Genomic DNA, 144,179 nt, shown 5'->3' with positions numbered 1-144,179 from the left:
AGATGGGTGAGGTAGCAAACTTAGGATCATATTTCATTCTAGCATTCAGAGATTTTTCTTTATACTTGCATAGTAATTTCTCTAGATCATTATGACGCCCCCGATTCGATCGTACACTAATCATGGACGCAAACGTGTACGATCAAGATCAGGGACTCACGGGAAGATATCACAACACAACTCTAAAAACATAATTAAGTCATCCAAGCATCATAATACAAGCCAGGGGCCTCGAGGGCTCGAATACAAGTGCTCGATCATAGACGAGTCAGCGGAAGCAACAATATCTGAATACAGACATAAAGTTAAACAAGGTGCCATAAGATGGCTAGCTCAAACTAGGATACAGATCGAAAGAGGCGCATGCCTCCTGCCTGCGATCCTCCTAAACTACTCGTGGTCGTCGGCGGCCTGCATGTAGTAGTAGGCACCCTCGGTGTAGTAGGGGTCGTCGTCGATGGTGGCGTCTGGCTCCTGGGCTCCAACATCTGGTTGCGACGTCCGAGAAGAAGAGGAAAAAGAGGAAGCAAAGCAACCGTGAGTAATCATCCAAAGTACTCGCAAGCAAGGATCTACACTACATATGCATGGGTATCTGTGTAAGGGGCAATATCGGTGGACTGAACTCCAGAATGCCAGAATAAGAGGGGATAGCTAGTCCTGTCGAAGACTGCGCTTCTGGCAGCCTCCATCTTGCAGCATGTAGAAGAGAGTAGATGTGGTAAGGTCACCAAGTATCATCGTATAGCATAATCCTAGCCGGCGATCCCCTCCTCGTCGCCCTGTTAGAGAGCGATCACCGGGTTATATCTGGCACTTGGAAGGGTGTGTTTTATTAAGTATCCGGTTCTAGTTGTCATAAGGTCAAGGTACAACTCCGGGTCGTCCTGTTACCGAGGATCACGGCTATTCGAATAGATAAACTTCCCTGCAGGGGTGCACCACATTACCCGACACGCTCGATCCCTCTGGTCAGGCACACTTTCCTGGATCATGTCCGGCCTCGGGAGATCAACACGTCGCAGCCCTACCTAGGCTCAACAGAGATGTCAGCACGCCGGTCTAAATCCTATGCGCGCAGGGGTCTGGGCCCATCGCCCATTGCACACCTGCATGTTGTGTATGCGGCCGGAAGCAGACCTAGCCCCCTTAATACAAGCGCGGGCTTACGGTCCAATGCGGCGCGCAGCGCTTAGTCACTGACATCAAACAGAGCTTCGGCTGATACCACGACGCCGGTTGCCCATATCTTGTCCCACGTGGCGGTTAGTGCGTATAAGGTCGACGACCCAACTCAGATCAAATACCAAGATCTCGTTAAGTGTGTTATTATGAAGTAACCGCGGACGCCGACCAGGGCCAGGCCCACCTCTCACCTAGGTGGTCTCAACCTGCCCTGTCGCTCCGCCACAAAGTAACAGTCGGGGGCCGTCAGGAACCCAGGCCCACCGCTACCAGGATGGAGCCACCTGTCCTTTCAGCCCCCACATCAGAATCACTTGCGGGTACTCTATGAGCCGACCCGACTTTTAGTCACCACATGTATCATATAATATGTATGTAAGTATATACCCGTGATCACCTCCCGAGTGATCACGGCCCAGTAGTATAGCATGGCAGCCGGACAAGAATGTAGGGCCACTGATGGAATACTAGCATCCTATACTAAGCATTTAGGATTGCAGGTAAGGGTAACAACTATAGCAACAATGACAGGCTATGCAGTAGAATAGGATTAACCGAAAGCAGTAACATGCTACACTACTCTCATGCAAGCAGTAGAGAGAAGGAATAGGTGATATCGGGAGATCAAGGGGGGCTTGCCTGGAAGCTTAGCCGAGAAGGAGGGGTCGTCAACACCGTAGTCGTACTGGGTAGCAGCGGCGTCGCTCTCGGTGTCTAGCGAGAGAAGAGGGGGAAGAAACAATAAATAAAATGCAAACATATGCATGATGATGCATGACATGACAATGAGCGGTGCTAGGTGTGCCCTAACGCGGTAGTAGGTGATACCGGCGAAGGGGGGAAACATCCGGGAAAGTATTCCTGGTGTTTCGCGTATTCGGACAGATGAACCGGAGGGGGAAAGTTGCGTGTTTGCTATGCTAGGGATGTGTGGCGGACGAACGGGCTGCGTATTCGGATCCGTCTCGTCATTCTGAGCAACTTCCATGTACAAAGTATTTTCATCCGAGCTATGGTTTATTTTATATTAATTTTTGAAGATTTAATACATTTCTAGAACTAACAGACTATTTCATTCAAAATTGCATTTATGATGTCATCATGACGTCAGTGGTCAATGTTGACCGTTAACTAGTCAACTAATGTGTGGGTCCCGCATGTCATTGTCTAAGCTTAACTAAACAAGTTTAATTAGTTTAGTTAATTGATTAGGTTAATTAAACACAATTAATTAAGTTAACTAATTTAGTTAGTTAATTAATTCATATTTTTATTTATTTATTTTAATTCTTTTTTATATTTTTTTAACGTTCTAGGGGTGGGGCCCCTTTGTCATAGGCCCCTGGGGGCCTAGCAGGCGAAACGGGCAGCGGGCGCCCGGGCGTTTGCGGGGAGCGGGCGGAACCCCATGAGCGTGCGGGCGCTGGCGGGCGCCACGCCCGAACGGGCAAAATCAGGGCGCGGGCGAGTGGCCCGCCGGAGCGCAGCCATGACGAGCCGGCCGCGGACGGCGCCGGTGAAGGGCGGCGGGTCGGCGATGCTGGGCAGTGGCGAGGCCACGACTAGGCGGGCAGTAGAGCTGCGGCTGTAGGAGGCGGCAGCAAACGAAGCGAGCAGCAGCAGCGGGGAGAGAGCGAGACGATGAGGACTCGGGGAGGGGCTTGCGGATGAGCGGTGCAAGCAGGAGCCGAGCGCGCGAGCGCGCGCAGGCGGCTTAGCGGGCAGGGAGCGGGGCAGAGAGGGGGGCGTGAAGCGACACAGCTGGCGGCAGGGGAAGGGGCAAAGCCACGGCGAGGGGTGGCCACGCGCAGTAGAGGAGGGAGGGCCGACGGGGGAAGGCGAGGCCGCGATGGACGGTGGCAGCAGTGGGCTGCGGCAAGGGCGCAGTGCAGGTGGCCGCGGCGAGGGCATGCGCGGGCGCGCGCGCGAGTGCGCGCGCACGGGGCGCAGCGAGCATGGCTATAGGAAGGACGACGGGCGCGGTGACCTGCATGGGAAAGAGGAGGAGGAGGGGAGGACGGGGCTCACCGAGCAAAGCGGGCTCGACGAGGAGTCGGGGTTGGCGCGACGGGGCGGAGGAGCTCCTGGCGACGAGCAGCGACGGCGGGGTGGTCCAGCGACGGGGAGGCCTTCGGGCGACGGTGGACGGCGAAGGGCAGGAGCAGGGTGTCGGGGCGACGAGATCAGGGTCGATCCCGATCCAGATCGGGGGAGGAGAGAGCGAGTGGGGGGGAAGTGGGGTATCGGTGGTTAGGGCTTGGGTCGCCTCAGGGGATAAGGGAGTGGGATGGGCCGGTCGGGCCAGTGAGCTGGCCGGCTGGGTCGTTTGGCCCAGTTGGCCAGGGGGGGTCCTTTTGATTTTTTTATCTATTTCGTTTTGTTTCCACTTTTCTTTTCTATTTTTATTTCATTTTGATTCATTATAGTTTTATAAAACCTAATAGCAAGTCCTGATTTAGAAATAATAATTATGTTACTGCCCCATTAATTTCGGGCAACTAAATAAGATAGTTTAATATTTTATAAAATAGAAAGGCATTTATTTAATCTTTTTACCTACAACTTTAGTTACCTAAGTGCAATTAAAACTTTTATAACAATGTGGTTTCTCCAACATGATTACCTATGTGTTATCTGGCACGACCCGAACATTTTAGTTTTAACATTTGAAAACTTTCATCGTTTGACTTTAATTCAAATTTGAATTCGAATCGGTTTTAAACTAACATGAGTTTATCGATGGTAACCAAGGTGATGTGGCATCATTAGCAGAGGTTCACTGTAGCTTAGTTATCTGGGCGTCACAATCATCTCATCCCTACAAGCAAGAATATCTCTAGTTGTCTCCTCATTCATAACATAACCTTCCGGTACCTTAGGAAATTCATATCTAGGAAGGCTAGCTCTAGCAGGTGTTTCAGGAGTTTCAGTTTCAAGCTCATCATCAGATTCAATAACATCATGTTGTATTACTCTAGCAATTTGTTCATCAAGAAATTCACCAAGTGGCACATCATCATTATCAAGCATGGTACTAGCATCATCATAAGCATCATTCATAGTAGAAGTAGCATCATCAATAACTTGCGACATATTAGAATTGATAGCATGTGGTGGTGTTGTAAGTTTACTTATAACAGAAGGTGAATCTAAAGCAGAACTGGATGGCAGTTCCTTACCTTCCCTCGTCTTAGAGGAAAACATAGTAGTCTTAGCATCCTTCAGATTCTTCATAGTGATATGATAATAATCCCAACTGACTCAACAAATATAGCTATGCTACACGGCAACGGCGCCAGAAAAAGGTCTTGATAACCCACAAGTATAGGGGATCGCAACAGTTTTCGAGGGTAGAGTATTCAACCCAAATTTATAGATTCGACACAAGGGGAGCCAAAGAATATTTGAAGGTATTAGCAGCTGAGTTGTCAATTCAACCACACCTGGAGATTAATTATCTGCAGCAAAGTGATCAGTAGCAAAGTAGTATGATAGTTTTGATAGTAGTGACAGCAGCAACGGTAACAGCAACAATGATAGCAGTATTTTTGTAGCAAGCGTAACAGTGATGATAGCAATAGTAACGTAGCAGAAACAATATAAGATAAATTCGTAGCCATTGGATCAGTGACTTGTTGGATGATATTCATCATGTGACAATTATAACCTAGGGAGATACGGCACTAGCTCCAGTTCGTCAATATAATGTAGGCATGTATTCCGTAAATAGTCATACGTGCTTATGGAAAGTACTTGCATGACATCTTTTGTCCTACCCTCCCGTGGCAGTGGGGTCCTATTGGAAACTAAGGGATATTAAGGCCTCCTTTTAATAGAGAACCGGAACAAAGCATTAACACATAGTGAATACATGAACTCCTCAAACTACGGTCATCACCGGGAGTGATCCCGACTATCGTCACTCCGGGGTTGCCGGATCATAACACGTAGTAGGTGACTATAACTTGCAAGATCGGATCTAGAACATGGATATAATGGTGATAACATAAACGGTTCAGATATGAAATTATGGTACGCAGGCCCAAAGTGACAAGCATTAAGCATGGCAAAGTCATAGCAACATCAATATTAGAACATAGTGGATACTAGGGATCAAGCCCTAACAAAACTAACTCGATTACATGATGAATCTCATCCAACTCCTCACCGACCAGCGAGCTTACGAAGGAATTACTCACTCCCGGTGGGGAGCATCATGGAATTGGCGATGGATAAGGGTTGATGATGACGAAGAACGAAGATGCCCCTCTCTGGAGCCCCAAACGGACTCCAGATCTGGCCTCCCGATGAAGAACATGAGGTGATGGCGGCTCCGTCCCGTGGATCATGATAATTCTTTCTCCCTGATTTTTTCTGGAAAAATAGGATTTTATAGCGTCGGTTTCGGGGTCTGCGGGGCCACCAGGTGGGGACAACCCGCCTGGGCGCGCCAGGAGAGGAGGGCACGCCCTGGTGGGTTGTGCCCACCCAGGGGCCCCTCTCCGGTAGGTCTTGGCTCTAGAAATTCTTATTTATTATATACAAAATTCCTTGCAAAGTTTCGTTCCATTCCGAGAACTTTTATTTATGCACAAAAACAACACCATGGTAGTTCTGCTGAGAAGAACATCAGTCCGGGGTTAGTTTCATTCAAATCATACAAATTAGAGTCCAAAACAAGAGGAAAAGCGTTAGGAAAAGTAGATACGTTGGAGACGTATCAATAGTGATAAAGTAAAGCAATTACATGGCGTTTGCATTTCATACAATAAAGAGGCAACCATAATGTTGGGGAACGCAGTAATTTCAAAAAAAATCCTACGATCACGCAAGATCTATCTAGGTGATGCATAGCAATGAGAGGGGAGAGTGTTGTCTACGTACCCTCGTAGATCGAAAGCGGAAGCGTTAAGTAACGCGGTTGATGTAGTCGAACGTCTTCGCGATCCAACCGATCAAGTAGCGAACGCACGGCACCTCCGCGATCTGCACACGTTCAGCTCGGTGACGTCCCATGAACTCTAGATCCAGCTGAGGTCGAGGGAGAGTTTCGTCAGCACGACGGCGTGATGACGGTGATGATGAAGTTACCGACGCAGGGCTTCGCCTAAGCACTGCAACGATATGACCGAGGTCGAAATCTATGGAGGGGGGCACCGCACACGGCTAAGACAACTGTCAACTTGTGTGTCTATGGGGTGCCCCCTCCCCCGTATATAAAGGAGGGAGGGAGGAGGAGGCCGGCCTAGAAGGGGGCGCGCGCCAAGGGGGGGCAATCCTACTCCAAGTAGGTTTGGCCCCCCTTTCCTATTCCTACTAGGAGAAGGAGGAAAGAGGAGGAGGGGAGAAGGAAAGTGGGGGCCGCCCCCAAAAACTAAACCAATTCGGTTTGGGCCTAGAGGGCGCGACCCACACCTTGCTTGCTGCCCTCTTTCTCCACTAGGGCCCAATAAGGCCTATAGACTCCCTGGGGGGTTCCGGTAACCTCCCGGTACTCCGAAAAATACCCGACACAATTCGGAACCCTTCCGGTGTCCGAATATAACCTTCCAATATATCAATCTTTATGTCTCGACCATTTCGAGACTCCTCTTCATGTTCGTGATCACATCCAGGACTCCGAACTACCTTTGGTACATCAAAACACATAAACTCATAATACCGATCGTCACCGAACGTTAAGCGTGCGGACCCTACAGGTTCGAGAACTATGTAGACATGACTGAGACTCACTTCCGGTCAATAACCAATAGCGGAACCTGGATGCTCATATTGGTTCCTACATATTCTACGAAGATCTTTATCGGTCAAACCGCATAACAACATACGTTGTTCCCTTTGTCATCGGTATGTTACTTGCCCGAGATTCGATCGTCGGTATCATCATACCTAGTTCAATCTCCTTATCGGCAAGTCTCTTTACTCGTTCCATAATGCATCATCCCGTAACTAACTGATTAGTCACATTGCTTGCAAGGCTTATAGTGATGTGCATTACCGAGAGGGCCCAGAGATACCTCTCCGACAATCAGAGTGACAAATCCTAATCTCGATCTATGCCAACTCAACAAACACCATCGGAGACACCTGTAGAGCATCTTTATAATCACCCAGTTATGTTGTGATGCTTGATAGCACACTAAGTGTTCCTCCGGTATTAGGGAGTTGCATAATCTCATAGTCAGAGGAACATGTACAAGTCATAAAGAAAGCAATAGCAATAAAACTAAATGATCATTATGCTAAGCTAACGGATGGGTCTTGTCCATCACATCATTCTCTAATTATGTGACCCCGTTCATCAAATGACAACACATGTCTATGGCTAGGAAACTTAACCATCTTTGATTAACGAGCTAGTCAAGTAGAGGCATACTAGGGACACTCCATTTGTGTATGTATTCACACATGTACTAAGTTTCCGGTTAATACAATTCTAGCATGAATAATAAACATTTATCATAAAATAAGGAGATAAATAGTATCTTTATTATTGCCTCTAGGGCATATTTCCTTCAGTCTCCCACTTGCACTAGAGTCAATAATCTAGTTCACATCACCATGTGATTTAACACCATAGTTCACATCTTTATGTGATTAACACCCATAGTTCACATCGCCATGTGACCAACACTCAAAACGTTTACTAGAGTCAGTAATCTAGTTCACATCGCTATGTGATTAACACCCAAGAGTAATAAGGTATGATCATGTTTTGCCTGTGAGAGAAATTTTTAGTCTACGGGTCTGCAACATTCAGATCCGTATGTATTTTGCAAATTTCTATGTCTACAATACTCTGCACGGAGCTACTCTAGCTAATTTCTCCCACTTTCAATATGTATCTAGATCGAGACTTAGAGTCATCCAGATCGGTGTCAAAGCTTGCATTGACGTAACTCTTTACGACGAACTCTTTGTCACCTCCATAACCGAGAAACATTTCCTTATTCCACTAAGGGTATCCTATGAAGACGCACTTCTCCGATTTGGGTTTGAGCTTATCGGTTTGAAACTTTTTCACACAAGCATCACAACCACAAACTTTAAGAAACGGCAGCTTTGGTTTCTTGCCAAACCATAGTTCATACGGTGTTGTCTCAAACGGATTTAGATGGTGCCCTATTTAACGTGAATGCAACTGTTTCTAATGTATAACCCCAAAACGATAGTGGTAAATCGGTAAGAGACATCATAGATCGCACCATATCTAATAAAGTACGGTCACGATGTTCGGACACACCATTCCACTGTGGTGTTCCAGGTGGCGTGAGTTGCGAAACTATTCCACATTGTTTCAAATGAAGACAAAACTCATAACTCAAATATTCACTTCCACGATCAGATCGTACAAACTTTATTTTCTTGTTATGATGATTTTCTAATTCACTCTGAAATTCTTTGAACTTTTCAAATGTTTCAGACTTATGTTTCATTAAGTAGATATACCTATATCTGCTCAAATCATCTGTAAAGGTTAGAAAGTAATGATACCCACCGCGAGCCTCAACACTCATCGGACCGCATACATCAGTATGTATTATTTCCAATAAGTCAGTTGCTCGCTCCATTGTTCCGGAGAACGGAGTCTTAGTCATCTTTCCCATGAGGCATGGTTCGCAAGCATCAAGTGATTCCAAAAGCCCATCAGCATGGAGTTTCTTCATGCGCTTTACACCAATATGACCTAAACGGCAGTGCCACAAATAAGTTGCACTATCATTATTAACTTTGCATCTTTTGGCTTCAATATTATGAATATGTGTATCACTACGATCGAGATTCAATAAACCATTTGCATTGGGTGTATGACCATAGAATGTTTTATTCATGTAAAAAGAACAACAATTATTCTCTGACTTAAATGAATAACCGTATCGCAATAAACATGATCCAATCATATTCATCCTCAACGCAAACACCAAATAACATTTATTTAGGTTCAACACTAATCCCGAAAGTATAGGGAGTGTGCGATGATGATCATATCAATCTTGGAACCACTTCCAACACACATTGTCACTTCACCCTTAACTAGTCTCTGTTCATTCTGCAACTCCCGTTTTGAGTTACTACTCTTAGCAACTGAACCAGTATCAAATGCCGAGGGGTTGCTATAAACACTAGTAAAGTACACATAAATAACATGTATATCAAATATACCTTTGTTCACTCTGCCATCCTTCTTATCCGCCAAGTATCTAGGGTAGTCCACTTCCAGTGACCATTTCCATTGCAGTAGAAGCACTCAGTCTCAGGCTTAGGTCCAGACTTGGGCTTTTTCACTTGAGCAGCAACTTGCTTGCCGTTCTTCTTGAAGTTCCCCTTCTATCCCTTTTCCCTTTTCTTCAAACTAGTGGTCTTGTTAACCATCAACACTTGATGCTCTTTACTGATTCCTACCTTCGTCGATTTCAGCATCGCGAAGAGCTCGGGAATTACTTTCGTCATCCCTTGCATATTATAGTTCATCAGGAAGTTCTAGTAACTTGGAGATAGTGACTAAAGAACTTTGTCAATTACTATCTTATCTGGAAGATTAACTCCCACTTGATTCAAGCAATTGTAGTACTCAGACAATCTGAGCACATGCTCATTGGTTGAGCTATTCTCCTCCATCCTGTAGGCAAAGTACTGTCAGAGGTCTCATACCTCTCGACACGGGCATGAGTCTGAAATACTAATTTCAACTCTTGGAACATCTTATATGCTCCATGACGTTCAAAATGTTTTGAAATCCCGGTTTTAAGCCGTAAAGCATGGTGCACTAAACTATCAAGTAGTCATCATACCAAGCTTTGCCAAACGTTCATAACATCTGCATATGCTCCTGCAACAGTTCTGTCACCTAGTGGTGCATCAAGGACATAATACTTCTGTGCAGCATTGAGGATAAACCTCAGATCACGGACCAAGTCTGTATCATTGCTACTATCATCTTTCAACTTATATTTCTCTAGGGACATGTAAAAAATAAACGGGGAGCTACATCACGAGCTATTGATCTACAACATAGATATGCTAATACTACCAGGACTAAGTTCATGATAAATTAAAGTTCAATTAAGCATATTACTTAAGAACTCCCACTTAGATAGACATCCCTCTAATCATCTAAGTGATCACGTGATCCATATCAACTAAACCATGTCCGATCATCACATGAGATGGAGTAGCTTTCAATGGTGAACATCACTATGTTGACCATATCTACTATATGATTCACGCTCGACATTTCGGTCTCAGTGTTCCAAGGCCATATCTGCATATGCTAGGCTCGTAAAGTTTAACCCGAGTATTCTGCGTGTGCAAAACTGGCTTGCACCCGTTGTATGTGAACGTAGAGCTTATCACACCTGATCATCACGTGGTGTCTTAGCACGACGAACTGTCGCAACGGTGCATACTCAGGGAGAACACTTATACCTTGAAATTTAGTGAGAGATCATCTTATAATGCTACCGCCGAACTAAGCAAAATAAGATGCATAAAGGATAAACATCACATGCAATCAATATAAGTGATATGATATGGCCATCATCATCTTGTGCCTTTGATCTCCATCTCCAAAGCACCGTCATGATCACCATCGTCACCGGCTTGACACCTTGATCTCCATTGAAGCATCGTTGTCGTCTCGCCAACTATTGCTTCTACAACTATCGCTACCGCTCAATGATAAGTAAAGCAATTACATGGGGAATGCATTTCATACAATAAAGCGACAACCATAAGGCTCCTGCCAGTTGCCGATAACTTTTACAAAACATGATCATCTCATACAACAATTTATATATCATCACGTCTTGACCATATCACATCACAACATGCCATGCAAAAACAAGTTAGACGTCCTCTACTTTGTTGTTGCAAGTTTTACGTGGCTGCTACGGGCTTAGCAAGAACCGTTCTTACCTACGCATCAAAAACCATAACGATTTTTCATCAAGTGTGTTGTTTTAACCTTCAACAAGGACAGGGCGTAGCCACACTCGATTCAACTAAAGCTGGAGAAACAGACACCCACAATCCACCTTTGTGCGAAGCACGTCAATAGAACCAGTCTTGCATAAGCGTACGCGTAATGTCGGTCTGAGCCGCTTCATCCAATAATACCGCCGAATCAAAGTATGACATGATGGTAAGCAGTATGACTATTATCGCCCACAACTCTTTGTGTTCTACTCGTGCATATAACATCTACGCATAGACCTGGCTCTGATGCCACTGTTGGGGAACGCAGTAATTTCAAAAAAAATCCTACGATCACGCAAGATCTATCTAGGTGATGCATAGAAACGAGAGGGGAGAGTGTTGTCTACGTACCCTCGTAAACCGTAAGCGGAAGCATTATGTAACGCAGTTGATGTAGTCGAACATCTTCACGATCCAACCGATCAAGTACCAAACGCACGACACCTCCGCGATCTGCACACGTTCAGCTCGGTGACGTCCCACGAACTCTAGATCCAGCTGAGGTCGAGGGAGAGTTTCGTTAGCATGACGGCGTGATGACGGTGATGATGAAGTTACCGACATAGGGCTTCGCGTAAGCACTGCAACGATATGACCGAGGTGGAAATCTGTGGAGGGGGGCACCACACATGGCTAAGACAACTGTCAACTTGTGTGTCTATGGAGTGCCCCTTCCCCGTATATAAAGGAGGGAGGGAGGAGGAGGCTAGCCTAGAAGGGGGCGTGCGCCAAGGGGGGCAATCCTAGTCCAAGTAGGTTTGCCCCCCCCCCTTTCCTATTCCTACTAGGAGAAGGAGGAAAGAGGAGGAGGGGAGAAGGAAAGGGGGGCGGCCCCCAAACCCTAAACCAATTCGGTTTGAGCCTAGGGGGGGTGCGCCCCACACCTTGCTTGCTACCCTCTTTCTCCACTAGGGCCCAATAAGGCCCATAGACTTCCCGGGGGGTTCCGGTAACTTCCGGGTACTCCGAAAAATACCCGATACACTTCGGAACCCTTCCGGTGTCCGAATATAACCTTCCAATATATCAATCTTTATGTCTCGACCATTTCAAGACTCCTCGTCATGTCCGTGATCACACTTGGGACTCCGAACTACCTTCGGTACATCAAAACACATAAACTCATAATATCGTTTGTCACCGAACATTAAGCGTGCGGACCCTACGGGTTCGAGAACTATGTAGACATGACCGAGACTCACTTCTGGTCAATAACCAATAGCGGAACCTGGATGCTCATATTGGTTCCTACATATTCTACGAAGATCTTTATCGGTCAAACCGCATAACAACATACGATGTTCCCTTTGTCATCGGTATGTTACTTGCCCGAGATTCGATCGTCGGTATCATCATACCTAGTTCAATATCGTTACCGGCAAGTCTATTTACTCGTTTCGTAATGCATCATCCCGTAACTAACTGATTAGTCACATTGCTTGCAAGGCTTATAGTGATGTGCATTACCGAGAGGGCCCAGAGATACCTCTCCGACAATCGGAGTGACAAATCCTAATCTCGATCTATGCCAACTCAACAAACACCTTTGGAGACACCTGTAGAGCATCTTTATAAACACCCAGTTACGTTGTGACGTTTGATAGCACACAAAGTGTTCCTCCGGTATTCGGGAGTTGCATAATCTCATAGTCAGAGGAACATGTATAAGTCATGAAGAAAGCAATTGCAATAAAACTAAACGATCATTATGCTAAGCTAATGGATGGGTCTTGTCCATCACATCATTCTCTAATAATGTGATCCCATTCATCAAATGACAACACATGTCTATGGCTAGGAAACTTAACAATCTTTGATTAACGAGCTAGTCAAGTAGAGGCATACTAGGGACACTCTGTTTGTCTATGTATTCACACATGTACTAAGTTTTCGGTTAATACAATTCTAGCATGAATAATAAACATTTATCATGAAATAAGGAAATAAATAGTAACTCTATTATTGCCTCTAGGGCATATTTCCTTCACATAAGGCTCCTGCCGGTTGCCGATAACTTACAAAACATGATTATCTCATACAAAAATGTATATCACATCTTGTCTTGTGCATATCACATCGCAACATTCCCTGCAAAAACAAGTTAGACGTCCTCTACTTTGTTGTTGCAAGTTTTGCGTGGCTTCTATGGGTTTCTAGCAAGAACCGTTCTTACCTACGGCAAAAACCACAATGATGAATTATCAAGTTTGCTGTTTTAACCTTCTTCAAGGACCGGTCGCAGTCAAATTTGATTCAACTAAATTAGGAGAAACAGACACCTGCCAGCCACCTTTTATGCAAAACTAGTTGCATGTCAGTCGGTGGAACAGGTCTCATGTACGTGGACATATAAGGTTGGTCCGGGCCGCTTCATGCCACAATGCCGCCAAATCAAAATAAGACGTTGGTGGTAAGCAGTATGAACATCACCGCCCACAACTTCTTTGTGTTCTACTCGTGCATATAATCTACACATAGACCTGGCTCTGATGCCACTGTTGGGAATCGTTGCGTGGAAAATAAAGAAATTCTACGCACACGCAATGATCTATCAGTGGAGATGGATAGCAACGAGGGGGAGAGTGTGTCTACCTACCCTCATAAACCGTAAGCAAAAGTGTTTCACAACGCGGTTGATGTAGTCGAACTTTCTTCGCGCTCCTCCGATCGAGTACCGAACGTACGACACCTCCGAGTTATGCATGCGTTCAGCTCGGTGACATCCCTCGCCTTCTTGATACAGCAAGACATCGAGGTAGTAGATGAGTTTCGACAGCATGACGGTGTGGTGACGGTGATGGTGAAGTGATCTCTGCAGGGCTTCGCCTAAGCACTACGAAAATATGACCGAGGTAGTAAACGGTGGAGGGGGCGCCGCACACGGCTAGGCAATTGTCTGGTGTGTGCTAGGGGTGCCCCCAACATATATATAGGTGGGAGGGGGAGGGGAGAGGCCAGGAGGCACCCCAAGTAGGACCGAATCCTACTTGGGTTCCTCCTCAGCCGTGCGCCCCCCTGCCATAAGTGTCGGAGGGGGAAGGAAAGAGGAGGGGGAGAAAGGGAAGGGGAGGCCGAACCCCCCCCCTTTCCTTTCTCTTCCCCTCTTTCCTTCTCCCCTGGTTTGGTCCATATGGTGGGCGCACCAGCCCCTGGTGGCTCGTGCGTTTCCCCTCTTGGCCCATAAGGCCCATATCTTTTGCCGGGGTGCCCAGAACCCCTTCCAGTGACCCGATATGTACCCGGTAACCTCCGGAACACTTTCGGTGTCCGAATACCATCGTCCTATATATCAATCTTTACCTCTCAACCACTTCGAGACTCCTCGTCATGTCCGTGATCTCATCCGGGACTCCGAACAACATTCGGTCACCAAATCACATAACTCATATAATACTATACCGTCATCGAACGTTAAGCGTGCGGACCCTACGGGTTCGAGAACTATGTAGACATGACCGAGACACCTCTCTGGTCAATAACAAATAGCGGAACCTGGATGCTCATATTGGCTCCTACAGATTCTATGAATATCTTTATCGGTCGAACTGTTATGACAACGTATGTAATTCCCTTTGTCCATGAGTATGTTACTTGCGCAAGATTCGATCGTCGATATCTTCATACCTAGTTCAATCTCGTTACCGGCAAGTATCTTTACTCATTCCGTAATACATCACCTCATGACCAACTCCTTAGTCATTTGCTTGCAAGCTTATGATGTGTATTAACGAGAGGGCCCAGAGATACCTCTCCGATACTTGGAGTGACAAATCCTAATCTCGATCTATGCCAAATCAATAAACACCTTCGGAGATGCATGTAGGGCATCTTTATAATCACCTAGTTAAGTTGTGACGTTTGATAGCACACAAGGCATTGCTCTAGTATCCGGGAGTTGCATAATCTCTTAGTCGAAGGAATATTTATTTGACATGAAGAAAGAAATAGTAATAAAACTGAACGATCATTATGCTAAGCTAACGGCTGGGTCTTGTCCATCACATCATTCTCCTAATGATGTGATCCCGTTATCAAATGACAAGTCATGTCCATGGTCAGGAAACCTTAACCATCTTTGATCAATGAGCTTGTCAACTAGAGGCTCACTAGGTACACGGTGTTTGTTTATGTATTCACACATGTATTTAGGTTTCCGATCAATGCAATTCTAGCATGAATAATAAACCTTTATCATGAACAAGGAAATATAAAATAAAAACATTATTATTGCCACTAGGGTATATTTCCTTCAGTGTGTTCCCTGACTTAGCCCATAAGGCCCATATCTTTGCCGGGGGTGCCCGAAACTCCTTTCCGGTGACCCGATATGTACCTAGTACCCTCCGAAACACTTCCGGTGTCCGAATACCATCGTCCTATATATCAATCTTTACCTCTCGACCATTTTAAGACTCCTCGTCATGTCCGTGATCTCATCCGGGACTCCGAACAACATTCGGTCACCAAATCATATAACACATATAACACTATATCATCAACGAATGTTAAGCGTGCGGACCCTACGGGTTCGAGAACTATGTAGACATGACCAAACACCTCTCTGGTCAATAACCAATAGCGGAACCTGGATGCCCATATTGGCTCCTACATATTCTACGAAGATCTTTATCGATCGAACCGTTATGACAACATACGTAATTCCCTTTGTCCATCTTTATGTTACTTGCCCCAGATTCGATCGTCGGTATCTTCATACCTAGTTCAATCTCGTTACCGGCAAGTCTCTTTACTCATTCCGTAATACATCACCTCGTGACTAACTCCTTAGTCATTTGCTTGCAAGCTTATGATGTGTATTACCGAGAGGGCCCAGAGATACCTCTCCGATACTCGGAGTGACAAATCCTAATCTCGATCTATGCCAACTCAACAAACACCTTTGGAGATACCTATAGAGCATCTTTATGATCACCCAGTTACGTTGTGACGTTTGATAGAACACAAGGTATTCCTCCGGTATCCGGGAGTTGCATAATCTCATAGTCGAAGGAATATGTATTTGACATGAAGAAAGCAATAGCAATAAAACTGAACAATCATAATGATAAGCTAACGGATGGGTCTTGTCCATCAAATCATTCTCCTAATGATGTGATCCTCTTATCAAATGACAACATATGTCTATGGTTAGGAAACCTTAACCATCTTTGATCAACGAGCTAGTCTAGTAGAGGCATACTAGGGACACGGTATTTGCTTATGTATTCACACATGTATTTAAGTTTCCAATCAATACAATTCTAGCATGAATAATAAACCTTTATCACGAATAAGGAAATATAAAATAACAACTTTATTATTGCCTCTAGGGCATATTTCCTTCAGCAACTCCAACGCAGCAACCCAAAACGTCCGCCTGCGTCCGTTTAGGTCGGCGCGGACAAATGTGGAAGCCCAACACGCCGATCCAAACCCAAAATGCGTCTGGGTCGATGCATTTGTGGCCCAAATTTGCGGCCGAAATGCGTTGGTGCGGACGCGAAGTGGACGTCTCGCGCGCCTTCTCGGTGTCTGCTGCGTCCCCACCTGGCGGCCATCCAACTACCGCGGTCAGCTTAATTTATGACAACCGCCCACCTCGGGCCCACACGTCAACGACTATGGTCGGCCTTTTTTAATCCGAGCATGCGGGGGGGGAGGGGGGCATCCTCATCCGCTTCTAGAAACCCCTCATCCCAATCTCACCAACCCTCTGCTCCCCCATCGGCGGCAACCCTAGCCACCTCTAGCCAGCAAAGATGGGATTCTTCTCCGGCTCTGGCTCCGGCAAAGCCAAGGGCAAGGCCCCGTCCACCCCTCTCCCCCGCCTCCCCCGCCCAGTGCCTTCTCGCCGGCTGAGGCAGCGTGTCAGCGTGCCAGTGCACTAGGCGGAGTGGCACTGGCAGCACTGTGATAACCCACAAGTATAGGGGATCGCAACAGTTTTCGAGGGTAGAGTATTCAACCCAAATTTATTGATTCGACACAAGGGGAGCCAAAGAATATTCTCAAGTATTAGCAGTTGAGTTGTCAATTCAACCACACCTGGATAACTTAATATTTGCAGCAAAGTATTTAGTAGCAAAGTAGTATGGAAGTAACGGTAACAGTGGCAAAAGTAACAGTAGCAGTTTTGTAGTAATTGTAACAGTGGCAATGGTAAAGTAACTAAGCAAAGATCAATATGTGGAAAGCTCGTACGCATTGGATCAGTGATGGATATTTATGTCAGATGCGATTCCTCGTGCAATAGTTATAACATAGGGTGACACAGAACTAGCTCCAATTCATCAATGTAATGTAGGCATGTATTTCGAATATAGTCATACGTGATTATGGAAAAGAACTTGCATGACATCTTTTGTCCTACCCTCCCGTGGCAGCGGGGTCCTATTGGAAACTAAGGGATATTAAGGCCTCCTTTTAATAGAGTACCGGACCAAAGCATTAACACTTAGTGAATACATTAACTCCTCAAACTATGGTCATCGCCGGGAGTAATCTCGATTATTGTCACTTCGGGGTTACCGGATCATAACACATAGTAGGTGACTATTGACTTGCAGAATATGATCAAGAACTCACATATATACATGAAAACATAATAGGTTCAGATCTGAAATCATGGCACTCAGGCCCTAGTGACAAGCATTAAGCATAGCAAAGTCATAGCAACATCAATCTCAGAACATAATGGATACTGGGGATCAAACCCTAACAAAACTAACTCGATTACATGATAAATCTCATCCAACCCATCACCGTCCAGCAAGCCTATGATGGAATTACTCACGCACGACGGTGAGCATCATGAAATTGGTGATGGAGGATGGTTGATGATGACGACGGCGACGGATTCCCATCTCCGGAGCCCCGAACGGACTCCAGATCAGCCCTCCCGAGAGAGATTAGGGCTTGGCGGCGGCTCCGTATCGTAAAACGCGATGAATCCTTCTCTCTGATTTTGTTCTCCCCGAACGTGAATATATAGAGTTGGAGTTGAGGCCGGTGGAGCACCCGGGGGCCCACGAGGCAGGATCGCGCCCAGGGGGGTAGGTGCGCCCCCACCCTCGTGGACAGGGTGTGGGCCCCCTGGTCTTGATTCTTTCACCAGTATTTTTTATTAATTCTAAGAATATTCTCCGTGAAGTTTTAGGTCATTCGGAGAACCTTTATTTTTGCACAAAAATAACACCATGGCAATTCTGCTGAAAACAGCGTCAGTTCGGGTTAGTTCCATTCAAATCATGCAAGTTAGAGTCCAAAACAAGGGCAAAAGTGTTTGGAAAAGTAGATACGATGGAGACGTATCAACTACCCCAAGCTTAAACCTTTGCTTGTCCTCAAGAAATTCAGTTGACAAACTGAAAGTGATAAAGAAAAACTTTTACAAACTCTGTTTGCTGTTGTTGTTGTAAATATGTAAAGCCAGCATTCAAGTTTTTAGCAAAGATTATGTACTAACCATATTCACAATAACACTTAGGTCTCATGTTTACTCATATAATGGCATAATCAACTAGCGAGCAATAATGGTAAATCTCAGATGACAACACTTTCTCAAAACAATCATAATATGATATAACAAGATGGTATCTCGCTAGCCCTTTCTGAGACTGCAAAACATAAATGCAGAGCACCTCTGAAGATCAAGGACTGACTAAAATTCATGGTAAAAGAGATCCAGTCATACTCAATATAAATTAATAGTAATGGATGCAAATGACAGTGGTGCTCTCCAACTGGTGCTTTTTAATAAGAGGATGATGACTCAACATAAAAGTAAATAGATAGGCCCTCGCAGAGGGAAGCAGGGATTTGTAGAGGTGCCAGAGCTCGATTTTTGAAATAGAGATAAATAATATATTGAGTGGTATACTTTCATTGTCAACATAACAACCGAGAGATCTCGATATCTTCCATGCTACACACATTATAGGCGGTTCCCAAGCAGAATGGTAAAGTTATTACCCCCCCCCCACCACCACCACCACCACCAACAAGCATCAATCCATAGCTTGCCCAAAACAACGGGTGCCTCCAACTAACAACGGTCCTGGGGGAGTTTTGTTTGCAATTATTTTGATTTGGTTTGAGCATGGGACTAGGCATCCCGGTGACCAGCCATTTTCTCGTGAGTGAGGAGCGGAGTCCACTCCTCTTGAGAATAACGCGCCTAGCATGGAAGATACAGACATCCCTAGTTGATACATGAGCTATTCTAGCATACAAAACAGAATTTCATTTGAAGGTTTAGAGTTTGGCACATACAAATTTACTTGGAACGGCAGGTAGATACCGCATATAGGAAGGTATGGTGGACTCATATGGAATAACTTTGGGGTTTATGGAAGTGGATGCACAAGCAGTATTCCCGCTTAGTACAAGTGAAGGCTAGAAAAAGACTGGGAAGCGACCAACTAGAGAGCGACAACAGTCATGAACATGCATTAAAATTAATCAACAATGAGTGCGAGCATGAGGAGGATATAATTCACCATGAACATAAATATCATGGAGGCTATGTTGATTTTGTTTCAAATACATGTGTAAACATGTGCCAAGTCAAGCCACTCGAATCATTCGAAGGAGGATACCATCCTATCATACCACATCACAACCATTTTAATAGCATGTTGGCACGCAAGGTAAACCATTATAAACTCCTGGCTAATTAAGCATGGCATAAGCAACTATAATCTCTAATTGTCATTGCAAACATGTTTCATTCATAATAGGCTGAATCAGGAACAATGAACTAATCATATTTACAAAAACAAGAGAGGTCGAGTTCATACCAGCTTCTCTCATCTCAATCCATCATATATCGTCATTATTGCCTTTCACTCGCACAACCGAACGGTGTGGATAATAATAATAGTGCACGTGCATTGGACTAAGCTGGAATCTGCAAGCATTTAATACAAGGGAGAAGACAAGGTAATATGGGCTCTTTGTTAAATCAACAATAATGCATATAAGAGCCACTTCAACATTTTAATCATGGTCTTCTCCTCTCGACCCCCAAAGAAAAGAAAAGAAATAAAACTATTTACACGGAAAGCTCCCAACAAGCAAAAGAAGAATGAGAAATCTTTTTGGGTTTTCTTTTAATTATTACTACTACCAGCATGGAAAGTAAACTAGCTGAAAGCTACAACTAAATTTTTTTTTGTTTTTCTTAAGGTTTTTCAAACACACAAGAAGAAGCTTAGAAAAGAAAATAAACTAGCATGGATAGTACAATGAAAAAGTATGAGCACCGATAACTGGCATGAGTGTGTGAACATGAATGTAATGTCGGTGAGAAATACGTACTCCCCCAAGCTTAGGCTTTTGGCCTAAGTTGGTCTATGCCCATGGATGGCCTGGCGCATATCCGAAGTTGTAACTGGGGTCGTACTGAGATGCAGCAGCTACTGCCTCAAGAGCTGCAGCTTGGAGGTGAGCTGCCTCCGTCCTCCTCTCGTACTCGTTCGCCTCCTCCCTGGTTATAACATATCTCTCTTTTGCCTGAAAGTCAAAGAAAGTAGGAGCAGGGAGAGTAATATGGACAGCGCGGCGTCTGTCAAAGATTAGTCGGTACTGGAGAGACTGTTCATTCCTCTCAACAAACTGATGACGAACCATAGCATTAAAATCTAGATAAGCAGGAGGCAACTCCATATCATTTTCATGAATGGGTACCTCAAGAAAATTAGCTAAACGGGTTGCATAAATTCCACCAAACAAATCTCCGCTAATACTGTTATGATGCAACCTTCGTGCAACAATAGCTCCCAAGTTATATTGTGTATCTCCTAATACAGCACTCTTGAGAACACTAAGATCGGGAACACCCATGTGACATGCCTCGTCCTTACCGTTAATGCATCTACCTATAAAGAGAGCAAAATAATGTATGGCAGGAAAATGAACGCTCCCTATGGTAGCTTGCATGATTTCCCTAGATTCCCCCACAGTTATACTAGCAAGAAAGTTTTTATATTCAGATTTGCGAGGTTCACTAGCATTACCCCACTTCGGGAGTTTACAAGCAGTATTAAAATCCTCTAAATCCATGGTATATGATTTATCATAAAGATCAAATACGACAGTGTGAGAATTGCGTGATGATGTAAATTTAAACCTTCTCACAAAGGAGTCAGTTAGGTAGTAATGCTGGGGGCACTTATCTGACACGAAGCCCTCGAGTTCAGCATTACGCACAAACGCGTCAAATTCATCCTTAATTCCTGCTTGGACCATGAAATTTTCTGACGGCCATTCACAAGGCCGCACTTGAGCTTCTCTTGGTAGTTCATAGTCCGGCTCACATATTGCGGGCCTGGATCCTTGCTTCCTTGAAGAACCACCTTGGTACATTTTCCTAAACTTATTTCTTCCTCTAAAAACTTTCTAAAAATTTTAGTAAATCAAAATAAAAGTAAACCAAACTCAACAAGATTGATAGCAACTACTCCCACAAGTGCCTAGAGATTATATCATGCATTAGAACTACTTGGGACCAAATAAATTTGACATGGAAGCTCAAGAACTGGGTCACCTAAGCAGAAAAAATATGCAATGAATAAAGCACTAGAACAAAAACTAATTGGACCATTAGAGGAGTTACATACCGAAGAACAATCCCCCAAAACAGTTTTGTGAGTGGAGCTTTGAGCAAGGAGATCAAAAATCGCAGCAAAACGAGCTAGAACACGAGTTTGAGCTGTGTGGTGATTTTTTCTGGAGGAAGAAGAAGTGTGTGGGTGCAGGAATAAGTGGAGGGGGGCCACGTGGGGCCCATGAGGCAGGGGGCGTGCCCAGGGGGTGGGCGTGCCCTGGACCCTCGTGGCCAGGTGGTTGCCTCCTCTGGTGTGTTCTCAGTGCCAAATATTCTTAAATGTTCTAGGAAAAATCATATTTCAATTTCAGGGCATTTGGAGAACTTTTATTTTTGGGGTATTTTTTATTGCACGGATAATCCAGAAAACAGACAGAAAATACTATTTTTGCTTTATTTAATCTAAATAACAAAAAGTAAAAGGAGGGTACAGAGGGTTGTGCTTTCTAACTTCATCCATCTCATGCTCATCAAAAGGAATCCACTAACAAGGTTGATCAAGTCTTGTTAACAAACTCATTCCGAATTGCATGGAACCAGAGAATTTTCGAATAGCACTAGGTTACCTCAACGGGGATATGCACGTCCCCAACAATAAGAATATCATATTTCTTTTTGACAGTAGGAAGAGGAAATTCAAAACCTCCAATAGTAATCGTTGGAATTTTTCCAATAGAATTGATACTGTGGACTTGAGGTTGTTTCCTTGGAAAGTGTACCATATGCTCATTACCATTAACATGAAAAGTGACATTGCCTTTGTTGCAATCAATAATAGCCCCTGCAGTATTCAAAAAGGGTCTACCAAGGATAATCGACATACTATCGTCCTCTGGAATATCAAGAATAACAAAGTCCGTTAAAATAGTAACGTTTGCAACCACAACAGGCACCACAAATACCGACAGGTATATCAGTTGATTTATCGGCCATTTGCAAAGATATTTCAGTAGGTGTCAACTTATTCAAATCAAGGCTACGATATAAAGAGAGGGGCATAACACTAACACCGGCTCCAAGATCACATAAAGCAGTTTTAACATAGTTTCTTTTAATGCAGCATGGTATAGTTGGTACTCCTAGATCTCCTAGTTTCTTAGGTATTCCACCTTTAAAAGTATAATTAGCAAGCATGGTGGAAATTTCAGCTTCCGGTATCATTCTTTTATTAGTAACAATATCTTTCATGTACTTAGCATAAGGATTCATTTTAAGCATATCGGTCAAACGCATACGCAAAAAGATAGGTCTAATCATTTCAGCAAAGCGCTCAAAATCCTCATCATCCTTTTTCTTGGATGGTTTAGGAGGAAAGGGCATGGGTTTCTGAACCCATGGCTCTCTTTCTTTACCGTGCTTCCTAGCAACGAAGTCTCTCTTATCATAACGTTGATTCTTTGATTGTGGGTTATCAAGATCAACAGCAGGTTCAATCTCTACATCATTATTATTGCTAGGTTGAGCATCAACATGAACATCATCATTAACGTTATCACTAGGTTCATGTTCATCACTAGATTGTGTTTCAGCATCATAAATAGAAATATAATTGGGATTCTCAGGTGTGTCAACAACAGGTTTACTATAAGCATGCAAATTCCTATCATTTTTCTTTTTCTTCTTTTTAGAAGGACTAGGTGCATCAACATTAGTTCTCTGAGAATCTTGCTCAACTCTCTTAGGGTGGCCCTCAGGATACAAAGGTTCCTGAGTCATTCTACCCCCTCTAATCACAACTCTAACAACATTATCATTTTTCTTATTGTTAAATTCATTGAGCAAATCATTCTGAGCTTTAAGCACTTGTTCTACTTGAGTGGTAACCATAGAAGCATGTTTACTAATAAGTTTAAATTCACCTTTAACTCTAGACATATACTCAATCAAGTGCTCAATCATATAAGCATTACGTTTCAATTGTCTATCAACATCAGCATTGAAGTTTTCTTGTTTAACAATAAAATTATCAAACTCATCCAAGCATTGGCTAGCAGTCTTATAACGAGGAATATCACCTTCATCAAATCTATAGAGAGAATTTACCTTTACTACCTATGTCGGGTTATCAAGACCATGTATTTCTTCAATAGGTGGTAAATTATTTACATCTTCAGCTTTAATACCTTTTTCTTTCATAGATTTCTTTACCTCTTGCATATCTTCGGGACTGAGAAATAGAATACCCCTTTCTTCGGAGTTGGCTTAGGAGTTGGTTCAGGAAGTGTCCAATTATTTTCATTACTCAGCATATTATTCAATAGCAATTCATCTTGATCAATAGTTCTTTCCCTGAAAACGCAACCAGCACAACTATCCAGGTGGTCTCTGGAAGCATCGGTTAGTCCATTATAAAAGATATAAAGTATTTCATTTTTCTTGAGAGGATGATTAGGCAAAGCATTAAGTAATTGGAGAAGCCTCCCCAAGCTTATGGGAGACTCTCTTCTTCAATTTGCACAAAATTATATATTTCCCTTAAAGCAGCTTGTTTCTTATGAGCGGGTGTCGTGGTTTTGTCACGGCAGATGTCTTCGTGAAAGGACTTAGTCGTGGAGCCATCGCGACGGGTTAGCTTAAAGGGGTTAAAGCGGACAAAGGACGCAGAGAGTTTTATACTGGTTCGGCCCCTTGCGATGAAGGTAAAGGCCTAATCTAGTAGATGTGGAATTGCTAAGGTTTCGATGACCAGGGAGCGAATCCGCTATGCCTGGCTCTCGAGCTGTTGTGTGTTCTCCCTAAACCGCCACCGGGTCGTCCCTTTATATACGCAGGTTGACGCCCAGCGGTTTACAAAATCCCGAGGCCGACTCATCAACGTGTCCGGCTCGGTTTCTACCTTTTCTTATATTACAACACAAGCTATACATCATATGGCGGTTTACGTCTATGGACCCTAATCCGCCTTTGGGCCCTGGGCCTTCATGTTAGATCTCCTCTGTAAAGCGCCACACTCCTTGTCTTCATGGGCTTCAAATATGAATAACCTATTATGGGGATAACCCGGCCTCTCCTGGCCGGTTTATACTCAGTAGTAATATCCCCAACATTAGGCCCCAGATTGAGTTGAACCTGTTCATGTCAATCTTCAACACTTAGGAAAATTCTCCCTCTAGCGCCTTCATATAACCTTGTAATCCGCCATGACGTCATCTTCCAAGATTGTAATAAACCGCCATGACGTCACCTGTTATTAAAAGTTGTATATATCTCACCTTCATTAATGAGTCTCCGACAATCGAGGCGACAGCTCTGTCACATATCCAACTATTTTGGCTCCTCGATTTCCGCGCCTGTCACTTATCCCTTCGCCTTATAAATAAGACCGACCTGACCCTCACGCGCGGCCACCGTCGTCAAGATCTGCCCTCGACCTCATCTCCGGCCGCTGCATCAACCTGAACGTACCAGAGAAACGCGGCGCGCCTTTGCTGTTCCGTCAGCAACAGTAAGTTTCCCTTTCCTTGCTCTAGATCCACCATTAGGGTTCGGTGTTCATCAAAGCTCGAAACTGTTCTTCTCTGTTCATCTCCGTAGTGTAAGCAGCGATCTCAGATCCGATATTTTCTTGCGCAGTCGTAGTTGTAATCCCCTTTTTCATCCTTAGAACATCTTCTTCCCATAGAAAAACTCATATGGATCTGATGAACTACTTAAACACCTGTATTTTAAGTCTGAATATATTTTGATTCACTGATACGCTGCAGATCTTCCGGTTTTATTTAAACACCATATTTTAAGTCTTAAACACCATATTTTAAGTCTTAATTACCATATCAGTCTGTGAAACTTGTTTTTCCCTTACTTAGACATTTAGATATGTACCTTCCATACCAATGTAAGCGGTTTAGCTTTTTAGAAAATGATAATCCGGCAGGTACCATTAGTCCCCTCTTAAACCGCCGATTTATTTACCTTTGTAACTCTTCCAATGTCAGATTCCGGTTTAACACGTGGATATGCCTCAACGTATTTTCCTTCTGTCCTTGCGACGCTTTATACTTGTCAGCCATGAATCTTAAACCGGCATTGATCTTTTCCAGCTTTCCATTGAAATGCCAAACAATTTTATGCTTGTGACTGGGTCCCTTCCCGGGTTACAGAAGAGCAACTAAACGGATGTGTCGCAACCGGCGCTTTAGCAAAGAAAGACGTCATCCACTGGAGGGCCCCTGGTCCAGAAAATCCTCCTGAGCCCAAGGATGGAGAAGTAGTTGTGTTCGTTGACCACCTGGGTCGAGGGTTTAGCCCTCCCGGATCAAAAAAATTCCGAGATGTGCTTGCTAGCTTCCAACTCCATCCTCAAGATATTGGACCAAACTTTGTGTCCAATATTTGTCATTTCCAAGTATTTTGCGAGGCTTATCTTCAAGAGGAGCCCACAGTTGAGCTATTTAGAGATTTCTTCTATTTGAACCGTCGTACAGAATTCACAGACGGACCCAATACTGAACTTGGTGGAATGGCTATTCAAAAGAGGAAAGATGTTAGCTTCCCTCATGCCGAGCTTCATAGTCACCCCAAGGACTGGAATCAGACTTGGTTTTATTGCCAAGAAACGTCTCCAACTGATGAGAATCCTCTGCCGGGTTATCGTCCTCACCGGCTTAGCAATACACACCCATTTCCTCAGAGGCTGACTACAAAGGAACGGTCCAACTACGCACCACAACTCTCAAAGCTCAGAGCCTTTATAGCAAACGGGTTAACAGGCGTTGACTTTGTTCACTGCTGGATATCCTAGAGCATTCTGCCTTTAAGCCGGCACCCCAGTTTAATGTGTGAGTACACAGGGGACTTAAAAGATCCTCAACGGCATATCAACATTCAGCTAACAGAAGCTGAAGTTACTGAGGCTGTCAAGAAAATACTGAACGAACCGGAGGCTGTCTGCAGCAAGACAGGGCTAAGTCCTTTCTATGCTTCCAATAAACCTCTGACTGTAAGAATCATATAATTTTTGTTTTAGCCTGATCCTTTTTAAATATTCCCTCAAAATTTTGTCCATTTTTGACAGGGTGATGATCCGTTCTGGAAGAAAAAACCATAGGATAAACCGGCAAAGACACCTCGCCCAAAGACCAAGGTTACCAAAAAACCTACCAAGAAGAAAACCACTGAATCCTCTGAACCAAATGTTGATGATGATCCGCAAAACCCAGAATCAGAGGTAGAACTTGACTCTCTTGGCTCCTTTTTCATACACCTCATTGACAATGACTATTATCAGGATGACGCTGAAGCCAGCCATGCTGATGATGTAGAGGTAATTATTCTTTCCTCCGGTTCAGATCCTCTGCCAACACAGAAAATCCGTCAAGCAAACCGGAAACTAAGATTTTCTCACCCCCTAGCTCACATGGACCCAAACTTTCTTTTGAAGAAGCAGCAACACGAAGCTCGCCGCACAACCCGGCACTGCGGCCAGGTAGTTACCTCCGCCGGTTTACCGAACACTCCAGTCCGGAAACGTCGATCAGAGGTCTCTTATATTCCTGATACTTCTTACCCCAAGGCGGGTTGTTTCCGACATCCTCTTAATCCGTCTGATTCGATTTATCAGGGAACACCTCATTCATCCTCTGGCGAGTCAACGGCCACACAACTTCCAACCCTCAAGATAGTTCCTGGGTGAGTTATGCTTTAATTTTACCTTTAATGCCTTATGTCCGCCCGATGTATTTGACCTTTATGTTTGTTCTTCTCAGTGCCAAGCCTAGACCCAGCAAGAAAGCTCGGTTAAATAAACCAGCTAACGACAATGTAGTTATTGAACTGGAAAAAACTCCAAATCCGGAAGAAACAAATACTGACGCCATGCTTGATGATCCGCCACCACAAGATTATGACTTTGTTGCTGAACAAGTAGAGGTTGATCCAACGGGCCATGCTGATAAAACGACAAGCCCGGTCCGAGCCACTGACAAACCATCAAGCCCAATCTGCACCGCTGATAAACCGTCAAGCCCAGTCAAGGCTGCAGATGACAAGGCAGATGATGTTATGATTAATGGCTTTGGCCACACCACCCCTGGTAACCCTATTGCTTTATCAAACCATAGTGCCAAGGAAGAGCTTTCTGCTATGGGCAAAGGCAAATGGAATGCCGATTTACCAAGCTACGCCCACCTCAACGCCCAAGACATTCATTCTGGCTTCTTGAATCGTCTGTACACAAGTCATGATTATGAAGCCGGTTTAGTGAACTTGATGAAGGAACGATATGAGGTAACTACTGCTTAACTCTGCATAACTGTTTCTCTTTTGTCCAAATATCAACTCCAGTAGCCCCCAAGGGCCGGTTTATGATATCAATCTGAACCGGGACTTTATAATAGTTCAACTTTGCTTGCGTAGCCCCCAAGGGCCGGTTTAACTTATGAAGATGAACCGGGACTATAGAATAATAACCTTGTCACTTTTGTCTGTGTAGTCCCCAAGGGCCGGGTTATCTTTTCAAGCTGAACCGGGACTTTAGAAGAATACCCATAATGTTACTTTGAGCAAATATACATTAGCCCCCAAGTGCCAAGAATAATACTTGTATTGTGCTTGGGACTTGTAAAAATTTCTGATAACAAGCAAATAAACATTAGCCCCCAAGTATCAAGTGTAAAACTTGTTATGTGCTTGGTACTTCAAATATGTACTACCAACTCATTATATGTCTATCTCTTATAGGCTGAGCTGAGCAAAAAGGAAGCCCAAACCACTAATCTTCAAGAAAACATCAAGTCCCAGCAAGCAGAAACATCCAAAGCCAAAGATGAGCTCACTAGTGCCTTAGCAGCAGTGGAGAAGCTGAAGGAAAATTTCAAGAAGGAGCGGGCGGATTGGGACATAGAGAAAACCTCTTTGCAAAAGAGAGCTGAGGATGCGGAAGCGGCCCTTAAACCGGTGGCAGAAGAGCTGACTGGTTTAAAGCGGCAGATAAATCCTATGACCACTGCTGTGTTTGGTAAATATCGTCACTTTAAGTTTTGAACATACATTTCCATCAGTTGCCGGTTTACTGATGCTCATAATGATGCAGGAACTCGCATTACCCATCTGGGCTCTGACATGCAGAAGAAACTGAAGGCTGCCTATACTCTTATAGAGCAGTTATATACTGGCGTGCAACGGATCATCTGCACTGCTTCTCATAACAAGTCGCCCCCAACCTTAATCAAGGAAACCTTAGAAAGGTTGTCAATGCTGCCTGCCCGGGTTGAAGAGTTAAAAAGATCGGCTGCAAGGGAAGGTGCTCTGACCGCGCTAACCCGGGCTAAAGCATGGGTGCCTGACCTTGATCCGGTGGATGTGGGTAAAGGCTACCCGAGCTTAAGGGAAGACGGATCAGAATTTGATAATAATGACCTCTGAGCCATAACCAGGGAAATGCATCCACTGGCTTGCCAATTGGGCTGAAGAAACTGACCTTGCACACTATCAAGCGAGTTATGACGTCAACAACAAACGGGTCGCTGCACCAACTCCGGATGCTCAAAATCTTATCCCGCCAATCCGTAAGCATACCTATGCCCCTGACGTTGAACCGTCCACACTTATAAGCGATGAAGTTGTATTCCAAGCCCTAACTGGGATCGATTGGGCAACCATTGACTTCCAGCCACTGGTAGAGAGGAGGAGGATGAACCGGCGCAAGATGATCCACAGCCGTCAAGTCAGCCTGGTGACGAGTCATGATCCGGAGGCCGGTTTAGCCTTCTGCATACTGCAACCCTTGCTGAAAACAATGATTTTTTGGGCATGAAAGCGCCTTGTAATAGGCTAGTTCAAACACTTGGTCTGCTATGCCATCGCGCATATTTATTTTGCCTGACATTGTTAATCCGCCAAGCTTAAGATATATTATGTCTGCTCATAATCTGTAGCGATTTATTCAAGCTGTTCCTACATTCAAGAAGTTGAAAGTGTCCAGGAGGTTTACCGCCGGACGGGTCATGATGCCCAAAAGTATAGCCAGGGTTTATAACCAAGGCTGTATTTGAAAATAATTAAATATGGAATTGATTATACCTGTGACATTGAATCACATCATTGGTTGACCAACTTTTTTGCAGTAAGGGCGATAACCCCAATCTTGACTACTGATAACTCTTTCCATATTTTGTCGGTTTATGATAAAATCGTACCGGGTTGTAATAAACACCGGATTACCCATATATAACACTGGCGACTTGTAGTCGAAACCAGACCGGGTCAATAAGCGCCGGATTATAATTAATCGTGTACTGACAACTTGCAGTTAAAAACCAAGCCGGGTCAATAAACGCCGGTTTATCATAAAATATTATAAACCTCATCAAAGGAGAAAAAACTTGGCAAATAAAACCATAAAAAGAACATGTGAGGCTTTTCATGGGCTGCCAGGCCCAAAATCGAGGCTTTTCATGGGCTGCCAGGCCACTGAGTTAAACCATTTTACAAAGCCTTTTAAGATGGACCTCACATTAACCAATCGTCGTTTTAACTTTGGCAAGTTCAGGGTATATGAGATTGACTTGCCAAACGTTCGGCGGGTCATACCAGGTTTACCTGGACGGAGTGGCTTACTTAAAGAAGGCAGGATAACCCGGGGTTTTAGGTGAATACACCTGACTTCCAAGCCTAGCTTGATAGCCTATTACAAGGGTGTAGACTCTTTGTTCTTTGAGAAGCAAAGAGCCCCTGAGCAATATTTTGAGCTGTGCTTAGTGGGTGCCTATGTTTGAGTTGTGCTTTTGCAATACTCTCTTTGGCCCCTAAGTAATTTCCCTGGTGGCCTTACGTCGATCAAGAGGTGTAGCTATGGTTCGAATATGACCAAGCCCCCAAGTGATTTCTCTGGTGGCCTTGCGCCGATCAAGAGGTGTAGCTATGGTTCGAATACGACCAAGCCCCCAATTCATTTTCCTGGTGGCCTTGCGCCGATCAAGACGTGTAGCTATGGTTCGAATACGACCAAGCCCCCAAGTGATTTTTTTTATAGATATGGCTTTATAAGCCGGATCAATGGGTAGACAGAGCTCCGCTTTATGAACAGAAACCCCCATGTAACCACAGATGATGTAAAAAACAACAGAGACCCCGCTTTAGCTGAGGCTCCGATTTATTATATTGATCATAATATATACATTGTCATAACTATGTACACAAGAAGAGCATGTGGCTCAAGTATAGTAAGGCCGAAGATGAGCGATATTCCACGGCCGGTGGGTCTCCTCCTTCGATTTACGTGAGTCTTTGTGCTCTCGAACATCGATAAGGTAGTATGACCCGTTATGCAGATTCTTACTGACCACAAAGGGTCCTTCCCAAGGCGGGGATAACTTGTGCATATCAGTCTGATCCTGGATGAGTCGGAGCACCAGATCGCCTTCTTGAAAAGTTCTGGTTCTAACCCGGCGGCTGTGATAACGACGCAGATCTTGCTGATAAATCACCGAACGGGCTGTTGCAATGTCACGCTCCTCATCTAATAGGTCAAGCGCTTCCTGTCGTGCCTTCTCATTGTCATCTTCGATATAAGCCGCCACTCGAGGTGAGTCATGACGGATGTAACTAGGGAGAACCGCCTCTGCTCCGTAAACCATGAAAAAAGGCGTGTAACCCGTAGATCTGTTGGGCATGGTATTGATGCTCCATAACACAAAAGGTAACTCCTCCACCCAACAACCCGGCGTCCGTTGCAAAGGGACCATGAGCCGGGGCTTGATTCCTCTCAAGATCTCTTGATTGGCTCTCTCCGCTTGACCATTAGATTGGGGGTGAGCCACTGATGATACGTCAAGCCGGATGTGCTCTCGTTGACAAAATTCTTTCATAGCACCCTTGGACAGATTAGTGCCATTATCAGTTATGATGCCGTGTGGAAAACCAAACCGGAAAATCACCTTCTTGATGAATTGAACCGCCGTGGCTGCATCACACTTACTGACTGGCTCTGCTTCCACCCACTTAGTGAATTTGTCAACTGCCACCAACAGGTGGGTCTTCTTATCCTTGGATCTCTTAAAGGGCCTGACCATATCCAGACCCCAAGTTGCGAACGGCCAAGTGATTGGAATCATCCTCAGTTCTTGAGCCAGAACATGAGCTCGGCGTGAAAATTTCTGACAGCTGTCACATTTTTTGACCAAGTCTTCAGCATCTGCATGGCCGTCAACCAATAAAAACCATGACGAAAAGCCTTGGCTACCAGGGACTTTGAACCGGCGTGGTGACCACAATCGCCTTCGTGGATCTCACGCAAAATCTCACGGCCTTCTTCAAGAGACACGCAACGCTGAAACACCCCTGTCACACTGCAATGATGTAATTCTCCATTGACTATAGTCATTGATTTGGACCGCCGGATTACCTACCTGGCCAAAGTTTCATCCTCCGGTAATTCGCCCCGGTTCATATACGCCAAATATGGGACCGTTCAATCTGGGATGATATGAAGAGCTGCCACCAACTGAGCCTCCGGATCAGGAACAGCCAGATCCTCCTCTGTAGGGAGCCTGACCGACTGATTATGTAGCAGATCCAGAAAGACGTTGGGTAGAACCGGCTTACGTTGGGAACCCAAACGGCTTAAAGCGTCCGCCGCTTCGTTCTTCCGCCGGTCCACATGATCGACCTGATAACCTTTGAAGTGACCCGCAACAATATCCACCTCTCGACGATATGCTGCCATGAGCGGGTCCTTGGAATCCCAAGTACCAAACACTTGTTGAGCCACCAGGTCCGAGTCACTGAAGCATTTAACCCGGCTTAAATTCATCTCCTTAGCCATTCGAAGACCATGGAGTAAAGCCTCATATTCAGCTGCATTGTTAGTGCAAGGGAACATTAAACGGAGAACATAACAAAACTTATCACCTCGTGGGGAAGTTAATACGACTCCAGCCCCCGAGCCCTCTAATTGCCTGGACCCATCAAAATGAATAGTCCAATAAGTATGATCCGGCTTCTCTTCTGGCGCCTGTAACTCTGTCCAGTCATTGATGAAATCCACCAGCGCTTGGGACTTGATTGCCGTCCGAGGCATATATTTTATCCCGTGAGGTCCAAGCTCAATGGCCCACTTGGCAACCCGGCCAGTTGCTTCCCTGTTTTGGATTATATCCCCCAAAGGAGCAGAACTGACCACGGTAATGGGATGACCCCGAAAATATTGCTTAAGCTTCCGGCTCGCCATGAAAACTCCATACACCAGCTTCTGCCAATGTGGGTACCTCTGCTTGGAAAGTACCTCACTGATATAATAAACAGGCCGTTGAACCGGATACTCCTTTCCGGCCTCCTTGCGCTCCACCACAATAGCCACGCTAACAGCCCGGGCATTAGCAGCCACATATAACAACAAGGGCTCTTTATCAACAGGAGCAGCAAGGACAGACGGTTCAACTAGCTGCCGCTTTAGGTCCTCAAATGCCTCATTGGCGGCATCACTCCAGACGAAGTCATCCGTCTTCTTCAGCATCTGATATAAAGGGATGGCCTTCTCCCCAAGGCGACTGATAAACTGGCTTAAGGCTGCAATCCGGCCTGCCAAGCGTTGAACATCATTGATACACTTCGGTTTAGCCAAAGAAGTGATAGCCTTGATTTTCTCCGGATTAGCTTCAATGCCCCTGTTAGACACCAGAAAGCCCAAGAGCTTGCCCGCCGGTACATCAAAGACACACTTGGCCGGATTAAGCATCATCTTATAAACCCGGAGGTTATCAAAAGTCTCCTTCAAGTCATCTATCAATGTCTCCTCCTTTCTAGACTTCACCACTATATCATCCACATAAGCATGAAAACTGCACCCGATCTGATCATGAAGAAAATTCTGCACACAACACTGATAAGTCGCCTGGGCAATCTTGAGCCCAAAAGGCATAGATACATAGCAGAAGGCTCCAAAGGGAGTTATAAAAGCTGTCTTTCCTGGTCCTTAACTATCATTTTGATCTGATGATAACCAGAATAAGCATCCAGAAAGCTCAGACGCTCACAACCCGCCGTAGCATCAATGATTTGATCAATACGAGGGAGGGAAAAAGGATCTGCTAGACAAGCCTTGTTCAAATATGTGTAGTCCACACACATACGCCAAGTGCCGTTCTTCTTAAGGACTAGCATCGGATTAGCCGACCACTCAGGATGAAATACTTCAATGATAAACCCAGCCGCCAAGAGCCTGGCTACCTCCTCACCAATGGCCTTGCGTCTTTCTTCATTGAACCGGCGGAGAAACTGCTTGACCGGTTTAAACTTGGGATCGACATTAAGAGTGTGCTCAACAAGTTCCCTCGGTACACCTGGCATGTCAGAAGGTTTCCACGCAAAGATGTCCCGGTTCTCACGGATGAACTCGATGAGCGCGCTTTCCTATTTCGGATCCAAGTTAGCGCTGATGCTAAACTGCTTGGATGAATCGCCAGGAACAAAATCAACTAGCTTAGTCTCATCAGCCGATTTAAAGTTCAAGCCGGATCATGCTCTGTAGTTGGCTTTTTCAAAGAAGTCATATCCGCCGGATCAACATCCTCCTTGTAGAACTTCAACTCCTCTGTTGCACAAACCGACTCAGCATAAGCCGCATCACCTTCTTCACATTCCAAAGCGATCTTACGGCTTCCATGTACGGTGATGGTCCCCTTATGACCCGGCATCTTGAGCTGCAGATAAACATAACAGGGCCTTGCCATGAACTTAGCATAAGCCCGCCATCCAAACAGGGCATGATATGGGCTCTTGATCTTCACCACTTCAAAAGTCAATGTTTCTGACCTCGAGTGGTACTCATCTCCAAAAGCAACCTCCAGAGCTATCTTACCAACTGGATACGCCGATTTACCAGGCACCACACCATGAAAAACGGTGTTTGATGGTTTAAGATTCTTATCTGTTAACCCCATACGACGGAAGGTTTCATAATAAAGGATGTTGATACTACTCCCTCCATCCATGAGTACCTTGGTGAACTTATATCCTCCAACCTGAGGCGCCACCACCAATGCCAGATGACCCGGATTATCAACCCGGGGTGGATGATCCTCTCGACTCCACACAATGGTCTGTTCAGACCAACGCAAGTAACGTGGAACCGCCGGTTCAATGGAGTTCACTGCCCTTTTATGAAGCTTCTGGTCGCGCTTGCACAGTCTAGTGGTGAAGACATGATACTGCCCACTATTCAACTTCTTCGGGTAGCTCTGGTAACCCGACTGCTGCTGCTGCTGACTCCCCTGATGATTATAACCACCTTGGTTTCCCTGACTGCCTTGATTGCCATGTCCGCCTTGGTTACCTTGAAAACCTGAACCGGAACTGCCTCCGCCATAACCCGGCCCATGAGAGCTGGGTCCCGAACCGCCGGACGGTCCATGATCGTATCAGAAAAGATCCGAATTTTTGAACTCCCGCATAATAAAGCAATCCTTCAAGAGGTGCGTGGCTAGTCTTTCTCGCGACCCGTGCTTTGGGCAAGGCTGGTTTAACAGGTGAGATAGGCGCTCAGGATTGGGACCTGATCCTCCACCACGCGGGGGCAGTTTACCCTTACGACGCTGACCATTATCCTCCGTGTTGGTGTTAGCCACAAAATCTAAACTGTTATCCGCTTTACGCTTACCACTGTTTCCATGACCCGGCGGGTTGTGCTGCTGCCCTTTGGTGGTGCTGCTCTTCTTTCCCTTTCCCATCTTTTCATCATCAGACTCAGGGTCCTTGGTACTATCAGAGTCAGCATACTTAACCAGAGCTGCTATAAGCGTCCCCATGTCATTGCAGTGACGTTTGAGCCGTCCCAACCTCAACTTCACAGGTGTGAACCGGCAATTGCCTTCCAACGTTAAAACTGCTGTATCAGCACTGATGCGGTCCGATGAATGCAAAATTTCCGAAACCCGGCGCACCCAATGGGTTGTTGATTCTCCTTCCTCGTGGACACAGACAGCTAAGTCCACAATTGACATGGGCTGCTTGCACGTGTCCTTGAAATTCTGAATAAGCCGGGCCCTTAATTCAGCGCATGACCCAATGGAATTAGCTGGTAAGTTCTTCAACCAAGTGCGAGCCGTTCCCTCCAACATCATGGTGAAGTATTTAGCACATGCCGCATCATCCACATCCAGCATCTCCATCGCCATCTCATAGGTTTCAACCCATGACTCAGGGGATAAATCGGCGGTGTAATTGGGCACCTTACGTGGACCCTTGAAATCCTTGGGTAGCCGTACATTACGTAAAGCCGGGGTGAGGCACAGCACCCCCAAAGGACTAGAGGTAACCCGTGGCTCCACCGAAGTTGCTGGACGAACCGGAGTAAGCTGACGGGCCGGGTATTGCGCCGCTAACTCGGCTTCTCGACGCGCTCCTCCTTGGTCCACCACATTCTGAGCATCGGCACCACCACCCGTCGGGTTATGGCCACGGGGTGGATTACGGTTCCGCACACTGCTTGACACAGCTGGTTCATCAATGCGCCTACTGTAACTTCGGCTCGGGCGGGGAGTGGAATGAATCGTCTCGCGGCTATATAAATAAGCATGTTGCTGAGTCAGGGCCGTTTGAAGGAGCTCCCTAGCCCGTCGTGTCTCAACTGCCACTAGAGATTCGCCTTCGATCGGGAGAGCTGCCAATCGTGAAGCGGCGGCAACAATGTTATCCAACGGGTTAGAGTAATGACCCAGTGGTGTTGGGACGTGCTGTGACAGGACGTTGTTCTGACGAGGTGGATCCATCGGGCGCGGCTGAACCGGCGCCCCCGTTCCAGGTGCCTCCGCCCGGTTTACTACTGGCTGGTTGCTGGTTCCTGCCCCTGGAGTGTTAAAGAGATTCCTTGCCTCATAAACCGGAGGCAGGTGAGACCGGTACCTTCTCCTCATGACATCATTTGACGTGCTCTGATCCAACATAAGCCGGTAAGCCTGTGCCTCCAACTCGGCCCGCTCTGCGGCTATCCTGGTATCCTCTGCTGCCAGGTCTGCCTTGGCCTGAGTTATCTGATCCTTTACCTTTGCAATTTCCGTGTTATGCTCATCCTGATTCGCCGGGTTAACTTCTGCCAGCAACATTGCCAAAGCATCAAATAAATCGGACAAAACCTGAGCCGGCGGTCGCGCGGGGCCTCCTGCCCCGGCTGCAGTCGGTGCTACTCATCCGGAAATCATTGACGCTGCAGCCGAGGAGTGCTACGCAGGCTGTGTACCGGCCATGAAGATCGCAACCCGGCTCGGCGGATCAAAGGGGTCTGGAATACTGTCGCCATCGGAACAACCCCCAATCTGGCCATCTTGCAACTGGTACAACGACTCGGTCTCTCCGGTAGATGACTCATCATCAGAGTAAATGACGGTCTCATCACCAGATGCCGATCTAACCTCAGATTCCGCTCTGTGGATGACTCCCACAAAGGCACGCTTCACGGCAGGCTGAACCCGGGCGGGTCTCGCACGCTGAGCCGTTTCGACGAGGTCGGTGCAGATGTCCGGCTCAGGGCCCGGTTCGATGATCTTGCCAATGAAAACGTGAATGCCGCCGAAGGGGACCCGGTACCCATACTCAATTGAGCCAGCCTCGGGGCCCCAGCCTGCGTCATCGATGTAGATCTTGCCACGACGACTCTTGGTCATCCGGCCCACAGCGTATCCCTTGAGCCCTTCGAAGCTGCCCTCTAAGAACTCGAAACCATCATGCGATAGCCCCACGGTGGGCGCCAACTGTCGTGGTTTTGTCACGGCAGATGTCCTCGTGAAAGGACTTAGTCATGGAGCCATCGCAACGGGTTAGCTTAAAGGGGTTAAAGCGGACAAAGTACACAGAGAGTTTTATACTAGTTCGGCCCCTTGCAGTGAAGGTAAAGGCCTAATCCAGTTGATGTGGAATTGCTAGTGTTTCGATGACCAGGGAGCGAATCCGCTATGCCTGGCTCTCGAGCTGTTGTGTGTTCTCCCTAAACCGCCGCTGGGTCGTCCCTTTATATACGCAGGTTGACGCCCGGCGGTTTACAGAATCCCGAGGCCGACTCATCAACGTGTCCGGCTCGGTTTCTATCTTTTCTTATCTTACAACACAAGCTATACATCATATGGCGGTTTATGTCTATGGACCCTAATCCGCCTTTGGGCCCTAAGCCTTCGTGTTAGATCTCCTCTGTAAAGCGCCACACTCCTTTTCTTCATGGGCTTCAAATATGAATAACCTATTATGGGGATAACCCGGCCTCTCCTGGCCGGTTTATACTCAGTAGTAATATCCCCAAAAGCGGGGAAATATTTAGCAGAGAAGTAATAAATCATATCCTGGGGACTACGCACACAACCAGGATCAAGAGAATTAAGCCATGTTTTAGCATCACCCTTTAATGAGAACGGAAATAATTTAAGTTTATAGTAGTAACGAGTTTTCTCATCATTAGTGAATAGGGTGGCTATATCATTTAATTTAGTAAGATGTGCCACAACAGTTTCATATTCATAGCCATAAAAAGGATCAGATTTAACCAAAGTAATTATCTCAGGGTCGACAGAGAAATCATAATCCTTATCGGAAATACAGATAGGTGAAGTAGCAAAAGCAGGGTCATATTTCATTCTAGCATTCAAAGATTTTTCTTTCAGCTTAGCTAACAATTTCTTAAGATCATATCTATCATTGCAAGCAAGAAAATCTCTAGCAGTTTCTTCATCCATAACATAACCCTCAGGCACACCAGGCAATTCATATCTAGGGGGGAATCTTCATCATCACTTTCATCAATATTATCAGTTTCAATAATTTCATTCTCTCTAGCCCTAGCAAGTTGTTCATCCAGAAATTCACCTAGTGGCACAGTATTATCAAGCATAGAAGTAGTTTCATCATAAGTATCATGCATAGCAGAAGTGGCATCATCAATAACATGCGACATATCAGAATAAATAGCAGAAGCAGGTTTAGGTGTCGCAAGTTTACTCAAAACAGAAGGCGAATCAAGTGCAGAGCTAGATGGCAGTTCCTTACCTCCCCTCGTAGTTGAGGGATAAATTTTGGTTTTCTCGTCTTTTAGGTTCCTCATAGTGATCAGCAGATATAAATCCCAAGTGACTCAAAGAATAGAGCTATGCTCCCCAGCAACGGCGCCGGAAAATAGTCTTGATAACCCACAAGTATAGGGGATCGCAACAGTTTTCGAGCGTAGAGTATTCAACCCAAATTTATTGATTTGACACAAGGGGAGCCAAAGAATATTCTCAAGTATTAGCAGTTGAGTTGTCAATTCAACCACACCTGGATAACTTAATATCTACAGCAAAGTATTTAGTAGCAAAGTAGTATGGAAGTAACGGTAATAGTGGCAAAAGTAACAGTAGCAGTTTTGTATTAATTGTAACAGTGGCAACAGTAAAGTAACTAAGCAAAGATCAATATGTGGAAAGCTCGTAGGCATTGGATCAGTGATGGATAATTATGTCAGATGTGGTTCCTCGTGTAATAGTTATAACATAGGGTGACACAGAACTAGCTTCAATTCATCAATGTAATGTAGGCATGTATTCCGAATATAGTCATACATGCTTATGGAAAAGAACTTGCATGCCATCTTTTGTCCTACCCTCCCGTGGCAGCGGGGTCCTATTGGAAACTAAGGGATATTAAGGCCTCCTTTTAATAGAGTACCGGACCAAAGCATTAACACTTAGTGAATACATGAACTCCTCAAACTATGGTCATCACCGGGAGTGGTCCCGATTATTGTCACTTCGGGGTTACCGGATCATAACACATAGTAGGTGACTATTGACTTGCAGAATATGATCAAGAACTCACATATATTCATGAAAACATAATAGGTTCAGATTTGAAATCATGGCACTCGGGCCCTAGTGACAAGCATTAAGCATAGCAAAGTCATAGCAACATCAATCTCAGAACATAATGGATACTAGGGATCAAACCCTAACAAAACTAACTCGATTACATGATAAATCTCATCCAACCCATCACCGTCCAGCAAGCCTACGATGGAATTACTCACGCACGGCGGTGAGCATCATGAAATTGGTGATGGAGGATGGTTGATGATGACGACGGCGACGGATTCCCCTCTCCGGAGCTCCGAACGGACTCCAGATCAGCCCTCCCGAGAGAGATTAGGGCTTGGCGCGGCTCCGTATCATAAAACACAATGAATCCCTCTCTCTGATTTTTTTCTCCCCGAACGTGAATATATAGAGTTGGAGTTGAGGCCGGTGGAGCACCAGGGGGCCCACGAGGCAGGGGGCGCGGCCAGGGGGTAGGCGCGCCCCCCACCCTCGTGGACAGGGTGTGGGCACCCTGTTCTTGATTCTTTCGCCAGTATTATTAATTCCAAAAATATTCTCCGTGAAGTTTCAGGTCATTCCGAGAACTTTTATTTCTGCACAAAAATAACACCATGGCAATTCTGCTGAAAACAGCGTCAGTCCGGGTTAGTTCCATTCAAATCATGCAAATTAGAGTCCAAAACAAGGGCAAAAGTGTTTGGAAAAGTAGATACGATGGAGACGTATCACACTGCATCCCTCTCCCCTACCCGGACGTGACCTTGCTACACGACTGGCCTTTGGATCCAGAGAGGATCCCGGTGCCGGCGGCCCATGGTCGGCCAGGGCGCACGCGGAGGGGGTACGACACCGGCGGGCGCTGCTGACGCCGGAGCAGCGCAGCGACGCCGTGTACGCCTTCGACTCGCCCAACTGAGCTCGTTGGTTCGCCTTCGAGTACGAGGAGGCGAGGTGAGGCGGCGTCCGCGAAGTCGCCCGCAGCTCGCCGCCGCCGCTCGTCGTCCGCGACGAGGACCAGGAGGCGGAGGCCGCCTACCAGGCGGCCATGGCGGCTGTCCTCCGGGAGAGCGAGGAGGAGGAGCGACGCAGGGTGGCGAAGGAGGCCATGGCCCTCTCCGCGGCGGGCCACTGCGTCCTGCCGCTGGTGGCCCCGTTGTCCCCGGTCAAGGCCGAACCGGAGCCGGCCCCCGTCGAGCGCTACTCCTGGACGGGAGTAGTGCGAGAGTGGGTCAGCGTGCCGCCTCATAGTTAGCTTTTTGTTGTTAATTAATAAAGATGTGGACGCGTGGACTATCGCCGGCCTTCGTGGCCGGCTTTAATATTTAATTAATGTTTGTTTTTATTTTTAAAATGTTTTGTATTTTTTTTTTTTGCGCACAGTCGAAATGGGTCGGGTCAGCGTTGGGCGCATGCGCCGACCCAAACATGGAAGCGAACATTGGTGTCCGCCGGGCTGACCCAAACGGACAGAAAGCGGACAAATTCACCGTCTGTTTGCGTTGGCGCGTTGGAGTTGCTCTAAAAGTGCATAAAAATTGATCATGACTAGAGTATTCAAAAACAACTGTTCTTTGACTGTCGTTTTACTTTTATACCATACTCCCCTGTTCCGTAATGTTGTGCGTATAGATTTTAGAAAAGTCATAGTTTGAAAACTTTGACTGAGTCTATAAAGAAAACTATTTGTATCTATAATACCAAATCTTTATATCTTTATCTTTACTCTTTAAAAGAGCCAGTTCGTGTTGATGGTCCGTCTGCCCTCCTGGATGAGATGGGAATAAAAAAATACACAATACCAAGAGTCCAACCGCCATACGTGAAGGGCTTACAGTAGAGTCAAACCACCTCATTGCGCCTGCTAGCATCGGTCATTCACCCCATCTGTCCGCCTCGTCTCTCCCGTTGCATGCTCTCATGGCCTCCCCCAATCCCAACTGTCTTGCCGCCTCTCCTCCAATCCCACTCCCCGGCCTTGAGCTCCACCACCTCCCTTCAAAATTCAAACAGCGATGCCGCACCCGCAGGGGGTTCCCCATCCCTTATACTCCGTTGTTCTCCTCTACCTCTTAGCAGATTCAGTTGCTGCTACCCTGCTCGCTCACCGTCGCCGGTACTGCCGAGTCGCTCGCTCACCGTCGCGGGAACGAGGAAGCGGACAGTTCGTCGTGGTCTGCGCTGCCTTTTCCCCTTCCAACCGAGCACATCGGCCTCTTCGGACTTGCGCTTTCTGTACGTATCCACAAGGTACACCATGTTGGTTCTGAATCGGTTGGTTTATAGCTTATTAAACTGCAGTTTATGTTTGAAGTTGAACATATGCACGAGACAGAAATCTTGAATTCTAAATTTCGTCCACAGTGTTTGGACTTCCTCGATGTTCTTGTATAATGACATCACAAACTATGAAGTAATAAAATACAAGTATACAACAATGGTCTGCTGAAGGTGTTCGGTGATTAATATTTTCCCTCCAAGGATAAAAAATAAAAATCATGTATGTGAATAATTGAGCTGATCCCCTCTGCTGAATGGCAATCAAATTATCACTGACTACTTTCTATAGCTGAGTAATTGTTGCAATTTTTGTTGTAGATTCAGTACAGAGAGGCGCCATGTCTTCCCTCAGCTTGCTGAAAAAATGTAAGGTCCTTTGCAGTATTAGTCTCCATAGAAAAATTTCTTTTGCGTGTAGTATGTGTCTTCATTCGCCTTCTTTTTCAAGTTTCTTTTCTGTTCACAGAAACAGTAAAAATAATGCTTAGTAGGGATAAACAGGACTTAAATCAAATTATAATATAAAAAGAAATTTGTATTTATGAGGCCCAAGTCACATCGCGGGGAATGCATACCTAGCAAGATTCATGGGTCATCTTGTAGCAACTGAAACAGATGTTACATTTCTAGGGCATGTGAGTATTTGAAAAATATGTAGGTGTGAAATAAGTGAAATTTTACCTATGGTTGATGTGTTCTAGAAAGTATGGTTCGTCTCCCTGAACATGAGAAAAACGTATCTCTTGGTGCTTAATTCAAACAATTGTTATAGACATATGATCAGAAATAGGGATGTACAATATAGAGCACACTTGAATTTAGAACTTCAGCTTTTTTGTTTTCTTTATTTTGTATGGCCATCATGTTGTGGGATGCTGCTTATATGCACATCTTACAACCTGCTATCCCTTGAAAGTATATCATGCTCTTGGTGGGCGTATATCCTGTAACCGTCAGCCTAGATCCTCAACATGGCATAGCTATTCCGTAAATATCCCATTTCAAAAATCAAAACAATCGGGACTTTTCGGAGATTGGATGCAGTTACTAATTCATGATCTGGCATGTACAGAATGAAAACTTCATTCTCGATTCTACGAGAATTTTTATGAAAGCGTTTCATTTGCTTCTTTTCAATGGAAGTTTCATTTTCCCAGAATGTATTCTAATTTTTGGCCTAATTCTTCTTCTGATGATCGATTCAACCTCTGATCAAAAAGATAGACCTTGGTTCTATTTCATCTCTTCAACAAGTTTAGTAATAAGCATAACGGCCCTATTGTTCCGATGGAGAGAAGAATACGAGGAGTAAGATCTTTAAAGAAAGATTCTTTTAGTACAAATAAATATCAGCTGCAGTGAAACCTATGATTTGTAATGCTGAATACTCACATGTTTGATTTAACTACTGATCTGCAGTTCATGGTTGTAGTAGAATGTATTCAGTCTCACTAGTAGAAAAAGGGCCTATTGTCCCGGTTGGTAAGGGCCTTTTGTCCCGGTTTTTGAACCGGGACTAAAGGGTCGTTACTAATGCCCTAACCCTTTAGTCCCGGTTCTTACACGAACCGGGACAGATGGGTCTCCACGCGGCCGCTGCGGCCAGCCCAGGCCGGGGGGCCTTTGGTCCCGGTTGGTGACACCAACCGGGACCAATAGGCATCCACGCGTCAGCATCTGGCTGGAGCTGAGATTTTTGTTTTTGTTTTTGAAAGGGGCTGATTTAGGGGTTTTGGGGGTTAATTTAGGTTGTTATTAGGTAGCTATTAGAGAGAAGTGTCCTCTTATATCTCCGTGCTTGGTTTACCAACGCTACGTACTACTATGCCTAAACATGGCTTAGATTGAAGTGAAGGCAACATGTGGTCCATGTCGAAAGTAATACTAATCCTAACTTGATCAAGTTTGGATTGTACTACTTTCGACATGCACCACATGCATGTTGCCTTCACTTCAATCCAATCCATGTTCATTTCACCCGCTGATATATAATAACTCTTCATGCGCGCATCATGCATCATCATATATAATAACAAGTCCTACTAATCATCATCATACAACTTCTACTCGTTATTAATAATCAGTCATATGATCATCATCCTCATAGTCATCGAACCAACCCTACTTAATTGTTCTTAGCACATGATCATCAGTATTAGGTAGGACCGAAATACCCTCTATAAGGTAAAATAGCATAAAATAATATAGACCCTGACTCTCCATTATGGAGAATGGAGATCATCCTGTCCCCAATTCTTGCACTTCGCTTCCTTTTGCTTCCAAGAACCTCCTTGCGACTGTTCATACATTTTTTCCATTCTTTGATTTGCATGTCTCCACTTCTTTTAGAAATCCGGTATGGACAGTTGAGATTCGTAGGATGACCTGGTTGTATGTTCAAAACATCAAGCCTACCATTATGATACATCAAATGAGGCACACAATCCTCTGGGATTATCTGTTGAAAAACATAGTAATAACTTCATAGTTAGCAATGATGTACTAGTTTTAGAAGTATGCAAAAGATGCACGGATGTCATAATAGTAAGAAATCTTACCAGGGTATCTCCATAGTAGTTACCGTAGTTCAACACGTGCAGTAGTGGCACGTATTGACCATAATGTGGAGGAGTTTTACAATAGATATTATAATTCTCAAGATCAGTACAAAATCCGACCAGATGAGTTTTCTCCTTATAAGTTAACTCAGAGCCATCGGTGTAGTAGGTTCTGTCTACCATGTTCCCCACATTGTTTGAACAATCAAAATAAGCTGTCAATGATAATAAGCTGTCAACTATTTTGAATGAACAATATAAATTAGCTAATAACTATGTATGAGAAACTCACATAGCGGTAGAATTTGAGGCGTATCAACAAGGACCCAAATGTCCATATTGTCTTGCTCGATGTCAGGATCACCAAGATCCGTGGTGACAAGCATACCCTCATCAAAACCATACATCTTGCAAAATGCTTCCCAATTTTTGCAACCAAAATGGGTTACGCTCTCAGAATTATACAGATTTACTTCAAAATCTATATCATGATGGGTCCTTAGGTGAATTTTTTTTGTTTCCATACTTTCATGGTCTTCAAAACCCATCCTCTCCAAGATGTAGCGTCTTGCATGGCATGGGATAAGCTAGCCGAATTGTAAAAGATGAAAAGTACACGTTGAAATAGTTGAAGTCGTGCTTAATTACGAAAAAATAACACTTGTCGTCGTTGCGTACCGTTCAATCGAAGGTCTCCTCCAGCTTAATACTGAAGCGCCGATCTTCGTCCAGGTGAGGCCTGTCGCACTGACCTCGGTCGTCGTGGCACCAGTCGCACTTCCGGGAGACTTTCGTCGTCCGAGTACGACATTTCCTATGTTCATAATTCAAATATTAAACGTCTACAATTAAATATATGTACTAAAAAACCTAAGTTAGATTATTATTATTCATCACGGGTTGACTATCGGTTTGTCGAGTCTTTTCTTGAAAACTCTCAGCTCACGTGGTGTATACATTCGACCGTTGGTGATGGTCGCTCCTCCATTTGTCCCCGAGTGCATTACACCAAAATGTCTAGCACACGGGAACAAAGGAGAAGCGACCCCCACGACAACAGTCGGGATTCTTCGTCCTCTCATATATATATGGTGGAACTCTCCCTCACTGATTCCTCTCTGACATTTGCGGCCATCGGTGATGGTATGGTAGCTCCTCCTTTCGTTCTCGAGTGCATTACACCAAATTGTCTCGCACACGGGAACGAAGGAGAAGCTACCCCCACGACAACAGTCGGGATTCTTCGTCGTCTCATATATGGTGGAGACTCGACAGACTTACAGTCAACCCGAAATATCGTTTAATTATCTTTCTAAAAAAGGATTTGGCTAGTCTCACCTCGATGTCGGAGGGGGCGGTGACGGGGACGACGGCGGGGATGATGGAGGGGCCGGGGGCTCCTAGATTTCTGCGAAAACAAAAACCCTATAAGCTATCAACTAATCATATGCATACGCCTTGCATAGTGCTCTCCAATTTTAGCATTCAAAGTAGGAGTAGTTTTCCACTTTGAGCATTCAATAAGCAAAATCAAATCACAAAATAAAGTAGTATTCAAATTAGGATGCATTCAATTATAAGCAAAACTACATCATCTCCATGCGTCCGTACATCGTCGAATATTATCACTAATACACCTCGAATACTATCATACATATAGCATCGCTAGTACAGCTAGAACAGTAGCGCCCGACGGGTATCGGCGCGGGCGGTGGACACCCAAAGGGACGGAACCATCACAGGATCATAGCTCCAGTGAGATCCATGAAGAACCTGCCAGGTATTGTCGAACCTGCCCTCCAACACAACCATGTAGCGACGGACGTGTTGGTCCTCCTCGCTGACACGGTGACGTACCACCTCCGCGGTGTCCGGAAGCCTCGGCACCGTCACTGGCCCACGCGACCGCCACCAAACAAGGATCGGGTCAACGACGGGCTGGCTCCTCACCAACCTATGCCCACCGGAAGGTAGCACCTCCCAAAACCAGCCCGGCAGAGCCCAGTCCCGGACATGGCCCCTCTGATCAAGCCGGCCTCCTCCGCCGAGTCGACGACGAGGATGCGGGATAGGAATCGTCGACGTCGATGCGTGATTAATTGCTTGAACTAAAAAAATAAACTAGTTCTATTAATTTTCTTGCTAAAATAAAGTAGTTCAACTACTAAGCACTTACTATAAATAAATAAAATAAAATAGTTCTTACTAAAAATAAACTACTTCTATATATAGTAAAATAAAGTAGTTTTATTCAATCAACTAGTTCAACTACTAATTAAGCACTTACTATAAATAAAATAAAGTAGTACTTACTAAAATAAACTACTTCTATAGTAAAATAAAGTAGTTTTATTAAATCAACTAGTTCAACTACTAAGCACTTACTAAAAATAAACTTGTTTAACTAGTTCTATTATATTTAACTAGTTCAACACAATTTTTTTCTAAATATGCACATATATATACATAAATTGACAAAAAACATCTAATTCAACTAATCTAAAATACATGGAAAAACATATAATTCAACTAATCTAACTAATTTTATTAAACACTTACTAGTATATATACATGGAAAAAATACATATACAAAAAAATAAAAAATAAAGATTCGGGGCGGCGGCGGCTCACAGCGGGGTCGGCCGGCTAGGGCGACGGCGGGAGCGGCGACGGCGTCGACGACGGCGACGGTGGGGGCGGCGGACGGCATCGGCGTGCAGAGGATCCGGGCGGGCGCGCGGAGCAGGGCACGGGCGACGGCGTTGGCGGCGGACGGCGACGGCGTGGGCGGCGGACGGCGTTGGCGGCGGACGGCGACGGCGTGGGCGGCGGACGGCGTCGGCGTCGGCTCCGGGGCGGGGGCGATGGCGACGGCGGTCGCGGCGGACGGCGACGGCTTCGGCGTGGGCTCCGGGGCGGGGGCGACGGCGACGGCGTCCGGCAGCCTGGCGGCGTCCTCTCCCCGCGCGTCGTCGGGGGCGAACTGCAAGATGCAAACCAAAATTTTCACAAGTGTGCCTTATATACATGAAGCTTTAGTCCCGGTTCTTGTCACGGACCGGGACAAATGCCCCTCTTTGGTCCCGGTTGGTACCACCAATACCAACCGGGACCAAAGGCCTCTTTTCAGCAGCCCAAAGGACGGGAAGCAGAGGGCTTTGGTCCCGGTTGGTGGCACCAACCGGGACTAAAGGTTGGGCATTGGTTCCAGTTGGTGCCACGAACCGGGACCAAAGGTGTGCATTGGTCCCGGTCGTGGCACCAACTGGGACCAATGTCCTGCGCCTACCAAAGCCGCGGTGCGGTGGGATGTTTAGTCCCACCTCGTTAGCCGAGGAGCGGCAGGACCTGTTTATAAGCCCTGCCCCGCCATCTCCATTGAACTCCTCTGAACTGCAGGCCTCTGGGCCTAATCTTGCACTTCTATGCCTGTGGGCCTGCTGGGCCTTCTGCGGGCCTGAATCCTGGCCCATGGATGGGTTTCTAGTCGTATTCACGCCGTGGTGGCCCAGTAGGTGGCATTTTTTTAATTTTTCCCAGTTTTTTCTTTTTTGCTTTATTTATTTTATTTTGTTTTTACTTACAACAAAATACTTATTTATTTTATTTTATTTTGTTTCTAATTACTTATTTATTTTACTTTATGATAATTCTTTTTGCTATTAAAGTTTCTATCAAAAAAAGTTCTTTATGAAAATTATTTTTGCTTTTAATGATTTTGAACAGAAAATACTTCGATAATTTTAGTTGCATCAATTTTATATGATTTTAGTTTCAATAATACTAGAGGTTTCTTATAATGTTTTGAACAGAAAATACCTTGTTAATTTTAGTTTCATAAATTTTATTTTGCTTCTACTTATATATTTTAATAAAGTTTATATTATTTTGTTTCTAATTACTTATTTATTTTATTTGTTATTTTTCATGCATTTATTAATTATTTTGAGCTATAAGACCCTAAAATTGAAAAGCATTTCAAATGAACTCTGAAAAGGTTGAAAGTTGGCATGGTATCATCATTTCATCCACATAGCATGTGCAAGAAAGTTGAGAGGGTCCCGGCAAAAACTGGATGCACTTCGTGTACAAAACGGACAATCTCTTTCAAAGTATCAAGATTTCATACGGAAACTCGTCTGTTACAAAGGGATTTCATTTTTTAAAACTTATTTGAACTCCTGACTTTTTGTGTGTTCAAAATGAACCATTCAAAGCAGAGATTGATTTTGAATGGTGCATATTCAACACACAAAAAGTCTGTAAAGATCGCCAACCCCAACATAAAAAAATGAGCATAGATGCGCCTATAGAGAAAATTCAACCTAAATTCATAATAAATTTCTATAAATTTCAGAGAAACTCACTATGAATTTAGGTCAAATTCCCTGTATAAGGGCATCTATTTTCATTTTGAGAGGAGCTCAACAAGGCAGCGAGGGACGGGCTTATAAACCGGTGTGAGCGCCCTTCGGTTGGCGAGGTGGGACTAAACTCTGGCCGCAACCAGGACCAACCCTTTAGTCCCGGTTTGTGGCACAAACCGGGACTAATGGTCATGGGCCAGGGGCGAGGCGCATTGGTCCCGGTTCGTACGTTGAACCGAGACCAAAAGGTCCAGACGAACCGGGACCAGTGGCCCACGTGGCCCGGCCGGCCCCCTGGGCTCACAAACCGGGACTAATACACCTCATGGGTCCCGGTTCGTGCGGAATCGGGACTAATGGGCTGGCCAGGCCCGAACGAAAGCCCTGTTTTCTACTAGTGTCTGCCAAGTAAGATTTTTGAAGAAGGATTTTTTCTATACTAATAAATATCAGTTGTGGTGAAACCTATAATTTGTAATGCTTAGAAGTTTGATTTAACTAATCCTTGAGAAACTGCCATAGTTTAAGAATTCAGAATTGTATTCATACTTTTGTTCTCATGGTCTTTTTTTATTTTGTTGGCTGCAATTAGTAAGGTTTGCCTTGCTGTTTGTTAGTTGTATGGGACAAGTTGGTGACTAATAATCTAAGTACATTGGAAAAACTCGCCGAGGAGCGTGCTATTGTCGTGGCGACAATGTTACGTGTGGAGGGTGGAGCGCATAGGTAAGTCTAAGTGCATGCATTTTTCTATGCACATAGTAATACCGTGAAAATAAATTTTGCTAATAGATTGATGTTTTGTCTTTAATTAACTAGATCGTGGCCTGCATACTAGGTTGAGCTATTTTTGAACCGTGTTACTTCACTTTGCTTAATTTTGGGTGGACGGTGCCGTGGACAATGATGGCAAGTGCTTTTGTGATCCTTGTTGTAACTGAAACCGAGTTTCACTAATGAAGGGAAAGGTAGTGTAATGCCATATCAAATTGGTGTGATCTCTGGGTAAAGTAAAATGTAATGGCTTGGAGGCATGTTGGGTTGCAAATAGTTGTGCACATGTCTTAGCTAAAGATGGATGTAATCATAATGAAATGTTCTGTGGCTCCATGTAACTCTGTGATGTTTGTAGCGTCGTTAAGTAAAGACTTTTGATATGGCTAAATACTAACCTTCTCTTAATGAAAATCATATTACTATATGTTTGGGTCTGTACTTTTGCGAGTCCAATTTATTTCATGTGATTACGTAGCATAGCATGGGCATCTTACTAGTATATAAAATATGAAACTACATCTTATGATGAACCTAATGATATTTGTTTGGCATTCTAGATGTAAATATTTTTCTCTACAAATTTGGTCAAAGTTTATGAGGCTTTACTTTTTTAAAAATCTATATGCACTATATTATGGCGCTACACCTATGTAATACTGCTTACGTATTTAACATAATATGCAACGTGGACAAATAGAATTAGAGATAGAAGGATGAAGCGGCCCACCCTCCTCAAAATCAGGGGATGCAAGTTAATTAGTTAAGAAAATTATGTTAGCCTTCGTAGGCTCTTCATAGATGTAGGATTATCCTTGTGGAACGGAGGGAGCATCATACTTTTTGAGGGGGTGCCTTTAAGAGTGAAGAGATTGATGAACCATGTATGCATCATTTGGTTATCCATAACATGAGTGCGGCGTTTTGGTGCCCAGCCTCATCTGCACCTGGTCAGAAAAATCAAAACAAATATTAGAAAAATTCAAAAAATTCCAATTTTTTGTGTGGTAGATAATTTGATGCGTGAGGTTTGCTCCAATTTTTAGATCATTTGGACATCTGAGCAGCTCTCAACAAAAAGGACAAATCGGGTCAGAACAGTGCGTGAACAATAAACATTTTTACAGACCCCGAATTTATTTTTTTTGCCGAGAGCTGCTCAGATGTTCAAATGATTTGAAAGTTGAATCGAACCTCGTGCATCAAATTATCTACCACATAAAAAATTGGAATTTTTTGAATTTTTCTAGTATTAGTTTTGATTTTTTTTTCCTCAGGGCGGGTGCACCTACCGTTATAACATTTCCTTTTGTAGGTATGTAAAAGGTTCAGGACAAGCCATCGTGGCCCTCGCGGTCCTGGAAGTGTCCCAACAACAGTGTGCTGACTAGTGACCACTCGTACTAGCAAGACGTACCAGCCACCTCCATCAACACTGCTCACCATTGAGTAGTGTACCACCTACCAAGACGACCCCATCACCTCACCATTACCACAAGGAAAAAGAAGCCAACCCTGTCGCAGCTAGGCACCACTGCCGCTTGATTGAAATGGACACACCACCATGTGTCCATGTCGTTCTGCGTGGCCGGTGGTTGCGCATTATTTGGAACCATCATCTTCATCTCCTTCAAGCACGGCACATACTCTACTATATTTCTCCATCTATCTTTATATACCCTACGATCTGCGACACCTGCACACCAAAACCAGCAATGGCGCCGGTGAAGGTGTTCGGGCCGGCCAAGTCGATCAACGTGGCGCGGGTGCTGCTCTGCCTGGAGGAGGTCGGCGCGGAGTACGAGCTCGTCCACATGGATCTCTTCCAGGCCAAGGAGCAGAATAGCCCCGAGCACCTCGCCAGAAACGTACGTGTGTCCGGTGATGAGTGCTAACTATTCTTCTTGATGAGCCTGCCGCAGCCGTTTGGGAAGGTCCCGGCCTTACAAGACGGCGATCTGGTCCTCTTCGGTGAGCTGAGCACCACACATCCACATTCACATACTTACAAAATGAAGCACCTGAAATAACCTCCATGGCTCACTCTCACTCGAGGTCTCAAACTTGCATTCTAATGTCCTCATGCATGTCTGGCAGAGGCCCGTGCGATCGCGAAGTACGTGCTCCGCAAGTACAAGACGGAGCAGGCGGACCTGCTGAGGGAGGGCGACCTGGAGGAGGCCGCCATGGTGGACGTGTGGACGGAGGTGGAGGCGCACCAGTACCACCAGGCCCTGCGGCTCATCATGCTCGAGTGCTTCCTCAACCCCACCCTGCGCGGCCTCCCCACGAACCAGGCGGTCGTCGACGAGGCCGTTGAGAAGACGAAGAAGGTTCTTGAGATCTACGAGGCGCGCCTGTCCGAGCACAGGTACCTCGCCGGAGACTTCTTCAGCTTCGCGGACCTCAACCATTTCGCGAGCACTTTCTACATCGTCGACGCGACGCCGTATGGGTCGCTTCTCGACTCGTACCCTCGCGTGAAGGCCTGGTGGGAGGACCTCATGTCCCGGCCCTCGTTCAAGAAGATCAGCGCCAATATGACCACCAAGGTTTAGTTATGACTGGTTTCTAAAGTCATCCCCGGTCCGACAGAGCACGTACCTGTAAACGTTTTGTAATCTTTTCTGCCAAGAAATTCAATAAAAGCCATGTATCCAACATATCCTTTTACAAAATATATATTCTAATCTAATCAACATCACACGAAAAGGGTGCCGCGTAGGGCGTAGCTTCATGGTGTGCAACAGTAGAACTAGAAGACTGCTATGCTAGGAGCACGTACACTTGTCCATGTCAACTTTAAGAGTTAATTATATTTTTTACCTCTAACTTTCAATTTTTTGGCAAAATTCACTCCATTTAAGGAAAGTTCCTCCATTTTACTCTATTTAATCAATTACTTGCCACTTTTTACCTTGTTAAGAAAATGAGTATGGTTAGGAGGTGCTGAAAATTCTAGTGTTCAAATATTCAGCAAAAATGTTCATAGAGATATATGCCACATTCTCACAGGATATGCCCGGTTTAACTAGCATACCTCCTCCAAGATTAACTTGCTGGCAAATACCATCTGGTTCTTTGCCCCGTACAACTTTAGAAGAAAGAGATGCTCGGACAGTTCAAAATTCATGTCTCCTACTGATATGTACAAGGTGGCTTGATCTTTCGATGAGACAGTATCGATTTTGTTGGAGGAGACTTCGACGACTCGACTACACCGAACATTTGACGATGCATCTTACCAATCGCTCAACCAACTCCGATATAGGTGTTGACGGTGTTTGAAACACAGACAACCAAATCACTAAGATCAATCCCTATATGCAACCAAAGAAACAAGAAAGGATTTAAATGCAATCGGAATTGCATATATAAGATGAAGTACTTTAATAAAATAATAGGGTCTGATGTGGTGTAGTATAGGAGGCCTCGTCGAACCCAAACCTTAATTTGATGCCCTGAGAGGGTATTTAAGGAGGGACAAACGAGGGGATTCGGCCAGCCCAAGAGGGGGGTGGGGTCGAATCCAATCTTAAGTCGGTCTCCTTTCTAAAAGTACACTCTAAAAGTTACACATGGTCTTTTAGTTCGAAAAAACATGGGCTTGGCCCAAAACTGAGGTGGTGCAATAGCTATAGATGACTATGGGGGATATTTGTTTTGAAACAAAGAAAAAGAATTTGCCATTTTCATTAAGTAAGGAAGATAGTTTAGGCATAAGCCCGCAAGGGGGGGGGGATACGACTACTCCCGCGGCACTATACTACTCAAGTGTTCTGCACCCGCTAACACCCAAAGATGACTTCCTCCTTGATCCTCGTTATAATCACCATCGTGGGGCCAGCGGTGTTGCGGAAGACTCTGGCATTACGTTCCTTCCAAATCTCCCAAGAGACTGGCATCATCAAAGAAGTGAGGGCCCTCCTATTCGGTCTCGACTTCCTCACCAAATCGGCCCACCAAGCTCTCACCGATGTGGCATTTGCCCAACACAAACATGCTGAAATCATGGAGACCAAGCCAGGTGCGAGCACGGTCCAAACACGGGTCGTGTATTGGCATTGGGCGAGGAGGTGCAAAGCAGACTCGAGAGCTTTGTTGCAAAGGGGGCGTAGACAGGAGTTTGGCCATCCCCGCTATGTAGTGTGTCGATTGTCCAAATCCTATTTTGCAGGACCAACCAAGCGAAGAACTTGCACATGTGGGGAGGGGGGCTTCCAAACGGTTGTTGGCATAGTAGAGAGGGACATTATTATATCTTGGGAGGGACCATTTGGAATGCAAGTAAGGGCATGTTTATCACATTTTTAAAAGCCTTAACTCCTAGAAAGTTGTTATCTATATGAATACCAATATAAAAAGAGTGAGTTGCGGAGATCCAACGCATCTCACATGTTCGAACACATCTATCCAATGGTCTATGTTGCTCTGATGTTTAGCATGCATTTATACAATACTTAATATCAACTTTGGTGCTAACCACATAATTATATACTACCTAATATCTATGTGCAATCAATATCTTTAATAATATTAACATACAATGCAATTAATATCTTTTCTAACATAACGTGTTAATTATATCCTACCTAATATCAACGTGTAATCAATATCTTTTCTAATATTAACGTGAAATGCAATTAATATCTTTTCTAATATAACCTGCATTGCACGTACACACTTACTAGTTTTATTAGAGTTAGACCACTCTAGCCCATTCCCAATAATTGTTTAGCTCACCAAAAACAAGGGATCTCCAAACTCCAACCAATTCTTCCCAAATAAGAGGGGACGGGATGCTCCCTCTCAGCCTGTTCCCAATCCAAATTCTTTGGCGGAGGAAACTTCTTTCCCCAACCGTCACCTCCCTATACCGCCAAAATTGCCACAGGACCTCCAATGAACCATACAAATTGGTGTGTGTGTGTGTGTGTGTGTGTGTGTGTGAGAGAGAGAGAGAGAGAGAGAGAGAGAGAGAGAGAGAGTGAGTGAGTGAGAGAGTGAGAGAGAGAACTCTAAAATGCAACACAGTGACAACGTGTTACAAATAAGATATTCATGTTCTACAAAAAGGATTCTAGGAGCAGACACAAAAGCAAAATCCATTGGGATAGGTGTACATGTGAAATGTGGTGGATTTGTGGAGAAATTTATACTTCAGGGGGAAAGCGAGATATGATTTACAGATTTCCTTTCATAGTCTATCTTTAACCCATTTGTCTCAGATTAAATAGAATCTCAGTCTTCTATATCTCTAATGCACAATCGTACACAAATGATTAACCAACAAATCAATGCACATGTAAGATAAAACAAAAGCATGATTCTTGAGAATTTTCAAGGGTACGTCTATCGCCTGTTTAATGGATTAAACAAAATCTTAGCCTTTGAATCTCTATGGCACAATAGTAAATGAGAGATAAAACAAAATAATTTAAAAATAAGATAAAATAAAAACACAAATGCAATGGAATAGTGTAAGCCAGGTCCACGGACACATAAAATAAAACCGTCTGTTGAGAATCTATATTTTTTAGGTATAGCAAAGTTGGCCATCAACACAAATCGAGGAAAACAATTCACATCTTAGTCCATAGTATCACAATTGTTAGCCACTACCATGAACTGGAGCAGATACAAAAATGTACCTATCATCTTATATGTTACACTTGATTTGTTTTGGTGAAAATAAGATACAACAATTGTGGATACAAAAATGAGTTAATTCTTCTTTAACAAATGGATCAAATATAATAAATTATTTGTGGGAAAGGTGTAAATCTGATTGATGGGTGGATTGAAAGAGGAACATATGCATTAGGAAGAATAAGAAGACAGTGTCTTGATTTTTTCAAGGCTATGTCTATCACTAGTCAATTGAGGCTAAACAAAATCTTGTCATTTCAATCTCTAGCTCATATTCATAACTCAAGGGTAAATAAATTTAAGACAAATTAAAACATAGATTTCCAGACAAATCTGATGGCTAAACAAATCAAACTTGAATTAAGAAAATCTTATTTATTCAACAATTCCAAATCCATCTTTTAAAGTATACCACGGTATGCCAGTCAATTATCTTTCAAGAAAAGCTGCATGTTAGTTGTAATGCTACAATAATTTAGTCATTACTACATGTCAAACAGAGCGAAAACGAACATCTATCGCTCACCTATACTTTTTGAAACATAAACGCGCGCGCACACACACAAACACCATCACCACACGCAGACACTCGCGTGGCGCTAACTGACGTTTGGAGTTGCCAAGCTTCAAGATCACCAGCTCGTTGCTATAGAAGGGATTGTTGCTTCCCGAAACGATAATCCACATGTTGCTCACTACATTTTTTTAAGTGAAAGTAATATTTGCTAATTATTGGATAAGGAAGTCAATGTGATTTCTTTAACAAGCCGTATGAAGTCAATAAAATTACGGTTTTGCTATTTTTCAGTCGAGTATTTTGCAATTAGCTTTCATTCAAATTTGTGTCCATTCGATCACACATTAAGATTCGTGCTGGGAGTTGTCGTTTTGGGTCAGTTTTTCTTATCGGGCACACATTTCGTTTTGGTCCAGCCCGTTTTCCGCCGCCCGTGTGTGGTTTTCTGTTTGTTTTTTTCCTTTTGAAATTTCTTTTTTTGAGGAAGCGCAGGCGAACTGCGTTTGCATTATGAGAAGAAACAGCGACAGAGCGCTAGTCTGTACAAAAGCAACCAAAGGCTGCGAAAAACAAAAGAAAAAAACAGGATCCCAGGCTGCCTAGACCTCACTCTCGCAGCATCAAGTGGTTACCCCCTGCTAATACCCACGTAGCTAGCTCGTCGGTGAGAAGCTCCAGCACTACCCGAACAGGGCGCTCGAGATCCCTGAAAATGCGGCCGTTACGCTCGAGCCAGATTCACCAGGTGGTTAGGAGAGCGATTGATCTCGCTCGCTTGCGGCCAACAGGCACCGTGCTAAGTCCATCCAGCCAATCCACCATGCAGTTTGAAGACCTCCAGGAGCTTGGAAGGAAGGTGGGGACGCGAAAGCGGCTGGCCGCCGACGTCCAGAGGTTCCTTGACCAAGTGCACTCTCTGAACAAGTGCTGAGCGGTCTCCAGGTTGCGCCAGCATAACGGACAGAAATAGGAATTAGGCCATGCCCTGGCCATGAGCCGGTCCACCGTGAGCAGTACTATTGGAATCTAGAGAGAGATAGAGAGGGAGCGAGAGGGAGAGCGCTTGGGCGGCGGTGAAGAGGAGGCAAGTTCGTAGTGTTCAGGTCATTCCAGAGAACCCCCTCCACTGGAGCTTGATTTTCTCTTTGATTCCTGGTTGCCCCGGTTGGTTGTTCTAGTCTACCCCCTCCTCCTTGTGTGATTTCGTATGTTTCCGCCCCTGTAGCTTTAAGATCTAGCTCTGTTTTTGCTTGGTTTCATGGTGTGTGTACGTGTCTGGGTGTTGTTGTGGATTTTGTTAGCTCTTGTGGACGCAGATGTTAGTTCTGCTTCTTGGTATGTGTAGATTCCGCTGATTCCCCCTCTGCTCTTTTTGTAGATGTATGAATTGGTCTGTTGTTCTGGGTTGTGGTTCCACTGCTAGGTTTTAGACCTCATGTTCTGATCTCATCTGATGTATGCGGTGGTAGGTGTCATCAGAGGTTTATTTTTGTGGTTAGGTTTCGGTCATTTCTGCTGAATAGGTAGGCTCTGTATTTGCTTCTGTTGGTTGGTTCATGGCAGTTCTACTCCAACCCTCCTGATTTTCATTATTGTTGTTCGTATATTGGTAGTATTAATTGTTTCCCTGTTTTAGGCTTTTTTCAGTGCTTATTTCCCATATGAAATTTTTGCAGAGTGAGAAGTGTAGTCCTAGGGGTAATCCCATGTATTTCTCTGTGCACTATCAATATAATTCCTGGTTATTTACTTTGTAATTTCATGTGTAGTAGCACTGTAATTTGTTCTGATTTTTAGTGTTAGATTTTGTATTGTAGTATATCCAGTGTAGCCATCTTAATCTGCAAATATCAGGTAGGCAGTGTAATATGCCCAGTATATCCCAGATATGCACTGTAATGTGCCCCAGAGTTTCTCTGTAAATTCGAGGTTCTTTTACGCTGTAATTTGCCCGAGATTCACATTGTTAATCCCCTAGATTTATACTGTAATATGCCCCAGATTTACTATGTATATTTTAGCTTCTTCTACTCTGTAATTTGACCAATATATACATTGTAATCCCCTAGATTTTATACTGTAATATGCCTAAATTTTGTGTGTGTTTTTGAGCTACTTTTACTCTGTAATTTGACCGAGATTTACACTGTAATCCCCTAGATGTTGCACCGTAATATGTCCCAGACATTATACTGTAATTTGACCGAGATTTACACTGGAATTTGTCTCAGATTTACTATGTAATTTGACCGAGTTTTACACTGTAATTCCCCAGATTTGCACTGTAATATGTCCCAGATATTACACTGTAATTTAACCGATATTTACATTGGAATTTGCCTAAGATTCACTCCGTAATTTGATTGAGATTTACACTGTAATTCCCCAGTTTTTTAATTATATTTTGACTGTAAATTTCATCTACATTACTTATAATTTTATTTCATTCTCTGCAATTTTTGAGCTGCATTCCTGTGTCGTATTCATGTGTTTAGAGCTAGCTCTCGGATATGTTTCTCACTTTTTTTATGATTTGTTTTGCTTTTTAGTCTAAAGGGTAGGTTACGAAAGTCTGTCACCAAGATGTTCCATTAGCATCATCTATTGAGAGTGCATTTTCTCTGAATGATCCATTTGTGCCTAATGACTTCGCGGACGATGGTTCATGCTATGTCATTTGTAGTTATTTCTGTCTTCTTCTCTAGTTTTTATTTTCTTCTTTCTTCTCTCTTTCAGTTTGTTTAATTTGCGCATGTTGACTTATTTTTTCAGGAACTTTCTGGTGATGATGAAGGCGTTGACAAAGCTCTATTCAAGTTCTATATGAATCATGTTTGTGCTTTTTTTTTCTGGAAGTAGGTGATTATGTTTTTGACGATCTTTCTTTGGATTGAACCTTGTCTTTTTTGTTTTTTCATAAAGTGAAATCATTGAAGAGGAAATTATCATGTGCTGGAAGAGGGAATGCGGCCAGTTCCCCTTGTTATACTAATCTCTCGCGTGGCTTTAGTCTGTTCTTCTCTTTAAAGTTGCACTGCAGTTTTCCAGTGTTGTAGTTCTCTATTTAGCTCATAATTAATATATTTTTCTTTTGTATCTTATTGTTTGTTTGCTCGTCTCATGGAATTTCAGTGGGTTTCCTCTGCAATTTAATTGTAATTATCAGAGTATTTCCTCCCATGTGTAATTCCAGAATACCTTCATTGTGTACCTTCACTGTACTTTACTTTCAGAGTAATTCCTTAGATTGTATAGTGTAATTCCAGAGCTTTAGTCACCGTAAATCCTTGGTGTTCGCACTGTAATTTCCTGTGATTATTCACTGTTGTCATTCCTTGGTGTTTGCACTGCAATTTCCACTGATTTATTCAGTATTTTTTTCTCTGATGTGTCTGAAATGCTGTCTTTGTGCCTACTTCATTGTTGTCATTCCTACAGTGTGCCTTTTCAGTTTCATTTCACTGTAATATCCCCTAGTTTACAGTGTAATTTACTGCATAGTCACTGTAAAGCTTGCAAGTATTACAGTGGGATACCTAAGATTTTTTAGGGAGTTACACTCTGTAAATACCCCATTATTACATTGTATATACTGTACGTACTTACAGTGGAATTCGTCTGATTTTTTCACTGTATATCCTCATTTTCCTTACAATGTAATATCCCACATTTATCATAATCCATGCTTTATCACCATTTTCCTGGTTTTCTGACAATGTAAATTGCAGCTACATTACACTGTAATGCAGCACATATTTTCATGTGTACTTACTGTACACCCTTATGTTCATGTGTACTATTTACAATGCTTTTTTAACTCTGTATTTCCTGTCGGTTCACTGTTTTTACCCTGATCTAAATAAATTTCAGCGTTGCTTTCAGTCCCTTAGAACCTGATGATTCCATTTTTTTCACTTGATTCTTTGATGTTTTCGGCAGACAAGTTCATGTAAAAGTTGTCTGTACACCAGAAGGATGGGCAAAAGGAGTAGGAGAGTTCCTGACGTGAGCAAAAGAAGACGAGTTCATGTAAAAGATATTCAGTAGTTTAAGCAACCGGGTCATAATTTGTAGCCCCACCCGTTTTGTTGGTGTTACAGACATACAATGGTCGGCTGTGTTTGGACATACATGTGTCATCTGCTTATTTGTCAGGAGATTTGAATGTAATCCAATTAGAAATCAGTCAAATGTTAAATAGACAGTCCCTAAAATTATTCCCAAATGCTGAAACTATACCTTTCATAACAGATCAGCTAATTCTCCTTTCAAGATTCTCACTCCGAAAGTAACGCACATTATTACATCGCCCACACAATTGCGCAAGTCACCCTGCGTTCAAAAAATAAGTTATTCCTTTGACTAATTCTATCTGTCCGCAAATCATCAGTCTCTCCTTTTTAGGCCAAAATGTGTAGTTTTCTGCCAAGTTAGGTAAAGCATATGTCATAATAAGAGTCTGAAGAAGCATAGTTTTGTGCTGAACTTTCACACAATGTGTAATTTTATTATAAACTTTGTTCAAGATACAAATACATGTACATATATACCACACAATCATTAATTGTGGTAAGCAATCTCAAACCAATATCAACAAATACATGTGCAAATAAAGATAAATGCGTAGCTAGCTACTTAGCTACCATGTACACAAAAGAAAGAGCTAGCGGCCCATTTTGCTGATCGATCACCTGCTCTTGGCAAATGGCGGGATGCTCTGCTCGTTCCTGAAGTAGTCGTCGGGGTCGATCTGGCCCTTGGCCATGGCCAGCCTCTGGTAGTTACCCTTGAAGTACTTCTGGCCCCAGACCATCCCGGCCTGGTAGCTGCTGACGTTGCCGACGACGACGTTCTCGCCGAGGTCCAGGTCCCTGTAGTTGAAGTAGGCTTCCCTGGGGCTGGAGCTCACGAACGGCGCCATGAACGCGTAGAACTCCCTGATCCACCTGGTCTGCACGGCCCCGTCCCCCGACGCCATCGACCAGAAGTTCATGTACTGGATGTTGTAGAGCACGCCGGCGCGGTGCGGGTACGGCGTCGCCGACTCCGGCACGGCCGCGATCTGCCCGCCGTAGGGGTCCAGGATCATGAGCCCCGCGTTGGGCTGCGCGAGCTTGGCGAAGATGCTGGCCCACGCGTCCCGGGGGATGGCCTGCCGGACGTAGTCGGACGTCGCCTTGTAGCCGCTGCTGAAGACGGACTCGGCGGTGGTCCGGTTCAGCAGGTCCTCCACGGTCGAGGCGCTGCCGAGGTAGATGTAGGGCACGGACTGGATCCAGGTCATCTCCCTGCAGTCGGAGCGGTTGAACCTCAGCTCCGGGAAGCGGCTGCTCATCACCGGCAGCAGCGCGTCGCACGTGCCGAGGAACAGGGACTGGAAGTTGGCCGTCCTCTGCTGGACGACCACCCTGATGATCAGGTCCTCCGGCAGTGCCGGCGCGACCTGCTGCCACCTGGTGACGAGGTCCGCGGCGCCCTGGCTGGCGGTCACAGGGACGTTGAACACCGTGACCTTGGGCGGGACGGGCAGCAGCTTCACCTGCCACGACACCACGACGCCGAAGCTCTCGCCGCCGCCGCCTCGGAGGGCCCAGAAGACGTCGCTCCCCATGGTGTTCTTGTTCAGGAGCCTCCCCTTGGCGTCCACCAGCACGGCGTCGATGACGTTGTCGATGGCCATGCCGTACTTGCGCAGCAGCATGCCGAAGCCGCCGCCGCTGAAATGGCCTCCGACGCCGACGGTCGGGCACAGGCCGCCGGGGAACCCGAGCACGCCGCTCGCCTTCCCGATCGCGTAATAGAGCTCGCCGAGCTGGGCGCCGGAGTCCACCCACGCGGTCGCGGCCTGCGCGTCGACCCGCACGGCACGGAGGCTCGACAGGTCAAGCACGGCGAACGACTCGGCGCGCACGGACCGGTACGACAGGCCCTCGTAGTCGTGCCCGCCGCTGCGCACGCGGATGCGCAGCCCGCTCCGGCGGCCGCACAGCACGGCGGCCTGCACGTGGGAGGCGTTGGTCGGCGTGACGATGTAGAGCGGCCTCACGGTGCTGGGCGTGAAGAACTTGGGGTTCCGGATGGAGGACTTGAGCAGCGGCGTGAAGGAGGGCGAGCTCGGCGTGAACACGAGCTGGCGGGGGATGCTCGCCGACAGGCACGAGAGGAAACCGTCGGACGAGTTACCCTGGGAGGAGACGGAGGAGGCGTAGCAGCAGAGCAAGGTGAAGGCGACGAGCACTAGGCTGGAGCTCTTGGCCATGGCCATCTTTGCTAGCTAGCTTGTTGTACGTTGCCGTGTTGCATGGTTCGGAGTCGCGTCTGCATGCATTTATAGGCTACGGGAGCACACGTGCAGAACGAGTTCTCCTGAAAGCGGCCGACGGCAGCATTGTGCTCTGGTCTACCACGCCACTCCAGCTGGAGGCGTTGAAAAGTCATGGTCAGCTATCTGGATCGCTGTCCATAGGCCGAGCCGGCGACTGTTAATCGGGCGAACGGTTCTACATTAGTCACATCGCATCGTCCAGCATCTCTATCTGAAGACTGGACGCGGCTTTCGTTTTTCGTTGTAAAACGAAGAACAAATGTAAAAGCAAGAAAGTTCTCATGGCTGGTATCAGATACCTACATGGCAGGTCATCCTTGCATGGAAGATAAGCATGGCACTGTCACGGCCGTGGCCTACTGGACGTCTAGACGGCGTTGGACTTTTGGACAGGCGACTGCTGCCGTGCAGAACTGGTGAGAATAGTGGTGAGAACGATGTTATGGGATGCAGGACGGTCAGCATAAAACTGCCATAGCTTGGACAAATTCATATTCTAACTACTGGTAATCAATCAGGATGGAATAACGAATAATCATCATCCAAAAGTCAGAGCAAAAGGAGATCAGATTGTATTTCCCCGCAAAAGAAAAAGGAAGGAGATTGTGTTTGCAGTGACATATCCATAGCGTTGGTATACCATCAGCCAAAATGCATGGCCGGTTACGACGATCGAGCTGTTACGTACACAGGATCCCATGGGTCAGTCAAATATATTGGACGGTGTTTATATTATACCAACATCGCTATCCAAAGCGATTGTCAGATGTTGACATGTTGTACTGTCGCTGACATGCCTCTTCTTCTTCTCATGACTGGCTTCTTTCAGTTGAAAACTCCTACCCCGTTTAGACATTTTTCTCTCCCTGTGAGCTTCAACGTTTTTACCGTTCCAAGGTAACGACTATAGTCCGCATGTAGGGCCTCCTTTGATTTGGAGGAACTTTGTATAGGAATTACGTAGGATAGGATTTCTATAGGTAAAAATGTCTTCAGAGCCCTTTGGTTTTGAATAGAATTATATTCACATGCAGGAATTATTACTATCATTCACATTTCAAAGAAAAATAAAATATTAGCCTAGACTTGATGGGAAATAATCCTACCATGTGAACCAAAGGATATACACTTTTTCTATTCCTATATTTAGGATTTGAGATACATGACATCTCATTTCCTACAAGTTTTATATTCATGCGATATTTTTATCCCATGAACCAAAGCAGGCCTGCTTATTTACTTCTGGTGATGGGAAATACAAGTCCATTCCGACATCGACAACCATTTCCAATACTCCCTCCGATCCATATTACCTGTCGCTCAAACGGATGTATCTAGACGTATTTCAGTGCTAGATACACCCATTTGAGCGACAAGTAATATGGATCGGAGGGAGTACAAACTTTGACTCGCAATTAATATAAAAGAAATTAAAATAAAATAACTATATGTTATGAACAATGTCGTAGCCAGGATTTGATTCAGGGTGGTGTATGTAACTGACATAAAAATACACCACAAATTCAACATACCACCGCACTAGAATAAATTTTAATCAAAAGCACAAATGGATAAGGTCTTTCAAAGCATACTAAAATTCACGCTTAAATGTCAAATTTGCATAAAAGAAGATAACACACGTTATCTATGAGGATAACGCCTTCTCCTGGCCATGAAAGTCTCGATTATATCATCTTCATTCACTTTGGATAATAGCAACTCGCTATCGTATGTGACTCAGCAATCATCCAAAGGACTATCAACCATCATTATACTTTAAACTAAAGGAAATGAAGTCATACTTTAAACCAGAGGAGATTGAAACTTGTGGTACTCATGCGTCCTACCTCAACATGTGTGCCCATGTGTGCTTTGCCATACGTTGATCAACTGCCGCCAGCAAGTGCCATGTCGGTCGCACGCATCACTGACTCACAACTAGGCGGTAGCACTCACCGCTTCGCTAGTTCACTATGGTTCAAGATCGATGAGGAGAAGAGAATGGTAGCGAATCATGAACGTCTTCAGGAAATAGAACGATCAACGAGGATGTACCCATAGGAGGAGAGTAGGAGAGTAGGACAGGAAACCAAGGGTGCTCCTATTTGTGCTCGTTAGAGCAATTTGTCGGCCAATCGCACATAAGCCATTGAATGGGCTGGCCCACTCTTGTGATCAGGACATGGAGCGATTTTCTTTCAGTTTTTCAATTTTTCTCTCGGAAAAAATAGGCTGCAGTAGAAAGGTTGGAAAAAAATCGTAAAATTGAAAGATGTACTAATGTCTTTATTTTGAAAAAAAAATCACGGAAAATAAAAAATATAATTTTTAAAAAAATTGTTCATGAATTTTAAAATGTTCTCAAATGTTATAAAAAATAAGATCCAATTTTAAAAATTTCATTTATTTTAAATATATATTCTATAAATATGAAAAATGTTCTCGAATTTTAAAAATAAAAAAACAAATATATATATATATATATATATATATAAAAGGAAAAAAACTAGAAGAAAACCGGAAAAGTTCTATTAAAAAAAGATACAACGAAAACAAGAAAATAAAAACTAAGAAATACCCACGGGGACGAAAAATGGAAACTGCTGCTGCTTGGGTCAGTTAGGCCAACCCATGTTCGTGTCACTATGTGTGGTTGTCGTACGAATGGCCGCAACAAGTGGTAAGGTCATCTCCAACGTCGACCCTCAAAACGCCCGCATACATCTGGACCGCACTATCTGGACGTGTTGTGTCATCTAACGTGGGACTGTATCGGTCCGCAGGGTGATTCGGATGTATGCTACTTGTGAGCTGCATTGAGATTTTCTCCGAAAAGGAAGGGAGAAGCAATATAGTAGCAGATAGTATTTCCCTCAGTAGAGGATCAAGTTTATCGAACCAATAGAAGAACCACGCAAACACCCGTCAACAGTACCTGCACACACAAGAGCAAATACTTGCACCCAACGTGGGCAAGAGAGTCGTTAATCCCCATGTACTCGTTCATTGCAAAGATTAAATCTGGTATATGCAGATAGGTAAATTGCAAAGTAAAATAAAAGAAAGAAAATTGCAGCAAAGCATTTTTGGTTTTTGTAATATGATTAAAATAGACCCAGAGGCCATAGTTTTCACTAGAGACATGTCTCTCATAATAATAGCATACGGTGGGCAAACAAATTACTGTTGGGCAATTGATAAAAAAGCGCATAGTTTTGATGTTATTTAGTTGAAAACTCCTCCCTATTTATCCGTTTTCTCCCCCTCTAAGCTTCAACGTTTTTACCGTTCCAAGGCAACGACTCCATACGTACGGCCTCCTTTGGTTTGAGAAATTTTATATGAATTCTGTAAGATAGGATTCCTATAAATTTTTTCTCTAGAGCCTTTTGGTTCGTAGGAATAATAGAATTTTACTCCTATGCAAAAATTGTCCTATCCTTCACATTTTAAAGAAGAATAAACATTAGCCTCGACTTAATGAAAAAAATTCCTATCATGTGAACCAAAGAACATCTTTTTTCCTTTTCATATTCATATGATTTGAGATGCATGACACTCAACCAAAGGTGGCCTACTTATTTACTTCCGGGAAATACAAGTCCATCCATACATTGACAATTGTTCCAATTAATACAAAACTTTGACCCGCAATTTCTAAAAAAATATCTTAAATTAAAGTAACTATATGTTTTGAACAACGTCGTAGCCAAGATTTTGATTCAGGGTGGTCCAACTAACATAAAAAATACACCATAAATTCAACATACCAACGCACCAATATAAATTTAATCAAATGCATGAATGGATAAGGTCCTTCAAAGCATATTAACATTCACGCTTAAATGTCAAGTTTGCAGGAAAAGAAGATAACACACCTTCTTTGTGAGGATAACGCCTTCTCCTGGCCATTAAAGTCTCGATTATATCATCTTCATTCACTTTGGGGAAAAGCAACTCGCTATCATATAACTCAACAATCATCCAAAAGACTATGAACAGTCGTCATATTTTAAATTAAAAGAAATGAAATCGTACTTTAAACCATAGGAGATTGAAAACTGGGGTGCTCATGCGTCCTGCCTCAGGATGTGTGCCCGTGCACACTTTGCCATTCATGAGTCTACTGCCGCCAACAAGTGCCATGTCGATAGCACAGGTCACCAGCTCACCACTAGGCATTGTCACTCACTGCTGCGCTAGTTCACTAGGGCTTGAGATTGATGAGGAGAAGAGAATGATAGCAAATCATGAACATCTTCAGGAAATAGAACGATCAAAGATGTGTACCCATAGGAGAAGACAATGAGAGGGAACAAAGGGAGCTAATGTTTCTTTTAAAAAATATGATCATGGAAAGGTTAAAAGAACGTAAGCCATTGCTGCGCTAGTTCACTATTTGCCACTCGTTGGAGCAATTTGTGGGCCAATCACACATAAGCCATTGAGTTGGCCGGCCCACTTTTGTGATTAAGACATGGGAGCGATTTTCTTTTGGTTTTCCAGTTTTCTCTCAGAAAAAATCAGCTACAGTGGAAAGGTTAAATAAAATAAAAATTTAAAGACGTACTAATGTCTTTCTTTAAAAAAATGATCACGGAAACTTAGAAATTGTTCTCAGATTTTAGAAAATAATCTCGAATTAAAACAAATTGTGTATTTTAAACAATATTCTCTAATTTTAAAAATGTCTCGAATTTTAAAAAGAAAAAGAAAGGAAAAATATATAAGAAAAAAGAAAAAAAAACTAGAAGAAAACCAGGAAAAACAAATAAATTAAAAAAGACAACAGGAAAACTAAAAAAACAAAAACTAAGAAAAACACACATGGATGAAAAATGAAAACCGCTACTGCTTGGGTCAGTTAGGCCAGCCCACGCTCGTGTCTCTATGTGTGATTGTCTGACAAATGGCCTCAACAAGTGGCAGAGATCACAACGGAACCTTTCTGGGAGTGACAACAGTTGTTTTCAAGAGTATTTCTGACCCAACTACACTCAAAGCACTTGCTGTCAAAGAAGACATGGACCTTTCTGATGATCTCTATATTGGGCGGATTCATGTTGCCTCGGATTGCAAGGTGGTGGTTGATGTTGTAGAGCAAGGAAGTTCTGTGAGCTACAGAGCAATCATCCATGAGATCATTGACCATTCGTCAGTTTTCATAATTTGTAATATAGTTCATGAATTTAGGAGCTCAAATTTTAAAACTCCCAATCTAGCGAACCATTCTTTATCTTTAGGAGCCGGCCCGTCATGTTTGGTTAGGTCCAGCCCGATAATCTTTCTTTCGTTCATGTAAACACTGTGAGGTTTTAATAAAAACTTCGCGAGATTGCCTAAAAAAGACAAATGGCCATAATAAGTGGTAAATAGGATTTGCCGGAAACGAACCAATCGTTCACTTGTACATGGTTTGCGCTGGGCCTCGTTCACTTAGTGGCTCGCCACTAATTATGAAAGTATTTTTCATAAAGAAACTAGTAGTGGTAATCTTGTGTTGTGAGAAAAAAAATATTTGAACGAACTTAGAAGTACCTAGATTTGTGACCAGAGGAAGTAAAAATAGTGCATAATAAATTTGAGTTGAATATTTCGCACTCAAGGCCGCCGGCTATTTTAGTTTTTGCCACACCGGTGTACTCACAAATCGCATTGACTCAAAATCTACTTCAGGTCACATCCATGAACAAACATAGGTGCAGTGTTTTACATGTTCGACATGGGGCATATATTGTTGTCCTTCAGTCCTGCCTAGAGCTTCTCCTCTCCATTGCTCACCACATCGCTCATCGTCATATCTCATCATGATCAGAAAACATTCTCCATCCTCTATGGTTCTGGGCTTATCGCCTTCAATCGGTACACCCACAACTTGGGTTGGTCTAGACATCGGGCGGGGCAGGGAAAATAGACATTCCTAAGCATATGGTGAATTTCCTACTACCATAGTTGCAACATAATTCTACAACTCCGATTCTAACGGAAGTTATTTCTTAGTTTATACAATCCCCACAAGAAGTGTTGTATGCACATACTAAAAACATCTTTTTGTTACACAACTAATATTCATCTACAACCTCATAATCATGTACACCCTAAATAGGTGTGCAATGGGCATATTTGCATGGAGTTATATAAATACCCCCTTCGTCCCAGTGTCGACGTTCAACTTGCGCGTATGTGTGATGTGCATTTGGCTCTTTTGTGTCTCGGTGTTGACATTGGTACGATGTGCGTTGTTCGGTGTGTGACGAATTGCGTTTGTGGGTGGCAAGTGTGTGGAAGGAGGTAATGTTTTTTTTTTGAGAAAACTTTTGATCTATTCATCTTTAATCATGATAGTACAACGAACACCAGAAATAAAAAAAATTACACCCAGATCCATAGACCACCTAACCACAACTACAAGCACTGAAGCGAGCCGAAGGCGCGCCGTTGTCATCGCACCTCTCTTGCCGGAGCCGGGAAAAACTTGTTGTAGTAAACAGTCGGGAAGTCGTCATGCTAAGACTCCATAGGACCATCACAACAGGACAGCAACCGACGCCGATAAAGAGTAGCGTAGATCGAAAGGATGCAACCTGAACACACACAAACATAGACGGACAACGATCAAATCAGAGCAGATCCACCAAAGACAAATTCACGGGACACACATTTTGATGAGAACTATCGTGTTGTTTCTATTGCATTGACAACTTTTCGCTCTTTCACATGGCTACCATTTCTTAAACAAAAGAAAAAGAACGAGAGTACTAAAATTAAGACCAACCCAAGGACTAACCTTTGTTGGCATTTTTTATAGGAGAAACTCCGTGAACATCGAGTGTCCGAGTCGGGATTCGAACTCGAATGGGCTGGCAGCTACCTCATTTGCCTAGCCAACGGGTCGATCCTCGGCAAAAGAAGAAGAACACATGTGGACGGGTGGCCAATCGAGCCACGTTTGCGCCACGTTAACCCTGGCAAACCCCAATCGCTCCTCACTGAAGCCGCGGCCGGTCAAAGCCGTCGCGAGCTCGCAAGCTCCCCTCCGCCGCGCGTGTGTTCTTCTCCCTGACGCCACCCACTTCCGCCGCCGCCGGCGAACACTATCCCCCTCGCCGCCATGGTCGCCCGTCTCCTCCTCCTCCTCCTCACCCTCCTATTCTCCACTCCCTCCCCCGCCGCCGCCTCGCCGCACATCTCCGCCGTCATCTCCCAGTCCGGCCTCGACTTCGCCAAGGACCTGCTCGTGCCCCGAGCCGCCGACACCCTCGCTCATCTGAGCGTACCCGACATCGAGCGGTCCGTGAGCATCCCCATCATCGGCGCCGTCCGCACGGTCGCCTCCCGCATCGTGCTTGGCGGCGTGGCAGTCGCCAACTCCACCGTCGCCGCCGGCGACACGGGGGTCGTGGTGGCCGCGTCCCTGTCCAGCGTCAACCTCACCATGGAGTGGAGTTACTCGTACAGCTCCTGGCTCGTTGAGATCTCTGACAGTGGGAATGCTTCGATTCAGGTAACACGACCGACGGGCTTCAGGCACTAGATTGGTTCATAAAGTGTTAATAATGCTCAGAATTAGAGGTAATTGCATCCTCAAGAATAGACGTAAACCTAGTTATCGGAGAACTAATTCATACTTATCAACATGTTTTACATGGGAATTATATACATGGGGCTGTAAAGAAAGTTTCATTTCTTCAGTAAGTACATGGGTGTCTATGTATATTATTCAGTAGTATAACTATTTTATGGGATAATGGTATTTTTCCTACCTATTAGTGCAGCATGATTGTTTTACATAAGCTTCAACTGAAACAATACTCATATCTTGGCTACATATTGGTAGCAGCATGACTCTTTTACTTAGGCTTCAATTTGGTCAGCCTGCAGGATTGATTTGACCAGCATATGACATTTTAGCACAATGGGGTTTTGAACTTACAATATAAAATCTAACTCGTAAAAATTCGTAGGAATTAAGTGTGGCTATACACATAGACAGAAGCAAGCAACTAAACAGCATTACGGTAACTTAGAGATGCCATATGCCTCATAAATCATTGATATGATGATAAGCTTGTTGTTCATTTGAACAAGGCAAAAAGCGAGTTACTTTTATTTTTGAAATTCTTTAAGTTAAAAGCTTGCACAAGCAACTAATTACCTGGATTCACATTACATGCCTTTTTTGCAAACAATTGCAGTTTTATGTATGTAAGTTTTACATTTACTTTGAAGTGTTCTTAACATGTCAAACCTTACACCTTTGTTTTGTTCATTGTTGTGCGACATATGTGATAGTTACACATCCTTTACCTTTGTAACTTTTTAGTAGTAGACACCCTTGACATGTATATGGAAGAAGGTACGAGGTGTATTCATGAATCCTTTTCACTAAGGTTGAAGGAATGGACGTTGGGGTTTCCATGGGGCTGAAGAATGAAAATGGATCACTAAAACTATTTGTTATGGAATGTGGCTGTTATATGAAAGACTTGGACATAACACTGAATGGAGGATCCTCTTGGTTTTATCAAGGGTACGTGGTTCACAGTTCCATATTTTTTAATACTTTGTCAACTCCTTTGAGTATGGTTTTTCTATATAAAACTCTTGTCATGACATGTATCTGAAGTGAACTAGGGTTTTTATTTTCAAACGAATTCTAATGAGATGTTATTGAATCCACATCAGTTGATGTATCCTCTTACTTTTTGTAGATTCATAGATGCTTTTAGCAATCATATCAGATCATCTGTGGAAAATGCGATTACGAACAAAATAGTGGAGAGTGCATCAAAGCTCGACCATTTCCTAGGAGGCCTTCCAAAGGAAATTAATGTTGATAGAGTCGCTGCTATGAATGTGACATTTGTTAATGATCCACGCTTCATTAGTTCCTCTGTTGAGTTTGATATAGATGGACTATTTATTCCATCTGATAAAACTGCTCCTCAGAGTGATATAAATTTCGGTGATACCAAACTTGCACCAGCCCTTGGCAGCTCCTCAAACATGCTGTGGATTTCATTGGACGAAGATGTTTTCAACTCGGTTTCAGCTCTCTACTTCAAGGTATACTATGATCATTTATCATTGTAAATTTGTTCCTTTTCTCTTCCTTTTTAAAAAGAATAGTATTCTTATTGACTATGTGAGTGCAGAGTTGCTAACTTGAACCTAGACGTTTTCTATGTTTCATCTATACTACTACGTACCAGTGAGCCTATTCTGATTGACGCGATTACTTTCGTCATTCAGGCTGGTTTACTACAACATTTGGTGGACAAGGTTCCCGATCAGTTTCTTTTGAACACTGCTAGCTGGAGGTTTTTGATTCCAAGGTTGTACCGTAAATATCCAAACAAGGATATGCTGCTGAACATTTCTGCTATATCACCTCCCTCTGTGAGGATTAATGTGGGTAGAATTGACACCACAGTGGACTTAGATGTCATAGTAATTGTATTGGGTTCTGATGATATAGTTCCAGTTGCATGCATATCACTGGTGAGTTTTTCTTCTTCACTAATTTTGTGTGTTCCTATCCTAGTTGTTCAGTTTATGAAAGGTAATCTATTGGAGTGAAATGACAATGCATATGCACCATCTGGGTGGTATTAAAGTATACCTTTTTATGTTGCTTCAGGCTCTCAATATTTCAACTTTTCACACAATCAAACTAAACTAAACTAAACTTTGCTGTTTGATATGCTCGGCAATCAACATTCCATTCAATGATTTGCTGTTAACAATCAAACTAAACTAAACTTTGCTGTTTGATATGCTCAACAATCAAACTAAACTAAACTAAACTTTGCTGTATTGAATAATTGGAAGTTTGTATCTCCATGAAAACATATGCATCTTTCTCAATCTCTTACTGTTATTCTTATTGTAATTACATATTGCTTTTGCAGTCAGTTGCTGTTTCTGGACGTGCAAGTGTTTCTGGGAATAATCTTGTGGGAGAGGTTGAGTTAAATTATTTCTCGTTCGACTTGAAGTGGAGTGACATTGGCAAACTTCATACTGGTATAGTGCAGGTAATTTTTGCCTCACATTTTCAGCTTTTTGTCTCCCAGTGGTAGGGCCTTCAATTGCACCCAAATGCACCCTTTAGTAAGATGTAGCAGGGGAGATTCCTAATCTAAATGCCAGCGCTATGAGCTGGGAAATTGGTACCTCATATCTAGTAAGATATCTGGCTTTTTTATGAAAGATTATGTGATGCTAAGTAATTGAAGGAACACCATTGTATAACAGAAAATGCCTTCTGAGATGTCCTTAAACCTGACACCAAAAGATAAACCAGTGGTTACTAATGGAGCTGCACTCATATTTCAATATACCTAATTTTACCTATTTGAACATAATTTCTTTCCTTCTGGAGTTCTGATACTCTTAACTGATGCTAATCCTGTTAAATTGTCAGAGTGTGATGCGCATCGTCCTGAAAAATTTGTTCGTGCCCTATGTGAACTCGTATCTTGGACAAGGTTTCCCGTTGCCCATCATCAAGGGCTTCGTCATCAGAGATGCTTATATCCTCACCTCATACTCAAGCATAATCGTTAGCTCTGATGTTTCCTTCATCGAACCAATGAATAGATCTGGAATAAAGCAGGTTCTTGGATCAGTCAGCGAAGATCCGGCAGTCACCATGCTATTTCATTGATCGTATCTGTTGTAGTCTGGCATCGGTTGTATATAAACAATTAGTATAAACTAGTGTATAAACTAAGGCCCGGCATCGGTTATAGTCTGCAAGTAATCACCCCTCGATGAAAATCTGTAAATAACCACAGCTGTAACTGTAAATGTAAATATTTCCGTGAATCTGGTATGTGACAACTGACAACTAGTCTGAACCTGCTGTAACACTAGGTTTTATACTGGAGAATTAGTTGATGGTTTCAACTTTGTGATGTATCTGCAGTTCTTTCATATGGACAGGCATCATTTGTAGCCGTTTGTGATCGTAATGTCGTTCGGTCGACTATAATGCGATCCAAAGTCCCAGTACAATTGACAAAGATAATGAGAAATAGATAACGTACATGTACAAATTGATTGATTGTTTTGAAACAAAATAAATAGGTGCGATTACTCAACGCCCTGATTGCAGATTTGTCACAGCTTTCTTCTCGATGCTGAAATACTGATCACTGACAATCGTCGAGTGGGCCATTGCCGAGGGTTCCTCAAGTAAGCTTTCCATCTCTTCAGGGTTCTGTTGCAACCATGTATGATGCATCATCTTCCTCAGCCTATCGAGCTTCTCTGCAACTTCCTTCATTGAGGGCCTGTTCTCACCAGACATCTCCAAACAATGCTTTGCCAGCTCCGCGATCTCCTCAAGAATCTCCATGTTGTCCTCATCCTTGATCCCATCATCCAAGATAACCTCAAGCCTATTCTCCTTCATCGCAGACATAAACATCATTGATAGGCTCTTCTCCTGCCCAAGGGCATCGAGATTAAATGGCTTCTTGCATGTGAGCAGCTCTAGAAGAACAACACCGAAGCTGTACACGTCACTCTTGTCTGTCAACTGACATGTTTGCATGTATTCGGGGTCGAGGTACCCACAAGTTCCTTGCACAAGTGTGACAAACTGGGACTCGTCGGTTGGTGCAAGGATGGAGGCGCCAAAGTCGGAGACTTTAGCTTTGTGGTTATCGTCGAGAAGGATGTTGGAAGATTTAACATCACCATGGAGGATCGGAGTTGAAGCCCCCGAATGAAGGTAGGAGAGTGCCTCGGCAGAGTCATGGGCGATCCCCAAGCGAGTGGCCAAGGAGATGCGCCAGCCATGGTTGCCATGGATGAGATCAAAGAGCGTGCCATTTGGGACGAACTCGTACACCAGCATGGGGACTTCCACCTCCAGGCAACACCCGAGGAGCTTCACGACATTTCTGTGGTTGATCTGGGCTAGTATCAGCATTTCTTTGCCGAATTCTTTCTTGTGTTGCTCGTCAATTGTCATGCATCTCTTGACTGCTACTTCAACATTACTCTTGAGAAGCCCCTTGTAGACAGTTCCATGGCCTCCCCGACCAATGACTTGTTTTTCACTAAACCTGTTCGTGGCTTGCTGCAATTCTTCTTCTGAGAAGATTTTGAATGCATCGGCGCCTTGCTGTGACCTCATTTCTTCAAATAATATCGTACCACCGTGCTGCCGAAAGTAGGCCAGTTTCATATTTCGTAGCTTTCTTCTCTCTTGGATCAAGCATGCACAAGCTACAGCAATCACAAGGACGACAAGTCCTACACTTGCACCTGCATGAGGTATTTGTTCGAAATGAATTAGTTTTCATGTGTAGTGGCCAGTTATAATAAAAGTATTATGTTGAAGGAAAAGTGACCATCATTTTCTATGAATATGCGTTGTTTTCAATTAAAAAACAATCATGCATTATAACAGCATATTCCATAACGAATCTAGTACTTTCAATTTTATGTTGTCAATTTGTAGTAAAATCTTCAACAGTGATGGTCACACTTCTAAAATGTTTGATTGATAAAAAGAAACTGATCATACTTATGACGGGAGATATTAGAAATTTCGCCAAACATGACTTGCTTCTAAAGAAAACAAATTAGGCTATCATCTTAGTACAAACTTCCGTATTACTGTACTTCGTAGGTGTCCAATTAATTGCCCACAAGTGATGTTATTTTGGTGCTCGCCGTACACACGAACTTACCTACAACTGGCATTGCCTGAAAACGGGAAGGCGTTTTTTGAATTGGCACACAAATGCCATTCGTCATATAATTCCCTGGGTAGCATGAGCAGCTGTAGTTTCCCAGCGTGTTCTTGCATATACCGTCGCCGCAAGGATTGACAAGGCGCTGGCACTCATCGATATCTGGAACCAAACAATTGTTTGTAGTTAGAATTGCTAAACAGTGTATACGATTGATTCTTATGTGAGGTCTTATGTCAATGCACAAGGAAGCAAAAGTGAAGGAACCTTGGCATCCACCGGCGAGGTAAGGGTTGCCTTCATACCCATCAGAGCACTTGCAGTGATAACCTGGCTTGTGGGTGGTGGAATCAACACACGCACTGTGGTTGCTGACACATGCGTAGGAACTTGTGTTCTTAGCGTCCATGCAAGCCGATTCTGCTATTTGCCAGTTCAGGACAATAGGAACTTTGCCCTTGTATGTATCATAAAACACTGTGGATTTGACATAGCTAGTTTTGAAGTTGAAAGCTGCTTTTTCCATCACTGTTATGTAGCTGCAGCTGATGTCTTGTGAATTTTTTGTGTTGTTGTAGTTTCCGTTGAAATAGCCCTCATAATACTGTATGCCTTTGGGGACATCGGCTTGGCAGCAGCCGGCACCAGAACATGTGTTATTCTCCAGGGCGGTGCCCTCACACGTGGAGAAGCAACCTATGACATACTGCACGTGAAAAATGTATGTGTTATGTCTTGAACCAAACTTGCACTAGTACTCCCTCCGTTCCTTTTTAGTCTGCATATAAGATTTAGTCAAAGTCAAATTTTGTAAAGTTTGACTAACTTTATAGAAAAAATATCAACATCTACAATACTAAGGTTATATGCTATGAAAATTAATTTCATCAAGCATCTAATAATATTGATTTCATTGTGTGAGTGTTGATATCTTCTCCTACAAAGTCAGTCAAACTTTACAAAGTTTGACTTTGACCAAATCTTATATGCAAACTAAAAAGAAACGGATGGAGTACTAGTTAAGGGATCATGTCTTAGGTTATTTTATTTTATTCTATAGTAGTATAACTGGTGGAGTTCTAGCCTGAATGAAATGGTGTTTAACAAGATTTTTTTTCTCTGCAGGGGTGTTTAACAAGATTTTTTTTCCTGCAGGGATCATGTCTTATGTTATTTTATTTTATTCTATATCACTTATTATATTTGATTATGTATAGTTGTAAAATATTTATTGAATATAAGTAGAATAATCGAATGGAAAGCATCTTCCCATGCATGGTTGAATGTTGTAGTGAGTTTTTTCATGCATATTGAGCTAGGCTATCCCATTCATCATTATATGGTGAGGTGGCATGCTTGCATGTTGAGATAAATAAGATAGTGGGGATGATTCTCTTAGGTATATATAGGATATAGAATTTATCGCAATATATTTTAATGATATTTGGTTATATGATCATGAATATTTGGATTAATAATGTAAGACAAAATGTAAAAATACATATAATTATTAATTATTTAGTGAAAATAAGTAGCATGTAATTAAAATACAAATGATTATTGTATAATTATTAAGTGTTCATTGAATTTAAGTAGTACAATATATTATAACAAAAGTGAATATAATTATTAAGTATTCATTTAGAATAAGTAGCATAATATAATTAAAGTACATATAACTATTGTATAATGGGTTGTGCTAACTTTCAAACGTTCTGATTTTAGGGATAAATCCGAATGAGTCGTTCCCCACGTGATCACTATCGCCCCAAGATCGATTTCACCAATTGTTTTGCTTCTCTCAAAAACCATAGATGCCAATAGTAAATCGCTAGTGCTTTTTTTGGTTTTTGGCTACACAGTATGAAAAGAAAATAAAAGTGCTAGAAAGGGGACTTGAACCCAGGTCTGTTCAATTGCTATTGAGCCCAAAACCCAACTAAGCCACTTTTAGTTGTTATCCATTACACATAAACATGATTATTTGAACATTTCTTTTTTCTGTCATATCAGCAATAATAATATGCTTTGGGTTGGTAACTTTGGCATGACCAGCGTGATAACTATGTCATGAGCAACATAATAATTATGCCATGATAAGCCTGGTAACCACAGTATGAGAAGATTATAATGACTATATCATGAGAAACATGATAACTTTAGCATGGGGCAGTATGGTAACTTTATACTGGTGTATGTTTCAACAACTTTTTTCCCTGGATGGAAGTTACCGTGGTGTTTAAACTTAAGATATTTGGTCTGTGGTGCGTAAAACTACCATAAATTTACATGGAAATTGCGGGAGAAGTTATGTTTTAACTTTTTTCCTCGAAATTAAAATTACCATGGTGGTTGAATGTAAGCTATGAGGTCTGCAATGCATAAATGACCATGTTATTTACACAGTAGCTACCAGGGCATGTTTCCAACTTTTTTCTCATGGGTAAAAAGTTATCAAATATGTTGTATGTAAGTTATCAGGTGTCTGTTGCACAAATTACCATGCTATTTACACTATATTTTTACTACTTTTTTCGCCTATGGTGAAAAGTTATCAATGTGTTTATATGCAAGTTGTTAGGTCAGTGGTGCATAAATTACCATCTTATTTACACAGAAATTACCGGGGTATGTTTCAACAACTTTTTGTGCTCGGATAAAAAAGTTATCAATTTGTTTATATGTACGTTATCAGGTGTACAATGCATAAATTATCATGATATAACACAGAAAGTTACTGAGGAATGTTTCAACGAAAGAAAATCCACGGGTGAAAGTTAACATGGCGTTTGTATGTAATTACACCAGAGTTATTGAGAGTATGTTTAGAACAATTTTTTTTATTGGGTCACAATTACCATGGTGTTTATACGTGAGTTATCAACTCTTTAATTCATATATTACGATGATATTTAGACATAAATTACCGGATGTTTGTCTTTCAACAACTTTTATTACGGTCAAGAAAGTTATCATGTCTGAGCTAAGTAAGTTATCAGATCTACTATACGTATATACCAAGTTATTTACAAATGAGTTACTGGAGGTGTTTTTCAACAACAAAAAATCCCCGGCTCAAAAAGTTACCACATTTCGGCTAAGTAAGTTACCAGCTCTACGTTGCATATATTATCAAGTTATTTACATAGAAGTTATCAGGGTATATTTTACAATAACCTTTATCCCAAGGTCAAAAGTTACCATTGTATTTATACTTGAGTTATCAGCTCTGAATGTGTAAATTATCATGTTATTTACAAGTAGTTATCGGGGATATGTTTTCAACAGAAAAAATCCCCGGTTTAAAGTTAACATCGTTTTTTGCATGTAAGTTATCAGATGTGCGATGCGTAAATTATCATGCTATCCACAACAAAAGTTATCGAAGAATGTTTTAACAACTTTTTTAGGGTCAAAGTTACCACATGTGAGGACTTAGGTTTGATTCTCACTCAGCGCAACAAATTTTTTTCATTTAAAAATCCATGAAAATATGGAATAGCGTATGGATTTAGGCCTTAATTTTTCTCAAAAAAAAAATTCTCAAAAAATTCGCTCGAGGGCAGCGGCACCTCTATCCATATTGAATGGGAGCAGAATCCGCTTTACAAATCTATAAAATCAATTTAACTAGTAATCAACTACAACAACTACTGAGACCAGATGGTTATTACACTGCGTTGCCATTCATGAGGTCGAGGGATCTAAACCTTGTTCAGCAATTTTTTGGCTAGCGAGTGCGCAAAATAAAAATGACAGGAGGGGTACTGGGCCGTGACTCTCGCCAAGCGAACCGGGCTATGAAACGGTGGGTGTGCGGGGAGGGAAAAGAAAATCGGAAGGGAACATGGGCGCACAGAGAAATGAGCGATCTCTATCAAACGGTAGACGAGTCGTTTGGATCTATCCCTATATGACAAACGTTTGGAAGTTAGCATTTTTTGTATAATTATAAATTATTTATTGACCAGCAAAGCCTTCTCTTATCTGAATATTAAGAACGAGGCTACGCCCGTGTACCGGGTGGAATCAGTAGCTAGGAAGAATGCATACAAGCTCGTGAAGCATAGATACACTACTATCTGGCAGGTTTTGCACCTTGGAAATAAATTTAGAAAAACCTGGCTATCCAAACATTTTCACCCGGATCAGTTCAGTATAAGAAAGCCAAATACTCCTTCTGTAAACTAATATAAAAGCGTTTAGATAACTAAAATAATAATATAAACATTTTTATATTAGTTTACGGAGGGAGTACTACTTACAGAAGAGTTCTAAAAAAAGATACTTACAGCAGAGCTCCTCATATAAGCGAGAGTATTGCACCCGATGACGATAACTGTATTATCCACCTCCGATATCCAATAAGGTGTATTGGTGAGGTTCAACCATCCTTTCTCGGAGTTCATAGTGCCAGTGGCTGGGTGATAGCACTTCCACGAGATCGCCGTGGTATTCAACGTGGCTGTGGAGTTAGCCAAAGAGATCTTAATCACCTGGATATGCCCCGCAAGAGGCATCTCGACGCCTTCCACGGTGGTGCAGTTGAGGTTAAAGCCGTCGTGTAACGCGCACTCCTTGCCGACGCCGTACGGGAACGGGATGTCGACGTCGCCGCACTTCGCCGGGCAACCGGAACGCTGGCCTGCCGGTACGTCGGCCGTGGCCAGCGCCCAAATCACTGAAAGGATGAGGAAAATATGGCCAGAAAGAAGAAACCGAGAATACCTCAGCTTCGTCATTGCCGGTGAACGGGTAGCGGTGTGGACGTACGTATGCTACCTTCTGAGCTCCTTCCTAGCTGACCATGGCGTTACTCTGGGGCTACAGTTAAATGGATGAGTACCGGTAGTTTCCAAACGATGAGAAATTTCTGCAGACGAATTGAGGAGTTAGTTAGCGTCGATTGAAACTTGTTCAAAGGTCATGTCACCATCGAGTCTTACCACCTTGCGTGGAAGATGCGGTTTCTTTTGGCATTGTTACCCTTGTGGGAGATCCAGAGGAATCATTCTAGAAGTGAATGTTGACCGAGACTTTATTTTCATAATAAATTCAATCTAGAACACCCACTTGAGGAGTATACAAAAAATAACACATGAAGAGTTTAAAGCGACATCTCTGGCTGAGCTAGCCTGAGTGAGACATGCTGACAGCATCAGCGGACCTAGAGACTATTCTGAATGAGGGCACGTCCTCTCTGAATTCATAAAACTTTCGGAACCGCTTGAGAGGAAACTATGCGTACGTTTCTTCATCTTTAAGAAAAAAAAGGAAAAGAAAACTCCTCACCTTCATCTCAAAATAAAATAAAAAACTTTCTTGCATCATGTGGACATCACATCCATCTAAAAAAATCTAGAAAAAACTTTTCTTAAAAAAAGTCTCACTTCCATCTTCCAAAATAATCCAAAAAAAAAACAAAAAAGTTTCTCACCGTGGCCAATGTGGAAAGAATATTTGGTGCAAAACAGTTGTATTCACCTCATGGGGGTGTATATATAACAAGTACGGGGTAGTTTCTGTTGAATATATGTATAGGCCAATCGCATGTATATGATTATGATCTTTTCCTAACGGCCCTGTCTCCTGTTTTGTTGTATAGTTGAGGCCGTGGGCTACTCTTGTACATATATACGTGTGTTATGCACCCGATCAAACATCGTGTGTTGCACTGCCAAACTACATGGTATCAGATAGGTTCCAATCCTAACCTTAGCTTCCGCCCTCGCGCAGCCGCTGCAGGTCCTTGCCGCCGCTGCGCCATCTTCCTCGCACCGCCGGGCCTCTACCGCCGCCACGCGCTACCCCTTTCCCTCCTGGCCGCCCCCGCTGCCGTCCTTGCCGCCGCTGTACCCGTGTGCTGCCGCCACAAACTCCATCTACTTCTACTAGTGCCTTTTGCTGCCACCGCAAAATTATCTAGATTCAGATTTCTGTTCATCTACGTCTACTTCTACTAGACACATGTGTTATCCATATGTAGCTGTTTGTGATCGTAATGTCGTTAGGTCAACAGTGCAATTGACAAAGATAATGAGAAATAGATAACGTACATATACAAATTGATTGATTGTTTTGAAAAGAAAAATAGGCGCGAATACTCAACGCCCTGATTGCAGATTTGTCACAGCTTTCTTCTCGATGCTGAGATATTGATCGCTGACAATGGTCGAGTGGACCATTGCCGAGGGTTCCCCAAGTAAGCTTTCCATCTCTTCAGGCTTCTGTTGCGCCTATGGATGATGCATCACCTTCCTCAGCCTATCAAGCTTCTTTGCAACTTCCTTTGTTGAGGGCCTGTTCTCACCGGACATCTCCAAACAATGATTTGCCAGCTCCGCGATCTCCTCAAGAATCTCCATGTTCTCCTCGTCCTTGATCCCATCATCCAACATAACCTCAAGCCTATTCTCCTTCATCGTAGACATAAACATCATTGATAGACTCTTCTCCTGCTCAAGGGCATCGAGATTAAATGGCTTCTTGCATGCGAGCAGCTCCAGAAGAACAACACCAAAGCTGTACACGTCACTCTTGTCTGTCAGCTGACATGTTTGCATGTATTCCGGGTCGAGGTACCCACAAGTTCCTTGCACAAGTGTGACAAACTGTGACTCGTCGGTTGGTGCAAGGATGGAGGCGCCAAAGTCGAAGACTTTAGCTTTGTGGTTATCGTCGAGAAGGATGTTGAAAGATTTAACATCACCATGGAGGATCGGAGTCAAAGCCCCTGAATGAAGGTAGGAGAGTGCCTCAGCAGAGTCGTGGGCGATCCCCAAGCGAGTGGTCAAGGAGATGCGCCAGCCATGGTTGTTGTGGATGAGATCAAAGAGCATGCCATTTGGGATGAACTCGTACACCAGCATGGGACTTCCACCTCTAGGCAACACCCGAGGAGCTTCACGACGTTTTTTTGGTTGATCTGGGGAAGTATTAGCATTTCTTTGCCGAATTCTTCTTGTGTCGCTCGTCGATCGTCATGCATCTTTTTTTTTTCGACAAATGATGGATTTTATTGGGTCAAAATGGAGCATCAAGAGAATCATGCATCTCTTGACTACTACTTCAGTGTTACTCTTGAGAAGCCCCCTGTAGACAGTTCCATGGCCTCCCCCACCAATGACTTGTTTTTTCACTAAACCTGTTCGTGGCTTGTTGCAATTCTTCTTCTAGAAAATTTTGAATGCATGGCATTGCTGTGACTTCATCTCTTCAAATAATATTGTGCCACCGTGCTGCCGAAAGTAGGCCAGTTTCATATGAGAGCAGCGATACGGCGGACGAGCTCGCATGCTCCTGGTTTGTGGACCAATAGTACAAGGTCACGTGGAGGAGGAAATTATGGACGGAGGGAAATACGGCTTCGTATACCGATGTGGGCCAGGAGGGCCGTCGCGACGGAGCTGGCTGTCGCCGTGACGGACGCATGGATGGTTCTGCTAGCGAGGAGCAGCACGCAGCGGTCAAAGTGAGTAGCTTCGGTCTCCCATATATCTATTATTTTTTTGCGAAACTCCCATATATCTAATTTGTTTGCATGCAAACTAATGAAATGCTGTTTCCCGAATATGGTTCCTATTGGGTGATTGACAGCTAGCGAGGTGCAGTACGCGGATCCATCCCCGCGAAAAAGAGGCTCACGCGCCCAGTCGCTTGCCTTGGGTGAGCCAAGAATACCATTTTTCTATTATTAGAGTTCAAGTGCGGATCATCAAATTTCTCGCAAATGTTTTGATCGAACGGTTTGAATATTTTTTGTTACAACATGTTTAGATCTTGAAACGAATTTTTCCATGGCAACTTTTATTAGAGGCATATGTTTCAAAAATAATAATATTTCCGTGTCAACTGTTTATTACTTTGGATATGGTTTCAAAATGAAATTTTGCCATGAAACTTCACATATGTTTTATAAATGAATTTTTGCCAAGACGTGGATTTTGTGAACATGGTTCCACGCGTACCCCTTATGACTAGTATAAAAATACTAGAAAAAACAAAAAAAAACTTTTTTGTAATATGCATAGCTAGTCAACTGATAAGAAGTTCCACGAGGAAATCACAACCATGGTAATCTCGGTGAAAATGAGAAAATCGAAACTATATTAAAAGCATTGTTGATGATAGTATGGTCCCAATTATATTTTGTTTACTAAGAATACCATGGGATTCATTTCTTTACGAAACTTCACACATGAGTAGAATAGTCGACTAGGTTTGATACATCACAATTTCAGAAAAAAATTATATCTATTTTTTTGTCACCCGGGAGCGCGCGCTTCTGCACGCGAAAAAATATTTCAATGTGTGAAAAAATTCAAAAAAAAAATTGGCGCATACATCTCGACATTATATGTGTGCGCGTCAAGTTTCGGAGAAAACCTTCATTTTTTGTGGCTTGTGTAAAAAAGACGGAAGGATGTCTTGTGAAAAGCATTTTTAACACCGGATTTTGTTTTTTCACATGCAACAGATAAGTTGTCTTTTTCGCGAAACAACATTGTGAGCATGTACAATATTGAGATGTATACGTCAAGTTTTTGTTTGAAATTTTTTGACATTTCAAAATATGTTTAAAACACATTTTAAAAACCATGAGCGCGCGCTCACATGTGCCAAAATGCCACTCTCCGTTTAACCATGTTCACCTTTGTATTGTACCATGGTAATTTTTCGTGTGTAGTTATTTTTTTATATTTTAATCATGACAAATATATTGCATACACCATGGCAAACTTAAAATTTGATGCCATGGCAGTTTAAATTATGTCGTCATGGCAAAATAATACACATGTTTTTTGTGTGTATCAATACATATGAAGTTCCATACATGTGATACAGGACGAAGCGGCGTCACCGTCACAATCCGCTGCAACGGCGTCTCTAGCCGTCACGTATACGCATTAAATACGTTCACGTCCGCGTCCAGGAATACGTCGTGCATCACGCATCCCGAACTGGACGGACGCATCGTGATACCGTGTGCAGGCAAGCTCGTCCACGCCAGCGAGTTTTCGAGTCTCATATTCCGTAGCTCTCTTCTCTCTTGGATCAAGCATGCACAGGCTACAAAAATCACAAGGACGACAAGTCCCACACTTGCACCTACAAGAGGTATTTTTTCAAAATGAATTAATTTCGATGAGTAGTGACCACTTAAAAGTGTTATGTTGAAGAGAAATTGAAAAAACACCAATTAGTCCCGTCTATGGCACATGTATATCGTTTTGAACATAGACACATAATCGTTTTGAACATAATAATTTATAAAGATATTTTTTTTCTAAATAGAAACAACTATGCATTATAATAGTATGTTCCATAATGAATCTTGTACTATCAATTTTATGTTATCAATTATTAGTAAAAGTTTCAGTAGTGATGTTCAAACTTTAAAATGTTTAATTTGTAAAAAAAACAATCATATATATTTGCGAACGGAGAGACTAGAAATTTGACCAAAGACAGCTTGCTTCTAAAGAAAATAAATCAGGCTATCATGTTGGTACAGACTTTGTATTGTTTCGTACGGTGTCCAATCAAGTGATTTTACTTTGGTCCTCACCATACAGCACACACGAACTTACCTATAACAGGCATTGCCTGAAAACGGGAAGGCTTTTTTTGAATTGGCACACAAACACCATTCGTCATATAATTGCATGAGCAGCTGTAGTTTCCCGGCGTGTTCTTGCATATACCATCGCCGCAAGGATTGGCAAGGCGCCTGCACTCACCGATATCTGGAACAATTGTTTGTAGTTAGAATTGCTAGTATACAATTGATTCTTATGTGAGGTCTTATGTCAATGCACAAGGAAGCAAAAGGGAAGGAACCTACCACGGCCTCCATTCGCGATGGCTTGTGGGTGGTGGAATCAACACACACACTGTTGTTGCTGACACATGTGTAGGAACTCGTGTTCTTCTTAGCGTCCCCGCAAGCCAATTTTGCTATTTTCCAGTTCAGGATCGCTCCCGCGTGCCGACGGTGTTGCTGCCGCTAGTCCCGGCTCCTCTTCTTCGTTGTGCAGACCGCACTTCGTGGTGCCGTTCTGAGACGGCGTGGAAGCTTCAAGACCATGTTGGCGCAGGGTGGGGGTCGGTTTGGTGGTGGGCTTCGGAGCCCTGGGGTGAAGGTTGGGATCAGGAGAAATCCCTGTCAGCCTTTCCGACACCGACGCTGTGGCGCCTGAGGGTGCCGCCGGACCTTCCTGGAGGGCGTCGGGGGCTACCCTTCCTCTCCCCTCGTCGTGTACCGGGGGAAACCCTTGGCAGCAGCGCCATCATCGTCGCGTCCCTTCTTGGAGGTGTTGATTGGTACCGGCGCTTCGGAGTCTAGGAGTTCGGTGAGAGATTTTTGGTGGGCGCAGGCTTCTTCGTTTGTGTCGATCCACTGTTGTTGGCATTTGTTTCTTTTGTACTTTCTTTCTGGTTCTTTTGGGCGTGTCTGCTTCCGCCCCAGCACCTATCGTTGGTTGTATCGGTTGGTTACTTCGTAATATAAAGCGGGGAACCTTTTTTCGTCTAACACCAATGAGCCACTAGAGGTGAGCACTAGTGTAGGCAGGGGGTAAACATAGGAAGCCGACCATCGATGACAAAGAAGGGGTGGTGAGAGAATGAGGGTTTGGACGATGGGTGGAGTGGAGTGAGGAGTTATGGCCAAAGTGTATCGTCTCCATGGTTCCTAATGCTTGCAGCCTTGTGCCACGTTGCACACGTTGGAGCCTGGCCAAGAAAAAAGACTGATTCAGCCGTTCCTCTCAACCAGGCCCATGATCGCTTTAAGAACCATGCAGTGCTGCTGTTCCCTTTGCGCGAAGGGTTTGAAAATGTTCATTTTTTTAGCTGGAATACTGTATACGAAAATTGTTCCATAGTGGGCTATCATTTCCTTCGCGCACGATCGGTGGTTGGCGTGCTCCGAGGAACCTTCGTCGATGCTAATCCCTGACCTAAAGCCCGGAAAGGCCACAGCATGTGAATGTTTTAAAGCAATCTTTTAATGCTTGCGTTTGTACTGTGTTTTAAAAATAAACTTTTAGCGCGAATTGGGTCGGTAGTATCGTGAAGCTTCAAAGGTGAGGCGCGATGTACTGTGTACGTGCATTTTCTCACTGGGTGAATGGCACGCCGCCGAAATAAACTACTCCTACTTATTTGTTATAGTACTTTATATGTTTGCGTACCTAACTAGTTTCTTTTTAGAGTACATGTTCGTACCTAGTTAGTGATAAAATAAAAGGGTCCACCAAATCATGTAGTCCATTAAAGCATCTACAGTCGGACTTAGCAAATCCGGCCTCCTAAATGTATGTGGACTTGCCCGGGTGTGTCCATGGATAGTAACGGTCGATCCTTAAATGTTCTCCACGGCCGGATACCTTGTTAGCAAATATTTCGATCCATACAATTACATGTAACGTAAAACCTAGTCTAATCTTCACTGGCGACCGTCCTTGTTGTTCCCCCTTCCGTGCCCATGTCCGGCAGCGGTGAGACTCGCGAGGTGAAGGTCCGGTCGCCGACGAGGTAGAGTAGGACATGGGACACGGATTGTCCCTTATGGGCACCAGGCGTCGCCGTCTCATGTCCCCTACTCTTTCTCGTCGGAGTTCGTGGCCTCGACGTCGTCGGTCTAGGTGAGGTCCACGATAGACCCCTCGTGGTCAGAGCCCAACACCCCCACGACTGGATGCGGCGCCAGGGGGTGCCGGTCAACCCACATCGGCTCTGCGGCGGTGTGCGACCCCGCCTCCGCGCCCTCGGTCGCAAGGGCTGCAGTTGCCGCTTGCGCCTTGTGCCTAGCACGGCTGGCACGCCGCTCCATACTAGTGTCCGGGCCAAGACTTTGCATGTCGCCATTTAGAGCCCGGCGTCGCGTGGAAGAGGAGCCATCGGAGGGGCCGTGCCACCGCCCTCGCGTTGGGGCGCTAGACGGACCGCACCGCATCCGGTGAGGCAACAGTCGCTCTCCTAGCGCTGGATCCAAATTTGCACGAACGCAATTGATTCCCATTGGATCGAGTCCGCCCGTGATCGGGCAGATTCCTCCCGGGAGGCTGGGTTACGTTTTTGTGAGCGATCGGTGAAAGGGTTGTCCGCCCGGGCAGACAAGGGAGTTTGAGGAGTCCAACTGTAGACGCTCTTATGACCGATTTTTCTATGTCCAGCTTTTCCAGTGTGCAGACGCTTCACACTTTTCTGATCCTATTTTTTTGGCATAATATCACAGCAACATCCACGCAATTTCTCGGAAACTGCCGCCCCCCATCCCCCGCTCTTCTCACTTCATCGCTTCATCCCCATCCCCACCCCATTGTGCATCGTGAAGGACCGGAAGAGCAGAAAGAAAGATCGAGTTCCAGGTCCGGCCGGATCATTGCCTGGAGCGCGCCGGTCGTACGCCCACCCCCAACCAGTAAGCACCTCACTTTCTTTCGCAGCGATCGATCGGTCTGCCAAAGTGCGCGCTTGGGCACCTGTAATTAACCTCCATACCTATCTCGTTCAGATTTGGCGGCATCCGGTTCAGCGTCGAGACGAAGAGTGGACACCACCCAACTTTTAGTTCCGTTTATTACTATGTTCCCTCACTGACTGGTACGTGCACCATGCAAATGTTATCAGAAAAATTAGTTACAAATCTGTATAGAGTTTGAGACAAGTAAACATCTCATGGGGAGTGTATGCTTAAGTTTACATGTGAGCACAACGTCTGGTATGCAAAATGACTAAGATTTGGACTACAAACATGCTCAATTTTCTCAGAACTAAGTTTGCTGACTTTTGTTTGGCCGAATCAGGTGTGTACCACGGGCCGCTCTAGTCCAAACTGTACTTTTTTGGGGGATGATAAGAGCATCTACAGACGCGATTACCAAATCCGGCGCCCTATACATCCACGGCCGCGCCCGGGCGTGTCCGCGGACAGTGACCGGTCGCACCTCAAATTCTTGACCGCACAGCCGTGTACCTCATATCCGGTACCCTAAATCCATACGACGCATGGAACGTGAAACTAGTCTATGTAGATCATCAATGAAACAGAGGGGCATCCAAACAACAGATATAGAAATCCGCAGCAAACGGACACCGAAATGCACATAATCCACTTTACATCATCCAAAAGACCACCACAGTCCATCGTCGTACATGTTGTAAACTAAAACAACTAAAAACCGTAATATAAAAAGGAGGGGCAGAGCTTCTTCACCACTTCGTCGCCGAACCTTTGCCCTTCCGGTCGCCGGTGCAGCTGTAGGCGTCCGTGGCAGGTGGTGGATCGTCGTCGTAGGAGGTGGAGGAATCGGAGATCACGATCAAGACCTTTAGCCGCCGGACGGCCCGGTCCTGCTGCCGCTTGGTCTGTTTGAGGCGCCCGGGTGGGTCGGTTTTTTTACCGACCAGTGACCGGTCCGCCCGCACGGACATTTGAGGCCGGTTTGAGGCGCCCGGCTGTAGATGCTAACCCCTCTGCTTTAGTGTTTCGGGTGTAATAAATGATGTATGTTTGTTCAAATCGCAATAGAAGTGCATGAAGAAGGCTTTCCCTGAAAACTAGGCCCCAAACGTTTTAGGAGGCCATGTTAATAAGCCTATTTAGTACTAATGGAACGAGGTGAGCAAGCTCTTCCCATAAACAATCACAAGGTGGTTCTTTGAAAGAAATTGATTCTTGGAAATTTTGCCTTCAATTGTGATTTATCATTGTTACAATTCTTGTGAGTTATACAAATCGAATTAGGATTACTACATTCTTTCACGCTAAGAATTAGTATTAAATACAGCCAATATTACTCTGACAAGAAAATATGATTTTTATTTCTATAATGCTCACTGTGTGTATAATTTGCAGAAAGGAAGGAAAGGAAATCTTCATAGTCTAGGCACCATGAGTATATCAAATGCTATTGGGGTCATTAGTGGCATCAATGAGTGTGCCAATTTGTTTCAGTGGACTAGATCGGCTATTTCATCTCTGCGCTCTAGATGGAGTGGTACACAGGAGCAAAATCCTCAGGTGGAAGTATTGCACTTGCAAAGTGGCCTACAATGTCTCAGTGATATTCTTCCTGCAATGTACAACCTCGTTGATCGCGCGGAGTGGAGGAGCCATGGTCGCTGTGTGGCCGAGCTCCTTCCCAAGTTTAAGGATGCAGTCTATGATGCTGATGACCTTCTTGATGAGTTCAGGTGGTATGAGCGGAAGGTGGCAGTGGAGGGTAATGCAAGCCCTTATCCTTTCATTGATTTCTTTAAAACCGTCATGCAAGGTAGCTTCAATAAAGTTAAGGATATCCAGAAGAGGTTGGATATTCTTTCTAATCAGCTAGAGAAGATGGGCTTGCCTGAAGCAATACCCCGGTTTGACAAGTCAGTCAGGCCAGAAACTAGTTCTTTCCCGGCGGAGGCAAAAATATTTGGTCGTGACAAAGAATTGAGGCAGTTGCTGAAATTGCTTGGTGCATCTGCAAATACTAGCAGTAGGAGGGATCACCTGAAACGCAAGAGAGCAAGCTACGAAGTCAATGTAGCAGAAATGACGTCAACAACAATCAATCAAGTCCATAGTGAGCCCAAAAACTTACAAGGTTTTGCTGTTTTGTCAATGTGCGAGACCGGCCTTTTAGGACCCCGGGTGTCTGGACTCCCGTTTATCACCATCGTTCATGCATAGTAGGAGACCCAGGGATCTGTGCCAAGAACTGCAATGCTGTTTGGTTTTGCAGGCCTAATTGAATAGTAACAACGGTAGCTGGGACGCGGCTAATCTGCACCCGAGCTCAAATGAGCTTGGGTGAACAGTAAAATCGAAAAAAATTCAGAAAATTTTAAATTTTTTTGAGAGAAATATTGACAAAAGTTCTAAGTGCCTGCAAAAATTCGTCATGAAATCACATTCCTAGAAGGCGTGGCAAAAAAAACAAAAACAGTACTTTGAAAAAGCTACTTTCAAACGCATTTTGAAGCACTGAATTTGTTTTTTTTGCCACGCCTTACAGGAATGTGATTTCATGATGAATTTTTACAGGCACTTAGAACTTTTGTCAATGTTTCTCTCAAAAAAAATTAGAATTTTTTGAATTTTTTTTCGATTTTACTGTTCATGCGGGAGCATATGAGCTCGGGTGCAGAATGAACTTTTCGCGGTAGCTGGGCATCTCGTAGGACACTGTACATTAATAGGCAGATTCCCCATCACCTGTCACTTCCCGATGACCCCATTGACTACATATACTAGTCCCTCACCCCTTTCTCTCTCCCGCATCACCTCTCTGCTCCTTTTTTCCCTGACACGCGCCACCTCTCTCCCCTCTCTCTCTCTTTCATAGCACCACTCTCTCATTAAAAAATTCCTCTCTACTTGGGACAATTTTTCTACTTTAACCTTTTGTGCTAACAAATTTTAGAATTAACCTCGTTTGTTAAAAAAGTTTGAATCTGACTTTTTTGGTCATGCCAACATCCTTGGCGTTTGGCTTACACGGACGACGCCATGGTCCATGGTGTCTGGACCTGGCCTGCATGAGCTTAGTTGGCGTTGACGTGGCAAAGCGAAACGCCATACTCCTTAGCGTTTGGAGGAAACGCCATACATCTTGGCGTTTGGTCCCTGGGCGCTCAGATTTGACTAGCTGCCATCGCCGCATGCATGCACGTCGTCTACCTGCCATAGCATGCTTAGGTGAGTGACATGAGACGTAGGTTCTATGCGTGCATGCATGCATGGATAAGTAGAACGTTATGTGGCGGAGCACGTTAATTATCAGCGATGAGCCGTGACAGTGTCCCTAGTTCTTTCATGATTTGTTTTATGTTAAGAAGATTCTCTGACCCACGAATGGTAAAATCGATATATACTCCACCATAAGTGCTACTAGATAGATTCCTTAACCAAGTCCTGTGTATTATCCTTACACTCTTGTATGCAACTGTACTACAATGTTAGAGCATCTATAGCCGGACATCTCAAATCATCCCTTATACGCCTGCGGACGCGCCCGGTCAGTGACTGGACATGAGAGAGAAGAAAAAACGCGACCCAACCGGACCCCTCGTATCATTCCTATATGCCCGGGCTGTCTGCGAACCCTTATATACATCTCAAATATGGGAAGGATATGAGGGCTCGCGGACGCACCTGGGCATTCCGCAACGTAGGACGCGGCCCCACCCCGGACCATCTTTTCTCTTTCTTTATTCATTCTTTTATTTCTCTCTTTTCATCTCCAACAATCATGTGCAAGTGTCCAGACATATGAGAAAAAAATGAGTGTGGCTGCGCAGACGGATAAATAGGGGCTCAAAACGGACACGCCCGGTTACTGGCCGGCCGCGTCCGCGGACGTTTAAGGGGTCATATTTGCTATGTCTAGCTATAGTGCTCTTAGCATTCTTGCACCGTAGTTCCCTTTCAGAGTACGGAGTACTACCTCCGTCTCGATGAATAAGTCATTCGCATAGTTCTAGGTTGACGATTTAACTATCTCAATATGTATTATATGTAACAAAAAATATATATTTAGAAACTACATCGATGTAGAAATCTAGTGATATACTTTTCATGACATATAACACATATTTAATTAATCAAATCGATGACCTAGAACTACGCGAATGACTTATTCACCTAGACGGAGGTAGTACATAGCACCAAAATCACTGAGACGTTCCTCTTTGGTTCTGAATCAGGTGAAATGCATAAAACCATCACAATCATGTCCGTAAATGCAGAAAACCATCACAATCGTGTCCGTAAATGCAGTAAACCACCATTTTATAAATTATAACAAAACGCACAGCACGTAGCTCTTGACAGTGGAAAAAAACACTGACCAAAATTTGAATCTCGTTTTGACGTGGCAAATCATACGCGTGACAAAGGGATATACAACGCTGACAAACATCTTCTTCGGTGTGGATCACCACTACGGCCTCCTCTGATGTGTGTGGTGGTTGGTGGGGTGATTATTGTGTAGGCTTTAGAGCCATAGACGATGCATCGGGTCTCCGTTTTATCCTGGAGGAGCTCACCCTTGGTCATATAGGCGTGCAGTGGTTGGGTCCAGTCTTGGGTGTGGATCACCAATACTGTCATTGACCCATCGACCGGAGTTGGTTCCTCGGGAAGTTGCGTCTGCAGCGGCTGACGAGAGGTCGCGTCGATCAGCGCCGCCCTCTGTCCGGTCACATCATGCGGCATCAATGTCGGCTGCTCCGTGCTCTGGGCCGGCATGAATGCGGCGCGGTAATATTTGATTATGGGGTCATATATGCGTTTACGTAGTGAAAGATCATGAACGACAATTAAACTAGATGACCCTGATAATGGGAGTGCTACGGCCAACAACGACCTAGTTACCTAAGCCACTGCGGGATGCATGCATGCGTACGCGCACAGAGAGAAGCTAGCGAGCGGCCGAGCATGCATACAGCGATGCAGCCGGTCAGCAATTAGCAAATCTTAGTTAGGGACCAAACGCCAAGATTTATGGCGTTTCCTCCAAACGCCAAGGAGCATGGCGTTTCGCTTTGCCACGTTAACGCCAACTAAGCTCATGCAGGCATGGACAATGGCGTTTCCCGTGTAACCCAAACGTTAGAGATGTTGGCGTCAGGGGCGGAGCCAGGATTTGAACATGAGGGGGGCGAGACACCATTGTTGACGCAAGCGACAGAATATCACAATATATTAAGTCCCACGATAGCATCGATGATAATACATAAAATTATTGTTTGGAACTATAAAAAATATACTAATGATGTTGGAGCTTGAAATTGAACCAATTGGATTGAAAAAGAATTTACCCCATTTGTTGTTTATTCTTCCGCTTCATCTTTGACTAGTACTCCCTCTGTTCACTTTTATAAGGCGTTGTAGCATTTCAGACAATGTATAAAACAGCTCAATTTTAGTTGTCCGAAACGACTTATAAAAATGAACGGAGGGAGTACAAATGGACACGTAATTACTAGACTAATTTACTGTTTTATATGAAACATTAATTAACCATAGTAAGGTCGTAATTTATCCAAAAAAAAAATCTCACTCCCTCTGTTTTAAAATAATTGAAGCTCTAAATTTATTCTAAGTTAAACTTCTTCAAGTTTTACCAAGTTTGTAGAAAAATATATCAATATTTGAAACACCATAGTTTTATTAGAATCTTTAAAAAATATGCACACCATGTATATTTAATTTTGTTGATCTTACCGTATTTTTCTATAAACATGATTAAATGTAGATTAGTTTTACTTAGGACAAACGTAGAGCTACAATTATTTTAGAACATAGAAAGTAATAACTACTATCAGTGTAATATACCTGCATCTATCCTGCTCACCTGAGATCTAGATCCGCCTGCGTCAAGCCGTCCGCCCATGCCCGTGCGTCGACCGCGTACTGCAGATCAGTGGTGGACGGTGTTGTTGTCGTGTCGAGTAGCGGCCAAGGGCAACGGCAAACACCCTAGACCCTAGCAGGACACGCTGACGGCAAGCGGCGGCGGCGGCGAAGAATGGCCTAGGAGAAGTGCAGAACACGCATGTACATACTGATGGATTAGGCACTGGGCCGTGGTAAAAAATAGCTAGAACCGTCGTACATGGATTATTGGGTAGGCTTCTCTGCTTTGGTGCTGGTCTAGTTAACTGTTTTTATATGGGTTTATGTTACGCTCAAAAAGAAATGGGCAAATTATGTAATTAGTTGCGGCTGTTACGCATTACCTGCTAAAAATCGTTGAGGGGGGCGAGCGATTGGCAGGGGTCTGACCCCTGCTCGCCCCTCCCTGTCTCCGCCCCTGGTTGGCGTGCCCAAAAAAGGTCAGATTCAAATATTTTTTACAAACGAGGTTAATTTAGGATTTTGTCCCTCTACTCCCCTCTCTCCTGTCTCACACGTGAAAGAGACCAAAATCCCGGGAGAAGAAACGTGGATGCTTTCTCTCTCCCTCTGTCCCATTTCCTTTATTACCCATCAAGAACAGTGACCGTATGGGTGGGCAAGCTAGTCATAGACAGGAATCTACTGCTCAGTGCTATCTTGACACACGCCTAACTTCTCCGCTATGAGGCAAATGGGCTGACAAAGTTGGCAGGGTGCTGCAAATAATCTGATCCTAGACCGAACCTAGCACGAATCTCAGAATGACTAGACGGGGCAGATAAGGGGGTGCCGGGAGTCCCGGGTGCTACCACACCTTTTCCTTTGCGAATAGTCGGAATTGGGGGTGTTGGAAAGACAACTATGGCTCACCACATCTGCCAGCAAGTGAAGTCTCGGTTCAAGAAGATAGTTTGGGTTTGTGTATCAAATGACTTTGACGTCAAGAGGTTAACTAAGGATGCCACACTAGTAGAAAATTGGGCTTTGGTCACAGGGCAATATTCACATTAGTCCCGGTTCGTGCGGCCAGGGGCCTGCCGGGCCTCATGGGGGCATTGGTCCCGGTTGGTGGGACAAACCGGGACCAATGGGCCACGCTCCTGGCCCACAGCCCTTTAGTCCCGGTTCATACCACAAACCAGGACTAAAGGGCTGGTCCTAGTTGCGGCCAGTGTTTAGTCCCACCTCACCAACCGAAGGGCGCTCACACCAGTTTATAAGCCCGTCCCTCTCTGCCTTGTTGAGCTCTCTCAAAGTGAAAATAGATGCCCTTATACAGGGAATTTGACCTAAATTCACAGTAAATTTCTTTGAATTTCATAGAAATTTATTATGAATTTAGGTTGAATTTTCTCTATAGGCGCATCTATGTTCATTTTTTATAGTAAATAAATAAATAAACCTTAATAAAATAAATAAAAATAAATAAACCTTAATAAAATAAAATAAAATAAACTATAGTAACTAAAATAAATAAACCTTAATAAATTAAATAAAAATAGCAGCAGTAAAATAACTAAAAATAAAATAATTAAAGTAAAATACATAAGTAATTAGAAATAAAATAAATAAGTTTTTTGTTGTAAGTAGAAACAAAACAAAACAAATAAAGCAAAAGAGAAAACAAAAAACAGAGAAAAAAATTATGCCACCTACTGGGTCACCACGGCCTGAATACGACTTGAAACCCATCCATGGGCCAGGATTGAGGCCCGCAGAAGGCCCAGTAGGCCCCACAGGCAAAGAGAACGGTTAGGCCCGAAAGCCTGCAGTTGAGAGGAGCTCGAGAGGGTGGGCGCAGCTGCGCTTATAAACCACTCTCGAGCCCTCTCAACTAGCGAGGTGGGACTAAACTTTTGACGCGGGGCAGCACAAGGCCTTTGGTCCCGGTTCGTGGCACAAACCGGGACCAAAGGCCTTTAGTCCCGGTTGGTGCCACGAACCGGGACCAATGAGTTGTCTATATATACCCCATCGCCACAGCAGAGCACTCCACAGTGCTCTGTTTTTTCTGGCCGACGAGGGGAAGGCATTTGGGTGCTCTAGCTCACCTCCTATGCACATGAGGTGTTCGATGAAATGTCTGAGCCACACTAGTTAATCTTTCTCCTCTCGAAACTCGACCTCCGAGCTCCATTTTCCCCGAGATTTGTCTAGGTTTAGCGGTCCGTCACGTCCCGTCCCCGTCTTCACCGCCGTCGATCGCCCGTGCCGATCTCGTCGCCAGCACCACCTGGTGAGCCTCTTGTTCTTATCTTCTTTATGAAAGGAAAAAATTCTTACTTTAGATAGATACTTGTCTAATTTTGTTACTTTTATTATTCCTTCTTATTACATAGTGCGATGGTTTTGGTATCCGCCCCCGTCGGCCCTCGTCCTGTCTATGATTCGGATGTGGTATATATTATCTTTTTATAACTATTTGGTTCATTTATTGTTTATGACAAATATACCGACCAACGTGACATAGATTTTATTTATCTAGGAGGTGGTTGAACCGGAAATTCTAACCGACCCTATTGTCGAGAGGTTAAATTTAGTTGAAGAAGAAAACAATTACTTGAAGGAAAAAATAAAAAAAATTGAGGAGGAGAAGATGATATTGGAGTTGCATGTTGCGGATGTCGTCGATGATCACAAGATCAAGATGGATGCAATGCGCTTGAAGATTAGAAAGATTAGAAAATATGCCATTCATACCGAGGCTTGGTATCATTATGCCGTTGGATCAATTGTTACCTTGGTTGCGATTATGATCGCATTTGTTTTCGCATTGAAATGTTTTACATAGTTTCAATGTATGGTTTAATTAATTAGATGCTCTGGAGAGCTATATATATGTTGTTAGATGAGAACTATGTATGTACTTTGGTTTTAATGTGATGATGAACTTCTATTAATTTGGTCACTTAATTATCTATTCATGATGTTCTGTAATGGTTTTTGACACACTTAATTATATATAATGCACGCAGATGAACCGGCAATGGATGTACGGTGACAGACACACCTCCGAGTACATTAAGGGCGTGCATGATTTTCTCGAAGTGGCTGAGGCAAACAAGCAGAATGGTTTTATGTGTTGTCCATGCCCTATATGTGGGAATTCGAAGTCTTACTCTGACCGGAAAATCCTTCACACCCACCTACTTTACAAGGGTTTCATGCCACAATATAATGTTTGGACGAGGCACGGAGAAATAGGGGTTATGATGGAAGACGACGAAGAAGAAGAGGACGATGACAACTATGTGCCCCCTGAATACGGTGATGCTGCAACGGGGGAAGCTGCTGAAGATCAAGAGGAACCAGACGATGTGCCCAATGATGCTGCAAGGGGGGAAGCTGCTGAAGATCAAGAGGAACCAGTGCCCGATGATGATGATATCCGCCGGGTCATTGTCGATGCAAGGACGCAATGCGAAAGTCAAAAGGAGAAGCTGAAGTTCGACCGCATGTTAGAGGATCACAAAAAAGGGTTGTACCCCAATTGCGAAGATGGCAACACAAAGCTCGGTACCGTACTGGAATTGCTGCAGTGGAAGGCAGAGAATGCCGTGTCTGACAAAGGATTTGAGAAGCTATTGAAAATATTGAAGAAGAAGCTTCCAAAGGATAACGAATTGCCCGACAGTACATACCCAGCAAAGAAGGTCGTATGCCCTCTAGGATTGGAGGTGCAGAAGATACATGCATGCCCTAATGACTGCATCCTTTACCGCGGTGCATACAAGGATCTGAACGCATGCCCGGTATGCGGTGCATTGCGGTATAAGATCAGACGAGATGACCCTGGTGATGTTGACGGCGAGCCCCCCAGGAAGAGGGTTCCTGCGAAGGTGATGTGGTATGCTCCTATAATACCACGGTTGAAACGTCTGTTCAGAAACGAAGAGCATGCCAAGTTGATGCGATGGCACAGTGAGGACCGTAAGAAAGACGGGAAGTTGAGAGCACTCGCTGACGGGTCGCAGTGGAGAAAAATCGAGAGAAAGTACTGGGCTGAGTTTGCAGCTGACCCAAGGAACGTATGGTTTGGTTTAAGCGCGGATGGCATTAATCCTTTCGGGGAGCAGAGCAGCAATCACAGCACCTGGCCCGTGACTCTATGTATGTATAACCTTCCTCCTTGGATGTGCATGAAGCGGAAGTTCATTATGATGCCAGTTCTCATCCAAGGCCCTAAGCAACCCAGCAACGACATTGATGTGTACCTAAGGCCATTAGTTGAAGAACTTTTACAGCTGTGGAATGGAAACGGTGTACGTACGTGGGATGAGCACAAACAGGAGGAATTTAACCTGCACGCGTTGCTGTTTGTAACCATCAACGATTGGCCCGCTCTCAGTAACCTTTCAGGACAGACAAACAAGGGATACCACGCATGCACGCACTGTTTAGATGACACTGAAAGTATATACCTGGACAAATGCAGAAAGAATGTGTACCTGGGCCATCGTCGATTTCTTCCGACCAACCATCAATGTCGAAAGAAAGGCAAGCATTTCAAAGGCGAGGCAGATCACCGGAAGAAGCCCGCCATGCGTACCGGTGATCACGTACTTGCTATGGTCAATGATTTACACGTAATCTTTGGAAAGGGTCCCGGCGGACTAGCTGTTCCGAATGACGCTGAGGGACACGCACCCATGTGGAAGAAGAAATCTATATTTTGGGACCTACCCTACTGAAAAGAGCTAGAGGTCCGCTCTTCAATCGACGTGATGCACGTGACGAAGAACCTTTGCGTGAACCTGCTAGGCTTCTTGGGCGTGTAAGGGAAGACAAAAGATACACCTGAGGCACGGGAGGACCTGCAACGTTTGCACGAAAAAGACGGCATGCCTCCGAAGCAGTATGAAGGTCCTGCCAGCTACGCTCTTACGAAAGAAGAGAAAGAAATCTTCTTTGAATGCCTGCTCAGTATGAAGGTCCCGACTGGCTTCTCGTCGAATATAAAGGGAATAATAAATTGTTGGGAATCGTAGCATAATTTTAAAATTTTCCTACGTTCACCAAGATGCATCTATGGAGTATACTAGCAACGAGGGGAAAGGAGTGCATCTACATACCCTTGTAGATCGCGAGCGGAAGCGTTCCAATGAACGTGGATGACGGAGTCGTACTCGTCGTGATTCAAATCACCGATGACCGAGTGCCGAACGGACGGCACCTCCGCGTTCAACACACGTACGATGCAGCGACGTCTCCTCCTTCTTGATCCAGCAAGGGGGAAGGAGAGGTTGATGGAGATCCAGCAGCACGACGGCGTGGTGGTGGATGTAGCGGGATGCCGGCAGGGCTTCGCCGGGCTTATACGAGAGAGAGAGAGAGAGAGAGAGGTGTTGCAGGGGAGGAGGGAGGCGCCCAAGGCTGTAGGTTGCTGCCCTCCCTCCCCCCTTTATATAGGCCCCCTTGGGAGGGGGGGCGGCCAAAACCCATCTAGGGTTGGGGGGCGGCGGCCAAGGGGTGCCTTGCCCCCCAAGGCAAGTGGGAAGCCCCCCACCCTAGGGTTTGCAACCCTAGGCGCATGGGGGGAGGCCCATGGGGGGGCGCCCAGCCCACTAGGGGCTGGTTCCCTTCCCACTTCACCCCACGGGGCCCTCCGGGATAGGTGGCCCCACCCGGTGGACCCCCGGGACCCTTCCGGTGGTCCCGGTACAATACCGGTAACCCCCGAAACTTTCCCGGTGGCCGAAACTTGACTTCCTATATATAATTCTTCACCTCCCGACCATTCCGGAACCTCTCGTGACGTCCGGGGTCTCATCCGGGACTCCGAACAACTTTCGAGTTTCCGCATACACATATCTCTACAACCCTAGCGTCACCGAACCTTAAGTGTGTAGACCCTACGGGTTCGGGAGACATGCAGACATGACCGAGACGCCTCTCCGGTCAATAACCAACAGCGGGATCTGGATACCCATGTTGGCTCCCACATGTTCCACGATGATCTCATCGGATGAACCACGGTGTCGAGGATTCAATCAATCCCGTATACAATTCCCTTTGTCAATCGGTATGTTACTTGCCCGAGATTCGATCGTCGGTATCCCAATACCTTGTTCAATCTCGTTACCGGCAAGTCTCTTTACTCGTACCGCAATGCATGATCCCGTGACTAACGCCTTAGTCACATTGAGCTCATTATGATGATGCATTACCGAGTGGGCCCAGAGATACCTCTCCGTCACACGGAGTGACAAATCCCAGTCTCGATCCGTGCCAACCCAACAGACACTTTCGGAGATACCCGTAGTGCACCTTTATAGTCACCCAGTTACGTTGTGACGTTTGGCACACCCAAAGCACTCCTACGGTATCCGGGAGTTGCACGATCTCATGGTCTAAGGAAAAGATACTTGACATTGGAAAAGCTCTAGCAAACGAAACTACACGATCTTTATGCTATGCTTAGGATTGGGTCTTGTCCATCACATCATTCTCCTAATGATGTGATCCCGTTATCAATGACATCCAATGTCCATAGTCAGGAAACCATGACTATCTGTTGATCAACGAGCTAGTCAACTAGAGGCTTACTAGGGACACGTTGTGGTCTATGTATTCACACATGTATTACGATTTCCGGACAATACAATTATAGCATGAATAATAGACAATTACCATGAACAAAGAAATATAATAATAACCATTTATTATTGCCTCTAGGGCATATTTCCAACAGTCTCCCACTTGCACTAGAGTCAATAATCTAGTTACATTGTGATGAATCGAACACCCATTGCGTCCTGGTGTTGATCATGTTTTGCCCTAGGGAGAGGTTTAGTCAACGGATCTGCTACATTCAGGTCCGTGTGTACTTTACAAATATCTATGTCTCCATTTTGAACACTTTCACGAATGGAGTTGAAGCGACGCTTGATATGCCTGGTCTTCCTGTGAAACCTGGGCTCCTTCGCAAGGGCAATAGCTCCAGTGTTGTCACAGAAGAGAGTCATCGGGCCCGACGCATTGGGAATCACCCCTAGGTCGGTAATGAACTCCTTCATCCAGACTGCTTCCTGTGCTGCCTCCGAGGCTGCCATGTACTCCGCTTCACATGTAGATCCCGCCACGACGCTTTGCTTGCAACTGCACCAGCTTACTGCTCCTCCATTCAAAATATACACGTATCCGGTCTGTGACTTCGAGTCATCCAGATCTGTGTCGAAGCTAGCGTCGACGTAACCCTTTACGACGAGCTCTTCGTCACCTCCATAAACGAGAAACATATCCTTAGTCCTCTTCAGGTACTTCAGGATATTCTTGACCGCTGTCCAGTGTTCCATGCCGGGATTACTTTGGTACCTTCCTACCAAACTTACGGCAAGGTTTACATCAGGTCTGGTACACAGCATGGCATACATAATAGACCCTATGGCCGAGGCATAGGGGATGACACTCATCTTTTCTCTATCTTCTGCCGTGGTCGGGCATTGAGCCGTGCTCAACTGCACACCTTGCAATACAGGCAAGAACCCCTTCTTGGACTGATCCATATTGAACTTCTTCAATATCTTGTCAAGGTATGTACTCTGTGAAAGACCAATGAGGCGTCTTGATCTATCTCTATAGATCTTGATGCCTAATATATAAGCAGCTTCTCCAAGGTCCTTCATTGAAAAACACTTATTCAAATAGGCCTTTATACTTTCCAAGAATTCTATATCATTTCCCATCAATAGTATGTCATCCACATATAATATGAGAAATGCTACAGAGCTCCCACTCACTTTCTTGTAAACACAGGCTTCTCCATAAGTCTGTGTAAACCCAAACGCTTTGATCATCTCATCAAAGCGAATGTTCCAACTCCGAGATGCTTGCACCAGCCCATAGATTGAGCGCTGGAGCTTGCATACTTTGTTAGCATTCTTAGGATCGACAAAACCTTCCGGCTGCATCATATACAACTCTTCCTTAAGGAAGCCATTAAGGAATGCCGTTTTGACGTCCATCTGCCATATCTCATAATCATAGTATGCGGCAATTGCTAACATGATTCGGACGGACTTCAGCTTCGCTACGGGTGAGAAAGTCTCATCGTAGTCAACCCCTTGAACTTGTCGATAACCCTTAGCGACAAGTCGAGCTTTGTAGATGGTCACATTACCATCCGCGTCCGTCTTCTTCTTAAAGATCCATTTGTTTTCTATGGCTCGCCGATCATCGGGCAAGTCAGTCAAAGTCCATACTTCGTTTTCATACATGGATCCTATCTCGGATTTCATGGCTTCTAGCCATTTGTCGGAATCCGGGCCCGCCATCGCTTCTTCATAGTTCGAAGGTTCACCGTTGTCTAACAACATGATTTCCAGGACAGGGTTGCCGTACCACTCTGGTGCGGAACGTGTCCTTGTGGACCTACGAAGTTCAGTAGTAACTTGATCCGAAGCTTCATGATCATCATCATTAACTTCCTCCCCAGTCGGTGTAGGCACCACAGGAACATTTTCCCGCGCTGCGCTACTTTCCGGTTCGGAAGGGGTGACTATCACCTCATCAAGTTCCACTTTCCTCCCACTCAATTCTTTCGAGAGAAACTCCTTCTCTAGAAAGGACCCGTTCTTGGCAACGAAGATCTTGCCTTCGGATCTGAGGTAGAAGGTATACCCAATAGTTTCCTTAGGGTATCCTATGAAGACGCATTTTTCCGACTTGGGTTCGAGCTTTTCAGGTTGAAGTTTCTTGACATAAGCATCGCATCCCCAAACTTTTAGAAACGACAGCTTAGGTTTCTTCCCAAACCATAATTCATACGGTGTCGTCTCAACGGATTTCGACGGAGCCCTATTTAAAGTGAATGCGGCAGTCTCTAAAGCATAGCCCCAAAATGAGAGCGGTAAATCGGTAAGAGACATCATAGATCGCACCATATCCAATAGAGTGCGATTACGACGTTCGGACACACCGTTTCTCTGAGGTGTTCCAGGCGGCGTGAGTTGTGAAACTATTCCACATTTCCTTAAGTGTGCACCAAACTCGTGACTTAAATATTCTCCACCACGATCTGATCGTAAGAATTTTATTCTCCTGTCACGTTGATTCTCAACCTCACTCTGAAATTCCTTGAACTTTTCAAAGGTTTCAGACTTGTGTTTCATTAGGTAGACATACCCATATCTACTTAAGTCATCAGTGAGAGTGAGAACATAACGATATCCTCCGCGAGCCTCAACACTCATTGGACCGCACACATCGGTATGTATGATTTCCAATAAGTTGGTTGCTCGCTCCATTGTTCCGGAGAACGGAGTCTTGGTCATCTTACCCATGAGGCATGGTTCGCACGTGTCAAATGATTCGTAATCAAGAGACTCCAAAAGTCCATCTGCATGGAGCTTCTTCATGCGCTTGACACCAATGTGACCAAGGCGGCAGTGCCACAAGTATGTGGGACTATCGTTATCAACTTTACATCTTTTGGTATTCACACTATGAACATGTGTAACATCACGTTCGAGATTCATCAAAAATAAACCATTGACCAGCGGGGCATGACCATAAAACATATCTCTCAAATAAATAGAACAACCATTATTCTCGGATTTAAATGAGTAGCCATCTCGAATTAAACGAGATCCAGATACAATGTTCATGCTCAAAGCTGGCACTAAATAACAATTATTGAGGTTTAAAACTAATCTCATAGGTAGATGCAGAGGTAGCGTGCCGACGGCGATCACATTGACCTTGGAACCATTCCCGACGCGCATCGTCACCTCGTCCTTCGCCAGTCTCCGTTTATTCCGTAGTTCCTGTTTTGAGTTACAAATATGAGCAACCGCACCGGTATCAAATACCCAGGAGCTACTACGAGTACTGGTAAGGTACACATCAATTACATGTATATCACATATACCTTTGGTGTTGCCGGCCTTCTTCTTGTCCGCTAAGTATTTGGGGCAGTTCCGCTTCCAGTGACCACTTCCCTTGCAATAAAAGCACTCAATTTCAGGCTTGGGTCCATTCTTCGACTTCTTCCCGGCAACTGGCTTACCGGGCGCGGCAACTCCCTTGCCGTCCTTCTTGAAGTTCTTCTTACCCTTGCCCTTCTTGAACTTAGTGGTTTTATTCACCATCAACACTTGATGTTCTTTTCTGATCTCTACCTCAGCTGATTTCAGCATTGAATATACCTCAGGAATGGTCTTTTCCATCCCCTGCATATTGAAGTTCATCACAAAGCTCTTGTAGCTTGGTGGGAGCGACTGGAGGATTCTGTCAATGACCGCGTCATCCGGGAGATTGACTCCCAGCTGAGACAAGCGGTTATGCAATCCCAGACATTCTGAGTATGTGCTCACTAACAGAACTGTTCTCCTCCATTTTACAGCTGAAGAACTTGTCGGAGACATCATATCTCTCGACCCGGGCATGAGCTTGGAAAACTAATTTTAGCTCCTCGAACATCTCATATGTTCCATGTTTCTCAAAACGCTTTTGAAGACCCGGTTCTAGGCTGTAAAGCATGCCGCACTGAACGAGCGAGTAATCATCAGCACGCTGCTGCCAAGCGTTCATAACGTCTTGGTTCTGTGGGATTGGTGCATCACCTAGCGGTGCTTCTAAGACATAATCTTTCTTGGCTACTATGAGGATGAGCCTCAGGTTCCGGACCCAGTCCGTATAGTTGCTGCCATCATCTTTCAGCTTGGTTTTCTCTAGGAACGTGTTGAAATTGAGGACAACGTTGGCCATTTGATCTACAAGACATAGTGTAAAGATTTTAGACTAAGTTCATGATAATTAAGTTCATATAATCAAATTATTTAATGAACTCCCACTCAGATAGACATCCCTCTAGTCATCTAAGTGATACATGATCCGAATTTAACTAGGCCGTGTCCGATCATCACGTGAGACGGACTAGTCAAGACCGGTGAACATCTCCATGTTGATCGTATCTTCTATACGACTCATGCTCGACCTTTCGGTCCTCCGTGTTCCGAGGCCATGTCTGTACATGCTAGGCTCGTCAAGTCAACCTAAGTGTATTGCGTGTGTTCCGAGGCCATGTCTGTACATGCTAGGCTCGTCAACACCCGTTGTATTCGAACGTTAGAATCTATCACACCCGATCATCACGTGGTGCTTCGAAACAACGAACCTTCGCAACGGTGCACAGTTAGGGGGAACACTTTTCTTGAAATTATCATAAGGGATCATCTTACTTACTACCGTCGTTCTAAGCAAATAAGATGCAAAAACATGATAAACATCACATGCAATCAAATAGTGACATGATATGGCCAATATCATTATGCTCCTTTGATCTCCATCTTCGGGGCACCATGATCATCTTCGTCACCGGCATGACACCATGATCTCCATCATCATGATCTCCATCATTGTGTCTTCATGAAGTCGTCACGCCAACGATTACTTCTACTTCTATGGCTAACGCGTTTAGCAACAAAGTAAAGTAATTTACATGGCGTTATTCAATGACACGCAGGTCATACAAAATAATAAAGACAACTCCTATGGCTCCTGCCGGTTGTCATACTCATCGACATGCAAGTCGTGATTCCTATTACAAGAATATGATCAATCTCATACATCACATATATCATTCATCACATCTTCTGGCCATATCACATCACATAGCACTTGCTGCAAAAACAAGTTAGACGTCCTCTAATTGTTGTTGCAAGTTTTTTACGTGGTTTGTAGGTTTCTAGCAAGAACGTTTCTTACCTACGTATGACCACAACGTGATTTGCCAATTTCTATTTACCCTTCATAAGGACCCTTTTCATCGAATCCGTTCCGACTAAAGTAGGAGAGACAGACACCCGCTAGCCACCTTATGCAACTAGTGCATGTCAATCGGTGGAACCTGTCTCACATAAGCGTACGTGTAAGGTCGGTCCGGGCCGCTTCATCCTACAATGCCGCCGAAACAAGAAAAGACTAGTAGCGGCAAGAAGAATTGGCAAACTCAACGCCCACAACTGCTTTGTGTTCTACTCGTGCATAGTAACTACGCATAGGCCTGGCTCATGATGCCACTGTTGGGAATCGTAGCATAATTTTAAAATTTTCCTACGTTCACCAAGATGCATCTATGGAGTATACTAGCAACAAGGGGAAAGGAGTGCATCTACATACCCTTGTAGATCGCGAGCGGAAGCGTTCCAATGAACGTGGATGACGGAGTCGTACTCGTCGTGATTCAAATCACCGATGACCGAGTGCCGAACGGACGGCACCTCCGCGTTCAACACACGTACGGTGCAGCGACGTCTCCTCCTTCTTGATCCAGCAAGGGGGAAGGAGAGGTTGATGGAGATCCAGCAGCACGACGGCCTGGTGGTGGATGTAGCGGGATGCCGGCAGGGCTTCGCCGGGCTTATACGAGAGAGAGAGAGGTGTTGCAGGGGAGGAGGGAGGCGCCCAAGGCTGTAGGTTGCTGCCCTCCCTCCCCCCCTTTATATAGGCCCCCTTGGGAGGGGGGGCCGGCCAAAACCCATCTAGGGTTGGGGGGGCGGCGGCCAAGGGGTGCCTTGCCCCCCAAGGCAAGTGGGAAGCCCCCCACCCTAGGGTTTGCAACCCTAGGCGCATGGGGGAGGCCCATGGGGGGGGCGCCCAGCCCACTAGGGGCTGGTTCCCTTCCCACTTCAGCCCATGGGGCCCTCCGGGATAGGTGGCCCCACCCGGTGGACCCCCGGGACCCTTCCGGTGGTCCCGGTACAATACCGGTAACCCCCGAAACTTTCCCGGTGGCCGAAACTTGACTTCCTATATATAATTCTTCACCTCCGGACCATTCCGGAACCTCTCGTGACGTCCGGGATCTCATCCGGGACTCCAAACAACTTTCGAGTTTCCGCATACACATATCTCTACAACCCTAGCGTCACCGAACCTTAAGTGTGTAGACCCTACGGGTTCGGGAGACATGCAGACATGACCGAGACGCCTCTCCGGTCAATAACCAACAGCGGGATCTGGATACCCATGTTGGCTCCCACATGTTCCACGATGATCTCATCGGATGAACCACGGTGTCGAGGATTCAATCAATCCCGTATACAATTCCCTTTGTCAATCGGTATGTTACTTGCCCGAGATTCGATCGTCGGTATCCCAATACCTTGTTCAATCTCGTTACCGGCAAGTCTCTTTACTCGTACCGCAATGCATGATCCCGTGACTAACGCCTTAGTCACATTGAGCTCATTATGATGATGCATTACCGAGTGGGCCCAGAGATACCTCTCCGTCACACGGAGTGACAAATCCCAGTCTCGATCCGTGCCAACCCAACAGACACTTTCGGAGATACCCGTAGTGCACCTTTATAGTCACCCAGTGACGTTGTGACGTTTGGCACACCCAAAGCACTCCTACAGTATCCGGGAGTTGCACGATCTCATGGTCTAAGAAAAAGATACTTGACATTGGAAAAGCTCTAGCAAACGAAACTACACGATCTTTATGCTATGCTTAGGATTGGGTCTTGTCCATCACATCATTCTCCTAATGATGTGATCCCGTTATCAATGACATCCAATGTCCATAGTCAGGAAACCATGACTATCTGTTGATCAACGAGCTAGTCAACTAGAGGCTTACTAGGGACACGTTGTGGTCTATGTATTCACACATGTATTACGATTTCCGGATAATACAATTATAGCATGAATAATAGACAATTACCATGAACAAAGAAATATAATAATAACCATTTATTATTGCCTCTAGGGCATATTTCCAACATAAATATGCTAGAGAAAAAGTTCCAGAACCTAAAGTCTCATGACTGCCACGTGATTATGACGCAACTGCTTCCGGTTGCATTGAGGGGGCTTCTACCGGAAAACATCCGATTAGCCATTGTGAAGCTATGTGCATTCCTCAATGCAATCTCTCAGAAGGTGATCGATCCAGAAATCATACCAAGGCTAAGGAGTGATGTGGCGCAATGTCTTGTCAGTTTCGAGCTGGTGTTCCCACCATCCTTCTTCAATATCATGACGCACGTCCTAGTTCATCTAGTCGACGAGATTGTCATTCTGGGGCCCGTATTTCTACACAATATGTTCCCCTTTGAGAGGTTCATGGGAGTCCTAAAGAAATATGTCCGTAACCGCGCTAGGCCAGAAGGAAGCATCTCCATGGGCCATCAAACAGAGGATGTCATTGGGTTTTGTGTTGACTTCATTCCTGGCCTTAAGAAGATAGGTCTCCCTAAATCGCGGTATGAGGGGAGACTGACTGGAAAAGGCACGCTTGGAGGGGACTCAATAATATGCAGGGACAGATATTCTTGGTCTCAAGCACACTACACAGTTCTACAGAACTCTACCTTGGTGACCCCGTATGTCGATGAACACAAGAACAGTCTGCGCTCCAAACACCCGGAGCAGTGTGACGACTGGATTACATGTGAACACATCAGGACTTTCAGCAGTTGGTTGGAAACACGTCTCAGAGGTGACACCACTGTTTGTGATGAGTTGTACTCGTTGTCCAGGGGACCATCTTCGACTGTATTGATTTACAAAGGATACGAGATAAATGGGAATACATTTTACACGATCGCCCAAGATCAAAAGAGCACCAACCAAAACAGCGGTGTCCGCTTTGATGCAGCAACCGAGAGGGGAAAGGACACATATTATGGTTACATAATGGACATATGGGAACTTGACTACGGACATGATTTTAAGGTCCCTTTGTTTAAGTGCAAATGGGTCAATCTGTCAGGAGGCGGGGTACAGGTAGACCCACAGTACGGAATGACAACAGTGGATCTGAACAATCTTGGGTACACTGACGAACCGTTCGTCCTAGCCAATGATGTGGCACAGGTTATCTATGTGAAGGACATGTCTACCAGACCGAGAAAAGGAAAATATAAGGAAGCGAATACATCATACGATAAGCCAAAACGCCACATAGTTCTTTCAGGAAAAATGGACATTGTGGGAGTGAAGGGCAAGACAGACATGTCTGAAGATTATGAAAAGTTTCATGAAATTCGTCCCTTCAAAGTCAAGGCTGACCCAAGCATCCTGATAAACGATGAAGATTATCCATGGTTACGGCGCAATAAGCAAATGACACAAGCGAAGAAAAAGTGAAGACTTTCTCCGCAACTATTATGATGATACCATGCCAACTTTGTAACAGACGAGTATGATACCATTGTCCGTTTTGTACACGAAGTGCATCTAGTTTTTGCCGTAACCCTCTCAACTTTCTTGCACATGCTATGTGGATGAAATGATGATACCATGCCAACTTTCAACCTTTTCAGAGTTCATTTGAAATGCTTTTCAATTTTAGGGTCTTATAGCTCAAAATAATTAGTAAATGCATGAAAAATAACAGGCCAAAAATTAAAAATTATGCCACCTACTGGGCCACCACGGCCTGAATACGATTAGAAACCCATCCATGGGCCAGGATTCAGGCCCGCAGAAGGCCCAGTAGGCCCATAGGCATGTACAGAGAGGTTAGGCCCGTAAGCCTCCTTTAGAGAGGAGCTCGACAGCTCAGGCGCACCGCACCTTATAAACAGGTGCGGCTCTCTCTCAGCTAGCGAGGTGGGACTAAACTCCCACCACCACGCCGCTGTGCAAGGCCATTGGTCCCGGTTGGTGGCACGAACCGGGACCAATTCCACCCTTTGGTCCCGGTTGGTGCCACGAACCGGTACTAATGAGGCTGTGGCCCCACGAGCACCTTTAGTACCGGTTCGTGGCACGAACCGGTACTAGAGTTTCTTACTAAGCAGTTTTTTAGTCCCACCTCGCTAGCTGAGAAGCACTAGGAGCGGTTTATAAGCCCTGAGTGCAGAGACGATGAAGAAGAGGCGCAATGCTCACCTTCACGTTGCTTAGCTTCAAGCCTTGAGGAATAAGGTAGACTGCATGGAGCTATGTGCAGTGCAGTCTACACTATTCCGAAAGGCTTGAAGCTAATCAACGAGCATTGCGCCTCTTTTTTATTTTTAATAACTTATTACAACTCCGGACTTCTTGTGTTACGACAAAATAAAATAAACTTTAATAAAATTTATGAAACTAAAATTAACAAAGTATTTTCTGTTCAAAACATTATAAGAAACCTCTAGTATTATTGAAACTAAAATCATATAAAATTCATGCAACTAAAATTATCGAAGTATTTTCTGTTCAAAAATCATTAAAAGCAAAAAGAATTTTCATAAAGAACTTTTTTTGATAGAAACTTTAATAGCAAAAAGAATTATCATAAAGTAAAATAAATAAGTAATTAGAAACAAAATAAAATAAAATAAATAAGTTTTTTGTTGTAAGTAGAAACAAAACAAAATAAATAAAGCAAAAAAGAAAACTAAAAAACTAAATACAGCAAAAAGAATTTTCATAAAGAACTTTTTTTGATAGAAACTTTAATAGCAAAAAGAATTATCATAAAGTAAAATAAATAAGTAATTAGAAACAAAATAAAATAAAATAAATAAGTTTTTTGTTGTAAGTAGAAACAAAACAAAATAAATAAAGCAAAAAAGAAAACAAAAAAACTAAATACAGCAAAAAAAATTGTTGGGGCGCTGCCCGCTGGGCCTTCCAACCCTCGGGTTTGCAAATACAGGCCCAGAAGGGCTAGAAGGCTCAACGGGCAGCGCGCCAAAGTTAGGCCCAGAAGCCTGGTATAGAGAGGAGTTCGAGACAGCAGCCGCGTCGGGGCTTTTAAACTGGTGCGGGCGCCCCTCGGCTAGCGAGGTGGGACTAAACTTCTGGCCGCGACGCGGGCAGCAAGAGGCCTTTGGTCCCGGTTGGTGCCACCAACCGGGACTAAAGGGGTGCATTGGTACCGGTTCGTGGCACCAACCGGGACCAATGCCCCCCCTTTAGTCCCGGTTGGTGCCACCAACCGGGACCAAAGGCCGCCGCTTCCCGCCCTTTGGGCTGCTGAAAAGAGGACTTTGGTCCCGGTTGGTGGCACCAACCGGGACTAAAGGGGGGCATTGGTCCCGGTTGGTGCCACGAACCAGGACCAATGCTCTCAATATATAAGAAAGCACTTAGCGTTTTTCAGATTCATCTCTGCATCAGTTCCCCCGCCCCGACGACGCCGCCAGGCTGCCCGAGCTCGCCCCGTCGACGCCGTCACCGCCCTCTGCTGCCTCATCGACGCACAGCCGCCCTTCCCCGAGCACGCCGCCGGCAGCCCGCCCCGACCACGCCGCGCGCCCCTGCCCCGACCACGTCGTCGTCGCCCCAGCTGCCCCGACCACGCCGCCGTCGCCTCTGCCTCGCCATGCCCCGACCACGCCGCCGACGCCTCTGCCTCGCCCTGCCCCGACCACGCCGCCGTCGCCTCTGCCCCTGCCCCGACGCGCCGCCGTCGCCTTGGTCAGGGCCGGCACTGCCCCCTTCCTCCCTGTCTTTTTTTGCATTTTTATAAAAATGTATATATGTATGTATATATGTTCTCTGTGTATATATATGTTCTCTGTGTATATATATGTTTATGTATATATGCAAAAGATAGATTTTTAGAAAAGTTAGGATTTTTTTCTGTTCATAGATTTTTTTGGTGATATTAATTATTGTAGAATATGCAAATATTTGTATATTCATATGAACAATGCATTAGGCAAAACCTTTACTTTTTTTCGAAATTTTCTATTTGAACATTTTTTTATGAATGAGAGGAAAAAGGAAAATAAGAAGAGGAAGAAAGGAGAAGAAGTGGAGAGGAAGAAGAGGAGAAATAAATAAGAAGAGGAAAAAAGAAGAAAAAGAAGAGGAGAAGAAGAAAGGAATAGAAGAGAAGAAGAAAAAATAGAAAAAATTCTATTTTTTCTTCTTCTCTCCTCTATTCCTTTCTTCTTCTCCTCTTTTTTTTTCTTCTTTTTTTTCTTCGATCTTCTCCTCTATTCCTTTCTTCTTCTCCTCTTTTTGTTTCTTCTTCGTTTTCTTATGTTTTATCGGGTCTGTCGTCGTCGATATACCCCTCTCCCGATAACTTCAACACGAGGGGGGGTCGATATACCCCCTCCCCGATAATATTATTTTCCCATGTACGTTCATTGTCGTTGTCGATATAACCCCCTCCCGATAACTTCAACACGTGGGGGGGTCGATATACCCCCTCCCCGATAACATTATTTTCCCATGTATGTATGTCGTCGTTGTCGATATATATAACTCCCTCCCAGATAACTTCGACATGATGGACGGTCGATATTTATACCCCCTCTCGACCGTGATAACTTATACCACGGGAGCACCCCCCGGCCCTCTCGCTCGACCAAAACTCTCGAGGACACCCAAACCCTAGAAAAAAACGATGTCGGTCTCCTACCCCCTCCCGCCGCGCCCCTACCCTTGAAGCGTTGCCGAGGCCACCCCAAACCCGGAATAAGCTAGGTCTACGTTTGCACTAATATATCCACCTGCTGTCATGTTTGTGTAATAATTGCCATGTTGTAATATTTGCAGAAACAATGGAGCACGGACGAGACGAGCAAGCAGAAGAGGTGTTGGGGGACATAATCTTAGCCGGAGGTGATATCTTGTCGTATCTTAACGACAATGATGGTCTGGAAGAACAGGGTGAAGAAGCAGGCTACGGTGATCGAAGAGTGGAGGAGGAAAGACATGATTATGATGGCTCCGGTGACCCAATGCTGGTGCAAGAAGGAGCCCGTGGTGACGGCTCCGGTGACCGAACAGAGTCCGGCCAGGTAAATATATTAGTTAAGCCTGTGCTGACTAGCTAATTGATGCATTCATTGTTTTGGTATGTACACATATTAATTAACACTCGTCTTTCTTCTTTTTTCTAGCCCTCCGGATCGAGCACAACTTCGGTAAAGAGACGAGGCCCGAAGAGAAAGTTGCGCTCGGATGAAAGGTTTGAGATCACAGCAATCGCGCGCGACGGCCAACCGATTGAACCCATCCGGACAAAGGATGCATTTGCTGCTCAGTGCGGGGTTCTAGTTAGGGACAAGATCCCGATCAGCATCCAGCAATGGTATAAGCCTAAGAAGGAAGACCCTGAGGTGTCTTATGTCAATGATATGCAGAAAGATGATCTTTGGACTGAGCTGAAGGCAAATTTCACCCTACCGCCAGAGGAGGATCCGGAGAAGCCAGTTAAAGAGCAATTAATCAAGTCTCATGCTCTTAAGAAGATGGCAGACCTATTCAGGAGGTGGAAGAATGAGCTGAAAACGTTTGTCGACAAAGAAGAGACACCAGAATTCATCGGCCGGTATGAGAAGATCAGAGATCACTGGCCCGCATTTGTGGCCCACAAGACATCAGAAAAGAGTAAGAAGATGTCAGCGACAAACAAGAAGAATGCTGCGAAGAAGAAGCTTCACCATCGCACGGGGTCAGGTGGCTACCTCAAAGCCCGGCCTAAGTGGGCCAAGGCTGAGAATGATCTGCTTGAAAAAGGGATCGAACCACAGACAATGAACTGGACAGACCGTTGCCGGACTTGGTTCTTCGGGGCTGGCGGAACCTTGGACCCTGTATCAGGGAGGTGCGTTTGGACGAACGAGCTTTTGAGAATACCAGTCAAGAAGATTCAGCAATATATCGATGCAGCGCAGGAAGGGACGTTCGTTCCAGACAGAGAGAAAGACGAGCTCACAATGGCCCTCGGGAATCCTGAGCACCCTGGACGGACACGAGGCACGCCAGGCTCCGTTCCGTGGAAGGCTGGTTTTCCGGACGCGGGCGGTTACAAAAGCCAGGAGAGGAGGAAAAAAGTGGAGCAGATCCAAATTCAGAAGCTGCACGAAAGGGTTCAAGCGCTAGAGGAACGAGACGGCAATCGACATGCCGAAACTACCCCCGAAGCTACACCGCCATCTCAGCGGAGAAGCAGCGTGGCTTCCACCGAGCTGCTTCAGCCGGAGCATGTCTTGACGGCTCCTGCTAGCTACCCCGTGGATGCTATCACGGAGTCTCAACATTGCCACCTTATGGCGCAATGGCAGAACTTCAAAGTCAAGGCGGCTGTTGGCTCTGTTTTACCTCCTGAACCCGGCGCAACCTACCACTGCCGGCCGATTCCAGAAGGATATGCTAGGGTGATGGTGGATGAAATAACGGAGGGATTTGAGGACCTCCAGCTTGACCACCCTACCGGTGAAGGGGAGACTCGGCTGGGTTCTGCTCTGAAGACTCCATGCCTATGGCGGAAGGAGCTCATCAACCTTCCGAACTGGACGGCTCCGGCGAGTAAGGGCACTCCGCCTCCTCCTCCGCCTCCTCCTCCGGCGAGTGATCAGGGCACTCAGCCTCCTTCTCCGGCGCGTGGCGGCACTCCGCCTCCTCCTCCGCCTCCTCCTCTGGCGAGTGATCAGGGCACTCAGCCTCCTTCTCTGGCGCGTGGCGGCACTCCGCCTCCTTCTCCGCCTGCGCCGGCGCGCCAGAGCAGCCAGCCTCCTCCTTCTCCGCCTCGTCAGCAAGGGCGGAAGAGACCCGCCGCCGCTCCGGCTGCTCCGGCGCGTCGTAGTCCTTCTCCTCCGCCTCGTAAGCAAGGAAAGAAGACAGCCGCAGCCGCTCCGTCTGCTCTGCCGGCGTCTAGCAGTACAGCTGCCAGAGGCGGGAGGCAATACAGATTCGGTCCTTCTCTGAAGACTCCAGAGAAGTTACCATACGAGAGGACCGAGGAGGAAACCAGGAAGATCGTGCGAGCCGAAGTGACAAACTTCTTTGAAGGGGTGAAAGCAAAGAAACATCCACCTCCGGAGGAGAAGGTAGATCCGGTGAAAGCAAAGCGCACTCTGGCTGCCCTGACAAAACCACCAAAGTCTCCGCCGAGAGGCAACTATGAGCGCATTCTTGCAAAGACATATGCCGAAGCGGAGCGGTCGGGAAGTACTGTCAGTGATCAAAGGTTAAAAGAACGACGAGCTGGGAAAAAAATTGCCCAGCTCGGCGAACAAGCGAACCAATCGTGCCCCCGCTCAAGGTGTCAAAAGACATCGTCGCTAATGATCCGAGGATGGTGGCCGGTTATAGCAATCTTGGAGATTACCTGCCCGACGATGTACATTATGAAATCATGGAGGTGGACGAACACAAATACCATTACGGGAAGCCTCTCGTCAAAGATGAAAGATCTCTAACAACGATGATGCGAAGATTACATGATTGGTACATGAAAACCTGCAGAGAGTCTGATGGGATGAATACTTTGACGCTGAGAGTTAAACCGGAGCATGACCTCGTTGGAATTGAACTGCTGAATGTTCCATTTGAGGATTTCTTCCAGTTTTACAATCAAAAGGCCCTCGATAAAACAACGATCACTTGCTACTGTCTGTAAGTAGTACTACTTCTGTCATTAAGTCTCTCTATATAGGTCAGCTCTTTCATTGCATGTATTTATAATTATCCTCACTATATTATGCAGATTGAAGATCGCCGAATTGAAGAAAAGACAAATCGGTGATATTGGGTTCATTAACACAAATCTCATAGATGCATATACGGTTGAAAAACATGCCAAAGAAGCCGAGGCCAACTTGCTACGATCGTTGGTATTAAATCAAAACAAAGATATAATACTCTTTCCTTACAACTTCAAGTGAGTGTTACTGTCTTGTGCATATTCGGTTTCCCTTATTAGTCCAGGTTATGGTAATGTAATTGATGACTTATGCATGCATGCGCAGCTTCCACTATATTCTCCTAGAGATTAAGCTTGAGCAGGGAGTAGTAACCGTCTTAGACTCGAGACGAAAAGATCCCCAGGACTATGCGAACATGACTCAAATGCTCGAGAAGTAAGTTAAATCGATCATTATCCACCATATCAGCAACTTTGTTCATTTCCTGATATCAAGTAATTGTTTTCTTTGTCTGGCAGGGTTTGGAGAAAATTCACCACAAAAGCTCCGGGACTGCCGAAGAAGCTGCAATTTAAACACCCGAAAGTAAGTACTATAGTAGCATGTTCCACGCATCTCCTAGTGATTCAAGCGCTAGTTTCATCAATACCATTTAGCATGCTTGCTTATCAGTTTGATTGACCTCTATTTCTTGTAAAGTGGTTGTGGCAGGAACCCGGGAATAATTACTGTGGATACTACGTTTGCGAGTCCATCCGCTACACGACCTGTGAGCGGGGCTACTCTGACGAACAATATGAAGTGCGTAAGCAATAATATTCACAATTTTATTTTATTACCATCATTTGTGTTGAGTTTCATTTATTCATATATATATGTATTGACCCCCTTCTTCAAATTAGATGTTTCGGAAGCGGGATGAACTCCTAGCACCAGATCGTATGCGAGGAATTCAAGAGGAATTGGCGGCATTCTTCCTTGACCATGTGATCGCTGAAAACGAAGAATACTATGTGGACCCTGTGTTCTTACAATTTAATTAGGAGATTGTATTGTAAGAGATAATTATTGTATATATGTAGCCGGTAGTGTCGGATAGATATACGAGAACTTGTTGTTCGACCAATCTCTCGGAGAAGGAGAGGTGGTCGATATCACTTCTCTCTGTATGCATATGTTCATGACGATCTTCTGTTTCCTTCATTTGATTACTAGCTAGCGTGTCTAGTCCTCTCCATACGTATATAGTACGTAGCGTCGACCAAGCACGGAGATAAGAGAGGACACTTCTCTCTATTAATTAGCTAGCTAACACAATATATGAAACACCTAAATTAACCCCCCAACCCCCCCCCTTTCAAAAAAAACAAAACCCCAGCCCCTGAAATGCTGACGCGTGGATGCCTATTGGTCCCGGTTGGTGACACCAACCGGGACAAAAGGCCCTGCCTATTGGTCCCGGTTGGTGGCACCAACCGGGACCAAAGGCCCCCCCTGCCTGGGCTGGCAGCAGCGGCCACGTGGAGGACCTTCTGTCCCGGTTCGTGTAAGAACCGGGACTAAAGGGTTAGGGCTTTAGTAACGACCCTTTAGTCCCGGTTCAAAAACCGGGACAAAAGGCCCTTACAAACCGGGGTAAAAGCCCCTTTTCCTACTAGTGCCATTTAATCCTTTTCTGAAAAAGAGAAAATAACCGACCAGTTGGACACTCTTCAGCATACTCTTCGCAAAAGTGTGCGCAACAAAAAAAATATTAATTGTCCTTGATGACATGTGGGAAGATGCATTGAAGGAGGATGGGCAGTGTTGGAAGATATTTTGTGCACCTTTAAAAACTGTGAGAAAGGGAAGTATGATGTTGGTAACCACTAGGTCTCAAAAGGTTGCTGATGGAGTGCGCACAATGAAGCCATTTAAGTTAAATGGTTTAAAGGATAATGTCTTTTGGAATTTCTTCAAACTGTGCATGTTTGGATCTGAGAGTTCTAACAATAATCCTGAGCTAGAGCACATCGGTAGAAGCATACTTCCTAAGCTGAAGGGTTCTCTTTTAGGTGCCAAGACTCTTGGGCGCTTGTTAAGAATGAACCTTGACACAAGACATTGGAATAATGTTCTAGAGAGTGAATTGTGGGAGCTAAGTCAAGAGGAAACTGACATTTTGCCAGCCCTTCGGTTGAGCTACCTCTATTTGCCACTCTACTTGAAGAGATGTTACTCATTTTGTGCTGTGTACCCCAAAGATCATGAATTTGAGAAGGATACTTTAGCTGGTATTTGGGTAGCAGAAGGCTTCGTGGAACCTCAGGGGGACATTCCAATCCAAGATATTGCTTGCCAGTACTTTGAAGACCTTGTAAGTAGATCCTTCTTTCAGAAAGTACGCGGCACATATGTAATCCATGACTTGCTTCATGATATGGTCCAACTGGTTGCAAAGCATGACTGCTTCATCTTGGGAAAAAAGAGCGACTTCCACAAGATTCCACAGATTGTTCGTCACCTGTCAATACTCTCTAAAAATGAAATTGATTGCTCCAAACTTCGGAGCCTACGCAAGCACACAAAGCTGCGTACCTTACTGTGCACCACGTCCTCAGGGAATAACATTGCAGCTTCTGTAATGGCTCACTGGTGCAATGAACTTGCGCGTTTGCGCGTGATTTTTTATGCCTGTACAGATGGGATACCGGATAGTATTGGCAACTTGAAACATCTCCGGTACCTTCAAATTTCCAGAGCAGCTTGTCCTCCGAAGAGATTTCTTCCCCCAACATTCTCTAGCCTCTATAATTTGCAGATTTTACGTGTCAGGGAAATCGAGCTAGAAAGCCTTTCTGCTGACTTCAGTAACTTGATCACTTTCCGAGGATTTGAATTGTGTGGATTTCAATATTACTCAAAATACCAGTTAAATTATGGTGATGGAACAGAGGCGGAACTAAAGAACAAGAGTTATCTTCACGGTCTGGAAGTACGTTGGTCTTCGTCGAGGCTTGGACAACGAAACTATGAGAAAGCAGAAGTGCTTAATGTCGTACAACTTCCCACCAGTTCCCGATCTCTGCTACTCTTGGATTATCCAGGTGTCTCTACCAAACTGGTGGCAGCTACAACAATTGCCAATATTAACATCATTTGATGGTAGTTGTACTTTCTTCTCCCTGACAAATGTAACAATTTCTGGTTGCCACAAATTATCAAGCCTTGAACATTTTCTACATCCAACTTGTGTGCCAACAATCAGAAAAATAACAATTAAAAGATGCGGGAGGTTAGTGTACCTACCAACTGAAAGATTTGGGGGGTTTCGTTACCTTGAAGAACTGGAGGTGGTCCATTGCCCAAATATCTGCTCCCAAAGTTTGGTGGCGCCATCGCTCAAGAGGCCTGTGCTGGGTGATTCTGGTAATCTCGCGGACAATATCCAGTGCTGCTCCCTCACTGGGTTCTTTCTATATTATTCCTGTTTCACGTCCACACCGCTACAACATCTTCCGGCCCTACAGAGTTTGAACATTGCAACGTGCGAGTCTCTTATATCTAGAGTAATTGACAAAAAACTACCACATTTCATGTATCCGTTCCATAAAACTACCACATTTTGAAAACTGACCAAAAACTCCAGATTAGTGCTAATTTCGTGACGAAAAACTACCAGGTCAAGTTGAAGACCAATTTAACCGTTTTAAACCCCTTTCTGACAAAGCTGGCCCACCTGTCAGGACGGCTGCCGCGCTAACGGCTAACGGCCCACACGTTAGCACCAACCTTCTTCTTCCTCCTCTTCTTCTTCTTGTTGGCATTTCCTCGAACACCTTACCAGCAGCAGAGCAGGACACCGGCGAGGACAAGTAGAGCTCTGGCCCCAGGCTCGGGTGATGGCGTGCACCACCATCGACTGGCACCACGCGCATGCGCAAGTGCATGGAGACCACCGGCGGTGACGAGCTCGTGCGCCACTGCCACTGATGTTGGCATGGTCGTCCTCGCCGGTGTGTGGAATACCATATGCAACCCATCACCGGTGTCGCAGCAGCAAGCTCCCCACCGAGAGAGAATGAAGGCCGCCGCCGTCGCCTGAGGAGAGGGTTGGCACGGCCGCGTCGTCGGAGGTTCTGTCCCGGCAGCGCGAGCCCCTCCACCCGTCTCCTCACGCACGGCGTGTCGTCGTCGCCGGTTCCGCCCCGGATGGAGGCTACGGATCTGGTAGGGAGGACCGGAGGAGCGTGCTCGATCTGCCATGGCCGTCGCTGGATCTCCCTCTCCTCCTTCCCTTGTCATGTCCTGTGATGAGAGCGCAGCCCGGCGGCAAGGTCCGTCCGAGGAACAGAAGAGGGTCGGCCGTGGGTGGCGGCGCGGGTGAGGGAATCGGGGGAGGAAGAATCGCCGGTGCCACGGGCTGCCGCTGCTCACCGGCGTCGACGCGTCGGCATGGTGGTGCTGCCCGATGCACATAAGGTGCTTGTTGAAATGTCAAACAGAGAAGGAGGGGAAGAAGAAGAAGGTTGATGATGACGTGTGGGTTCCATTTGTCATAACGGTTAACTTCACGGTCAAAATAAACAGAGTTGACTTTGCTGCCGGTCCCACATGTCATAAACAGGTTTAAAATCATAAAAACGGTCATCATCAACGCTGCCGGTAGTTTTTTGTCACAAAATTAGTATTAATCTGGAGTTTTCGGTCAATTTTTAAAATGTGGTAGTTCTGTGGGACGGATACGTGAAATGTGGTAGTTTTTTTGTCAATTACTCCTTATATCTGTCAAGCCGGCAGTCTCCATCAACTTGTCCCATTGCGGGTGCAGTGCCAGAAATACAACATTGTTCTCATCCCTTACAGTGCTAATCATTAGCAGCTGCAATAAACTTGCAACCCTTGATGAACTCCTGACACAAGAAAGGTTCGCAAGTTTCCTTGGTCTCAAGGATCTGGAGATTTATGATTGCCCTGGTCTGGACTGGCAGAGGGGACTGGTGTTGCCGTCGACGCTCCAAAGGCTCTTACTGGTCAGTTTGGGGATGTATCTGCGTGGGTTCCCAACTGCCTGCAGAACCTCACGTCACTTGTTTCGCTTCAGATATGTGAATGCCCCCACATAACAGCCATCCCGGGAGAAGTTTGGAGGAGCCTTGAATCTCTGGAGCAGTTATTTATCAGCGATTGTCCAGACCTTGTGTCAATTGGTGGACCAGCGGAGGCCGCTGCAAACCTAGAGACGCTGCACATCTCTGGCTGCCCGAAGATGAAGGAGATAGAGCAGCCTGTGGAGAGAGGCGGAGACTAGCTAGACCCCATCTCTTTCCCTGATTATGGTAAGTGTCTTCCTCTCTCTTTTTTTTGCAAATTGGTATGGTACGTGTGCTTAATCTACACTACTAATTCATTTTCCAGATTTTAGTCGGTGACACTCACTCTGATTTTTCAATAAAATAAAAGTTAACATGTACTCTCTCTGTAAAGGAGTATAAGATTGTTTGATCATTATTTTTGTGATCTAAATGATCATATATTTCTTTACAGAGGAGTGGCTTGTCGAGCCAAGTGCCTGATGCCATATCTTGGCATCTCGAGCCAAGTGGCTTGTTTTTCACTAAGTCTCTCTATAAGGCACTGTTGGCCACTCCTGGACCGCAGGAGCTGAATCTCCTTTGGGAGATTAAATTGACAATGAAGATTCAGATCTTTCTTTGGGAATGGGTGCATGTCCGCCTGCCCTCGGGTACAGAGGTGCTTAAACGCAATGGTCCTAGTGATGGGCAATGCCCTCTTTGTGACGTGCCGGAGGATACCAACATCTTGTTCCGTTGTCCGGTAGCGATCTTCCTTTGGAGTTGCTTCCGGGATGTAGTGGGCGGGAATTGGTGCCACGATACCCTCCCGGATTTATTTTGCGAGGCCCTTAGTTCTCCTTGTGAGATCCGCCCATCCCTATGGGTTGCCATTGGCGCACTAGCATGAACAATGGCGGAGCCAGAAAATATGTATTAGGGGGGCCAAGTGCTACTAAAACTGGTTGGGGAGGGCCAAAGTGTTGAAAAATAGATATTTACTAGTACTCCCTCCGTCCAAAAATACTTGTCCCAAGTTTGTCCCTCAAATGGATGTATCTAGCACTAACTTGATGCTAGATATATTCATTTGAGGTACAAGCTTTTTCGGACAGAGGGAGTACTAATTTTATCACCGTTCATAGCAAATTACTTGCAAAATCCAGTGTTAGGGGGGGGGGGGGCAGGCCCCTGCTGGTCCCCTGTCTCCGCCACTGAGGATGGACGTTATGGAATTTGCGCAATAAACTTGTGATCGAGCATATGATTTCGCAGTGTGCGACTGACGCTATATACAAATTTTGTGGCTTCCTACAGCTCTGGCGACCGCTTAGCAAGTGGCGACATTGGGACTACACCGACGTGATCATTGTCGGCCTTCATTCCTCCGTGGGACCCCTCGCACCTCCGACTCCTCCACCGTCACCTGAGCTGGATTAGCTAGTCATTTATTTCTAGGGGTTTGTTGTGTTGTGCCCCCAGCCAGACTTGTTTTGTTTTTCATGGCACTTGCTTCTTTTCTTTGGCCTTGAACTTATGACATTGTCCGATGCTTGGATTTTTAGAGGAGTATGTCTTTGCAATATGTTCTTCTATATAAAAGTTAGCATGTTGTAATACTCAATATTTTAAATCTCATATGAAATATGGTTTTCTAATTCCCAGGTACTATCTCCGTCATGGTTTATTGGTCTTCATTGTATTCCGTGTCAAATTTTGACCATAAATTTAACAAATAAAATCTTCATGCATGTCACCAAAAAAATATCATTAAAAACTATGTTCAAATATGAAACCAATGATATAATTTTTATTGACATGCATTAACATTTTGTTAGTTAAATTTTTGATCAAATTTGACACAGATTACAAAGGGACCAATAAACCAGGACGGAGGTAGTATCTTACATGAAGCCACTTAAAAATCAGTAGCCACTGCCTGCGCCATGGAAAAACAATATCGCAACAAGGCAGGGGCTCCGGCGCGAAAACGTCTCGTTATCCTCGACCTGGGAGCACAGCAAAACCCCCAAACCCCCGGCACCGTCGCCACCGTTCGTGCCGTCCCAGCTCCAGCCAGACGCCGAAATGGCGACCACCACCTCCCTCTTCTCCGTCGCCCCGCTCCGCCTCACCCACCGCCGCCTCCTCTCCCCCACCCCCGGCGCGGCCTCCCGCTTCCGGACGCTCGCCTCGAAGAAGGCGGCCGCCTCCACCGTCCCCGGGCCCGGCGGGGGCGCGGGGAGCGGGCTGCTCTCGGTGCTCGACCGGGCGCTCACCGACGAGGAGGAGTACCGCCGCGCGCGCGCCCAGGTGCAGCGCAAGGGCGTGGAGGCGGAGGGGTACGCCGTCGAGGGGATCTCGGTGGGCGGGCACGAGACCTGCGTCACCGTGCCGTCCCTCAACGTCGCCTTCGACATCGGCCGCGGCCCGCTCTTCGCCGTGCGCCAGGACCACCTCTTCATCACCCACGCCCACCTCGACCACATCGTGAGCATCTGAGTCCTTTTCTGATTCGTCTCATCTCTGTTCTGCTTGGTTTAATTGGTTTGCATATGCGGTGGCTGCCTAAGTTATGATGCGCCATTGCGAGGTGGAGCTCTTATAACTTCTCTACAGGAATAGACAGTGTTTCAGTACTTGCACCTTGCCTGGAGAAACATGTTCTTTGTGATGCATTATATTAAGTAACAATTTCTGGATGTTTCATGATTCATTTTGCATTTATAATCAACCTTTTCCTCTGAACTGTTTGCTTAATATAGTACTCCCTCCGTAAACTAATATAAGAGTGTTTAGATCACTAAAATAGTGATCTAAACGCTCTTATATTAGTCTACAGAGGGAGTATATTGGTATTTGAGTTCATAGTAATCGATAATGGTAACTTGGTAGTAACTGGTAAGTTAATTTGCTTAGCAAGATAGTCAGATACTGTTGTGAGGGATAATATCACCATCGTCAATAGTTGGGGGTAAGTTAGCCTAAATTAGGCTGCATAATGTTTCCAATAATCAAATATAATCATCTTGCTCTATCAGTTGCACTTTTGAGAGTTAGCAAAAGCTTCTTAATTATGCCATCTTATTTCTCTGCTGGAATGCAAAGTAAGGCGAGATGCTCTGTTATTTGCTACTCCCCCCGTATAGTGTCAAAAAACTTCTTATTATAAGTTACAGAGGTAGTATTTCATTGTTCCCATATGCTCCAGTTACTGACTTACCTTGGCTGCTACAACGTGATAACACCATATATTCTTATATTTCCACATTTACATCCACTTGAACTAGGGAAAGATCACTAATAGATCGGTTATTATGTGCTAAATTGGTAACTTTTCAGGGTGGTCTTCCAATGTATATAGCAACCCGTGGCCTCTACAATTTGAAGCCTCCAACCGTATTTGTACCTCCGTGCATAAGGGATGATGTTGAGGAGATGCTTCAGATCCATCGTAGAATGAGTCGAATTGACCTGGAAGTTGAATTAGTTGCTCTTGACTTGGGTATGGAGATCATTTCACCGTTGGCCCTTTTGTTTTTTCCTTGTTTACTTCTTAAAGTGCAGCATTTCTTTTTCAGGAGAAACATATGAAATACGCAATGACCTTGTTGCCAGACCATTTCAGACTCACCATACTGTACCCAGCCAGGTACTGCTCCTTGACTCAGTTGAATAATAGAGTTACTCACCATGCAGTTATTGAACATAATTTAATGCTTATTGTCCCATCTTTTTCCTTGTGAATATCATGAAGGGCTACGTCATATACTCTGTTAGAAGAAAGCTGAAAAAACAGTATGCTCACTTGAAGGGAAGTCAAATAGTAAAATTAAAGCAATCAGGCTCTGAGGTGAGCTCTTGTTGCACTCTCAATCAGAAATGTTTCTTATGTTGTAACTCACTGTATGTTTTATTAGATTACAGATACCATACTGTACCCAGAAGTTGCTTTTACCGGAGATACAACATCTGATTTTATTCTTGACCCACGGAATGCGGATGCACTGAGAGCAAAGGTTCTTATAACTGAGGTATTTTTTGACTTTAGTGTTGCTTTGTTCAGACTTTTCTTTTCCTGAAAACACCTTTGTAGTGTCAAGTTCTATCCCATCACTCCACAGATGGCCAAAGTGTTTGTCCCTGATGTACTTACATTATTAGGTAACATAAAAAGAAAAGAAAATGTGGGATGCTATGAAACTGTCCACATTTAGTGATTTGATACTATCACGGAGCATGGGATTGGGTTAAGAAGCAAATAGATGGACAGTGATTAATAGTATAATAGGATGGTGTTCTTTGCATCACATACCGATAGATGTTAGAAAGTGGGCTCTGTAACATCGCACTGTTGCTTATATATGAGTACAAGTATCACATTCGTAGATGTCAATATTTATTTGGTATTGTAGATGTCAATATTTTTTAATATAAATCTGGTCAAACTTTGTAAAGTTTAACCTTGGACAAATCTAATACGCGGAGTAAAAGGAAACGGAGTGCGTAGGATAATTATTTCTGCTAGTTTGTTCATCAGTATAAATGTCAAAGGCTATCTGAACTTCCTCCAGTTCTGCACCTCTATCATTTGGTTGCCAACATCTTTCAAAATTTTGGCAGGCAACCTTCCTAGATGACCAAGTCGATGTTGATCATGCTCGAGAACATGGCCACATGCATCTGTCTGAGGTAATGGTTCCCAGACTAACACCCTTAGCCATCCTAATGAGCTTTGGGACAGTTCTGATGATGAGTAGATATTTGCATATGCTGTACTATCAGTCACTAACATAAACCCATTTTATGGTTCCTAGATAATGGAGCATTCCCAATGGTTTAGAAATGAGGCAATTATACTCACCCATTTCTCAAATCGATATAGTCTTGAGGTATGTAGCTAGTGAACTATCAAACTGTTGTGTGAGAACGCTACATATCTGACCAAAACTATCATTTTATAGGATATTCGGAAAGCTGTTTCCAGGCTACAGCCAAAGTTAATTTCGAAGGTTGTTGCTCTGACAGAAGGCTTCAAATCTGAATATAGCTAACTGTACAGAAGTAGAACACCTGGTGTTTCTCATCCTGATCCACTGAACGTATGTTCACATTAGGAACTGCCACTTTGTTGATGAATGTATCTTATAGATATGGCTGTTTTATGAGGTCATATGTGCACGTCTCTTATCTTTTGCCCCTAGTCTTAGAAAATAAACCTTGTACAGCTTAATGAGTATTTTTATGGAAGAAGTGCTTTTGTACTTGCATATGTAGGATATTCTGTACGGTACATAACCTCTTTCTTAGATACACTCCAGTTCAGAATAGCAAGGTGGACAAAATACAATAGGTTGAAAAGTGAAGGGCAAGAAACACAAAAGTACATATACTACTGCATGAAATATATTAGGCCTTAAAGTGGCAAATATCTTTTCGAGAGTATAAAGTGGCAAATATCATATTCCTGGGTAAGCCATCTAGTCTATTGCTTCAGTACCATTTAAGTATCTTCTGTGAAGAAATATCCTGAGCAATGAGCTTGTTGGTTGTGAACCCCTTTTCTTCCAGCCTTCCTGTTTTGGTTTTTGATGTTGTACCAGATAGCAGGCGCCTTTTAGTATCTGGTTATGGCGCCACGAGGTCTCTTTGCACCAATGCCTTCTTCGCTTATACTCTCTGTGGATTCGTCATCGCTGGAGTAATAACCAGCAGGATCGTTGCGTGCGGGAATGATGAATATGTCGGAGTGATCAGGAGACCTGAAGCTGACTCTCCTGGCTACGCTGCGTTGGCTCCTCAGAGTAACCCTGTCGATGGAGAAGCTATCCTGGATACTGGGGGAGTTGTCCCCATAAGGGCAATCCAGGTTAAGCGGACGAACCTTCGGGGAATGCCTCCGAGGTGATGGTGCCCCAATCTCATCTCCCTCGAAGCTCTGCTGAGAGTACAGAATATCCTGAAGAGTATCGTGCCTTACTTCTGCCTTGACTATGCTGCTCTCATAGCGCTGCGGCTTCCCTCCAACGCATCTGGCACGGCTCTCGCAACGCTGCGGCTTCCCTTCAACGCATCTGACGCCGCTCTCGCAACGGTGCGGCTTCCCTCCAAGGCATCTGGGCTTGAGTCTGCTGATAATTGCTTTGACATAGCAAGAACCGCATCCCTGTGACCGTGAGCCCATTCCCTCCCTCCTCTCTTAGGTGGTGAAAGGAAGTAGCATATGGCTTAAGCAGTTCATGCTAGCCCCCCCTAGCAAATGAGTTTATAGATACGGCATGTGCTTCTGCTTGGTATTTGTTGGGCTTGGCCTTGTCAGACCTTGGTCATGCCAAAGTAGGACAAACCAGGGAGGTTGGAGCAAAGAATACCAAGAAGGGGACATAGAGAACTTAGCTCAGACTAGCATCGGCTATGGTAATTATATTTTACAATTAACCTTATAGTTCGCCTTGGTGCGATTATTGTTGTCATCGCATCCAGTGAGGGATGTAAATCACAATAATCCTGGTCACATTTGGAGTTCAATATAGACATCCGCGGAGAATACGAAGACCTATTTTGGAATCCTGGCTAGAGAATTGTGGATGGTGGGGTTTGGCTATGCAATCTTGTCATTGCCTGTGTTCTTGTGGCTGAGCTGGAACTCCCAGGTGAACACATAGGATATCCACTGCTGCCACTTGTACAGGGTGTATACAAAAACAGAGCCCAAAGTATAGGTTTCTTCACTGTCCTCACGCCGTTGTTATCTAGTCTTCCTGGTATTTTTGCCTTTGGAAGTTTTAAAATTGTTGGATAGTGAAATGCTTGGAAGGTGGAAAGCCTCCTGAATCCGTGGTTAATTAAACCAGTCTTCTTCATAGTACCAACTCTGACATCATCGTTGTTTGAACCCTTTCTGTTCTTGCCTTCTTGGCATTGCATGCATAAATAAAAAAAATCCAGACGATGGTACTGCAACTTGGCAGGTAACTTAATCTGATATGCCCTGATGACAATTAATTTCCTTGGCATGTACTATGATATAATTTCCATGTCCATACATATGGACCATTTGTTTTATGTTCAGTATCATAGTATTTGCTAATTTCATAAATATAAGATGTTTTGGATATTTCAATATGGACCACATACAGACTGAAATGAGTGAACAGACACACTAAAATATGTTTATATACATCCAACTCAGATACAAGTTAGAACATCTTATACTTGTGAACAGAGGGGGTACTGTTTTGTGCAACATACTGCTAAGGTGCTAGAGGGGGTACTGTTTTGTGCAACATACTGCTAAGGTGCTGGAGATGATTTTGCGATTCCCAAGTATGAGGTCTACGAGCATCTGTCTAAACGTCGTTTGATGATCCAGGTGACCATAAGCTCATTTGTTTTCGTTTATACACGAATTTGTATGAAAATCGTCATGAATCATCTATTTGATAGAAAACAGCAAAGTTCAATATCAGTCTTCATGCTTCACAACCACATTGACCGGGGCACTAGCAGCAAGAATGCAAGATCATGGTGGAAGGTTGATGAAACTAAAATTCCGGTCGCATGACGTGCTGCTTGCTGTTGCCATTGCTCATTTGAGTAGGTGTACGATGTAACTCCGTTTTTTTAACCCAGAATGGTGTAATGAATATCTTAAAAAAACAGTTGTGTAATTCAGTTGAACACCCTTGCACCGCATCCGTAGCAAATTGAATAGTGCAATAAGACTTGGAGATTCTATGACGATGTGAAGATTGTTGGTTTCTTGTGACCATCCCTGCAAGTAATTGTCAGACAAATTCTTGTCTCAACCAACAAAATACGCCCTGTGTTTTGAAATGATTGAAATAGTTTCTTTTCTGCACTTTATCGTGCTTAGTGTTGTGGGAGAAGGCCGTCTCAGGCGATTAATTGTTCAGTTAGTCGTTGGCGGTCGCCAAACTATCAAGAATGATGTAAACAATCACCAATCTAGTGTTCTTTTAATGTCTTGCCCAGAAATCCATCTAATCGCCTCTTTTTTTGGTTAATAGAAATGAATTCCTTATTTAATCACAGAACTATACTACACTCATTGTTTCAAAAACACCTATCATTTTATTAACCGTGTTGGTCAATTCTTTATGTTTGACTATGCATCAGAGGAAATATCATAAAAATACAACTTATTATAACTATGCAAAGTATATAATAATTCAACCAAGTGAAAAGTTCTGAACTATATCTAAATATCAACAACTAATTACCTGAGCAATGCTACGTTAAGCTAAAGGTCGATGCTTCTTTTTTCGTAGACGAGGAAGCAGGTCCGATAAGGGCTATCATTTGTGATTCCAAAGGAAGATTCACATTGGTAAAAAAATCACCATGTTCGTAGTGGTGATCGGCTTAGGATGCAATGCGGTCTAAGCGGAATCAGACTCGTCGGAAGTGATAGAAACATGCACATGCCAAGAGGTGTGGTGAAATGATGTTACGGAGATGTTTGCGGTATGTTGTGTGGATTTGAAGCAAGAGATTGGGAAAATCAATCTGCAACATCTCCAAGAGAAGTAAGTGAGGAGGAGAATCATCATCCTTTGGAGACCGTAGTGATGCACGTCTGCTTCCCTCCCTCCGCCTACCACCATCGTCACACCCGCCATGGTTGAATCCTCTCACCACCATCATACCCACTTGGGAACCTACTGGAGTCCTTTCCTCTCTCAGCCCTCTACTCCCAGGTAAGGGAGATCCTCCTCATCCACACATGTGATTGATCATGATGGGTGTCGAGAACGTAATACGTCCTAAACGTCTCTACATTTTTTGTTATATTTCATTACTATACTCATGTTATATAGGCATAGTTTTATCATTTTATGGACTAGCATATTAATTAAGTGTCAACCAATGTTTTTAGTGTTCTTGGTTTAACCGGAAAGGTTATTTTACGAAGATCTAAATTTCTTGGAAAATTGAAAACTAAGTGTTATCTGAAGAATGAAGAGATGGGCCAAAGATCAAGCAGAGTGGCCACTCAGGGCTCGCACGCCCTGGTCCTAGGGTGCGTGGATAGGACGCGTGGGCGGCGTAAGAGGCTCCTCCACTACCTCTTGGACTCCTGGATCATAAATAGATCGAAAACCCTCGTTTTTTCCTTTGACAGTTTTTTGCCGCCACAGAGGGGGGGGGGGGGACTCTTCTCCCATCGAGGGGAACATCAAGGAAGAAGATGAAGGGGGGGAGGGGCTCTCTTCCCCTCTCTTTCGGTGGCATCGGAATGCTTCAAAATAAAAGATAGAAAATTGTCATTCATTTGTGAAATGTAACAATAACAGTATATGGAGCAACTAATTGTGGGTTACCCCTTGGCTGGGACATCCAACAGACATTTTTCAAGGTGTGGGAGCACACCACGTCACCACGTGGTGCGCCTCAGCGTCGCCACATGTCACATGTTGGACACTTCCTCCATCAGGACGTTTTTTTTTTTTTTGGTTTTCTTGGTTTCTATTGACAACAAATGACATACATGCATTGTGCCACTTGTCCCCATAAGAGGATTTTGATGATAACTTTTGAAAGATTACTTCCTTAACTCATGATTTCACTGTATATTTTCAGAAAAAAATTCTGGTCCAGCCATATTGCTACTGGGCCTCTTAGATGGGCTGGTAAAAGGCAGGCCTCCAGAACGAGGCAGAGGCCCAGCAAGGCCTACTCGCGAAGCTAGCTTAGGGTTTGGTTCACGCTGCTGAGCCCTGCCATAGTGCGCGGCGGCGCCGATCCGGTTTCCTCCCCCGCGAATTCCCTTTGTCCGATTCAAAATCGAAATTGTAACCTGGGACGGCGGGAAGGTGGTCACCTTTGCCGGGTTCAAATAGACAGAGAGGGGGGGGGGGGGGGGGGGGGGGGGGGGGGGGGCAGAACCTGCCCCGATTTCATTCTCGTGTCGGCTTCAGCAGGGTATCATGGGGCTGATGGCGCTCAGCCGGTTGATGTCCATGCGGCAGGATCGGCGCCACCGGAAAATCAAATCCCGTGGTAAGTCGGATCTTTGCCCCTCCCTCCCGTCGCGTCGCCTAAGTTGTTTTTTGTGCAGATATACTAGTATTATGCAGAAAAGACTAGATTTTTACTCTTTCTGCTGTTTGGATATATATAATCCTGCTGTATGTCTGGATATCAAGATATTTATCTCTTTGAGTAACCTATAGATCTCTTTTCTAACCCCAATTCGCACTGGTAAGTAACTGACTCACTGACCAAATGGTGACACAATATTACGGTTCGAGACGACACACCCAGCGTACATTACATACTGAAAACACTACTAGTTTGTTGTTTTCTTTATGTTAATGTCTGCACTTTCCATGACCATGGATGATGTGTCATGTCCTAGGTATGTCGATTGCTTCAGCGGCTAAACGAAAGGGCTTGCCCGGTCGACAAGTTGATAACCCCCGAGGTCGCAAACGGAGAAGGTATTCAGTGCCGGATCTTCCAAAGGTACGCCAATACAACGCTGAGGATTCCTAGCCGAACAATGATATTCAGTGCCAGCCACTCTATTTCACAAATCAATGGAACTGTAGCTAGGCTAAATGTAAGCTGTGACAACATTTTTTAATTAAGGACTTCATTCACTAATTTGTTGTTAAAAGTGTGAAGAGCAAATAACCAGCTTCCTCGGAATGCTGGGCACAAGTATTTAAAACGTTACAACACACATGCTAGGCACGTTTGCTGTACAATCCACAGTTGTAAAAAGAACACTCAATGATTGAGATCATGCGACACATGGGCTTTGACGACAAATGGTTTCTGGTGGATCAAATGCATCTTCCAATCACTGACCTCCTAGTTCTCGGTATTACTCAATGGTGTGCCTGGCCGTCAATTTGCCTGCTGTAGATCTGTACGACAGGGTGCCCCCCTGTTACCACTCGTATTTGTGCTAGCCGTAGTGGAGTACGATCTTAGCCATGCTAGCATGTGTTAGACAGGCTACACTCATGAAGGAGTTGCTCTTGGATTATGCTGAGTCTACAAGGTCTCAAGGTCAGCTTTCAGAAATCAATTTTGGTACCCATAAACATTTTGGATCAGACTACCATGGAATTGGCTGCCATTTTCCAGTGGTCTGTTGGTACTACGCCGTTCACATACCTGAGCCTTCCGATGGGGACGACGCGCCACTCTTGCTGATTTGACGCTCTTGGTTGATCGCTGTCCTTGCTCTCCTATGGTAGCAAGCTGGCGTTGCTCAATTCAGTCCTCACCTCCATTGCATTATACCCCATATGCACCATCAAGGTATCTCCCAAGTTGGTTGAACAATTTGATAAAATCAGGCGCCGATGTCATTGGAGCAAGAAATCTGAACAAGGGGGGAAGTCCAATTTGCTTGCTGCCTGTGATCTCGTGTGTTGCCCCAAAAATCGTGGAGGCCTAGGAAATCTTGATATCAAGGTACAGAACATGGGGCTACTGCTCAAACATCTCCATTGCTTCTATAACAAGCATGACGTGCAATGGATCAACCTTATCTGGTCAACATACTATGGTAATGATGCCTCTCACACTTCTGACCCATGCGGGTCCTCCTGGTGGCGAGATGTGTTCCAGCTTAATGACATTTACCAGGGCTGAAAAATTACAGATTCTTCTTCAAAAACCTGCTGGCTGACGGGGCCTTTGGATGGATCTGGAAATCCCAATGCACTATGAAGCTTAAGATTTTTGCCTGGCTCTTGCTTGCTGATCGCCTTAATACTAGAAAGATGCTTCAGAGAAGGCATTATAATGTTCGGAATGATGTTCATTGCGCACTTTGCACCCTTGCAGTCGAAGAAACAGTGGAGCACCTATATTTTCGTCTATTTAGCGTCGCTTGCTGGGCATTTGTCCGTATTTCCTGGTCTGCTGGTGGTGATAGAATTCGCCTTGTCCACTCCGGGCCGGGAGGCAGGGGTGGTCCTGCCCTTTGTTCATGGAGATATTCGTCATGGCAGCTTGGAGTATTTTGAAAGAACAAATCACCATATCTCCCAAGGGATCGTTCCCTTCCGTCGCTCCTAGATTGCAAGATTCAAGATTGAAGCGACTTCCTGCTGTTATCTCATAGGGCAAACCCTAGGCTAGGCCCTTTTATTTCTGCCTTTGCTAACTCTTTCACCTAGTCCAGTCCTGGTAGAACCAGGGATCCTACCGGACCTGCTCTGTAGGTTGTAGGGGAAGGATGGAGCGGGGCGAGGCGATGAGCGGGCGCGCCGGCGGCTGGGCGCCGTCGCGTAGGAGGAAGATGGCGGCTAGGGTTCTGGCTCCTCTGGGAGCCGGGCAATAGGGATAATAATATTCTTATTGCTTGATTCCAAAAAGAGTCTTACAGCCTATATTTATAACCTAGATAACTTGCAGAAGAATTAACCTAAGATAACTTGCATAAGAATTAACCTAAGATAACTTATGGGCTAAGATTGCCCTGTGGGCCTAGCTAAACCGGCCATAACACTTCTCCCCGCCTGCACAAACAGCTCGTCCTCGAGCTGTAAGGTGGGGAAGCGCTTGCGGAACTCCTGGAGGCGATCAACCAGCGTCAAACACCTTCTCGACAGCTGGGGTGGCCAGGTCGACGGTGACGGCGTCCTCCGGAATGTAGTCTGCAATCTCCAGGTAGAAGAGTCGCGGGCAGGCATGGCCGGGCGTGTAGGGCTCGTCGCAGTTGAAGCACAACCCTTGGCGGCGACGCTCGAGTAGCTCGGCTGAGGTGAGCCGGCGGAACGGGCGCGCCGCGGTCGCGGCGAGGGGTGCCGCAGAAGCCTGCGCAGGCCGACCCTGCGCGGAATCCGGCCCGGGTAGCAACCCAGCGGTCCGGGACAGTGATTCCTGCTGGATGGCCACCGCGCGGCGCTCGAACGCGCGGGCGTAGTACATGGCCGACTGGAAATCCTGGGGGCCCCGAAGCTCCACGTCCACGCGGATGTGATTCGGAAGTCCACCGACAAAGAGGTCAGCCCGCTGCTGCGCCGTCACACCCGACGCATGGCATGCCAGGGCCTGGAAACGGTCGGCGTAGTCCTGCACCGTGGAGGTGAAGGGAAGGCGGCCGAGCTTCGCTAGGCGGCTCCTGCGAACCGGAGGCCCAAAGCGAAGGAGGCAGAGCTCGCGGAAGCGCTCCCAAGGGGGCATAGCGCCCTCGTCCTGCTCGAGGGCGTAATACCAGGTTTGTGCCGCGCCGCGGAGGTGGTACGAGGCGAGCCAGGTACGCTCCGATGCGAGGGTGCGCTGCCCGCGAAAGAACTGGTCGCACTGGTTGAGCCAGTTGAGGGGGTCCTCCGTGCCGTCATAGGTGGCGAAGTCGATCTTGGCGAACCGCGGCGGTGTCTGGGTCGGAGCGCCGTGTCGAGCTGGCTCAGAGGTGCGGAGCAGCGAGGCAGGTGGCGCCTGGTCGGAGTACTCCGGGTAGGGACCGGCGGAACCGGATGGCCCACCGAACTGCGGGAACGGAGTTGGCTGTTCGGGGGCCGTGGTGTAGACCGGCGATGGCGAAGACCCAGCCGCCCACGCTGGAAGTGGCGACGGGGAGGGCGAAAACCGGACCTGATGGATCGGGAGGCCGGTCGGCGAGGGTACCCCTGAGCTGGGCAGGGCGGCGCCGGTGGGTGCAGCGGCAGCAGCGGGGGCTGGACGGGGGCAGCGGCTGCCGGGGACGGCAACGGCTGCAGGTGCCAGAGGGGCGCCGTCGATGGTGGCGGCGGCAGATGCCACAGGCCCGCGGTGGCTGGTGGTGGCCCGCTGGAGTTCCCCGTCTGGAACGGCAACAGCGGGGGCCCGCCACCTGCGGGTGCGCCCGGAAACAGCCACGGCGCAGGGTGGCCGTAGGTGGCGGTCGGCGCAGCTGGCGGGAGGCCGTACGCTCCTGCCATGTACTGGTGGTACTGGTGCATGTGGAGCCCTTGGACGGCCGTCACGAGCTGCTGCAGCGTGCTGGTCATCTGTTCCGGCGTGAAGACGGCGGCTGGCGGCGGCGCGGAAGTGATGGGGGCCGGCGGTGGTGACGAGCCCGCGGTGGTGACCGGGCCGACAGCGTGGGGGCCCCGGCGGTGGTCATCGGGGCGGACGTCATCGGCGCGGAGGTGGAGATGGGCAGCGGCGGTGATGGTGTTGACGAAGACATGATCGGACCCAAGTCTCTGGATACCAAATTGGTAGAACCAGGGATCCTACCGGACCTGCTCTGTAGGTTGTAGGGGAAGGATGGAGCGGGGTGAGGCGATGAGCGGGCGCGCCGGCGGCTGGGCGCCGTCGCGTAGGAGGAAGATGGCGGCTAGGGTTCCGGCTCCTCTGGGAGCCGGGCAATAGGGATAATAATATTCTTATTGCTTGATTCCAAAAAGAGTCTTACAGCCTATATTTATAACCTAGATAACTTGCAGAAGAATTAACCTAAGATAACTTGCATCAGAATTAACCTAAGATAACTTGTGGGCTAAGATTGCCCGGTGGGCATAGCTAAACCGGCCATAACAAGTCCCCCCCCCCCCCCCCCCCCCCTAATGTAATTTTTTTTGTCCAAATTTATTTACATAATTCTGACATCTCTTATGACTGTTAATCTAATAAAACAAGTTGTAGCAGCATAATGAATGTGGCTACCTTTCTGTAATTTTATCAATTACCAAAGTCATAAAAGATATCAGAATTACCTAAATAAACAATGTATATACCACAAGACGGTAAAACTTGCTCCATGCGTTTCTCCAGAGTCATCATATGTTTCATATCACTTTAATTGCCTGTTCCACGTTCTGAATAGATTGGTTCTGCATCCTGAATAGATTGGTTTGTCACCTCACTGAAACCTTGTATCTGATCCTTGCCGCAGAAAACAGTCCAGCCATGATCTCAATGGCAAGCAGGCACTTTCTAGCCTAACTAGCACAGTCTACAGATTATTTCTGAGTACTTGATTATTTGTCTGAAGACAAATGGTCCTAATTGAAGGAACAAGCGATATTTCTTCCATGATTATGTAAGCCAGAGCTTTTGCCAATCTTTAGTCCAACTCTCCCTTCTTAAATTCACACGTCTTTATCTTTCAAATGTTCTTTCCTCCAACATTCTCTGAAGCCTTCTTGCTACCTTCTGTATGCTTCTTTGCACGATTCGCCTCCTGGCCAAACATTTACTGTCAGTTTCATTCTTGCTGCTTAAGTGACAGTCTCTAGTTTGTCCTTTTCTGAATCACAAAATTAAAGCCAACAAGTTCAGCAATTTCGGTTAAATCTTAGTCACTGAAAAAAATCAAATACAAGTTAAGAAGCCTACCTAGAGCTACTTTACATAGAATTCCTCTCATACTGTCTTAATGAGCCTAGAAGCATACAATTACGCACTTTCAGAGTTCCAGAACTTCAAGAACTGGCAAAGTTATCTGTTTTGATAAACTTGAGCGCAAGTGTGATATTTCACTACATTGTTGAAGTTATTTTCTGGAACATGTTTCTTCACGGAAAAAAAATAGATGGTGTGCTTCTGCACATTTTATCCTACTTCCATAATTCCCACTAGAGCATGGGCTTCAGTGTTATGCCTTTTAGGAACAAGTAATACCGCTGTTTAGTGAATAAAACAGGCCACATTTTAGGAAGGCCACTAATGACACTGTCAAGAAAACCATTTCTTGATGTAATGCTTAATTTACCCACCACAATCGCATTCTGTTTTGCTATTTAACACTGTAATACAGCAGACGTTTCACAGAGCACCTGGCGCGTGATACTACTGCATATGGTCCTATTTCCCCCTGGTTAAAGGATCCACTTGCCTATACAATTCCAGTGTTAACTTTTCTCCTATTCTTGTGTTTGCAGGACATCTGGCATGATATACTGTCCCTGCTGCCACTGACTGATGCTGCTCGAGCTGGCTGTGTGTCTCAAACATTTCGGAGCTCCTGGAGATGCCATCCCCACCTCACCCTAAATAGTGAAACACTGGGCCTGATTGGAAATGCATGTCGAAGAGAGGAACTGGGGCGGATTTTCACCAACAGAGCTGACCACATTATGAAAAGACACTCGGGCGGTGTGAAGACATTCAAGCTTCGCTACTGTGGTTCTTTTTTTGACAGCAGTTACCTCAACAGGTGGCTTGAGATTGCTGTTACTCCTGGGATTGAAGAAGTCATACTTTCAATGCCTGCAGGATGCAACACAGTTAATTACGACTTCCCATGCTCAGTTTTACTCAATGGGAGTGGAAACTCGATTCGACATCTTAACCTCAACCGTTGTGCTTTCCATCCCACAGCGGGACTTGGTTGCTTGACAAGGCTGCAACTGTATCAGGTGCACATTACGGGAGATGAGTTAGGACACCTTCTTTCCAACTCTCTTGCTATGGAAGAGCTGAATCTGAATCGTTGTGACAAGATCATCTGCCTCAAGATACCTTCCCTGCTACATCGGCTCAACTGCCTGACAGTGTTTCGTTGCACAGCTCTGGAAGTGATAGAGAATAAAGCTCCAAATGTTTGCGCTGTTCACATTGATGGCGCCCTAGAGAAACTTGCAGTTGGAGATTTATTGCAAGTGAAAGAACTACAAATGCTGCATGTCGATGAATCTAACCTTGTTCATTATGCTTGTTCCAAGCTTCCATTCATTATGCCAAATCTTGAATTCCTCAGCGTATGTTCGGCTGAAGAGGTATATTCTCAAACTTCAGTTTTTCCTTTATTGTTTTGATGAAAGGATGGCTAGCAGTACATTTGATTGTCAGATGCAGGCACTATTCATATAGCAGTAGTCGTGTCATGGAATATGTTTAACCTTTTTTAGGGAAGAAGTATTTAACCTAGACCTATTCATCTATATGCAGATGTTCAGTACGCCACTCTTAGCTGTCAAACTCCTGTACCTTAAGAACCTGCAGATCTTTCTTGATGATGGACAGCTGGGGGGATTTTCGCCAGCCTATGATTATTTTTCTCTAGCTTATTTTCTGGATGCTTGTCCTGTCCTGGAGAACTTTATCTTGGGTGTAAGTCACTTCTCCTCTACTACTTATGTTCCTAAATGTAAGACGTTTTGGCAGTTTAATTTAAACCTAAATGTAAGATGTTTTTGGCAGTTTAATTTAAACTGCCAAAACGTCTTATATTTAGGAACAGAGGGTGTGCTTTCAACTATGATATCTAGTCTCTGCATGCTGTCGAACCATTTAACTCTAGCGTGTGTTGTGTTCCTATGGACGCAGGTATCACAGACTCGAGTAAAGCATGAATTGATTTCTGCTGGAGACTCAAGCATGAGACGGATACCAGGACATCAGTATTGCAACATGAAGAATGTCAGTATAATGGGCTTCTGCTCTGCAAAGAGCATGGTCGAACTAACCTGCCATATTCTTGAGAATGCAACTTCACTCGAGTGCCTTATGTTGGACACTGTATATGATAATCGGGAAGACACTGATGGATGTTGTGTCGAGGGATCTCCTGGTGAATGCCGCCCGATAGGCAGGAGTATGATCATGCACGCCCACAAAGGTCTATGGGCTATTGAAAAATATGTTGTGGAGAAAGTTCCATCCACAGCCAAGTTAAATGTTAAGAAGCTATGCAGCCGCTGCCATAAAATCACATGAGTTGTGCAGCTCTGCAACCGTTCCATCCTACTCCCTTGGTTCCTAAATATAAGCCTTTTTAGATATTCCAATTATGGAGCAAAATGAGTGAATCTGCACCCTAAAATATGTTTATAGATCCGTATGTACTCTGTATTAAAATATCTAAAAAGGCTTATATTTAGAAACGGAGGGAGTATTTGACTAAATTTTCCTCCTGTACCTTAGTCAAGGAAGCAATCTACTAGTGGTGTTGTACGCAGCCTTCCTCACGCATCACTTGCTGGGCCTCGGTCAGCTTTGCCGCCCGCTTGACGGAGTCCACGGACTTGAGCCCTTGATCATCACCTGGACCCTCCTGCGGGTGATACGGTTGGCGATGAGCCGGCCCGTTCCAGCAACGGTCCAGACCTTCTCAGGGACATCTACGCTGGGCATTTTTGAATTCGATAGCCGTTTGGAATGTTGCAGGAAATCAACATTACAGGGATTTTGTAGCTGAACGGCGACCGGAGCAAAGAGGAGGGCATTGGATGTGTTGGAAATAGGAGCAAATTACTACGAGATTTAATCCGAATAAATAGGAAATAGATCATGACAGCAATAGTAGAGATTAAACTAATCATGCGAACTAGCATAGTAGATGAACAGATCACATCTAGGGCACATACTAGAAACATGAATTCTACCATGATCTCGAACAGGAAGGATAGAATCACATACGGTGCAGCGGGAGCGGCACCGCCAGCGTTGACGTTGTCGCCCATGTCGTCGAGGATGAGGTTGTCGAGGTCGGGGAAGAAGTCGTCGTTCGTGAAGTTGTCGCTGCCAGCAGTCGGGCGAGTGCGCTCCCCAAAAACCTGATCGCCCCTCTCTCGTACAGGATCACGAGAGGCCTGCTCTCCCTTCTCCCCGTGCACGCCGAAAGGAGGGATGGAGAAGACTTGCTTGGCGGCGCAATGATCTGAAACGGTGGTGAGAAACCATACAAAGCAGCGTAGACGTCTGCCTGACTATATAGTGCGGGCCGGGTAGGTCGTGGGAGTAAACCCCACGTCCGAGTCGTCATTCCCGAGCAGCAAAAATATAGACAATGTGCATAGCTCTGTCCTCGGCTCGGCTCAATCCCGCAACCCGCGGCGCGGCGCGGCGCGTCGTGACGAGGCGTGGCGAGGCGAGCGAGGAGGAGGAGCGCGCATGTAGGTCTTCTCTTCTCATGCTCATACAAGTGGTAGAAGAGCTCACCTTATAAAGAGGTGCAAGTCTCTCTCAACTTCCGTGGTGGGACTAAATTCTAGTCTCACTCACTCCACTCACATGTGTGCATGAATGGGCCAAGAGAATTTCAGAATTTTAGTTGGGCTTTGGGCCAAAGGCCTACTACCAAAATTCCAACAATCCCCCACAAAGTCTCATTGGCACATCTCATCATTTAGTTCCAAAACATTGTTTATATACCGGTGCTTAGTGGAGACTGTGAAGTTGAACTTTCACTTAGAGTTTCATGTTACACTAGATCACAACTTGAATAGTGGACTATGCCTTAAACTACAAGTTTTCTGTGAAACTAGTTTCACCCAAATTCTTGACCGATATGGGCTGCCGCAAGGCTTCCCCGCGGGTGGAGCGTATACGTCATACTCCAGGGCCTTTCATGAATTTATTAAAGAACACCCAATTCTCATAGACTGCGACGTTAACAGTCAAATTCATATAGGTGTGTTCCTCAGGAGATGTTCTGCAGGACAACATCTCTGCTTACCCGAATAAGCCACTTGAAACACATTAAGATAAGTATCAACCTGCCATGCAGATCAGGAGAGTATTGCATCTTCACGGAGTGGGATAATTAATATAAGGATACTCTCCTCCCAGCTGACCAACAGCTTGTCTCCCACTTCTCCTTCACGGGATCTCCGATCACATAGAGTGGGTTACCACTATGGACAAATCATGCGGTGGGTCTCAGACCCATCTCCATCGATGCATTATCTATCACATTACGTGATAGACCCTTTGTGAAGGGATCTGCCAAGTTTTTCGACGTTTGTATATAATCCAACGTAATAACTCTGGAGTTCCTCAATTTTTTGACAGATTTTAGTCTCCTCTTCACATGCCTTGAGGACTTCATATTGTCCTTAGAACTGTTTATCTTGACGATCACAGTTTGATTATCACAGTTCATCAGGATAGGGCGTATTGGTTTTTCAACCATAGGTAAGTCCATCAAGAGCTCACGAAGCCACTCTGCTTCAACAGTGGCAATGTCTAATGCTGTGAGTTCTGCTTCCATAGTCGACCTCATTAAGATGGCCTGCTTGGAAGACTTCCAGGAAACAGCGCCACCACCAAGTGTAAAAACATAACCACTTGTGGCCTTAATCTCATCAGCATCAGATATCCAGTTTGAGTCACTATAACCCTCCAGTACCCTTGGACCCGGTGTAGTGAATCCCATAGCTCGCAGTGCCTTTCAAATAGCGCATAACTCTCTCAAGCGCACGCCAATGATCATCTCCTGGTTTTGACACAAACCGACTCAGCTTGCTCACAGCGAAAGAGATGTCAGGCCTCGTGGCACTCGCCAAATACATAAGCGAGCCAATAATCTGAGAATACCTCAGTTGATCCCTAGCAATCCGTCGATTCTTTCGAAGCAACACAGTAGCATCATATGGAGTTGGAGAAGGCGTGCAGTCGCTATACCCAAAACGACTCAAGACCTTTTCCACATAGTGAGACTGAAGCAGTGTGATCCCACCATTCTCATCTCTCAACAGCTTGATGTTTAAGATAACATCAGCTACTCCTAGATCCTTCATCTCAAAGCAACGAGATAAGAAATCCTTAACCTCCTTGATTAAATCAAGTTTGGTTCCAAAGATCAGTATGTCGTCGACATACAGACAAAGAATAACTCCTTCGCCCCCTCCATGGCGATAGTACACACACTTGTCACCATCGTTTACTACAAAGCCGACAACAGTTAATGTTCTTTCGAACTTCTCATGCCACTCCTTAGGAGCTTGTTTAAGGCCATATAAAGACTTTAATAACTTGCACACCTTTCCTTCCTGACCAGGTACTACAAAACCATCTGGCTGATCCATGTAAATTTCCTCCTTCAACTCTCCATTGAGGAAAGCCGTCTTAACGTCCATTTTTTTGAGGGGGAAGATAGTAGGAGAGGCTCCTACTGTTTTTGTATATATTCAAATCAAGGGGTGTTACACATGTTACAAGTTTGTATCTCTCCCCCCACACAACAGGTACATGTTGGCGGGGGGGGGGGGGGGGCAGACAGTTTTGCTAAAAGCTAATCTACAAGGGTGTGAAGCTGAGATAGTGCGGCCTCAAACGAGGTTGTTACAAATGGTGGCAATAATGCCAACCTGTTCCTCACGTACCCTATAACGCAAGAGATCGAAGTCTCCCAAGAACCTTTCCAACCAGCTTGTTTGGGAGGGCGTCACCCCTCTGAAATGCTTGTTATTCCTTTCTTTCCAGAGACTCCAAGCGGCTGTGAAGAAGATTTCCACAAAGAGGGGTCTGCGGGAGGTGTCTCTGGCGTTGAGGACCACGTCAAGGCGCGAGGGCAAAGCTGGCCAGTCAATATCAAGTTTTCTCCAGCAGGCGTGACTAAATGAGCAAGTGAAAATCATATGGTCCACCGTTTCCTCAATGTTTTGCCCGCAAAGTAGGCAATTAAGATCATCCCCAATATTATAGTGTCTTCGTTTGAGCATATTGCGAGTGTTTAGCCTGTCATGCAGAAGTAACCAACCGAAGACTTTAATCTTCATGGTGCACTTTGAGCTCCAGAGGAGTTGGAAGAAGCGGTGTGTTTGCATCTCCCGAAAGCAAAATTTGTAATAGTCAGCCACTTTGAAGTCAGATTTACCCCAAATATAGTGCCATATGTCATTGTTGGTTGTTGAGGGTTGCAATCTGGCAATCATTTGGATGCCACGTACCTCTTCGAATGCCTCCGGCAAGAGCGGAAGATGAAAGGTTGCATGCAGTGATGTGCTTTCCAAGAAGTTTTTCACAGAGACATCTTCACGCAGAACGTAAGAAAATGCTCTAGGATGGGAAGTTTCCAGGGTCTCATCCAACCATAAGTCTTTCCAAGCAAGAGCAGTCGTGCCATCGACCACCTGGACACGGCTCACCCCCCTGTGTTTAGGAGTAAGCTTGAGAACGTCACGCCACCAGAAGGATCCCATTGCGTCAGATGCATGTGGGATTTTGTCGGAGTAATAAGTGTTCCAAATAAGCTGCACCCAGGGGACATCTTTCTTGTTGTAAAATTTGTGTAAGAATTTTAGGAGCAGAGATTCGTTTTGGGTGGAAAGATTGATCACTCCGAGGCCGCCTTGTTTTTTAGGTCTGCAAACCAGAGCCCAAGCTGCCAGCGAGTTGCACTTATCTCCTTGCTCGGTTTTCTTCGTCCAGAGGCATCTACGTCTGATTTTGTCAAGCATCTCCAAGATCTTAGGGTGAATCTTGAGGGTACACAAGGCGTAGATGAGCAGAGAGGTAACCGAAGCATTCAACTAGGAGAGTTTGCCTCCATATGACATCATGGAGATGGTGGCTGTGAGGCGACGTTCGGTGCTGCAGACAAGTGGCATAAGATCATCAACCGTGGGCTTGGAGATGCCCATGGGTAGACCCAGGTACGTGAAAGGCATAGAGCCAATGTTGCACCCAAAGATTTGAGCCAGATCAGTTGCCTCCGCTGAGTCAAGGTTGATGGGAATCAAAGTGGACTTATGAAAGTTGATCTTGAGCCCAACAGAGGAAGCATAGTCGGACATGATTTGCTTGATTAGGGTGGCTTGTCGAGGGCAGGCTGGCAAGGCCAGGATCGTGTCATCGGCATATTGGATGATAGGGTAATCTGTCTATCCCGTGCATGGGAATGGAAGATCAATCAGACCCCGTCTAAAGGCATCGTTGATTGCTGCTTGTAGCAAGTCTGCCGCCAGAACGAACAAAAGCGGTGAAAGGGGTCACCTTGGCGGACTCCACATTTGATGAACGAGAAGACCATGTGAGGCAGCCAGTGATAGTAGCACCCGAATTGTGGTCAGTCTAGCCATGGGTGAGTAAGTATCAAATACGTCTTCACCTTCTTTTTGGGTATAACCCTTAGCCACAAGCCGTGCCTTGTACTTTTCAATCGTACCATCAGGTCTAAGCTTCTTCTTGAACACCCACTTACATCCTACAGGTTTGCACCCATAAGGACGGTCAGTGATCTCCTAGGTTCCGTTAGCTAAGATGGAATCCATCTCGCTACGAACAACTTCCTTCCAGTAGTCAGCATCATGAGATGCATAGGCTTCTGAAATAGTCCTGGGTGTGTCATAGACAAGGTACACAATGAAATCATCACCAAAGGACTTTGCAGTCCTCTGTCTCTTACTCCTCACAGGAGTTCCATTGTCACTCTCAATAGGATTCTCAACGTGTTCCATCGCAATGCTGGGTTCAGGAATTACAACGAATTCCTCACTAGATGGAGTAGGTATCTCCTGGTTTGATGAACTCCACATATCCTTCATAGGAAATATGTCCTTAAAGAAAGTCACATCATTCGACTCCATAATCGTACCAACATGCATGTCGGATACCTCAGATTTTATTATCAAAAATCTATAGCCAACGCTATGAAAAGCATAGCCCAGAAGAACACAATCCACGGTTTTTGGTCCAAGCTTGCGCTTCTTGGGAATTGGTATATTGACTTTCGCCAAACAACCCCAAGTACGTAGGTAAGAGAGTTTCAATCTTTTTCTTTCCCATTCCTCAAATGTAGTCATGGTCTTATGCTTTGTGGGAACTCGGTTTAGGACATGATGCGCAGTCATTAGCGCCTCCCCCCACCATTCCTTGGAAAGACCCGATGTGTCTAACATGGTGTTAACCATATCAGTTAGAGCTTGGTTCTTTCTTTCTGCTACCCCATTTGACTGAGGTGAGTAGGGAGACGTCCTCTCATGGATCATACCATGTTCCGCACAAAACAGATCAAATTCATTGGAAAAATACTCTCCACCACGATCGGACCTAAGCCGTTTAATTTTTCGATCAAGTTGGTTCTCTGCCTCAGCTTTATAGTTTTTGAAGAAAGTTAAAGCCTCATCTTTTGATTTCAGAGGATACACATAACAATATCTAGTGGAGTCATCAATCAACGTCATGAAGTATCTCTTTCCACCTTTTGTCAACACGCCATTCATCTCACAAAGATCAGAATGTATAAGCTCTAGTGGCGCCAAGTCTCTTGCCTCTGCAGTCTTATGGGACTTGCGAGGTTGCTTAGCTTGCACACATACTTGGCACTTGGAGCCTTTGACAGTAGAGATTTTCGGAATTAAATTCATATTGGCTAGCCGCGTCATGCAACCAAAGTTAATATTACAAAGTCGTGAATGCCAAATATCAGACTCATTATTGTGGCAAACATTATTAATAACTTTAGTGCAAATATCTGACAAAGATAGGCGGAACAAGCCTCCGCACTCATAGCCTTTTCCAACAAATTGTCCACACTTAGAAATTAGAACTTTATTGGATTCGAAAACCAACTTAAAACCATCTCGACATAAACGGGAACCGCTAACGAGATTTTTATTGATGGACGTCACATGATGAACATTCTTCAGACGCACGGTCTTCCCCGAAGTAAACTTCAGATCGACCGTACCAACACCTCGAATGATGGCATGTGACCCGTTCCCCATCAGCACGGGAGAAGTCCCTATGACCTGGTAAGAAGAAAACATGGTGGCATCAGCACGAACATGTACATTGGCACCGGTGTCAATTAACCAATCAAGAGATTAAAATACTGAAAGGATGGTAGGAAGAATACTGTAACAGATTCCTTCATATCAGTATCACCGATGACAACATTAGCGGACTTGCCGCTCTTCTCATGTTCGCGCTCCTCAAAGCGGTTAGGACATTTCGGAGCCCAGTGATTAGGATCACCGTAGACATGGCAAAGTCCCTTCCCCTTCTTATGAGAATTCTTCTTGAAGTTGGTAGAATGTGATGGCTTGTTC

General features: G+C 44.9%; 6 protein-coding genes, 1 long non-coding RNA gene and 2 pseudogenes across 7 annotated transcripts; 6 read left to right on the top strand and 3 right to left on the bottom strand.

Annotated features, from left to right (window-relative positions):
* The first annotated feature begins 51,104 nt into the window (after positions 1 to 51,104).
* LOC123125001 (probable glutathione S-transferase GSTF1) lies at positions 51,105 to 52,173 on the top strand. The gene is made up of 2 exons (XM_044545546.1): positions 51,105 to 51,481; positions 51,608 to 52,173. Exons 1-2 carry the CDS (start codon positions 51,418 to 51,420, stop codon positions 52,066 to 52,068), a joined length of 525 nt encoding a protein of 174 aa, XP_044401481.1. The 5' UTR covers positions 51,105 to 51,417; the 3' UTR covers positions 52,069 to 52,173.
* Positions 52,174 to 56,362: 4,189 nt separating this feature from the next.
* LOC123125000 (uncharacterized) lies at positions 56,363 to 59,017 on the top strand. Its single transcript, XR_006461260.1, has 3 exons — positions 56,363 to 56,779; positions 58,449 to 58,508; positions 58,599 to 59,017. It is a non-coding gene; the product is annotated as an uncharacterized lncRNA (long non-coding RNA).
* A 1,145-nt stretch (positions 59,018 to 60,162) lies between these two features.
* LOC123121890 (berberine bridge enzyme-like Cyn d 4) lies at positions 60,163 to 61,969 on the bottom strand. Its single transcript, XM_044541985.1, has one exon. It carries the CDS (start codon positions 61,939 to 61,941, stop codon positions 60,364 to 60,366), a length of 1,578 nt encoding a protein of 525 aa, XP_044397920.1. The 5' UTR covers positions 61,942 to 61,969; the 3' UTR covers positions 60,163 to 60,363.
* Positions 61,970 to 68,955: 6,986 nt separating this feature from the next.
* Positions 68,956 to 72,912, top strand: LOC123121889 (putative BPI/LBP family protein At1g04970). The gene is made up of 6 exons (XM_044541984.1): positions 68,956 to 69,505; positions 70,392 to 70,531; positions 70,713 to 71,067; positions 71,254 to 71,502; positions 71,913 to 72,038; positions 72,428 to 72,912. Exons 1-6 carry the CDS (start codon positions 69,113 to 69,115, stop codon positions 72,668 to 72,670), a joined length of 1,506 nt encoding a protein of 501 aa, XP_044397919.1. The 5' UTR covers positions 68,956 to 69,112; the 3' UTR covers positions 72,671 to 72,912.
* On the bottom strand, positions 72,904 to 79,572 carry LOC123121888 (putative wall-associated receptor kinase-like 16). The gene is made up of 4 exons (XM_044541983.1): positions 79,004 to 79,572; positions 74,979 to 75,417; positions 74,709 to 74,873; positions 72,904 to 74,280 (listed from the first exon to the last, which is right to left on the bottom strand). Exons 1-4 carry the CDS (start codon positions 79,451 to 79,453, stop codon positions 73,103 to 73,105), a joined length of 2,232 nt encoding a protein of 743 aa, XP_044397918.1. The 5' UTR covers positions 79,454 to 79,572; the 3' UTR covers positions 72,904 to 73,102.
* Positions 79,573 to 80,815: 1,243 nt separating this feature from the next.
* LOC123120655 (putative wall-associated receptor kinase-like 16) lies at positions 80,816 to 88,151 on the bottom strand (annotated as a pseudogene).
* A 441-nt stretch (positions 88,152 to 88,592) lies between these two features.
* LOC123120654 (disease resistance protein RPP8-like) lies at positions 88,593 to 119,726 on the top strand (annotated as a pseudogene).
* Positions 119,727 to 121,477: 1,751 nt separating this feature from the next.
* Positions 121,478 to 124,760, top strand: LOC123121887 (tRNase Z TRZ2, chloroplastic). Its single transcript, XM_044541982.1, has 8 exons — positions 121,478 to 121,980; positions 122,833 to 122,995; positions 123,072 to 123,142; positions 123,248 to 123,343; positions 123,411 to 123,524; positions 124,114 to 124,182; positions 124,308 to 124,382; positions 124,455 to 124,760. The coding sequence occupies exons 1-8, from the start codon at positions 121,579 to 121,581 to the stop codon at positions 124,542 to 124,544; spliced, it is 1,080 nt and encodes a 359-aa protein (XP_044397917.1). The 5' UTR covers positions 121,478 to 121,578; the 3' UTR covers positions 124,545 to 124,760.
* Positions 124,761 to 129,387: 4,627 nt separating this feature from the next.
* On the top strand, positions 129,388 to 137,309 carry LOC123121886 (putative FBD-associated F-box protein At1g61330). Its single transcript, XM_044541981.1, has 5 exons — positions 129,388 to 129,513; positions 129,872 to 129,978; positions 135,345 to 136,181; positions 136,354 to 136,515; positions 136,732 to 137,309. The coding sequence occupies exons 1-5, from the start codon at positions 129,441 to 129,443 to the stop codon at positions 137,119 to 137,121; spliced, it is 1,569 nt and encodes a 522-aa protein (XP_044397916.1). The 5' UTR covers positions 129,388 to 129,440; the 3' UTR covers positions 137,122 to 137,309.
* The last annotated feature ends 6,870 nt before the right edge of the window (positions 137,310 to 144,179 follow it).

The sequence above is a fragment of the Triticum aestivum genome, chromosome 5D (genome assembly GCF_018294505.1).
Source record: "Triticum aestivum cultivar Chinese Spring chromosome 5D, IWGSC CS RefSeq v2.1, whole genome shotgun sequence".
NCBI lineage: Eukaryota > Viridiplantae > Streptophyta > Magnoliopsida > Poales > Poaceae > Triticum > Triticum aestivum.
The sequence above is the reverse complement of the archived record's forward strand: the minus strand, read 5'-3'. Positions and strand labels throughout refer to the sequence as shown.

Bases quoted from the DNA above. Each gene is read 5' to 3' on its own strand.
- LOC123125001 (XM_044545546.1), top strand. From the start codon at position 51,418: ATGAGCCTGCCGCAGCCGTTTGGGAAGGTCCCGGCCTTACAAGACGGC. The intron at 51,482-51,607 runs GTGAGCTGAGCA...CATGTCTGGCAG, and splicing joins CGGCGATCTGGTCCTCTTCG to AGGCCCGTGCGATCGCGAAG.
- LOC123121887 (XM_044541982.1), top strand. From the start codon at position 121,579: ATGGCGACCACCACCTCCCTCTTCTCCGTCGCCCCGCTCCGCCTCACC. The intron at 122,996-123,071 runs GTATGGAGATCA...TTTCTTTTTCAG, and splicing joins ATTAGTTGCTCTTGACTTGG to GAGAAACATATGAAATACGC. The intron at 124,383-124,454 runs GTATGTAGCTAG...ATCATTTTATAG, and splicing joins CAAATCGATATAGTCTTGAG to GATATTCGGAAAGCTGTTTC.
- LOC123121889 (XM_044541984.1), top strand. From the start codon at position 69,113: ATGGTCGCCCGTCTCCTCCTCCTCCTCCTCACCCTCCTATTCTCCACT. The intron at 70,532-70,712 runs GTACGTGGTTCA...TACTTTTTGTAG, and splicing joins TCCTCTTGGTTTTATCAAGG to ATTCATAGATGCTTTTAGCA. The intron at 71,068-71,253 runs GTATACTATGAT...TTCGTCATTCAG, and splicing joins TTTCAGCTCTCTACTTCAAG to GCTGGTTTACTACAACATTT.
- LOC123121890 (XM_044541985.1), bottom strand. From the start codon at position 61,941: ATGGCCATGGCCAAGAGCTCCAGCCTAGTGCTCGTCGCCTTCACCTTG.
- LOC123121886 (XM_044541981.1), top strand. From the start codon at position 129,441: ATGGGGCTGATGGCGCTCAGCCGGTTGATGTCCATGCGGCAGGATCGG. The intron at 129,979-135,344 runs GTACGCCAATAC...TTGTGTTTGCAG, and splicing joins CAGTGCCGGATCTTCCAAAG to GACATCTGGCATGATATACT. The intron at 136,516-136,731 runs GTAAGTCACTTC...CTATGGACGCAG, and splicing joins TGGAGAACTTTATCTTGGGT to GTATCACAGACTCGAGTAAA.
- LOC123121888 (XM_044541983.1), bottom strand. From the start codon at position 79,453: ATGACGAAGCTGAGGTATTCTCGGTTTCTTCTTTCTGGCCATATTTTC. The intron at 75,418-79,003 runs GTAAGTATCTTT...TTTCACGTGCAG, and splicing joins CTTATATGAGGAGCTCTGCT to TATGTCATAGGTTGCTTCTC. The intron at 74,874-74,978 runs GTTCCTTCACTT...GTTTGGTTCCAG, and splicing joins CCTCGCCGGTGGATGCCAAG to ATATCGATGAGTGCCAGCGC.